The 144,179-nt window shown below is 37.7% G+C and overlaps 2 protein-coding genes across 3 annotated transcripts; one reads left to right on the top strand and one right to left on the bottom strand.

Annotated features, from left to right (window-relative positions):
• The first annotated feature begins 34,240 nt into the window (after positions 1 to 34,240).
• OSMR (oncostatin M receptor) lies at positions 34,241 to 63,188 on the top strand. The gene is made up of 18 exons (XM_062513095.1): positions 34,241 to 34,289; positions 39,257 to 39,353; positions 43,679 to 43,842; positions 45,350 to 45,509; positions 47,021 to 47,293; positions 47,872 to 47,998; positions 49,246 to 49,403; positions 51,365 to 51,501; positions 52,372 to 52,525; positions 53,053 to 53,129; positions 53,535 to 53,757; positions 54,284 to 54,466; positions 55,665 to 55,766; positions 56,200 to 56,379; positions 58,060 to 58,224; positions 59,754 to 59,832; positions 60,106 to 60,178; positions 61,146 to 63,188. Exons 1-18 carry the CDS (start codon positions 34,266 to 34,268, stop codon positions 61,599 to 61,601), a joined length of 2,832 nt encoding a protein of 943 aa, XP_062369079.1. The 5' UTR covers positions 34,241 to 34,265; the 3' UTR covers positions 61,602 to 63,188.
• Positions 63,189 to 64,654: 1,466 nt separating this feature from the next.
• RICTOR (RPTOR independent companion of MTOR complex 2) lies at positions 64,655 to 140,078 on the bottom strand. Of its 2 annotated transcripts, none has more exons than XM_062513731.1 (38): positions 140,029 to 140,078; positions 139,832 to 139,879; positions 122,464 to 122,561; positions 114,110 to 114,174; positions 111,890 to 112,021; positions 110,858 to 110,921; positions 106,323 to 106,449; positions 105,311 to 105,480; positions 105,001 to 105,068; positions 103,850 to 103,917; positions 102,506 to 102,588; positions 101,774 to 101,861; positions 100,829 to 100,919; positions 100,618 to 100,684; positions 100,430 to 100,510; positions 98,985 to 99,085; positions 97,370 to 97,532; positions 96,857 to 96,958; positions 94,404 to 94,450; positions 91,504 to 91,639; positions 90,747 to 90,946; positions 89,645 to 89,771; positions 88,289 to 88,453; positions 87,769 to 87,845; positions 87,579 to 87,657; positions 85,871 to 85,980; positions 82,827 to 82,914; positions 81,965 to 82,057; positions 81,028 to 81,134; positions 80,152 to 80,381; positions 78,271 to 79,300; positions 75,467 to 75,644; positions 74,105 to 74,189; positions 72,604 to 72,837; positions 71,362 to 71,514; positions 70,544 to 70,667; positions 69,558 to 69,696; positions 64,655 to 69,391 (listed from the first exon to the last, which is right to left on the bottom strand). In XM_062513731.1, exons 1-38 carry the CDS (start codon positions 140,075 to 140,077, stop codon positions 69,317 to 69,319), a joined length of 5,142 nt encoding a protein of 1,713 aa, XP_062369715.1. In that variant the 5' UTR covers position 140,078; the 3' UTR covers positions 64,655 to 69,316. The 2 variants fall into 2 exon arrangements, with proteins under 2 accessions (XP_062369715.1, XP_062369716.1); XM_062513732.1 differs by having other exon boundaries at positions 71,362 to 71,424.
• Between the last annotated feature and the right edge of the window lie 4,101 nt (positions 140,079 to 144,179).

Raw genomic sequence — 144,179 nt, 5'->3', positions numbered from 1 at the left:
CAGTCTTTCCCATTTAGAAACAGAAACTTGGCTTTAGTGACTCATTTCTGCCTGTTCCACTCCACACTGTGGAAAGGACATCTTTCTGTCCTGCTCCTGTCAAGCACGTTCAGGTGCCCTCCAAGAAAGGACAGCATTGAATGACCCTGTTTTGGCCATCAAAAGCAGACATCCTCTGGTATTTGACCTGCTTCTCCCAGAGGAATGCACAGAAAGTTTTAGTAAATTGCAACCTTTATAAGGCTGATGAAAAGACTGAAGAATATTGCAGTAATGCATCTATCAGTGGCTGTCAGGTACTGTCCAGATGCAGACACAGGCTCAGGAAGACATTAAGATGTCAAAGACCAACAACTAGGACAGTGTACCTAGCAGCAGGTCACACTGTTCAAGCTCTTGCTAGGTATCTGTTACAGTTCCCTGTCAGAGGGAGGATACTGGGCAAGAGGTTTTGTGAGAGCTTAACAGCTTGTCAGCATGACAGTTCTCATTAAGCAGCCAGAGTAATGATTTGACCTTCAAGAGAGGAGGAGGAAAGGGAAAATACATTCTTCATCTTGTCTATCATATTGGGTTTGAGTAGAAGAATGCCAAAGACATTCTCTGTCTAGGGACACCTTGGATCCTAATTTCACCTAACTAATATCAAATCTAAGTGTAGTCTTATTATCAGGCATGTTACAAGGATTTTCATGTGTTTATAAACACTGGCCTCTTAGGAAGAAAAGACTTTTAAATATCTGAATGCTGTAATCTTAAATCCTGAGGTAAAATATTATTTCTAGCTGTTTTGCACACAGATGACTCAGTTTTAGAAAATTATATCTTTTTCACAGACAGCCCCTACCCAAAGGCAAAACACATGAAAGAAATTACCTGTCATAGTTTTTTTTATTTTTCCACACTGATGAAATGATTCTATGATATTTCCTTGGTACTGGGGCACAGCAAAATGTGCATAAAATCATCTTTCAGCACTCAATAATGCATGCATTTATGTTATGCAGAGATAGTTCACCTTTTTTCCACTTGATATATTTTAAAATATTGTCACTTTAAAAAAAAAGTACATGAGATACACCCAAAGTTATAGATTGTTATCAACTTACTATAATTTTGCCAGTACAAGCATGAGGCAGTCTATACCAGAGCAAGCTGAGTTTTTTTTAGTCTTCCTGGGTAGTTGTAGCTTTTTAGCTACATAATGTGGGACTGTAGGCATCACAAGTAAAATCTGTGACTGACACAACCCACGAGGCTCATACTTAATATGGGAACTTAGCCCAGTGTACTATTTACTTCAGAAAAAGTCAGAGACTGGTCTCATTGCAAACTCCCTAAAAGAAGGAAGGAAGCACTTTATGTTTAAGAAAATCAGCTGTTCACCACAAGACATTTGTAGACCTTGCTGGTGACTTTTTCTTTGCTATGGACAAATGGAGGCATGGTCTATCATGATGGACACACAATGGCAAGTACTTCCTTGAAAAACAGGGATCTACACATAGCATGAGGGAACAGAGCCTAGCTGCAGCTTGTTAGTGCCTCTGGCAAGGCTCTTTTATTTCAAAGGATATGCTATGAAGTACAGATAAATTGTCCCTTCTTGCCTTGGCTATAGCACTGCAGAATGATCATTACCCTGCTCAGGGCCACATGTGCTGAGTGCTTTGATTAGAGGAGTGAAAAATCAGACCAACCAGCTGCATCTTGTATGTGGAGCAGGAGAGAAGCCATTGTGCTAAGCTCATTTCTGTGAGAATCTATTTTATAAAACACATGTGTGTTTCTGTAGTTGGGGGACAGACAACAAAATGCGTCTGTGATGAAACTGCATAGCAGAGTACACCAGAGTACATTCTGCAGAATACACCAATGTATTGGCAATGGAAGAAATTGTGTCTAGCTTTAAAAAATATTTTGGCAACTCAGTCTCAAGGTCTTCTGTATTTTTTAGAAGGCAGTCATGCACCAAAGGCATCTTAAAATGCTTTTGTGCATGTCAAGAGTCTAGAAGCAAATGTCACTGTTCTTTTGATTTACTTTGCTCTTTCTCTCCTCTCTGATTAACACTGTCATAGAGGTTATTTATATTTTAGAACTACAAGCTGCAAAAAGGTAAAAGGAATTACCCTTAACCTTTTCCTTTAATTTTTCACCTAAGATTCTTAACAGGGCTAGTGTTTAGGGAGGAATAAAAAGCAAAAGCTATAACCACAAAGAGTATAGACAGGTGTTTACCAGATATCATGCCTAATTATCTCCAACACCTCCAGTTTCCTTGCTCTTGTCCCCACATTATCATAACCAGAGGTCTCCAAGTGTGCCAGCTATTTACTTCCCTAAGTTATGCAGGAGAGAGCCAACTGATAACACAGTACATCTCACTTGTCATCCCAGAACAAGAACAACATTTCTAAATACTTTTTTATTAATAACATTGGGTTACCTAGCTGTTATAAGAAATGCAAATGTCATAGCACGTTTAAACCTGACTTTTCATATAAAAAGTTTTCATATAACATATAACATTTAATATTTCATACAACATAGAAACATAGCAAATTTAAACATAACAACATATAAACTTCAAGTTAAAAGTTGTCAATGTTTCTAAGAACTAGAAATCAACTGATTTACCATTGTCCCTTCTCTATGAAATAAAGGTCTTAAATGATGCTGACCATAAGCAAATGAGTTAGCAATATGATTTTTTTTTTATTTATGCTATCATATACCTTCTTTTTCTTTTGCCAAAGTTTATCACTGAAGGAGCATTGCTACAACATTCTGGTTTGCTCCTAGTTTTGGCAAAACACCACCTTCATTCCTGAAAGTAAAATAAGGAGAAAACAGATCATATAGATTTAAAAATTTATTTCAAAAACCTCAAAATTCAGACAAAGTCTTGCAATATGATAAAGACAATCTGAGAATGTTAGACCTTGTGTTGCTTGCATGCAAATCTGTCCAGCTTTCGCCTAATCACAAACTAATAGAAATACCATTTGCAGGAAAATGAAGGAACATGTGAGCTAAGTCTGAACACAGTGCAATGCCATGCAAATACAGTTATTTGGGTCCCAGTCCAGTGTATCTGAGAGGCACTGCATTTTATTTGCACCCTTTATTGCTGCCTAAATTTTTGTGCAATCTAAGTAAAGCAAGCAAGCACCATCTGGTTGTATGCATTCAAGCATTTCCCCTAATCAGAGCTGGCACACCACCTTAGTCTTAAGCAGAAAGTCACACCATTGATCTAAAAATTTTCATAAACATGAGTCCTCAGATCAGCAGGGAAATAAATTGTGCAGGAAAACACTGCATTGAACAGCTAAGAGACCTATTTCTTTCTATTAAAACACTAACAAGTAGTGATAAGCAACCCATTATGTTACTTTACTACAGAATCAGACAGCTCCTTGCTTCCCTGATTGCTCTACTACCAGTGAATCTCTACACATATGTACCAGCTACTCTTGGCTGGGCTTAGGCCAGCCCTGTCTGTAGTAATTGTATGTTTGGTTATCATATACAGTCCTTAGAATCAGGAAAAACCTTACAAACTGCAGTTAGTGTCATGGTACAACGAACAGTTGTCAATGTTTTACTAGGTTTCTTCTGACTAGCTTCTCTTCTTTGAATGTCTTGGCAATAAATTCTAGCAAAACAAACTCAAGAGATGCAAACATGAGGAAGGAAAAAACCCAATAAGCTGCTTTTATCGCATGAGTGCTAATGTTGCAAAACTGCCATAATTCTCCTCAAATATACAATGCTAAAAAAGGTTGAAAGAGAAAAAAAACCCCATTATTCTGTGCAAAATGTTAAGTGCAATTCTCTAAACTCAAGCAGCTCTGAAAATTAGGAGAGGTCCTTCATAAATAGGTAGTAAAATACACAGCCTTGTGTTTATTTTCAGTATGTAGAGACACCACAAAAATTACTCAAATTACTAGCAGAATAAAGCATGAGTTCATCTAGGTCATCTCTGTGCCTGTCAACAGTATCCATATCACTTGGTGATTCTTGTCTAACAAATTTAGTTTAATTGATGAGGATTCAACACTATCTTAGGCAACCTAAACCAGAGGCAGATTAGCTAATTCTTCTACCACATTATCTCGGTTGTAACTCATACCCACTGCTTCCTGTCTTCTCTGCAGCATTGTATTCCTTTCCTTTTTTCCTACAAATTCAAAGCTGTACCATTCCATCCCACAGACTTTTTCCTCCAGACTAAACAACTGCCTCTTCTTCCATCTTTCCAAACAGGTCATGTTTCAGACCTTTTGACCTGTAACTTTACTGCAATACTAATCATTCAAGGACATTATTCCCTGAAATGATGCAACTCAGATATACCAAGGTTAGGCAGGCTGCCCAGTAGAACAACAAATCATTAGGTTAAAATCATGCTCCTGTGTTGCTGATTCCTCTTCCCCAGCCTGCCAATTTGTTTGCTGTAATCATCTGTTGGATGTCATCATAAACTTCTTAATCCTCTTATCAAACATCTGAGCAGCACACAGAACAGTAAAGCCACACACACCTCCTACCAGGAATTCCTGTGGCCCTTTGTATAGACATCTAATAGCATTCATAGTTATAACTGAGGGCCTTTGCAAGCTTGACAGGTGCCTGACCTCATACACCATTTGTGCAAAATCCCTCAGCAGCACTCAGGTGGAAATGGAAAGCCTGATCAAAGGACCTGGGTTTTTTAATAATTTCTCCATGGCATCTTTCCAACTCTCTAGAAATTGAACCTCCCTGCAGTGGTCTGATGAGTACAACAGCTTTCTCTGAAGTCCTTGTTGTTTTCCATACTAGCACACTGACATTTTCATTACGAATAGAGATCAGAGCTGACCACTGCTAGGAGTGCTAGGTAGTTCTATCTTGGTATGCAATGAGTTCCAATGGGTTGAAGAGGGGAAAGAGAAATACACAGATTTATGAGGATGAAACACAGGTGGTGCTGCATTATAACATAAGTAATGGTTTTATGGAGGATGCTGAGTTTAGCCTTTTGGCTGTTCTAGTGGGACAAATTGGTAGAAACTATGTGTACTAAGTAGAAGCAGGACACAGACACGTAGAGGCTTTATGTTTTAAACACCACCTTCTGATTCATGAATTTTAGGCTGTCTGGGTATTTGGAAAATGGGAAAGCTACTCCTCACTGCAGTGATGGATGACTTTGAGATCACTGTAAGAGTAGGTAGGTAGAAAGTATTTTCATCTCTGTTCCACAGGTGAGATCTTACTTGTGTACTTCCATGCTCCAGTACCTATCTGCTATACAAAGCCTAATAAAACTGCTCCAACACAGTTCATTTTTTTTCCTTACCACTCAGTTGCACTGGAACATTTTCTAGAGGAAAGCCAGGCCAAAGGAAAGAAAACATGTTTTTAAACATTAAAACTGAGTTTGCTTTCACTCACAGTGGCTGGAACAATTCTTTCCCAGGAGACTTTCCCACAAGATATATAATGCCTATTACATTCACTTCCTTTGTCTTGGAATTTCTAAGCAAATTATTGCTTTAAGGTTTTCAGAAAATATTTTTCTTTTCCTAAAGGTGATGTTACTTGGACCATCTGACTTGGTTTTCTGTTAGTCCAGATGCAGAACAAACTTGTATAAAATTCTAGTTATCCTAAAAGTAAATGAAGGTGTTCCTGTACAGTGGCTACACCACATTAAATGTACTTAATTCTATTTTGTAAGGCTTCTGCACAGCAGAAAATACCCATGGTTTTATGGGTGGTTCTAATCTTCTCCTAAAAGAGCAATAACCTATGTGTCTTGATTTCCCCATAACTAAGAAAAGGTATTGTAAAGATCTAAATGTCTTGCAGGCAGACCTTTTCTTAGCTTTCCTATGTGACAGCTCTGGCAATCTTTCTTGAGAACAGTTCTGTATGTTTGGGATACTTGAAGCTTCATGCCTTTGGAAGGAGGAATATGCTAATCAAATTGAAGCAATTTTGAAAAGCTGTTTCATTCTCTGAAAGTTTTGAAGCTTTCTGAAGATGTTTAAGGGCAAGACAGAATTGGCTGGGAGTTACAGGTGCTCTAAGCATGCTCTGATTTGCTTGGTTATGGTTGAGTGCTAAATTTAATGCTTGAGTGGGGACAAGACATTGTTGCTGAAGTACATACCATTTGGGGGAAAAAGCAAGTGTCAGAAATAGATCAGGAATCAATTAGAGTTGAAAACTAAAAAAAAGTGCTGGAAACTGTTGGAATCTAACGTACATATTTACTTCTAAAACAATAATAGTTAATGAATGAATAACCATAATAATAATAACACCTGGAAATACTTTTTGGGTTAACTTTTAGTTTCACCATGAAGCTTGATGCTGTCTTACTTCTCACATTCTATGGAAAAAGGATCTTTGAGTGTCTGAGAATCAATCCTTTTGTCTTTACCTCTTGTGTAGAAAAAAACAAGAAGTATGGTTAATGGAGAGTAGAAGGACAAGGAAGTGAAAGCTGTGTTAGTAGCTGCTAGGCCTTGGAGGAACCATGAAATATTATCTCTCTGCAGGAGTTGTCAGAAGCCTTCAACAACTCCTAGGCATTCTTTGGCATGCAGAGAAGCCTGTAGGGATAAAAGCTATGCAGGCGCCAACATGCCATGTAGGAGGACATGGATCTAATACCTCTTCACCGAATCTGTATGCAGGCTAGCATTCCTAGTATTAGCTGGTCTGTGTTTTCCCTCCTACCCTCTGTTAGGATGTAAAGCAAAATTCAAGAGAAGACAGAACAGTCTCTTATCTGTGTTTCTGCCTGGAGTGAGGCATTTTGAGCTCCAAACTTTTCTAAAAAAGAAGAAATTCCTTTAAATAAAGCCACCTTGCATCCAAAAAGGAGGAGCTTTGATTCCTCAATGCAGCCAATTTTCTGGGGTGAGCCAGTTAATGTTAGTGCTAGAGTAGTAAGAAAAGGAGGGGGTACCTGTAGTTATCATCTGTCGTTCAGTATGCTGCAACAATACTTGGAGAACATCTGGTTATCTACAGCCAAAAAGTGCTCCAAGAGATAAGTATCATTATTTGATGTTTCTGCCAACCTCTTCCACATTTCAAAGACAGTACATAGAGACTTGCATTAGTTATGTTCTAACATGGGATCAAGGCTGTCATCCTGGAACGGAGTGCTCAAAAGTACTTAAGATTTGTCTAATTATACTTCAGATGTTTGAAAGATAGAAGTGGTATTTATCTCTTCACTTTGCATTATGAAACTACCATTTGGCAAATTAAAAGCCTTCCTTCTCTCATTAAACATTTACAGAGAAATTCAGGCGGTGTCATTTCCCAATATCAAGAGTAGCACTACTGTTAGTCATGGCAGTGAAAAACAGATTCTTAAAAATCTGGAAAATAGAGACACAGAATTGGTGTTTAGCCCAGCAACTAAAGTCATAAGTAAAATCTTAGGATCTTTGAAAAGTAAGCTGTGTGGCATACTCTTGGTGTTCAACCAACTCAGATTATAAAATCATAGAAACAGAGAATCATAGAATGACGTGGGTTGGAAGGAACCTTCAAGACCATCTTGTTCCAAACTTTCAGGCATGGAAAGGGAACCTTCCACTAGACTAGATTATTTAGAGCCCCATCCAGCCTGGTCTTGAGTACCTCAAGGGTTGTGAAGTACACAACTTCTCTTGGCAATGTTTCCAGTTCCTAACATTGCTCACATTAAAGATTTTTTTCCTAATACTTAATGTAAACCTATTCTCCTTCAGTTTAAAACCATTGGTCCTTGTCCTGTCACGACATTCTCATGCCAAAAGTCCCTCTCCATCCCTCCTGTGACCCCTCTGGTAGGGGTAGTTAGGCACTGGAAGGTGCTGTAAGGTCTCCTGTGACCCTTTGCTTCTCCAGGATGAACAACTCCTGTGGTCTCAGCCTTTCCTCACAGGAGAGGTGTTTCCACCACCTGATCATCTTTGTGGCCTCCTCTGGACTTGCTCTGGCAGGTCCATGGCCTTCTTTTATGCTGTGGACCCCAGAGCTGGATGCAGTGCTCCATGTGGGTCTCACCAGAGCAGAGGGAGAGAATGAGCAGAGGGAGAGAATCACCTGCCTCATCCTGCTGTCCACCCTGCTCTGCATGCAGCCTGGGATAGAATTGGCTCTGTGGGCTGCAAGTGCACATAGCTGAGGTTTTGTCCACAAACAACCCCTGATCTTTCTCCCCAGGGTTAATCTCAATCCATTCTCCACCCAGACTGTATTTCTGCTTGGGATTGTGCCAACCCAGGTGCAGGACTTGGCAATTAGCAGTGTTGAACTTTGTACAGATACACCTCTCAAGATTGTCCAGGTCTCTTTGGACAGAATCCCTTCCCTCCAGTGTAGTGACCACACCCCACAACTTAGTGTCATCAGTGAACTTGCTGAAGGTGCCTTCAGTCCCACTGTCCATGTCACTGGCAAACATGTTAAATGGTGTCCCAACACTGACCCCTGAGGGACACCACCAGTTCTCCACTTAGTTATTGAGCTGTTGACTGCAACTCTATGAGTGTTACCATCCAGCCAGTTTTTTAAGCAAGTGGCCCATCCATTAGACCCGTGTCTCCAGTTTAGAGACAGGGATGTTGTGCCAGACAGTGTCAAAGGCTTAGCACAAGTCCGAGTAGAGGATGTGTCTTACCCTGCCCTCATCCACCACTGTTGCAAACCCATCATAGAAGGTGACCAAATTTGTCAACCACATTTTTGCCCTTACTGAAGCCATGTTAATATGGTGATTGGCTGTAAAAAACCAACCCTTTTTTTTCTATGTACCTTAGCACAATTTTCAGGAAAACCTTTTCCATGAGCTTACCAACCACTGAGGTAAGATTGACTGGTCTGCAGTTCTCTGGGTATTACTTGTTTCCCTTTTTAAAAATAGGACATCAACCAACCAGTGGGTGTTTGACTAGACTGCCATGACTTCTCAAATACGGTGGTTAACACCTTAGTAACTTCCTTAGGACTCATGGATGTATGTCATCATGGACTTGTTCCCCTTCAAGTTCCTTAGATGTTCATGAACCCAGTCATGTCCTACAGCAGGCAGTTATTAATACTCCCAATACTTGCTGGAGGATGGCAGTCATGATCTTGAATATGTGTTTTTCTTCCTGGCAGAATTTCACAAATAAGGACTCTATCTTGAGAAACATTATGTGAGAAGACAGACAGCATTTCTAAGATATCATCCCAAAAGAAAAGGCACAGTTCAGCTCTAGAGCAACATTAAATGTAGACCCCTAACTTTTTTTATCTTCAGTGATTAGCCAGGCTGATCTAGCACTCTGCAATTCTGTTCAGCAAAAGTCAGATCCTAGAAATAATTCACATGGATATTTCTTCAATGTGCTTAACAGAACTGTGGGACTATTGAAATCTCAAAAAAATTCCATGTGTGTGCCAAGTAGTTGCTCAATCCATAAAATCTGCTGAAGCAAATGGGACAAAATTTTGTGATACTGTAACACCCTTGCTGATGGCATAAATACCTCCCATGGACATAGATTGTATAAACTTGGAGGTAGTAGAAAAACAAATATCTTCAAAGGTCCTCAAATCTTAAAATATCACACAGAGTTTTCAAAAAAACTTTCAATTCTATGTTTAAAGCCTGACCTCCACCTTCCCTAACCAGATGGGGAAATAAATTATATTCCTGCACTGAATTTCTCCCTTCAAAGTCAGTTATGATTAGCTCAGAAACAGCTGAGGGATTTCAGTGGGTCCCATGGCTATAACCCTCCCTTCCCTTCTCTCTCTAGTCTCTTTGGGAAAATCTAGTTAAGCTCTCCCACACTTACCAGATTGAGTTTTGGATTTTTTTGTTGTTGTTGTTTCTTTTGTTTATGAAGGCTACTGTATAATACTGAACCTCAAACGCTCAATCAATTCTGAGACAGAACAATAGTGTAATTTTACACTGAAAGCTTAAATTGAAATATTATCCCCTTGTGAAAGCCCAGTCTAAAGTTTAAACCACTAGTTGGCTGTGCCCAAAAGGCTGTATCACATTTGCTCTCATTCACAGCTTTCAGACTGCTGACACTATCTCAACCCTCAAGTAGGGCAGCCACAGATTTTAACAAAAGACCAAGAAAAGGAAAATTTTCTTCAACACTTAATAAATTTGACACAATTAAAGAGAATTCTTTTGTTTGTGGACAAGAAATCTTTTGCTTCCTGATGCCAGAGCTGAAAAATGAAGTATTGCATGAATTGCAAAAGTAAAATGCTACTCACTATTACTTTCAGCCCAGCTTTGGTACTAGAACTAAGCTCTTGTATCTTCTAGATCATATTCATTTGTTTTGCTTTGCATATTATGTCTTATTCAATACCATTCAATTCAAAATATACCGTCTTCAGAAAATATCAGTAGGATTGGTTATTTCAAGTAGCATTGCTTCACTGCAGATGAGCTTCTGAAGATCTGAAGTGTAACTGGTTTGCTGACATTCAAGTAAGACCCTCTGAAAGTGATGGTTGTCCTATTTACAGAGTAGCTAATAACTAAGACCCAGTGTTAGGGTCTAGGACTCCACCAAGATTACACAAAAACATACTTGGAAATTCTCCTTGTTCTACCCCAGTTCTTGGCTGCATATTGTGTGGTACAAGCACAATGCTCCCAGGTCCTGGAGAAGCTACACACCCCTAAACCAGTTTTTTCTCAAAGTATACTTTTCCCCCTTTCCCATGGAAACCACTGGAAGTTTTACCATCTTTCCTAATCATCACTTTCTAACTACCTGTGGAGAGATGTCTTCCTGGTATGAGGCAGTGTTTTTAGCTCTGTTAAGATCCTACAAGGATTTTGACCATCCCAATCCAATCCACTCCTTCCCAACACATCCCATCCTGTCTCACCCTGTCCTGTTCCATTCTGTCTCATGCATTTCTTCCACCAGCTCCCTTTTCGCTGTGCACAGTTTGCAGTTCACCAGTACAGGAAAGCTTTTCAAGGGAGAAGAAACCACCCATTGCTATGTTTTTATTTTACTGCTGAAAATGATATTTAATTGCCAGCAATGCATAACCAATGCAGCTATAAAAAACAACACTGAATTCTGTTTTCCCTCATATATCATTGATAAAGCTGTCAGATAAAGTTTTCTTTTTAACTTTTGTCCCGAGAGATCATGACTGACCTAAAAGGAACTTAGCTGGCTTTTAGAAATACTGGTATGTTTGAAGTCATGATGAAGGACAGATGGAATTAAAATCCCACGGAGCTCTTTTTAGAAAGAGTTTTCTAATGACAGCTGGATTTTAGCCAAGCCATTGTCTCTGTTTTTGAATGTTGACAGCAGCAACACTTAGCAAGTACCTATATCTGGTCAGATGACAATCTCAAGTACAAATGCAAATAAATTGTTCCAGCATTAAAAAAACCTAAAAACCCTACAGCAACAGAAAACCAAAACCAAAACAAAACAAGAACCCGAAAAAGACCAGTTTAGTAGTTAGTTTTAGTAGTTTAGTTTAAGTAGTTATTAATTTTTTTTTAATTAGTGTTTGTGTTTCAGTTCAGCTGAAAAAGAAAAAAAAATTGAAAAAATAAGGCTGTATTAGAAGGAAAGTATTCAGGCAAACAGAAATGTGCTTAGGGGGTAAACACAGATCTATTCTATAAAGAAATGTAAAGAAATGTTCTTGTAAAGAAATGTTATAAGGGAAGATGAGTCTATGTTTTAAAACTTCTTTTTCAACAGTTACTGACAGACATTTGAATACTGCCTTTCCTGCTGCCTTTAGAAGCAAGCAAAAAGATTTGGCTTTTGGGTCATTCAACATTAAAATTTTTATTTTTAATTTTGGAATCACAAGCATTCTTAATCTCTTCAAATTTGAATGGCTTCTTCTTTGGAGCTATTTTCTCTCCTCTTACCTACCACTGAGTGCCATCCTGCTTCCAGTCCTTGTACATTTTTCAGGCCTCTTCTCCTCTTTCCCCTCTATGCTTTCTTATTAGAATGCAAACAATAAATCTCACTTGCTGTCAACTCCAATTTCAATTAAGCCACAATCTGACTTTTTTTCTTCGAACAATTTTCTCATATTTATTTTCTTCAATTTGTTTTCTTCAATTTGGACTTTTCTCAAAGACTGCCTTACAAAAACAAAAACAAAAAAACCAAAACACCAAAACAAAACAAAACAACCAGAACTGAGGAACCTAGGATTAGGAAATATCAGGATCTATACTGCTGCCCCCAAATTTCTTTGACTCGTTGTCCTCTGCTTGAGCCTTGTGTGTTACTCTTGAAAAGTGTGCTGATTACTTGAAATCAGTCCAAACTGAGAGATTCAGGAGCCCTATCACAGTGTCTGTGAAACCTCTTTTGTCAGGATACTTGTGCAAACATTTTTTTCACAAAATTATTTAGATGCTCTGAGGGTTGGAGTAGATTTTTCAAAAACCTTTGAAAACCTTCGAACCTCCTGGTTCTCTCTTTGAAAGATCAGAATGATTTTGCAGTTCCATAGAAAGTTTGTAGCCATTTGAAGGTGTGCCCATATTTTTTTTTCCAATTATTTCCTTAAGTAGAGAAGGCCACCTTCTTCACCTAACATCTTGAGAAAACCCAGAATTGTGGAAGAGTGTGAGCAGCTCCAATTAACAGTAAACTGAATGATGCTCCTTGTGTCAAGAGTGAATTGGTAAGGCTATGCAAAGTGGCTCCATCTTTGTGAGTTTATCTTTGTGATATAGTTAAGAAGCTGCAATGTGTGTTTCTGCTATGTTACCAAAACAAATTAACCTCTGGTATAAAAGTCATTATTCTTTATTCTGGTACTGCATAAGACTTAAATATTCAGAGCTTAATGATGACATTCCTTTCCAAAAAAACCTGTCTTACTACACCAGAGAACTTGACTGGTGATCAGAGAAGAGGCCCAGAAAAAGGTAAAGTATGAGGACTTCAGATCAACCAATAACTTTCTTTGCAATCTGTACTAAATAATTTGATCTCTTTTCCAGTGACTTCAACTCCTAAAAAAAAAAACCCAAAAAACAACCAAACAGCTGAAGTTTGACATCTGGAACATTTCTTAGTCCTGGTTTAACAAATGCAGCAAAGCTTCACAGGTATAAATAGAAAATTAACTCGTAAATTTCTAATAATAATAATAATCTGGAGGCTATTTACCAGGACAAAAGGAAAATATCTCATGCTGAGAAGAACCTTGAATTTTCATGTTCCTAACAGAGGTAGCCAGTGAAGGAATGCTGACAGAAGAGAGCTTCCAGACATACTCATTAGCTGGAAACTAAATGTCAGGTGTTGCCACAAAACTTACCATTAATGCTTTTCAGATCTGGCAACAATGTTATTTTCCAAGAAACAGGTAGCACAGACATAAATATAGAAATTTTGTGGGTAAGAACTGTGTTACAAAAAATGTCTTATCCACAGAGATTAAACTAAGAGGGGAAAGCAACTTGCTCAGGGTCATGTAAGAAAGGCAAGTCATATCTCCTAATCAGAGCTGAAGCAAGTTCAGAATCAGTCAGTCCTTAAATACAACACTGATTATTCCCTCTGTGCATGAGAAAACAAAGGCAATGAAAAGGAAATCAAAATACCAACAAAAGGATGATATAAATTAGATCATATTTGCTTATTTAAACATCAGAAAGGTATTGTGCACAGTAGTAAGTATTCAAAATGTGTTAATAGATACATTAAAAATAGAATTATTTGATTAATAAATAGCATAATTACACCACAGATAGATTTATGCTGCATCACATTATTTCATTATTTTTATATATTATATATATATATATTTATTAAAACCTATGGAAATGGAAAGTTTTAGTAATGCAGACTACCAAAGAAAGCATATATCTGTACAAGCAAACCCCCAAAAACTGTGAAAGAAGTACTTTCAGAATAAAGATACAAAAAACCCCTAATGTTCCCAAAAAAAAAAAAAAAAAGAAAAGAAAAGAAAAAGAAAAAAAAAAAGGAAATTACACAGGAAAGTCTTTTTATTTTTGCATGGGAATGTAGAAGTTATATGGCTCTACATACCATGCCAGTCTTATATATTATACAGGAGTAACTTCCCTAAATAGTCTACCTAATACTCTAAAATTAGAAATAAACTGCAAATTTATTTTGTACAGAGAGCATTTTAAAAAACAAATGCTGGAAATATCACTTAGAAATTGGCTTACATTTTGTCTTCTTCAATAAATAAAAAAATTCCTATATGCTCCTTCCAATTCTTACAGAAACAAAAATAAAAAAGGAGGAAAAAAAGAAAAATAAATTCTTTGGGCCAGTATATTTCTACTTCACTCATTAAAGTCCTATTTATTAGTTCTGAGTCTCCTACCTGAGTGCCCACATGCTGCCCTTCAGGAGTGCCCACTTATGACTGGCTTATGAGTATTAGTGTAAAAGCAGGAAATTCACTCCTTCTAGTGTAGTGTCTAAGGTCCAAAAGACTTTCTTTTTTTCTATTGAAATTTAATACCTACTTATTAAAATAGATTTTAAGTGGTTCATAACATCATATAACTTTTCTACTGATGGCAAGAGGGGTGAGTGGCCAGCAGAAGGATTTTATGACCCATTAAACAAAAGCAGATCACAGGCATGTCAGCTAAGGTCTATGGTCTTGAAAATTGCCATTTTAAAGACAGCTTGTGGTTACAATAAGGGGCGCTTCAAAAGGCAGGCTGCATTTCTTCAATCGAGGCATTGACTCATGCTGAAAAAACCTCCATTCTTAGCTCAGCAATGGTGGGATCTCATAACAGTTTATGCAAGAAATACTGCATCTTCGTGACTGCGCAGTGCACTTAGAAAGAAAAGTAAGATCAGTAATTACAAAGCTGCCATCAGAACAGTGCTGTGAGAAGACTCTGCCTCCCTGCAACTTCAGATCTGACACACAAGTTCTAACCATTACCTCTACTTCTCCTGCAAGTGTTCCAAAAAGAGAGCTTCAGGAACTACATCAAAGAGAAATAGTCTTTACAATATAAAATATTTTCAAAGCCACTTCCTAAGAATAAAAATGGGTCAGTTTAAACACAGGACAAAACTGGGTCTATGCCACACACAACTTTGAGAATTTAAGCAACCTCTCCCTGTTCCACCCCAGTTATCCTCAGAACAAGCATGATCTGAGAATGTAAGGAGAGGCTGCAACCATTTCTTATGCTCTAGATAGATGACAGCAAATATGCCTTTCACTTCTGCATGTTGGCTTTTTGCTTCTGACTTTCCTGTTTGCCTGTGACTGGAACCTATAATGAAAAATTGTGGAAAACTTCTGCCTACTGCTGCCCTATATATGAAACTGCAACTTCATGTGTACAAATGCCTTTTCTCACAAAGTTGAAATTCTAAATTTATGTTGATGCTGAATTAGGTTTCCAAAGATCCTCTGTGAAAGTGCAAAATATGAGAGTTACTCAGGAAATCTTATTGCAGAGGGTTTTATTTCTGTCCTTTATTCTTGTGTGAATGCACTGTATTGCACTGTTCTTATATAAAAACGATAGGCTGCACTGTCCCCATCACACTGAAACAAAGACCTGGATAGAACTGCCAGACATCTTGGACAAATGCACAGGAATCCCTCTGAGGCTGGACAAATTTTGATGAGTCTGCAGTGTACACAATTGTTATGTAAAATCCCTGACTTTTGGCGCCCCGATCTTCTCTCTTAATGTTTTCAGCTGAGAACAAGTCATACCCTGTAGCATCCTCTGCTCACACATGCACACACTGATAAAGATGAGACATGACATTTGTGCAAGGGGCTTTAACTGCAGATGAAAAATACAATCATTTCTGGCAGACCTTGCAGGTGACCCAATAAACTGTCTTCAACTCTTCTCTAGGAAATAAACTCATCCAGTGGTTCCCACTTTAGCCTGTGATTCTTAAATGCTTGCAGTGCTGATTTGTGGGGACAGAGCTGCAGAACTGTGGTTATTAAAGTTCAAATTAATGTCTTACTTGATTCGCACAATCAGGACACTCTTTGTAAAGGTCTGTATTTTCTCTTGAAGAAAGCTGATCATGTCTGTTTTATCACCTTGATTCCCTATTACCAAGTTGACTATGTTCCAAAGCACAATATGACCATTGGAAAACTGCTTGCCTTCTCACTGCATCTCTGTGTTTGTTTGTTGTTAACAAAGAAAAAATCAAAGTGCTTCTTTCAGTGTAGCATCTCTAATCTCATATGGTACAATAAGGCTGTTGTTGGTAAGGTTTGACTGTGGGCTTGTTTTTTTTTTCTTTTTGCTTGAGATTATAATTCCAGACAGAACCTGATTTAACCTGACTTCCCTGTGCTCTGTAATATTCCAAAAGTTTTCTGTAAAATGCTAATATGACTGCCTTGTTTCAGTGTGCTTCCTGAAAGTCCTTCTGGTCCAAACTTCCAGTAGCATCTGATACATCTGGTAAGCACTGAAAAGAGCAGAGATATGAAGAATGGGAAAAAGCAATCAAGTACTGTGCAGGCTAAAAATCTGTATTTAAGAGAGAAACTGAACCTATGTGTCAAGTGATACAAAGGAAATTCTGAGTTGCTCACATGCTAAAGCAGCAACTCCATGTAACTGAAATGTAAAACCTCACAGTAACTGGTATGAATTGTGGGAAAGATTTGTGCAAAAGATCAATGACTCTGGAATTACTGAAATCTCAAATAATACACATATAAATCAGTTCACTAATATAATTCCCTAGAAGATAATGAAGGTCCATAACAAGTGCTCATATAGACAATGATAATGAAACACGTTGTAAACATTCAACTTAGTAAAGAACTGTTATAATAGTTAGGCATACATCCTATGTTATGTCTGCTGAATGCTTTCTGCAGAAACAGAGAAATATTTTTTTAATTTTAAAAAAGATTGCACCACCCGCTTTCACCAGTTTTCCAGGAATGCATGCTATCTCACAGTTTTCAGAAACAATTTTAATTTGAAAATAAATGTAAATTTTTTGGATGACACAAAATCAGTAGTGTGGCAAGTGAAAACAAAGGTAAGCAGAGAACAGCCCTCAAATTACTTGGGTGAGGTCAAGTCCTTTGTACTGGAAACTTAAGTGGGTTTAGATGAACAAAATGAGGCAAAAGTGTCCTTCAACAAGTTTGAAAAGGGCACGGGACCAAGTGGACAAGGAACTCAATAGAAATATCTGTGATACAGTGACAGAACTGTAAAGGAGAATCCAAACAGAGCGAAGTAGTAGTGGTACTGCTTCTACATATAAAATGATCAGATCAGTGTCAAAATAATGAAATTCTGCAGTCTACATTTTCAGGAGATTTTGAAAAACTGACAGAAGGATATCTTAAAAAGATCTTTGGTGATGGAAGTCACACATACTGGTGGAGATATTACATCATCACAGTGCATTCAAAGGATCCACTCACCTTTTACCACCAAAGGATTTGCTGTGCCTGAGTACCCATGGTAGTAATAACAACCTAATAGTTTACTCACAATCTGCTAACCTGAGGGGGATTTAAATGACACAGGAAAAGCAACACAGACAAGATCTTTTTATATCCTTATATTGTGAGTGGTGATTGTGACAGGTGAAGAAAATTATAGCCAAAATACAAACCATATATCTGTGAAGCTCAGGTCACACAAACTTGTGAAATTTAAGAGGTTTTAACCCATTAGGTCATACCAATTTTGAAGTTTGAATATAATCCAGAAGATTAAAAAATTTCTGAATATAATGTATGTCCTTTAATTTTTTGTTCTAATACCCTAGATGTTGTTGTCACTCTTTGCTGGTCTTGTAACATCTTTGTTTTCTCCTGTCTCTCATCCATGGTTTCCTCCTTACCCAACATCCAGGCAACTACACTCTATTTTCACTGCTACAAGGTGAGATATTCGCCATGATGTAAGCCACTTGGCAAATCTTGTATCTCTCAAGGCATTTCATTACTGCACTTTACCACAAAGAAAACATGCAACTCTAGGCAACCACAGCAGAATTATCATGATCCTTTGATCTCTTCCCATGAGTCAAAATTAACCAAACCCAGTGCAACCACAGAGTCTTCAAAGTATATCTAAAGATTCACTAGATGTTCAAAGGATTAATAATACCAACTAACTTCACAACAAAGAAATAACTTGTCTCTCACCATTCATTTTCTCTGCCCCCATGTTTGGTATTGCTACAAGATAACATTTGATGAGGTCAAAAATTAAAAACTGGAACCATCAAGCTGTTATTCATGTATTCTCATGCTGGATTTATGCATCCTTCAGAAAACTTCCTAAGTGAATAGAATTGGTGAGAAAGCAGATGAGGTGGCATTGTGGTCAGAAACTGTAGTTAACACAAATTTGCTGAAGGAAAACTTTCCTTTTTATGTGAACGGATCAAATGAAGTTTTTAATTTTTTTTATTCTTGGATAGTGACTCAAAAGCATGAGTAAGTAAAAAAATATTTTTCATATGAAACCTATCACTTGCAAAGGTGTAAGAAAGAATTTACACAAATTTGAGGGGAACTTTTAGTTTCTTCTCTGTGACGGCTCAGAATAAGAGAAAATTTTTAAACATGTAAAGCGGTAAGATGGTAATTAGCAGAATATTTAGTGTCTGGGACAGAAGACAGACAGTAAAGCAGTGGATGAGTAATGGTACCGAAAGGATTGCTCTAACTAATCAGAAAATAACACAGAGTAGCAATGAAGATGTGAAAGATGTTGAGGGAAAGTGAAAAAAGGGCATGATACATGATTGTGTCATCAGTGAGTAAGCCTTGGAGTTTCAGTGCCCATGGGGTTTAAAATGTAAATTTTATGTTATAAACCACAGTAGGAAACTCTCAGAAACCCTAAGTTCCCTGACATATTCTTGATGCTACCATGTACCACAGTATATGAAGAACAATTCCTATCATAGATACAGAATGAACTAAGGCCCATTTACCCAATCTGTAAAAACAAGATTGCTGTGTAGCCCATTCAGCAGAAGACTCCCAGAAATACTAATAATCTATCCAGTTCTTTTTATTGATTTTTACTTCATAACTTTTTTTGCAATCTTAAACCATTTGCTGGTAAATTGATGGCACTCTTAACCTTCTCATAAATCTACTACATGTTCCCCACTCTTTTTTTCTGAGAAAACACCACTTAGTCTCTCAAGTCAATAACCTAGGAATTATCGTTGACTACATTCTCCCATGTCATTACTGACAGGTTAGATCTAAATTCTGAGCATCATTTCCACATAACATTTCTACAGCTTAGGTCCTTCTCTCTACATAGCTAGCTAAAACTCCTCTAAAAAGACTGCTGTGTCTTATGCCAGCACCTAAAAAACTTTCCTTCCTGGCCTTGTCCAGATTGACCTGCTCATACCTGTCCAGTATATTATTGCCAGCATTTTATCTTTATCATTCATTTTGACTGGTTTTGTTTCTTTCAGTACCACATCTCTGACTTCCCTTCCTTATTGTTCAAGGCCTTTCAGGGGCTAACCCAAGCTCAGACACCCTTGTTGACCCTTAAACCAGACAGCTAAGAATCACAAGACACTCACTATATCCCTCTGAGATCTGAGTAGAGCAAGAACATTGTCCTAAAAGGATGATAATAGCTCCCTAGAAGACCCACAGTTCTGTCTGCAATTTGAGGCTAAGCTGGGTTCTAGCATTATCTCACAGTGCCAGCTTCAGAAACCCTTGCTAGCTTACTTTCTCCGACAAAGAGCAGATGAGAATACTCAGCAGCCTGTTCCACCCCAGCCCTGGTGATACGACACAGAATTAGAATGGACCCATGCTTCAATAGCTTGAGAAATTAATTTCGTTTGCTTCCCCAGAGCAACTTCACACTCAATATCATAAAGTAATTGAAATTTCAACCACAGCTGGAGTATCATATAATCCTGATATCACTACTTATCACATAAAAAATAGTGTTTCTTTATGCTTCCCTCTCTGCATATAATCATCTGTTGTCTTTTATTTCATATTTCCTCAACTATTTGGAATTTACATTTATTTTGTAAAATATTTGACTAGGACCTGGCATAGAAGAGATGGAGGCTTCAGGAAGGAGTTTCCTCAATAATTTAAACACTCACCTATTGCTGGCTCTTTCACCAGGGTGTCATTTAAACTCCAGAATATTTCCTCCTGCAGAGTTCTGCATTTATGTCTTATAATTACACTGTATAAAGTGTATGGACACCACCTCAATAAAAATGCTCCTATTTAAGTAAGAGTTATTTGCTATTTTAAAGCAGCATCACCTTGGTTCACACTTCTTTAAATTTTCACAGATTCTTTCAGCTGCTGCTGTTTTCCTGTGGAATAAAGCTGTTACTTTCCTTCTGGTCTAAACCTTCCAAAATAGGTATTGTAGCAATTGAAAATACCACAGGCAGCTGGCACAGTTCTTGCTCTTTTAAGAGTAGAAACCCTTACCAGCACCTTCCTCAACCCTATGACAGGACAAGCAGACCATCCTGGAACAAGTCAGGAACATGGGCTGTGAATGCTGATGAGTGGTGTGCTGTGACTCCTGGGATTTGGGCAGAGTTTGGCTGCTGAGCAACTGCATTTCTATCTCGGGGCAGAGGCTGGCAGCAGAGATCCCCCCAGTGTGTCTGCATACAAAGGAGTGGCCACATTGCAGAGAGAAGCCTGGAGCCGCACTATGCTATGGAAACAGATTGCAGGAAGGGCTTAAATCTACCACACTAAGGTTTTCATGGCCTCTTGCTCTTTTCGATTTCCCTCTGTTGTCTTCAGCTTTTGTGCTTACCCCGTGTCTCAGAGCAGACTTTGCTTGCAGGAGCTCAGTTTTCACATTGGTGTTTACAGAGCATTTGTAACTTCCACAAGCCATTTCAGAAGTAGAAAGCTACACACATACAGACAAAAAAAACCCCAAAACATAACAAAACAAACAAACAAACAAACAAACACACACACACACACACACACAAGTAAATGGCTTTTTCCTACTATCCATTACTGCCTGCATGATAATAGCTTTATCCTGCAGTGGCTGAGAATCTCCCGTAAGGAAGTGAGTTCCCTCATTATTTTAATGTAATTTGAGTGCACTCAGTGCCTTGCAAAGGCACTTGACACCTCACAGGAGCAGATGCTAAATGCTCAGTACATTAACCATCTGACTGTTACCCTCAATCTTTTTGATAATAGGGGTTATTTAAAATGCCACATACTGCTGCTCAAATATTAATAACTCTTCTCCTGACCTTTTCTAAATAATATAAATAACCCACTAATCATTACTTATTATTCTTCTGCAAATAAAAATGCATGAGATGGACACTTATCTTGAATGTTTTATGTAAACAATATTCTCTATCTGAGAAACTGGAAGTTTGCTACAACCTAATTTCACAACCAAAAAATATTCCACTTAATGCCTACTAAGTAGCTTCACAAAACTGGGTAGTTCTCCTGAGGTTTTCTAAAACAGAAATTTTTCACAACTAGACTCAGCTTTCTTTTTCATGGTAGGCTGAAGAAGTACTGAGGGCACACTAATAATGTATTTTCAAAAGTATTTCCTTTTATATAGATGAAACAGCTGACAGTGAAGATTTCTTTAAAGTTTGGTAAGTATTTGGAGACAGTGGTTTATTGGTATACAAAACATCTATAAACACATTGCTGCGGTATTCAAGAGGGCAGTAAGAATGAAATAAACTCTAATTTTCCCAAATTAGAAGCAGCCAGACTCTGTTTGCCCTCAATTACACTTTTGCTTGGAAGGTAAGGTACAAAAAAAGAGGAAAGTATTTATGTTGTTTAGTCCAGAAGGTACTTTAGAAGCTTGGATGATTTTTTACTTGGATGAGTATGAAAAATAATTCCTCAGAAAACCACTAAAGGTAATGAGATTCTTTGACATTAATCAATGCATCAATATGTCAATAAACATACGAGGCTGTGGAAATTTACAGGAATTTGTGGACATTAAAACATCTGAAAAACTTCAGCGTATTGACCTACTGCGCCATCTAGCCTTGTCTGGAGGACATTATGACCTGGAATCTGCTGTCATTGAACAGTGTGTATCATTCAAGAAGTGTATTTAAATACAGAGTAAACAGTGAAGTACCTCCATGGGTAAAACACACTAGGACCACCTAGTATGACGGTGGTATTTTGCAGCTTGTGTTTCTCATCTCTAGAAAATTTATAGTTAAATCATAAAGCTATCCTTTGAGAAAAAAGGTGTGATCTGCAAACCTCTATACATACGTCACCAGAGACAAAAAACCATAATACTGCTAGTGTGTGACCTAAACCCTATGCAAACACTTCCTATGCCACCAGAAAAGCTACCAGCTGGCAACAATTCTTTTTGCCAGGGAAACAGTGTGAAGAAAACAAAACTTTTTTGTCCTGGTCTTGTCTGGGATACAGTTAATTTCTTCCCCATAGATGGTACAGTGCATGTTTTGGATTCAGTATGAGAACCATGTTGATAACACACTAACATTTTGATGTCTGCCAACTCATGTTTGCCCTAATTCAACAACATTTTTTTGTGTCTCACACTCTGCCAGTGAAGAGGTACACAAAAAAAGCTGTGAGGGAACATGACCAGAAAAGGTGAGCTAAACTGGTAAGAGTGATATTCCACACCATAGAACACCATCCCCAGTATATAAACTGGGGTATTATGTGGAAGCAGGGTTGATCAGGGTGCAAGGATTGGGTCTGGCATTGCTCAGTAGTGGGTGAGTAACTCTAATGTGCATCAATTGGTTGTCCTTGAGCTTTGTTTCTTCCCTTTTATTTACCATTATTCATATATTTCAGTTTACTTTTCAATTTCCATTTCCATTACTAAACTTTCCTTAACTTAACCTACAAGTTTTACTTTTGATTCTCCCTCCCATTCCATAAGTGGGGTGGGGGTAGGTGAGGGTAGTGTTTAGCTGCTGGCTCTGGTTACACCACGACCAAGTCCTGTCTCCAGCAGAGGCTTGCTGATACCACTTTAGGGCTGGAATCACTGCTGTGCAAATGTCTACAACGCCCTGATGCATGGACAACACTCGAGAGAATGCCCATGAGTAGTTCTAATGACATATTCTTTGGGCAGTTCCTTGCTGAGTCTGCCTCCTCCCTACTTAGTGGTCATTAACTGGCACTATCAGCCACAGCATTCCCAACACCTGCCACCCCATGCTCAGGAATGGTTGCTTGGTGCTCTCAGTCCACTAATCCATGATGTGCTTCTAATGCCTCCATAAACCAGACTTCCTCACCCTCGCTTAAGTGCACTGTGCAATACAGCACAACACAACACAGCACAGCGCAACACAGCACAGCACAACACAGCACAGCACAACACAACACAGCACAGCACAACACAGCACAGCACAACACAGCACAACACAACACAACACTGCACAGCACAGCACAGCACAGCACAGCACAACACAACACAGCACAGCACAGCACAGCACAGCACAGCACAACACAACACAGCACAGCACAACACAACACAACACTGCACAGCACAGCACAGCACAGCACAACACAGCACAGCACAGCACAGCGCAGCACAACACACACAGCACAGCACAGCACAGCACAGCACAACACAACACAGCACAGCACAACACAACACAACACTGCACAGCACAGCACAGCACAGCACAGCACAGCACAACACAGCACAGCACAGCACAGCGCAGCACAACACACACAGCACAGCACAGCACAGCACAGCACAACACAACACAGCACAACACAGCACAGCACAGCACAGCACAGCACAACACAACACAACGCAGCACAACACAACACAGCACAGCACAGCACAGCACAGCACAACACAGCACAGCACAACACACACAGCACAGCACAGCACAACACAGCACAACACAGCACAGCACAGCACAACACAACACAACACAGCACAGCACAACACAGCACAGCACAGCACAACACAACACAACACAGCACAGCACAACACAACACAGCACAGCACAGCACAGCACAACACAGCACAGCACAGCACAGCACAGCACAGCACAACACTGGCCTCGTCACTGATTCTTTCACTCAGTGTGGTAGAGAGGAAACACCACACTAAATTTCACCAAACCACTAAGCCTAAGCATGCAAGGAATCAAAGCTGCAATTTACTTTAAATATTATAGCCAGCCTTCTATACATTCATTGTGCATTCACGATATATCATCTTCTATTGTGAATTTATGAAAAATTTATAATTGATTAATTACCTATTCATTTACTAAATATACAGTCAAATTTAAACTCCAAGTCAAGTAATAAAATTATTTGTGGTGTATAATTTAAGTCTAGGCATCTCAGCCTATTAAAGATATAGTACATGACATAAATATACTTAAAATTACTTAAGATTTCTGCTCTCCAATTTCTGACCTCCAATTTCTTTAAATTTCACACATCCTAAGCCAGACTCTACATTCTGGGGAAAGGCAAAAAAGATAACTCATTAATTCTCAGTGATGGGAATATGGCATTTCCACATCCTGAGTTACATCTGTGAAAGTCTACCTTGTGTTTTGGAGCTTGATTCCACTTTCCAGAGACTTCCTACTGAACAAGACTTTCAGGAACAAGAATGTTGAATACAGCAATTCAAAGCCAACACATGGAACAAAACAAACTTTCTCTTTTTTTCTGTTTGTATCACCAATGTGCTTACAAAGTCCTCTTCCAATTAATTTTATTGATTACTGTGAACTGACAAAGAGGTATATAAAGGTAGCACTACCATTTCAAGATACTACTGCCAGTCATTAATTCAGTTGAAAAACCCAGCAGGATTTAAATTTTCTATGCCTGTTGTTTCTTGCAGGCCTGTTTGTTTTCTTAAACTGCAGTCCAAGTGACTTTGCAGTTTATATTAGTCATATTTAATGGAAACCCAGAGGCTTGTTTAGAGTTGTCCCATTATCTCCAATGCTTGATTGGAAATCCCCACACTCATTTTAAATAACTAGCTAAGTAGCCTGACACCATCTAGTTGCAGCAGCCCATTCAAGCTACTAATTCAGGTTTTTCCACGTGGTCTACAGTAAACATACCCTGAAACTGTGTGTAAAACAAACAGCTGTTTTATGAGTTAGAATAGCATAGTATTAATTTGGGAAAGTGGAGCATCTATGGAAACTGTGGAGGCCCATGGGCCTGCTGGGGATCCACCCACGGCCTTGCCCTGGAGGGATGTCCCTTGAGCGGGATGTCCCTGGAGTGGGCTGTGATTAGCTTACCTCAACCCTCCGGGAAGGATGCTCCTTAGGTTGGCCTGCCTTTTGTTATCATGGTGAGCTATCCCACCATGCCATAGTACCCATGTTAATCCTTTGTAACCCACTGGTCTTTCACCCTTGGTACCACCCTTCCTCTCCCCCATAAAACCCCCAGTATTTCCCCAGCTCAGGAGGGAGCAGTCGTTCCTGGCTCCCTTCATAGAGCTGCTGGATAATAAAGGAATATCTGTGGAATTTGCCATGCGGCGGTTCCCGTCTCGCTGTCCCTGAGTCGGCCTGGGATAGCCTGGCAAGCGGAGCTGGAATCGCTGAGATGAAATCACTGATCAGAGCTGATCACTTGTGACCATGGCCACTTATCCGGTGGCTGGGAGACCAGCCAGAAGACCCCCTGGAAGGCAGTTCCTTGTGGGACTCTCTCTCTGGCAAGGTTGGGTGGCTTCCTGGGTCTGGAGCACTGGATCTCTGCAGACCCTCTAACAGCCAACCGGAAACCTTTTTTTTTTTTTTTTTTTGGAGCAAGCCTCATTTCCTACACTCACCCTGTGGAAAACTGTCCTTTGCATCAGTCTCAGTCGTCGCCTACACTGCATCATGTCTTGTGAATTGCTCTGTCCCAGAATTCTGGAATACTTAATCTAGATACTAAGTCCCAGAACTCAGTCCCTCTGTGCCACCAGAGAGACTTTTGCAGACAAGTGTCATCTCCTGCTAGCTGTTACCTCCAACTGGAAAGCTGGATTTGTGTCTGAAAGCACTACTGTCTGAACACTGGTATGATTTCTCCATCAGATACCAGGCAGATCTGTTCTTACAACAGTGTCAGGGTCCATAGCACAGCAGAAATCTACAGGGAACCTTCTCCTCCTTTTGAAAATGCCCAACTCCATTACCCACTCAAAAAAGGCAGCTTTACCTCAACACAGATATGTACTGTATATATGTCCTGAGTAAGTGCTGTCTAATGTAACCATAAAGGTCATCAAGTAGCCCTGTTACGAATATAAATACGCTGATCACCCAGAGAGAAATATTGTGTTCCTTTTTCATCCTAGCAAATTATCTCACAGAAAAATATCCAACAAATCCAGTAACAAAACAAATATGTATCCACCATACTTGAGCACACAGTCTCAATATAGAAAAGCAGACAACTACTTTGTTCTACCACGTGCTGTTTACTCTTCCCTCCTGAACTGTTACATCACACTCTCCACGTTCTACTAGTTCAATAACTGAATGACTTTTAACCCTTGACTCCTATGTGAGAATGCATGCTTTTGTTGCCTCTTCCTCTAGACTACCACAAGATGGTAGCAGAGAGTTTCTCCCGAGAGAAACAGGTCTGAAAATAACATTAATTATCTCAAGTTTGGGACCCAGGGAGTGAATGTTTTTGAGCTTACTCTGCTTCTGATGAGCCAGGAAACTACACAATTACATATCGAGATTCTTAGGCAGAGGCTAATTTCCCTTCTGGAATCCCATCTAGTTAACCATTAATCTGAAAGTCTGAATACACTTGCCACCTCTACACCCAAATTCCTTCAAGGACTAGACTTCATATGTAAAGAATCATTGCAGCGTGAGAAGCATGCAGCCTGCAAAAATGCTTCTGGGGTCAAAAACTAGGTGTGGGTATTCCCAGGAAGCTCATTCTCAGAGTATGACTATTGCATGTTGCATGAACTTGTCCTTCACAGGAAGACACTGAGGCCCACTCTTTTAAAATGCTAAGGCACACAGCCCTTTTATAATAGCCTGCTAACCAGAGTGTTCAATCTGAAAGTAAAGAGAAGGATTTAATTCCCTCTTCAGTTGGAAGAAGTTCAAACACATGCTTGGAACAATCCCAGGGAATGACTAAAGGCACAGATTTAACAGTAATGTAAATGGATTCTGCCACTGCCCTCTATTTAAAGCTGTCAGTCTTCAAAAAGATGCAGAAGGATGTAACCTGGAGAGGCAGACTACTTGTGCCTCATCCAATCCAATGGGAGAGAATAGTTCTGAGGCTTGATTAGGCTGCATTTTATCTACTCAGAGGAGAACTTAGGACTTTCAGATTCTTGGAAGGTGCTGTTCTCTAAACAACAAACAGTCTCAGTGGTAAATAAGTGCCTAAATTATGTAAGCAGTTATTACTTAGTAATCAATCTATTATCTTGCAGCGCTGGACCCATCTGCATTTCTAGCAACACTAGAAAATTTTGGTAGCTTTAGTTTCCAAGTAAGTTATGTGGGGGAAAGATTAGAGATTACTATTAAATTGATGTACATAAATTTTTATTTGATATTGTGGCTGAAGGACCACAGACAAAAAAAGAGATTATAGGGATTTTTTTTTTGTTTTAGTTTTAAAGCTGGGTTTAAATATTTCAGTATAATTAAGCTCCAGACCTTCCACTTGACATTTGTGAGAAAATAAAATACAGAGGATCTACAGAATAAGTGAACTTCATATGTCTCAGTGTTCACCACAAAACTGGACTTTGTGAAAAAAAAAGCAGACCTGACATAATTTAGCATAATATAACCATGTATGTAGATAAAAAGACACTTGAAGTTACTTATTAATTCTAATGTTGTTACTTCCTATATTTCACTGCTTTTTTACCTAAATAGCAATTGTTTACAATAGGGATTGTTGGGAAATTATTAGTTAAAGGCAAATAACTGATAATTTCTTCTTCATTAACCACATAATTTATCTATGCTACTGTAATTTTAGTTCTTTAGAACAAATCTACACTTGTTACTTATTAAGATCATGTCTGATTTTATATATATATATATATATATATATATAACAACTGCACCATCTCTTTTCAGGAACCACAATTACTACTTGATCAAAGAGATATGCCTGGAGGAGAGACTGTTTCTGCAACCAGACAAGTGTGTGTACAATAAATCACAACTCAATACAAGATCAGGCTTTGCCCTTTACAGTGACCTACCACAACCACAATGGAATGCCTACAGAAAGTTCAAACCTTATTTGTGTAGGTCACTTAGGATGCACCTGTAAAACAGGTGCAAACAATTAGACCATTCCTGCCTCTCACATTCTGTGAGACAATTCAGATTGACACTGAGGAATCCCAGCTTGACTCCAAGCTGAGAGGCCTATTGAGAAATAAAGAATACTATCCCAATGCAACATGGTTGTACAGTTTCAATGACTCCTCTGCAGCTGTAAGATGACCAAAATTACTCCCAGAGACACTCCATGAATATTAATGAAAGCCTCTTAGTGTACCTGATGTATCAAAATGTGTATCTGAAATTCAGTTCAGTGCAGTTCAGCTCAAGAATATTTCTCTGAACTCTTTCACTCTGTAGAGTACTTCTTCAACTTCTGACTAAATAGAAATTGTTTCTGGCTATGAATTAAATCATGTATGAGGAAAACTGTTTATGGAAAACAGTAGTTAGCTTTACTTTGGGTTTGGAAGTCACCTGTGCAGTCGGAAAGCAATAGCAGTGGCTCTCAGCTAAAAAGAAACAACAGTGAAGCTAAAAACATCTGTCTGGGCTATACACAGCCAAAAATCTGTCTGATAACATAGGAGATGCCCAGGGTTGCCAAATGACATGAAGATATAAGGGATCCCAATCATATCAGAAAACAAGATTATGATTCAAAAACATCTTGACAAGTTAAAGAAATGGTGTGTCAAAAGGGAAAGAGCAATGTTGTAGCATTAAGCAGAAATAATTAAACAAGGAAAGAGAAGAATTAGCAAGATAAAAATTATCTGTGACTTAGAGAACATCATAGGTAGATCTTTAAAAAGCAACGTTCTGCTTCCTAGGAAACAGCAAACATAGAGACAGGTAGGAACAGAAGAGTCACTTGTGAGTAAATAGAGTGTTAATAAGGTTCCTGTTGAAAGGAGTGCCATGTCCATCAATTCTTATCTGAAACTTGTCTCAAGAGACCTATGAACACCAGTGAACACCATCAACATTCTGTAAATCATGGAAAAAATTGAGTTTGTTTAACCTAGAGAGGGCCGAGGGGGTCCTGTTATTAATCTTTAATGCTTCAAAGGCTGCTGCAGAGCAGGAAATAATAACTTGGTCTCTCAAGTTTGCAGGCAGAGACCAGTGGGTATAAAGGCCTGCCAAGCCTTCTTGAAAAAGAGAATGTTTTACCACTAAGGATAGTGAGGTTCTAGCTGGAGCCTGTCTTTGAAGGCACTGGACTTCTGAGAATGGGAGATTTTAAGAAAAAAAGATTGAGACTCAGGAAGTGGGTGGGATTAATTCTTCTTTGGGGCTAAAGATGACATCTTTCACACTATTTTGAATATTAATTTCCAATCAACTTCAGATTTTTCATATAAATTACTAGATTTTAATAAGAGGATCAACACCTCTACTAAACTGTGCAGAAGCTCATGCATTATGATCACTAACTAACTGGAATCAGAAACTCTTGATATCCAAATATTTCTACTTCACTTTAAACAACACAGTAAAAAGTAAAGTCTTCCATTGCATTGGTTAGTGAGGAACATTAAACTACCCCATTTTTCTTGTTTCAGGTCTTTGATTCAGTGTCTGACAAAGTGAATTGTGTTTTGTACCATATATTTGCAGATTTTTTTTTTTGTTTTCCTTTGAAATGATCCTGGTAACACAGATAGCATTGTTCCAATGGCTTACTTTCTTCCTGAAGGGTGGAGAAATAAGAAAATTACCTTTTTATTACTCATAAGGGGCAGATTTACTGCATCATGTAATGTACGGGTAGGAATTGTTAATATACCAACAGCAGCGGTAAATTTTGTAAATGATGCAAGTTATGTAGCATTACAAGAACATTGCGTAACACAGACCTCAACAGAGAAAAATTATTTTTTGATGCCAAGAAACTACAAACATCTGACATATAAAAGAGGAAATATTTTATTTTAAGAACAGCTGACATAAAAATGTGGAAAATAAAGAACTACCATCAAAGGTATCAGCAAAAGTGAGTTTATTGAAGTATGTTGTAAAAGTGCAACTTCTATAGCAATAATCAATGTCAAGGTTCACTGTATTACTGCACAAAGTATCTAACAATGATTCAAAGCTGCTGGTACAAAAACCAAAGCTACCAACACAAAATCTTTGTGCACTGTAATACCAGATTATGCATGGTATTTGTCAGTTACTGAGGCTCTACTTTTAGCGGGAGGTCTCTTTGCTTTGAAGAGCAGCTTCAAGAGGTGTCCCTGCTCAAGGGGAGATCCCATGCAACCAGCTGCTCGGCAGAGAGAGCTCAAAAAATACTCATTTAGGCTGACATATTTCTGGAATAAAGTGGTTGGCTTGTAGTCAAACTACATACAATAGGAAGGGTATGTGTGAGATTCCTTGCACCCACAACTTTCTTTGTTCTTTGATAAATGAATCCTAGAAAAGCTACCTGCTGTTCATGTGTTATTTACATAATCAGTGACCCAAGCTCATATGCATCAATGCTCATCTCAATGTCACTCCATTCCTTTGTGTATTTTTATAGAACAGACTGGAACTATAGAAGTTCTTTTCCTGGTTATGTCCTAGGTATTTACCTTCTTTGTTACCCTTTCCCTAATAGTTACCCTTCGTTTGGTTAAGGAGTTGAGTGCATTTGTCACAATTGGTTAGTTTGTTCAGGTATTTTAGCCAGGCACAGAGACTCAGCAAGAAGAATATACATGATTGAAAATAAAGCAGTTAGTTATTGGCTAACAGAGAGAAGAGCTAGCTAGAGTTTAATGAGCTGCTAGACAAAGCATTACTATACTCGCCATTCATGTTAAGCTCCTCAAGAAGTCTTTGCTGAGCAGGCAGGCATGAGTGAAAAGGGTAAGGGTCACTTCTCATGGCTCTCTGGACAGGCATTTCTAACTTGCAATCTTCCATCAACACTTAAAACACTTGCACAACACAAGGGTTCACAGTTAGAACCAAACTAGACTGTCTAGCTTGACCAGTCTTCCCCAGGTTATCTTTACCTTTATGATTTTATACATTTTCATGCTGGTACTTTCCCTCTGAAATCCTTGAACATCAACAATCTCATGTCCACAGCTCTACTTTCAAACTCTCTACAGATGGCAGGCCCTCTTAGCAGGGTTGATCAAGGTCCTGCAGGTGTGTCCTGTCAGAGATGGGCTTTGGATACATGAACACAGCCAGAAATGTGGGGTGAAACTTAGAGGTGTTCTTGCACACACAGAGGGTGCCAGGTTGGATAGGATGCCTTCTAGGTCTTTCCAAACTACATAGCTGTAACCTGGTTTATATAGAGAAGTTTGGTACCTGACTTGGGATTTAAAATTCTCTAGATTCTGTGACACTTGACACATTGAGCTTCCAGGTTGTTTTGTGGATTTACCTTTGTTCTCTTTGTGTTTCACATTTTCCTGCTCAAATATCAGGACCTTGACAACTTGCTTTTTAAAATAATTTCTGACCAGGCATGAAATTCCTTATAAACATTACTCAGTAACTCTTTAGGGTCTTTTTGGTTCTAAGTAGTATCTTGAACATTATTTCTAAATAGCAGTGAATTCATATGTTCATAAGGAAGCATTCAAAGGATAAACTAATACAGTGTTCATCTGGAATCTATGAATCATATGGATCAGTAAAAGTAATATGAGAGAATGTTGCTGCTACCCAAACAAAGAGGCAGTAGAGAGCCACGGCAGGGTTGAAATTATTCAGAAAATGTTAAATATATTGATGGATTTTAAAAGGTATCTCCGCTAGAGACTTAAAAGAATAAATATTTTGAAACACAGATAAGAATGCTCAAAGCACACAAATGAGTTATTTCTAATATAGTATGTGCAAAGATTTTCTACCCCACATTTTATTAATTGTATGTAATTAAAAATCTACTGGCAAATAGGCAATTCATAAATTTCCAGAGAGTTTAACTATACTGTCTAGAAATATTAAAAGAAAGAACTTACTAACATATTGCAGAGACTTAACAAATGTAAGAAAAAAAGAAAAGCTAAAATTTTGGCATCTAATCCTAGACATCTGTGAATTGCATTTTCAGTAAAACTTAGCAGTTAGATGACCTTTCATGAGCATACTGCTCTGAATTCTGAAACAACAGTAAACGTCCAGCTGTGGTGCCTCCAGAACACATGCAGGCAATGAAAAATGAGTGACCTTCTGTTAAAAGTTCAGTTTATATGACTCACACAACATGCACAGGAACTCTGTGGAAGAAATAGATGCAATTATTCAGAATACAATTCTGAAGAAGAAAACTATCCTTTGACTAGAAATCATTTGCTTGACTAAAAAGCAAATGCATAGTAAGAAAATGGAATGCCTGACTAAGGAACAGGATGTTACTTGGCAGAGGGAAGTATGAGACACCCCTGAAATATGATGAGACAAGGAACCACTAACTAGACAGCAGTTCAGAAGAGAAGGATCAAGGTGCTGAAGTGGACCACAAGAAAAGTGTGTGTTGGCAATGCATGCTAGTACCAAAAAATGGCAAACTATGTATCATGAGGCATAAAAATAAGATAGCCTCTAAGGCTGAACAACTTTGCAGACCATATCCCCCTGATGAAAAGCAAACAAGCTTCAAGAATTTGAAATAATCCAGAGGAAAGCAAGAAAAGGAGTTTCTTTAGAGGTACACTATGTTTTACCTAAAAATTAAGAAAAAAGAAAGACGCGGAAGACCGCTTTTATGTAGAAGTGCTGCAAAATAAAAAACCTTCACCACTGATGTCCTGGAAGGGATGAGCAACAACTTTAAACAAAGCTTTCTCATGGCTACATCAGAAGACGTAGCAAGGCAGCTTTTGGCGTACTGTAGCTCTCTGAAGGAGAACCAGTCATATAGGGACTCGCAACAGAAACACGGTTAACTCCTGGTCTCCTTTCATGTTTTTATGCGATTTTTCGTGAGTGAAGAGTTTGCTTTGTGAGCCGAACTGCCTTGAGGCGGTTTCTGTGAGGGATTTCCTCGGACAGCTGCCTGCGGTAATGTGGCACTGCACCAGCCTGGTACCGCCCGGCCCGAGCCCCGCTGCGGGCACCGGGCACCTCCTCACCCGTCCGCCCGCCTTGGGGCCGGAGCGGAGACACAGGGACCCGGGGGCCACGGCACCGGAGATGAATGCGGTTTGGGGACATCACTCCTGCCCGCTGGAGACCGTGCGGATCGGAACGTGTCCTGCCCGTCTCCCTGTGCTGCTCGGCTCCCCGCAGCCCTGAGGCGCCTCGAGGAAGGGGACAGGCCCGCGTCCCGTCTTTGGGAGCGCAGCCAAGGGAACGGGCCGCGCTTCCTGGATCGGGGGGAAAGTTCCGAGAAGCGGCTCACCCGGCTGCTCGAGGTGGGAGGAGGCACCGCCCTGCCCGGGGAGGGGCGGCCGAGCCGCTTCTCGGCACTGACGTGGTGGGGGTGGGGGTGTGGCGGCGATCCCGGCTTGCGGGGACCCGGCCGAGCCCGGCCGTGAGGGAGCTGCCGGCGGCTGCAGGTGAGTGACGCCGGTGTCTCCTGTCACGGCAGCCCCGCTCCCTCAGGGACCCTCCCTCCTTCCCGTCCGCCCTCGCTTGAGGGGAGCTCTGCCTGCCCCGCTGAGGAACACCCACATCTGCACTCCGGCGCTTGTTTTGAAGTGCGGTTTTACTTTGAATTTTAGCACTTCTGATGCCTTCTCCACCCTTTGCCCGCCCCTTCTCCCGTGTTTTGCAGGCACCCCTCGGTACGGTCGTTCGGGAGGGCTGGAGCGGCGCCTGGTACCGCTTTGTCCTCCGGAACCCCGCCAGCATCATCGCATACCGGGGAATTTAAGGGCTTCGTGACCGTGTAGTCTCCTCTGCTTTCAGGATGCCACTGCTTAGCTACAGCGTAAAAGCTGCTGATCTGGCTTGAGCAAAAATTACCTGAGTGGGGTACCTCGTGGGATGAGGATGCTGCACATGCCAGAGGTGATTAGGGTTTGGTTTCAACGCCTCCTGTGCCTGCTGCTTCAAGAAGCTGTTGTCTTGCTCAAAAATGTGAGCACAGACCTTTAAATCCGGCATCATACAGTGAAAACTTGTTTCCACTTTCTTTTAAGCAGCTGAAATCCTTGCTTGATCTCAAGGCCGTTTGAGTAAACTAGAAAACATAAATTCCAGTGTGGTTTCCTGATTTTTTTCTTTTTTTGAGTTTGAATATTTCTCTGGCATAACATTTTTGCCTCTCTTTTTATCTAAGTTTTGGACCAAACTCCAGCAGGGCAAACCAGATAGATCCTAGCAGAGTTACAAGTAGACAAGGCCAGAAAAATGGCTTCTCTACAATTGCTAACATTTCTGATGGGGCAGGAGTAGTTTTACCAAGTTCATTAATTGCGTTATAGTTTTAGATTCAGTTTTTCCCCTACTTGGATGCATTGTCTGTGGGACCCTGAAGTAAATGTTTTTCTGTTTTGCAGAGCTTTTTAGAAAAGCAACAACACGCATCAAAGAGCTTCCTGTTTATCAAAACACAGAAGATAAAACTACCCCTCAGCGGTCAAATTATTACATGTGTATTAGACCTTAATTATAGAAATTACTTTCTTTGTTTCTCATGCAGCCTTTTAAACTTGTTGCTCAACCATTAAATTACAAGGGCTTATTAGGAGCTTTCTGTGTCTTATACACAGATGTATTTTGTGTACTAAGTGCAATTGAAACCACCTTTAAAATTTCTTGGGTGAAAAAAGAAAAAATCAGGAGAGCAGAGGCACTCTGTGATGTAGAGTCTTTGTACAAATCATTAATTTAGGGCCTTCCAGCTCCTTTTGACATTTACCTAGTTATCTCTATTTAGGAGACAAAAAAACCTGCATCAGGAGGATTAGTTAGTCTACCTGTGGTCTGCTTTCTTTCTAGGAGTGCCTTTTGGTAGGCTGTGGATAGAGTTTATTAGAGTTTGGCACTAAAATGTCACTTATGGTATCGATCTTGAGTTGTATGGTGGCAACTTGGATTGTGATTCTGATCCTCAGTTTGTTTATGAAGTAGAATAACAACATGGGATGATCAGTGTTATGTATTATTATCTGAATTGTCTCATTGACAGTCTTCTTCTGTGTCTGGTTTAGAAAAACTTGTTCAGCCCATGTTGTTTATGGGGTGGTATCCATATCTAATACTCTCCATTAAACTGATTAATTAATAGATTCTGTAACTGGAAACATTTGTTTTTTCAGCTTGTGTACATGCTCAGGTTCATTTAAGGATTTGGCTTGTGCCTGGCAGCTGTTTTAAATAAGCAAAGCAAAGGGCACTGTGAAAACAAACTTGTATTAAGTATGATTTGAAATATGTGCCTTTAGGAAGATTTCTGCAAATCAGATTAACTCGGCAGTAAGCTTTGACTAGATGTTCATAGTACATGGATGTTCCTTTCCTTATACACACAATTGTTCCAGGTGCAGCAGTATGTGCACAGTATAGCTCCAACTCTCAGTCGTTGAGTTTCAGTGCTTCAGTGACTTTGTAGTGGGGTTTGATGAAATGTTAATCTTTGGTGTGTTCACTAGGTAAATAACGAGAATTTATTTTTAATTTCATCCATGGTATCACAAAAATGTTGGCTTGGACTTCAGGGATCATGTAAGACAGCCTTTAGCTCTGAAGGAGAAGTAGTCTACTTGGAGATAGTTATTTAAAATATTCACAAACCACCTACTTGAGGAAATTTCATTTTCTCAAAGGTAGTTTGTGCCTATGCTGTCTCTACTTCTTGAATGACTCCTCTTTAATTGTGTTTAATTCTCCTTGCTGCTGAATATTATTTCAGTTGTTGTCAGGTATCCAAAATAACTCTATATTGTTCTATATTCTAATAATAGTTCTATAGTAGTATCTATCAGTGCTGATTAATTTCAGTAAGTTAGGCAGGGGAGTCCTGAATCCTTCTGTATCTGTTTTGTCACATCGCAAGTTAAGTTATGATTAAAAAAAAAAATAAAATAACAACTAGTGTTTTAATCTGCAGGCTGATAAAACCAAGCAGGTCTGCTTTATTTCCCCCAGAGAATTTGAGCTTTTATAAGAGAAAAGAATGTACAGTAAAAATTAAAGATTAAAAAAAAAACAACTAACTTCTATAGTTCTGACAGATCATTTTGTGCCAAACAGACTTCAACTTGCTACTCAGTATCTCCCCTTTACTGGCAACCTGTCTTCATTCCCTTTGTTGTTCTGTTTTCACTTGTGGCAAGGATGTTGTTGATCTATTGTCATCAATCATTTTGCTGCTGCTTTTTTTTTTTAAATTAAATTGGTAATGTATTTTGTAAAACTGTAGCCAAGACACAGACTTATAAGTTATGATTTTATAACAGTATTTAATTATTGATAAAACAGAACAAATACTTGACATTGGTTGGTGGCAATTATTATGTGTGATTAATTTGTTAGTCACAGGCAGACGTTTCTGAATAAAGAGGATTTAATTCAAAATATTACTCATGTATTAAGGATCCTTTTTTTTCTCAACTAGTGTTTAATTTATTTAAAACTACTTCATATTCTGTTTTGTTAGACAATTCTAGGACTTTTTTCATGAAAATTGGTTTGTTACCTACAATTGCACTTATTACCACAATTTATTTATTATGCATTATTAAACTGGTTTACTAACATAATGAATAGTGAAAACCATTGTCACTATCCAGTAATCATTTATTATATTACACTATCCTTTAGTACCATGAGGCTTTTCTTTCCATCAATAAAAATAATCCAGGCTGTGCCATTAGTGAACTTGTGGTGTAAATGACTGGAGCTAGGCAGTTAAATTAGACACTGGTTTCTTGACAGCAGTTGAGAATGATTCTTGAGAGCATAAAAGAAGCTTGGATTATTTTTCCAAATAGGAAGTAATGTAAATAGTCTAACATATCAATATTCCATGGTACCTTCCCGTCATTTTTAATGTTGGATTTAAATGATTCATAACCAATAGGGCAAATCTTGTGTGTCCAGCCTTGAAGATATTTACAAAATTAGGAGTCTTGCAGGGCCAGATTTTCATCATGCTCATATAGTTATGTCAGGAGATATGCTGCTGAATCTAACTGACCACCCTTGTGTGAAACTGTCTCAGAGTAGAGAGTTGAGTTCTTTGACTTTAAAAGCAGATTTAATTTTGTATATTTCTGGGGGGAAAAAAAAGGATTTGTAAGATTTGGCTTTGTATGTTAATATAATTTCATACAACTTGAAAAACACCAATCTTCTGAAGGAGTTACCAGAAGTTTTAACATGATCTGCCTTGGAAAAGTTCCTTTTTGTGTCATTTACTTATCACTGTCTTTTGTGTATTGTCTTGTTTATCCCAGACAATACACAAGAGATTATTTTTCCTTTTAGCTGCTGAAAAACCCTTGGAAAATGCTAGAAAAAGTAAGATTTCCCCAAATCAGTTCCTGGAACAGTCTAATAGTTGCATGTAAATTAGGCCTGATTTCTCAAAAATATTTAGATTCTTCATACATGTTGATCTTAATGTTATATAAATACTTCTGAGGATATTTGTTTAGTGGCAGGAAAGACTGCAGAAGCTTATGCATTGGGCAAGACAGCACTCACCTGGTAAATATGGGGGCCTCCATGTGAAGCATTTGAGCTCACAAATAGAAATTTGGGCACACTGCAGCAAGGGGCTTGTTGTGTGCATTGAGCCTTGGGTTGCAATGCTGCATGCAGGACTGTTCTACAGTGTTTGTATGACCTTTAAAAACATATTTTAAAAAGAAGATGAGAGTCTTTCCTTTTATCCTTCAGAGGAATTCAGAGCTCAAAACCATTGAATGTAATTAAACTTATTAGACTTAAGAGTCTGCAGTTCTGAGGTATTACATCAGAATTTTCTGCTAGTAATAGCAGAATAAATGAATAAATACTGAATAAATTATGTAGTGAATTCCTGGCCCTTCTGAAATCTGTAAATGTTCTGTTCTTCACTTTGTGGGAACAAGTAATTTTGGTTATCTCCTGCTAAGCAGTTGCAATGTCTGTTAAGGAAGTAGTGATCAGTATTCTGCACGGCTTCAGAAATGTAAAATGTACAAGTTTTATGTTAAAGATAGCTGTATCCATTGTCCTGTTTCTGTTGTCTATACTCCTTGCACCCTCTGTGCCTGAGAGCTTTCACCATACTGCAGCCTGGTGTTTAGCCCTCTGTCTACATGGGGGAATTTGCAGGTGATTCATGTCTTCTGAGATCTAGCATACAATCAGTCCTTCAGAACTGGGCTGTGCAAGTCAAAGAGTTTCATCCTGGCACAGCATAAGTATCAAAACTGTGAATGGAGTGTGGGATAGAACTCTGTGGTTCTTGAGATGACAGTCCATCTGGGAATGGAACTTGCTAAGGCTTGAGATGTGTGTTTCAGCTCCAGACTAACTAAAGCCCTCCATATATAGTGTCTTGTGTGCTGATAGAGGAATCTGCTGGATTCCTCAGTCAGGCTGTAGGCAGACCAGAAATCACAAGGCATTTTGCACCTTTAATATTCTTTTCCTCTTGTTAGAATGGGCATCTTCTTACTTGTGCAGGAGGAAAGCCAAAATATATTAGGACAAACGTCTGCTTCAATATTTATTTGAAATGACTGCCTAAAAAAATTAAAGATATTGTGTGATTTATTTGTTTAGATGCAATTGAACTTTTTGAACTATAGTGCTACTTTGCTACTTTGTGACTAGGTCCTAAAAACAAGAGGTTTACTTTTTTTTTCATTCTTTATCTTTCTTTGTGTGTTCTTCCTGAATTTCTCTTAAGCTTCCTGGAGTCTGATTGGGTTTTTATTTATTCATTCTTAAATATAGGAATATTATCAGGACTATTGTTTGGCATGCTGCATTGCTCCTGAAAGAAACAAATAAATATAAATGTTTTCTTTGCTGTTAAGTCTTATGCAGGAAAAGGTGGACACATGATGAATCACTTAATTATTCTGGCAGTACTGCTCCCCCTGGGGACATGCTACACTTCATACTCACAGCAAGGTAAATGTCTGAATGTTTGCTTGTTTTATTTGGAAGCAATGTACAGTTGAAGCTTTCAACTTGTTGATTTTTAAGTCTCTGATTAAGCAATGTGTCACACATTTATGGTAAGGTGATGGAGCAACTTTCATTATTACCTTTTGTGAACCATTAAGCAAAATTGCCTGTTGAATCAACAACTTGCAATGATGTGAAGCCAAAGTGTATTTATTTATTTGCTTCTTCTCTTTCTCCAATGATGTGTACTATCATCTTCAAATAATTTATTTCCTCTTTGGCAACTTTTATGTTTTTTTACTTCTTTCCTTTCTTTTTTTATCTCATCTCTGAGAACATTAGCATTTCTGTTGGCTCTTCTCTGACTGTGCCACAGGATTCCAGGACCAGATTTTTTTTTTTTTCACTTCCCATATTTATCTAATGCAAATACAGAAAGCAAATATGCATATTTGAACTGGGAAAAGTTGAATATAATGATAACTTTTCAGAAGGCTTTGTATTTTAAGGTTCAAAAATACAAGTACTAAAAAAGTACTTGTGTACTTGCTGCTAGCAGTAGCATTTGGGTATGTCTCCACTAGAAGAAAACAGAAAATTTTTAATTGACCTTTCTGTGACCACCACTAAGAAGGCAGACCTTATCATGCTCTAGTCTGCATTATGGAAGTTTTATTTACTTTTTTTAAGCTGATGAAGAAAGAAGACAGATGTTTGAGGTTTTTAAAATGTATTTATTATCATACTGAAGGGCCTTTATATCTCTTCCTGACATTTTGTCTCTCTTGAAATTCATGTGTTCACACACCACTCACCCAAGTATCAGTTTTGAGACTTAATACTAGGGCTCTTAGAATGGCAAAACTTTGTAATGCAGGCAAGTCCAAACAGTTACTTCATTACAGTAACTTGGTCACTTGTTTTCACATGCAATTTTTCAGGAACAAAATTAGTCTCTGTTGTTAATTGTAACTATCCACATAGTCTTGAGTTAGCTTGCAAGTTAAGACAAGTCTTAAGATGCCTTGAGCAGTTAATTTTGCTAGGAGAGAATATTGTAACTGTGAATGCTAAAAATTCTTCCACATGTTAAAATTAAGCTACATAATTCTTTAATGCCTACATTTTAACTGGTGGTCATCAAAATTTTGGATATATCTTTAACTATATCTTTTCTTCTATGTTTTAGTACTTTGTATAAGCTCCAACTGGTGATCTAGACTGTCTTATGCCAGACTCAGTGGAAAACAAAATAGTGTGGAGTGCAAAATTATATGTCATCTAGCTGAAGAGAGGTAGTGGAGGGACACTTGTGCAGATGGAGAAATACCAGAAACTAACAAGAACTTTGAAGATTTTTTTTTTATCAAGTTAATTAAGTATGTCAGGTGGAAGTATTCCTTATGGTGAGAAAAAGGATGATATTTTCATTTGGACAAAAATAAACAGATGCAGAGAGGAGATACAGGCTCATCATCAATGCAATAGACATAATAGTGACACTTGCAATTAGAATTTGCTAGAAAATGAGCAGATAGAAAATAGGGAAATTCAGGAGATATGCAGAAGTTTCTTTTAATGGTGCACCCTGAGAAAGAAAGGGGTTTCTGCCAACTGGCTGGCTTCTCTTTCAGGTGTGTTTATTTCCCTTCCCTGGACTCTTACTTTATGCCATTGAATTTCACTGAGAGCTTAGAGACTAGCAGGGTCCTTTCCTTCTCCCAGTTCCTCTCTTCCTCTGTTGCTTCAGCAGTGCAGACAGAAAGACATTAATGGCAAGGCCCAGTGTTCTAGATCAGCTTGTGTATGTGAAATGAGATCCCCCAAGAGATTTGCTACACGGTGCTTCGGGTTAACAGATGATGAATGTACAAGTAAGTTTGACCAGAAAATGAGCTGCTAAGATTACACACTGGAGATAAACAACTCTGTAATCAATTCTTCAGCATAAGTGGTGTTTTAACAGTGTTTATCTTGTTTTGATGGTCAAAGTCTGTAAAATGTGGGAAAATGAAGTGTGTTTTGTCCTATCTTCCCAAAATAAAGTGATACTCCACTTCCACAGTTAGTTTTATGAATCACTGTATTGATTTGGTTGTTCTGGCTCCTTGCCTAGGCATTTGTTGGCAGTGAAGCTAATAGTGTTTATTTTTTCCGGTAAAACCTAAAATTGATACTCTGTCATCATTCAGTGAAATTTACCCCCAAGCCTTCCACCTTGTTTATTGAGTTTCAGACAGTAATTGTCATAGGTACTGGGCTTCCTTAGGACAGTATAAAACTGATGCCCATTGTTTTTCAACAGGAGCTGTGAAGCAAGAGATACACTTTTTAGGGGTCATGTCATTACTGTAGCCAAAAAGGAAATTTTATTTCTGCATGTGAAACATTTTGCACTTACCTCTCAGAGACACTAAGGCTGTCAATTCTGCTTTCACATAGTTTACAAATTAATAATTTCCTGGTAATTATAAATTGAGGCTGCTGTGAAACTTCATAGAAGGTGTGTTATACATATTTCTTTCTCCAAAACACTTGAAGATACCACAGTCCTGGTCCTGAGACCATGTGTTTGAACAGTGAAACTTGGTTTGTTCTCCAAGCTTATCTGAAGATGCTTATACTAGTAGTTTCCTCTAGATGTAAAGCATATGGTTTTCATTTTGCTCTGACTTCTAGTACCCTTGGAAATGGAATCAGTTAAAAATAACCCAACAATTTTTTGGATGAATTGCTAAAAGAGAATTCTTTCTTCCAGCAGTTTTTAATAACTTTGTACTAATGATAAAATACTTTATTTCCTCAATTTACTCTTTAATTTTAGTCTGGACTTATATAAACAACAAAATTGTGTCAGTATTCGTATAATTAACAGGTATGCTTATGAAGTTTTATTTGCTTGCTTTGATTGACCAGAGATTGTTATAACTGCTGTTCCTCTTGAGCCTTTCTTTCCCTTATCCTAATGTAAAAATCTCAGTGTCAGAAAACTGCGGCACAGAGGTTAGGGTAATGCTGACACTGCAGGATAAATTGCACAATGATTTGTATATGTGGTGGCTACCAGAAGTATCTATCAGAATGTAGCTTCTCAGTTTAAATCTTCTGAATGCTTGTATTTCTGCTAGTGATACATGATGGAAGTCCCAGGTAGCTCAGTGGCAAAGCGTATCTGGGAGAAAGCAGTTTGGTGTGAGGGGGCTGCTGAGGTCTCTCAGTCCATCGTGTCCTTGATAACTCTGGCTGTAATGTGGCAGGAATGCACAGAATGAGTTCTATTTTATTAAAAGGTTCTATTTTATTAGAATAAACATTCTGATCTTGTCCTTCTGTAACAAGCAGAAGCACCTTGGAAAGCACCTGTGGCAAAATAAAAAGCCTAGTTACGCAGACATTTCAATTCCCTGGTTTCATTAACAACCAGATAAAATATAGAGGGGTTATGTTTGCTTAGTTTTCAGGAAGTAGAGAAGTGACAAATCAGTGAGTGCTATATTTCATGTCTTCCAACAGTTAGGGTTTTTAGGGAGGAGTCACAAAGGAATCATCTAAAAAGAGGAACCACTTACAGGTTTTTTGTAGTTTTCAGCAGAACAATCTTGCAGGGCCTTTTATAACCCAACACCAAAATTCTGACTTTTAAACTTTACTTTATCATATCATGGTCTGGAATTAAATCCAGACCAAGAGAAGAATGCCAGTGCCATTAGAACTAGGTGTCTAATTCCAGTAGGATCCACAGCCATGAACTAAGTTCTGTGTACAGCAACTAGGAATGAGCTTAATACTAGACTATTGTCTTAGCTAGCTACTGGAGGGAAACCCTTTCTGTTCTGGAGAAACTATTATGTTCAAATAGTGGTTTTGCATTAACTCATTTAGTCTGGATTAAGTCAGAGATCAAAACTGAGCCCAGAGTTTCTGCCCTACAATGATAAGAAGGCTTGCTGTGGTCTGGGATTTTTTTGGGATTTAGTCCCTCTTAGTACGTTATGTTGTTCCCCTTCATAAGATTATGAAGAGATGGATCTGTATTCCCACAAAACAGCTTGTAAATTGAGAGCATAAATAAATTCAACAGCATACCAAATATTATGGTGGGGAGCCATTGAGTAGATTCAGGAACATCATTTTAGCCTGCTGATTCCTTAAGAAGAAGAATGATCTTTCCTTTTGTCATCATCAGCATATGTCCTGATCACTTTTGTTTTTTTCTTTCAGATCCACCTGGTGTGAAACCTATTTTACCTCTAACCACTATTTTTTTTCAGATCTGCTTTGTAACTTAGCCAGGCAGTAATATTTTTCTGCCCTTTTTGTGCTCCTAGAATCTGATGTGTTTCCAGTAACATACCTTAATGTTTCCAAGGATTTGGATCTTCAGCAGCTGCTGGTGGAATGGGATGTTGTCAAGTCTGCACATGATGCTGAGCTGGCAATGTCTTTTGAGATACAAGTCCGTCGAACTGATGAAGCTACTACTGTGTGGACAGTACGTATACTTAGAAAAGAAGTGTACTAGTCATTTACAATGATGGCAGATGTAGTGATGTCTCTTGGCAAAGTCCCTGTCCTGATAGTTTTCCTTAGCATCTAAACCAGTAGCATTTTCTGAAGAGGAGATCACCCAAATAATAGGCTTAGGCCTGTTCTGGGTGTTTTTCTGTTTGTGACTTTGTATGGGAACAGTCTCCAAAGAAAATTTAAAACTTAGTAAAACTGAAAAACTGCACTAGCTCATTTAGCATTGCTATTTGTCAGAAAATACATAAAACAGATAAGGGCTTACTTTTCTGAAATCAGCAATCAATCAAATAAGATAGATGTTAAAAATCACAGGTTACATTGATCACCCTAGTTGGTGGAGTTTTGTCTTTGAATTTGAAGACCCACATCTTCACTGCAAATGAGCTCTATGCGGTTCTGAAGATTTTTACCACTTTAATATGCTGGATAGGATTTTTAGCCCAATGAGTAGGTCTAAGCCTGAAGTCAGTAACTGGGGCCATATTGCTACAAACAATTAAGTTTTGGTTTTTTTGAAGTGTCCTTCAACAAATTCATATTAATTTGTTGTTAAGAAGTAAAAGTGTTTCAAATCCAGGGGTGTAGTCTGTACTCTAATTCATAATAAAGATGACAAGTTACTTTGGTTGTCACTACCATACAGGAATATATTTGCTTCTGTGTTTTCTGAAGTATGTGTACAAATAAGGAAGCTCTGAATCTGCTCAAACCAAAGCATGGACAGCCTATATAACTTCTACAGCAGTGGCTACATTCCTCAGGACTATAACAGAAAACAAATTTTGAACAGATGGCCGAGTTTTTCTCAGAGCAGTGGTAATGTGAAAGTGCAGGTGTTGCTGATAGAAAGCAGTACTGGAGAGAAGTTCTCTATTTGTCATCGTGAGTCAGGGCTTTGGTACAAATCATACAAGCAGCACAGATCTAAATGCTGGGAATCTGGAGTGGTTCTATAAGAACTACTAAAATATATTGAATGATATATTCTCATAGGTTGGAAAAATTCTTTTAAGATCATTGAATGCAGCTGTTAACCTAGCACTACCAAGTCCACACTAAACCACATCTTTAGATGCTGAATCTGTGCATCTTTTAAATCACTCCACGGGTGGTGACTCCACCACAGGGATGTATAACCCAGAACATTAAGATGCATTTGTAGGCAGCAGCTTATGTAATGGCAGACCCAAATAACATACTGAAAGTCTCTGGGAGCAAATCCATGTCATGAGAAGCAGAGTCTCACTCCCAAATATGTCAGCACATCAGTCACTCCACCACTGCTAGCACAGATCTGTAAGCAGCTGATTAGCTGATTGGTTACTTAGTGTGAGATCATATGTAGCTAGTGGAGTTTCAGACATTAATTTTCAAAAGCATTTTTCTCTTTGGAGTGTTCTCACTGCTTTTGATTATATTTCCAAATCTCTATGTTGCTGTGTTTTCAATACCTTACTGCTTTTTGTTTGTAGGAGTTTCATAATGTCACACTTGATAAATTGGGAAAGCCTCTTCATTGGACATGGGATTCAGACGTACCTTTGGAGTGTATGTCACATGCTGTGAGAATCAGGAGCAAGGCAGAAGCATCTAAAATCTGGAGTAACTGGAGTTTGTGGGAGATTGTCCCCGGTAAGCAAAACAAGACTTTGCAATACTGGATTTTCTTTTTCAAGTATTAAGCTAGTTTGCAATTCACTAGTGAATGTAACCATGGAGGAGAGTTTAGGAGAGATGGCATCACATTAAGAATCCATTTGCTCTAAGCAATAACCAGTTCCTTATATTTTGCTGGCAATAATAGCAGTGCTTCAGCCATTGCTATAATTTACAGACTGTACTCCTAAGCTAGTAGACCAAAAGTTTTAGAGCTTCTTTTTTACTCACACGTTAAAACAATGTGGTAGATGTAGTGGCATGGGATCTTGGTTAGGTATGATCTTATGAATGTGTTGCTTTTGTTTGGGACTCGTAGCTTGAATTGGTATTACAGAAGCAGAGGGAGGAGCAAGTCAGCTCCCTTTTTCACTTGGAGTTAATATCTTGGGAATTATATGAGAATAAACAGGGAGTGAACCAATAATGTAATTAATGACATCACAAAATTTGTAGTTTTTTGGATTACCATGTCTTACTAGAGCAGTTTGGTTTCCAAAGAATTTTGTTTAAACAAAATATGTAACTACTTTAGAAAATATGACTGTAGTGATTTTATAATAAAACACTTGATTGGAGCAGCAAGGGCTGTTAGATATTGGAGACATCATGTGTATAGAAGTAGCATCATAGGTGTTCCATACTTGTATTGTGGCACTCATCTCCCTCTTGTTGTATAATGGGAAGTAGGACACAAGACTCTCTTTTTTTGTCACACAATATACTCAGTCTTGGAGATTTTATTTTTTTCACTTGCAAGTGGATGGGGCTCAAAAATACTAATGCTTGGTCACAAACTGATCCCACATTACAGGCCTGATTTAGAGCTCTCTGAAAGATAGTAACTCTAAATGTCATCAGGTTTTTGGATCAGATCCTTGACAGTAGATTTTAACTGTGCAATATGTGTAAAAACTGTGATCACACTTAAGTTCCACTAACTTTTCCTTCCAGCAAGCAGTCCAACATAGAAAGCTGTGGGAGTCTCATTCCAAGCTGATTATTTCACTGATCTGATTCAGTCAATGTTGATTCCTCTCACCTGAGCTCTGCATCAGCATAAGAACATGATGTTTTTGTAGCCCTCTGCTCCAAGTCTTCAAGACCAACATTTTGGATATAAGCAACAGCCTGTGTGTAGGACCAGGAGGTCCTTTTGTAAAGGCAATTCTTAGAACCAGGAGGTGCTTTTGTAAAGGCAATTCTTGACAGAACACTTGCTTTCTCTAAGTGAAAGGCAGTAAAACATATTTAGGTAGTTTGTGGGACTACGTTAGATGTTTATGAGTTTAAGAGAAAGGTAGCATTACATGTGAAATTCATGTCTGTATTGGGAAGAATACAAAATACAAGTCTATTAATGGATAATGTAGTGTTAGCAATTTCTTGTGTAAATGCTTTGTTTTACATTCTGGCTGAAGGCTGCTGCCCTGAGCACATTTTGATTTTTTTTTTTTTAATTTTTTTTTTTAAAATTTAATTTACAGGCCTGGACAATTCAAATAGAAGTGAACCACAAATCTTTCCAAAAGAAAAGTTTTTAGCAGAAGGCTCTGATATCACTCTTTGCTGCATAGGAGGGAAAGGTCAAACCATTAAGAAATTCTCTGTATACCCAACTGTTGATGTTTTCAAGCGCACAAGCAGCCAAGTCAGTCTTCTCACCGTAGAAAATCTGTCACATGACAAAGGGTCTAACATTCATTTCTACTGTTATGATGAAGATGGGCGATTACATCAGGCAGCTTTCTTTGTGGGTAGTAAGTGAACACATTGTTACATACAGTTTTATTTTCCTCTTGTTATTAACCCAAGAATAACTGTAGAAAAAATGGATGGGAAAAGAAGCTTGCTGTAAGTTGTCGTGTCTAGCTGAACTTTGTCTTGAGACTTGAGATCTGTAAATGTATATAGAGAAATCAGGAAACAATAGCATTAAATTAATTGACCCTATGACAGTTGGTTGATTCATAAATATATCCACCCTTTTTAGTAGCTGAGCTTCATTGTCTGTTTGCATTTGGTAAACACTCAGTCTCCTTTTTGAAGGCTAATATCAATTTTTAAAGATAGAATACATTTTGAATAAATGAATTGATGAGTATAAAAAAAAGATAATAGAGTACAAAAGTGTTTGATTGCTATTGACTCATGGTATTATCCTCACTATCTCTGCAGAGTGGTCATTGAATAAGTGTAATTTCAGTAATAACATCTATATGAAACCAGACTTCATACTTATCCAAAATTTCTAGATTGTTATTGTATTAACAATGTTGATGAGTTTTGCCTTGACTGCCATGGTGTTGGTGTTTTTTTGGTTATTTTGTCTGACAAGAACCACCTGATACACCTAAAGACTTTTCCTGCCATACTCAAGACATGAAAAGAGTAACATGTACTTGGAGAGAAGGAGAGACTTATCTCTATGGACGGAATTCACCACAATACATCTTGTCTAAAACGTAAGTCTCATTGTCATATTAACTCTGATCTGTGATGTATCAAACACTTATCTTATTTCCTTCTTTCCCTTCGAATCTATGAAAATCTGTGTAATTACCTGCTTGCCTTTTTCCACTTCACTGATCACTTATTTAACAAAGCTTGAGCAGAGCAGAACTGCTCTAAATCAGACCAGCAATTACAAAGTTGACAGTCCTTTAGATCAAGGTCTGCCTGATAAAGCTTATTCTAACCATTCTTTGGAGTTAATATGTTTGGATATTGTTCAGTAGGTATGAAGATACCCTGAAATCAGGATGTAGATAACTTTAAAGTATAACATAATTATTGGGTAGCACACACAACAGATAACTAGGATCTGATCAGCTGGTAGGCTGAGTATTAGTGTGCTCATGATTCATTTATACTAATGCTGACTCAAACTTAGCACTATGCCAGATTAAACTCCCTAGTTATTTTTCTTTAGGATTTTAGAGCATTAAATGCTGATGTTTTCCTTCTTGAGTCCTTGGGCTACTGATAATCCTGTCTCAAATGTCCTAGTATCTGATATTTCTGTAGTTTCAGCAGGCTTCATTACTTTAAAAAAAATAAATGAATCTGCAGACTTTATCATAGCTCTTTCTTAGCAGTCTGAGTCAAGGGTACACAGCTTTGGCATATCAAACATGGTTGTTACATGAGGAGAGAGGCTTTACAGCAAGGCCTGCAGAGAAAGGGAAACTCAAAACAGGACAGATACCTCATAATCACAACAAACTTTCATTGAAAGATCTCAGCAAAAAACAGCCCAGCATTGCACATACCTTCCTGGTATCACTCACTCCTATTAAGATACTGTGATGGTGATTTAAAAATGCAAGGTTAGAAAATGTACTTCAAGATGCAGTTGAAATTACAACTACATTTAAAAGCTTAATGGTAAACGTGAATTATTTGAGTCTTGGCAAATAAGTCTCTGGTTTAGACTATCTGTAAGGAAATTTCTAAAAGCAATGTAGCTGTATCTCGAAAAGACAAACCTGGATTTCAAAGGAAACTTATTTTAAGAGTATTTGTATCCATCATACTTCAGGCTAAGGGAAATAAGTGGGTGGCCTTCTTAGAAGGCCTCCTAGCCTTATATTTTAGGATGCTGTATTCTAGTTGGACATCAGAAACTTCCAATATCTATGTTGATTGTATATTATGGAAAACATCTTTCTCTCTCTTTGCCCTGCCTCCTACCTCTTCCTTTCTTTGATAGGTCATCACCGAAAATGGCTCTGTGCAAAGCAAGTTGTTCCAAGCAATGCTCATGCTCTTGGGATATAGGCCAGCAGTGGATCTGGAATGTCACAGTCACTGTGGAAAACCCACTGGGAAAGAAAACTGCCACAGATGTCTTTGATGTAAATCACAGAAGTAAGGGGTTTTAGTATGTCTTTGTTCAGGGCTTTTTGTTGCTCCTTCTGAGCTTTATGCTTCTGTATCATGGTTTAAATTATGGAAGTCCTCTGTTTTTATCTTCACAGTTTAGTTACTTATCTGTTCCTGTGCTATAGTTACCTGCTCTCTCTTCAGTTTCAGCTTTGAAAAGTTGTATTAACAGTAGAAAATAGCTTTACTCCAAGTGTCAAATTTGGTTATTGTAATGACCCCTTAATGTTTCAAAATCTGTTGCTTTGCTGAAGCTGGTTAATGGAAGAGAAAGCAAGGATATAAAATGAGGAGTTTAAACAAAATATCTGTGTAGGTTACTTGGGAATTGGTATGATATGAGATGTGACACACGTGTGAGAGCTATTGCTGGGAAAGAAGTGGTTGTGCTAACCTGCTCTTGGTCCTAATATGGGACAGTAACCTCCACTGTGCTACTGTAAGAGAAGAAGAGTAGCTCATTTGTGACAAAAGCCAGGTTATTCTCTGAGGAGTATCTAATGGTTGTGGTTCTTTGTTCCCTTGTAGTTGTGTCCTTTATCTCAGTGTGCCTGCAGTCTCATAAGTTCCTTCCTACTCCTGCCTGAAAACAACTGGGTATTTCTTCAGTCTCCAGCAGTATTTCCAGTTCTCTTTGAATCCTCATCAGTGGTCCCCAGGTCCTGTGGCTGCCTTACCTGTCTGAAAAAGCTTTGTGCAGCTTGGGACCTGGCAGGACAGTCGCCTAATAGGCTGATGGTGTAACTGCTGCATCCTGGCACTGCTTCCTTCCTCAGAGGCATTGCTGGCAGATTTCTAGTCACACTTGTTTATGTGAAGGAACTTATATTAAATGTCTGTGTTGGATTTGTCTCAGAGAGGCGTGAGAATTCTAAAATTTGATTATCTGATTGTTTGGAAGTGGAAGAAACAGATCAAGAAAGTGGAGGAGTAAATTGACAGGTTGTAGGGAGACAACACAATGTCATAAACTCAGTTTTCATGAGAAGCCAGGCTAGAATAGTTTATGTTCAATGTGATAAGTACATTAAAATTTTGCTTCACATTATTTTTTCTAGTCCTAGTGATAGTTGCAAGTTAAAGAAATTATGTATAATATGTTCAATGAGTTAAGCTTTTACATGGTGATTCCTGTGAAATCCTTCATATTTTCCTCTGATCCTGCAAATATTTACATTCAAATTTTCCTTACTTAAAGGATGACAGTAAGTAAAGCAAAATGTAAATCCATTGTTTCCAATTCTGCATGTGGTAATTTGAACCTTCCATGTCAAAAACAAACTCCTTTGTATATGAAAGTCTTCAAATTTTATTTCATGGAGTAGTGTAATTCAATCATGTAATCAATGAAGTTTTAGGATAAATGGCCAAAGGTGTAATCATACCCCTCACTTGCATTACCATGCCCTCACACTGGATTGCATTCCTCAATATTATACTGATAATATGGGAGAGCCTGAGATTTCCTTCACTTGCTGAATACTCTTACATAGCAGTAAAGGATCTCAGAAATCTTTTGGAAGAAGTAGCATTGACACTATTTAATGGAGGGTAACTACTGGCAGGAGTCAGTGTTAGAGTTGTGAATAAAATTTCTGTCAAAGAGGCCCACTTCTGGGATGTAGAAATGTGTCAAATGTTACCATATTACATCAGAAGCTTCTGCTGGGCCTGAATTAGAGAATTTTAATGGATTGCAATAAAGGTCTCTCTTCCTTTTGTCCATGATGTTTTAAAACCTAAGTCAGCACAAGGTTTTTTTTTTAAACTTTGGGTAACATTTACATTATGAAATGAAGCTTTATAATTTATATGTGTTTCTTCCAGATTAGGAGAAAAATCTGTACTTTTTATATTCGATTTTACTACTCAGCTAAAATATCTTAACATACTATTGCATGTATTTTATGTTTCACAAAAAGATAACTTAGATTTTCCATTGGCAGTGTATCCCACTGCACCTTTCCAGGTTTGGGAAGATTGCACAGATACAGAAATTACATTACATTGGAATTATGAAAACAATGAAATTGAACTCTTTTGCCAGACTGAAGTGCTCCAACCTGATGGCAAAGTAGAACTGGTATGAAACCTGAATTTCCTAAACAAAAACGTAGTGAGGATCTTTCTGATGTGATTAAAAAATAATTCCCCAGCAATACAAATACAATGTAAATCTTGTGAGCATGTTGGTGTGTCTGTTTTCTGGATTTGTTTGCTTCCCAAGCTCTACACTGATTATGTCGTCCATTAGAGTAGTTTCCTTATCTTGAGATGTTCAGTGTCTTACACAAATGCTGAGGCTGATGGACTCTTTGCCTGTTTACTGTCACTTCTCTTAGAAAGCAGCTTGCCTCTAGTACATTAAAAAGACACAGTGAAGATCACAGTCAAGGTGCATTCTGTCTTGACTGTAGCTTAAGAGCTGTCAGATCAAGTGACCACTGCAGCTGGCCATTGCAGGAGACAGTTTTGAGGAGAGACTTTAAGGCATGCTGGCTTTTTTGACTCTTACCAGAATACTCTTACTCTCATTCTGTCTCTCAGGAGAGAGTGGGGCAAAGGCTGGGAGAAAAAAAAAAAAAAGGAAGAAAAGGTAGCTGTAGATTGCTCTGCATAGATCTGGAACAACATGCTACTTTTATATGAGGTAAGAGCCCAAGACTCTATGAGGCAAGATCTCAGTAAATTCCCTCCTGGATGTAAAAAGTATTTATGTGGAGGGTTCTGAGTGACTCAGACAATTTCACAGAGGTAGCCTCCAGCCCTCTTTTTGGATCTCCCACTGTTTTAATCTATTTGCTTTTTTTGATTGTTTTTCCATGACTGGCTTTCCCAAGTGAAACTTAACTGGCCCTTGCAGGGTCTAGAGGAAGAGCTGTATTCTCAGAGAAGAACACCTTGCTGAGGATGCTGTTCTGAGCCGTGCCTGCTGTGTCTTTGTGTTTTTCAGCACAACAGCTCTGTGGTGGACTCAAAGTGCGTCAGGGTGCGTGGGCTGCAGCCCTACACAGAGTACACAGCCAGGGTGCGCTGCGGGGCGGCCAAGAACTTCTGGAGGTGGAGTGAGTGGAGCCAAGCCCTGACTGCCAGGACTAAGGAAGGGAGTATGTCCAACCCGTTGAGAAACAAAGTTTGAGGGGTGTTTTTTGCTTGCCACCTCTCTTTGCTGTTGTTACTCTTCTGCTATGTACCAAAAGCAGAGGCCTGTTGCATGAGTAAAAGAAACATGCTAAGCAAACTTCAAGAAGATGGCTTCTTAAATAATTGTCATCCTACCTGCTAGTCTCAGACATTCCCTTCAGTGCAGGCAGTGGGAAATCCAATTAACCGGAAAGATGGACAGACCAAGTTACAGTGCTCTTTGAGGCCTGGAGGAATGGTGCGGAGGTGGGAACAAGAGTCTGGTGACTGAAAGCAAAAATTTTCTAGGGAAATTTTTCTGGCTATAATTCATAAAAATGAATAAAGGGAAAATTATGTTAAGGGATAATGTTTGGGCGAGACGTGGGAGTGATGGGAAAAATCAGGTGTTCTGAGTGGAATTTCTTCAAATGGGAGGAAGCAGTTCAACTGCCTATCCTTTCCACACACAGAGCATTCTCATTTTCTTGTTTTGCTATATTTATTGCAGCTCCATCAGGAAAACTGGACATATGGAGAGAAATTACACCAGTTTTGGGGGGACGAAATGTGACCTTGTTCTGGAAGGTAAGACAGCCCTACAGAAATAGAATAAAAAGTCCATGATAAAGGGGATGGAAATTTCTCTTACGATTTTTCTAAAGCTGATAGCAATTCAATATGAAAATGTGTTTTGCAAATCTAAACAGATGGTATATAAAATATCTCAGAACACATGAGGTGTGTGCTGTCCTGGAATTTCAAACAGACAGTTCTGTTTTTCTAAGTATTAGTACAAGACAGATCCCATTACCAAGATTTCTGCATTTCCATTTTGACCAGTATGTGTATGAATGTATGGAAACAAGTGTTTATATTCTTACAGAAATAAAGCATCCTGTTAGTTATTTAAAATTCTAAATTATTCTCTCATATTTTTTCAGCAAAATTTACTAAGTTATTGTTCTCTTCCTTCATAACTTCTTTTCTCAGCAATCACCAAGTTTTCAAGCAAATGGAAAAATTATTTCATATGAGGTAACCTGGGAAAAAATTGAAGATGGCTCCAAGCCTGAAAGCATCTCATTTTCTTCAGTCTACAATAGCACAAGGATTTTCATTGATAATCATTCCTACAGAATCAGTATCATGGCAAAGAACAATGTTCATTTTTCACTTCCTTCAGTATTGATCATCTCTAGAGCTACAGATAAAAGTAGGAGTACTTTCAGTTATAATTACATGATTAGAGTTTTGTTTCTACCTGTTTTGAGTGAAATTGATTTGTGATAATTTATCATCTCGGGCAACAAATTAACCTTAACTCTTAACTCACACCACTGCTTTCTGGAAATTAAGACTGTATTTTCTCCTACAGGGTGGCAGCTGTATGTTTATTAAACTTAAGTGCAGAGAGTTCCTCCACAGAGCAAAATACACTTTGCCTAAAACTAGGGCCTCAGACCTGCACGAGTAGGTGCCTTGATGGTGCAGCCAGTGCCAGTGTGTTTAGCCTGTTGGGACTTCCTGCCTCTAGGTTTCTGCAGCTGATATTTTTTTGGTGAAGATGGAGTAATAATTGCTGGATGGTTTCTGAGCTGTCAGCTTTCAGTTAGCAAACAAATGCAACTCTTTTATTGTGATTTTCAAGTGTTTAGTACAGGAACTGTATTGATCTTCATTTATGAGCCTGAAGTATCATGCAGGACAATAATATGAGATTCTGTTTTGTTCATTCCTAGGCACTGAAGAGCTTAAGGAAGGGCAGGTTAATGGTACAGACAATGGCATTTTTATCTCCTGGGAGCCCAGAAGTATATATGACAGTTACATTATTGATTGGTGTAACTTTCCCAGGCTGCAGCCTTGTGATTTTCAGTGGAAGAGATTTGGATCCAACATTTCCAGTGCTGTGATCAGCTCAGGTGAAAGCCACACAACTATTCTTTCTGACTGTGCAGCAGTTCTTCAAGCTGTGGGCATTAATTGAATTTAGGACACAAAAATTTTTTTTTAATACTTTGAATATCGAATTCTGTGCTGTGCAGGTGTAATTCTTCAAAGGCATGTGACATCATGTTTTTCCTACCAAATTAATTAGACACTGCAAATGTACCAGCACCATTAAGCCTTGTAAGGTGGCATACTATATTAGACAAGTCAACACAGTATTTTAGACAAAACCTCTCATGAGTGGCTGATAGCAGCATCTTGAAGGAGAATGGTGAGGTTAATGAAGGAGTTAAAATAATTCACCAAGAGATATGCAGGAGGGAGCTCTGTCCTATCTGTAACATGGATCAGAAATTTAGACTCAGGCAAGTTAAACCCACGGTGTAGTGAGAGGTTTGGTGGTGTAAGTGTGCTACAAATGATGTGTCTCAGCACCAGTCCTTGCTTAGGATCAGTTGCATGTTTTTTATCCCAGTTGTGGCCAGTAGACCTGAGTCCTTTCTGTCTGTGTGAAAGTTGCTGTGATACGCTTCCACAGCTGCAAGAATTTAGTTTCCTAGAGTCTCTGAAGCTGAGAGCTCATTTCAGAATGAAACTTGTTGGAACAAAATTTGATTGAACACAGATAAATTTGCAGTAAAGGAACAGCACCTCAATTCATACAAATGTACTGAAACCTGCACATAATGAAGGGGACTGTGGTAACACATGGGAAGAGTATTGTCAAATTCTTCAGTGGTTTGCACTTGTTCAATGTGAATGGGCACAGATGTCAGTGTGGTGTCAGAATAACAAGGAATCCTGATACCTGAATATGTGTCTGCATCAAATATTCCAAAACACAACCTTTGCCTGTGCCAGAAATATAAATGATATTGTCTTTCATTTTAGTGCCTTTGGAGTTTATTGTTCAGTTACCTTGAATACTGCAAGGCAGAAAAATATATGTATAAAACTCTCCCAGTTTTCTCTTTCAGACAGAAAAAATGTGCCTAATTCACGTAATGCACACCAAGAATTAGCTTGCCCTCTGTCTCCTTCAGTTTCTTTAATAACATAAAAATGCTCAGAGAAGGTGTCTAATAGGTTATTGACCTCTATAGGAAGCAATTAAATAAAAGCGACACTGGAAAACAAACCATAAACTATTTTTGTTCAACTGTTTTCTAGCTGCTTTTGTTCCAGGGGTGAGATACAAATTCTGCATCTATGGATCTGTTGCTAATAGAGCCTCCTTACTGGAAAAGAAGATTGGTTATCTCAGGGAACTGCGTAAGTTGGAAACATATTTGGGCCTTGCTCATTTGCTAAATTGATCTGTCACAAATAGAATAATTGCCTCCTACAGCTAGATAAAATTGGAATTTTTTGTGTTTTTTGTGTATCTTCAGTGAGGCATTTAAACATTCTATATCAACACACAGGCCCCACATGGAGGATATTTGGCTAGTGCAGTGACCAGGTAGAGCCCATGTTTATTAGGAGAGCTAAAAAAAACTGTGATTATCGGTTATTGATTTGTGTATTATGTGGATGCATGAAGGCTCTGTGAAGCTGACAGTTTTTGTAGAGAATTTTGGCTTTGTTCAGCTTTTAAATACAAGAAAGATATAAACACCACATGGGAGTGTGAATTTTTCAAATTATAAGAGAAAACACTCTTGAAAAATAAATGCAAGTTTAACTTGAATTTCCTTTCTTCTAGCTCCTCGTCTTGACCCTATTGTGAGAAAAATTGACCTGACTTACAATTCAGTAACACTGTCTTGGGATTCTTATCTCACAAATGAGTCAGAGCCCGGTTTTTTAAGAGGCTACCATGTTTATGTATCACCTATACAAGGGAACTGCAATTTGAAAGGATCAAAAAAGCATATTCTTTCAGGTAACTGAGCTCTCTACTACAGCAAGTTGTGTCATTGATACAGGTGGGAGACTTGTTGGTATTGCAGCATCTTAGAAGGTTCACATTAGGCAGTCTGGCTAGTTCATTCAGCTGTCTCTAGATTTCAGTACCTGTTGCTTTTGGTTCCTCTCTGTGCTTGAGATGCTAGTACGCAGAAGTGATTCCTGGCCTTATTGTGATTTACAGCCCACATTACTGGAGTAATGGAGCCTATGACTCCTTTTTAGATCCAGAAAAGGCTCCTTTGGTACTATAGGAAGAGTTCTTGTGAAGTGAGTTCTGGATGGATGTTGAAAAACATCTGTTTCTGGTCTACTTGGATAAAAGTCATAAGAAGCATGTTAGTCTTACTAGGATTTGGGGTATTTTAGAAACAGATGGGATACAATTTATTTGCTTCAAAATTGAAGCGCTGTATAAATTACGCATGTAAATTCTTTTTTAGTGAAAGTATTTGTGTGTGTGCCCTACAGTGGAGTTCCTTCAGCAGACTGAGCTGTGAAGTGGCACAAAGCCAGAAATATATATCAGATCCTTCTGTTCTACATGCAAAACTGCTCCAGATGACTTTGCTCCATTATAATTTTCAGATGTTTCCACACACGTTAAAAGAATATATATATATACTTTTTTTCCTTGCCTCTTCTTCTGCTTGGGTCATGTCCTGTGTTCTTCTGCTGATTAGACTAGTGCCAGGATGAAAAGCATAGTTTGAACTGAGGGAGGCTTATGTAGAACTTCTTGTCAGAACTGAACTAACCATTTAAGTACCATAAATCCCAGTTAGACTTCAAAAAGTTTAAATCAAAGATTTTCTGCTTCATTGCTTCTGCTAGCAGACAAGGGGTGTGACTGAAAACAGCAGAAATAAGCTAACCCCTTTCTCCCTGGGGTTTGGGAATTGCACAATAGAGAGGCAGAAGAGCTATTTTTTAGGCAGAGATTCCTTGCTTTTGATTATCTTCAAAGAAATTGACATAAGCTTAAGGGCTACAGGATTCTGGTAAAACAAAAGGAATGGCAAAACTCAAATCATTCTGGTACAATACTCGAGGAAAAAGAAATTAAAATAAACAAGGTTCAGTCTTTGACAACAAGTCATTAGGTGCTTGCCAGAGGAGGGCAATGCTGTGGCCAGTCCAGTTAGAAGGGATGTGAGTTCAGCCCAGAGGCAGTGAGTCAGGATGCATCATCCTTCCCGGAAGAAAGTGACCAAATTACAAACAAGGCGGATTGCAAGTGTTTTGTTATTTCAGTTAACTGGTTTTATAATATTTTGGAGACAACTTATTGCAACATTTCAGTACCTAACAAGGGGCTTTTTATAAAAAGATGGAGAGAGATTTTTTGCCAGGGCCTGCACTGATAGGACAAGTGGTAATGGTTTTAAACTGAAAGAGTGTAGGTTTAGATTAGCTATTAGGAAAATGTTTACTGTGAGGGTAGTGAGGCTCTGGAACAAGTTGCCCAGAGAAGCTGTGTATGCCCCATGTTTTGCAGTGTTCAAGGCCAGGCTGAATGTTCAAGGCTGAGTAAACTGGTCTAGTGGAAGGTATCCCTGTCCATGGCAGGGGAGATGGAATTAGGTGATTCTTAGGGTCCCTTCTAACCCAGAGCATTCTGTGATCTCGTGATTCTATCTTATCTGTTTTGTTTTAGATGAATCAGAGCTATGTAAATACACAATTGAAAACCCTGAAGAAAAGAGATACACTGTGAAACACCTGATGCCAAACACAAAATACAAAATAGTGGTTAAAGCATTTACAGGTGGAGGAGAGACTCCCATTGTTTACTTTAGATACATAGACACACCATATAACTGTGAGTACTGGCTGTGAATAATGTCGTCTAGCAGAAGGATGGGATGATTTAAAATATTATAATAGTCTTCCTTTTTTAGAGGAAAACATTTAATTCAATGCAACATTCACTTAATAAAGAATCTAACTGAAAAATGATACAAGCATACCAACATGGCATTTTGATACTTCTGAGTAGGTAGGATTTTTTTTAAATTTTAGAACAAGCCTAATTCACATCCTTGTTTAAGTCTTATATCCTTCTGGGAATTAGCTCAATATGTGCACATTTGCATGCCTAGCGAGTCTGTTTGTTAGAACTCATTGAAGAGTTGTATTTGGACTTAAGTGGTTTTCTAATATAGGAAAACCTACAGACTTGTCTGCAAACAAGTATTTCCTGTATGGAGTCTTGAACTGCTAATGTTGATTCTTACTCTCATCAATCTTTAAAACAATTGCCAAGTTCACTCCTTATAAGTCAATACAGAAGAGTTGCTGGCATGGACACAATGCCCTTGTTGGCATGGGCACTAGCTTGCTAACTGGGCAGATTTGATCACAAAGCAGAAGAGGAAATCACTTGCCCATAACTTGATCCCCTGAAAATACCAGTCAGTATGGTTGTGAAATTTAGTATCCAAACTAGAGGTGCCTGATTTTAAAAAACTTCTTGGGGTTGGAGATGGAGGGGAAGGGATGGGAAAGAGGCTTATGCAAGGAGACTCTATATTTTAGACTAACTACTACGGTGTCTGGCTGTCATGGCGCCCTCACAGGCATGCTTCTGCTTCTAACACATGAATTCTAGCTCCCATCAGCCAGCAAGATGTTTGTACCGCCTAGCACAGAATAAAAACAAGGGCTTAGTTAACCCAAAAGAGATACAAGGAGAATGCAACATGTGTCCATTCCCACCTGTGGTGTGTGATACACAAACTCTCTGGCACAGGACAGAAGGGCATTGGACAAGGCAGAAAGGGAGCATGCACTATCCAGTGCTCCCCTCAGCCCACCTACAGTCTCAGCTGTTTGTGAACAGCATAACCCAAGGCTGTCTTCTAGCTAGAAGGAAATACTGAGATCCCTGTATCAGCATAAATCCTAGGAGACTTGAACACTTGTGTAGTGTTTTTCTTGCTATAGCCAGTCCAAAATGCAAATACAGATGTTGTTCATGTCTCACAGTAAAAATCTGTCTCGTCTATGGGTCTGAGAGAAAACCTAAAACAATATTAAAGTGAAGTTATCATTGCCTTCTGTAAATTACTCTTATAGCTAAGGTGGTGATATGAGGGCAAATAAAAAGCAATCTAGTTATAATTCCCTGGTAAACGGAATCAAGGTCTAAAGGCTTACAGAGGCAAGCCAGAACTTCCAGCCAAGCTCCCTTGCAACCATGGACAACAGAGTTTTACTGCTGAGTTAATGGCAGGAATGCCATACAGACTTGATGTTGTTTTTTCCCCAGAAACTCAAGCTATATTGACTTTAACATGTGAGAAGTTAAAAAAAAACAACCTTTTTTCAAAAGGTATTTTTCTTCCACAGCAAACATACTGTACTTTGTATTCCTGGTAGTGATAGTTCCAACCCTAGTAGCAGCTATATGCCACTGGAAGATGAAGCGGTAAGTTGTAATTCATGTTTCTGTTGTAGACAGAGAATATAACCTAATTCAGAAACCACTGCTGCAGCTTGTTGCTCCCATCCCATTGTAAGGCCTCATTAATTTCTGCCTTTGGGTGTCTGACTGTGTGGATGTTTTAAGTACTTGGCTTGTGGTGTTTCTGAGACACTGGTCACCTGCTGCTGTGCCTGTACAGTTCTGTGGGTGGCTTCTGCTGGTAGAGCTTTGATAAGAGAACAAAAATGCCATTTGTTTTTATCTCTCTGTTTCCAGGGTGAAGGAGTGCTGCTGTCCTGTAATACCTAGTCCTAACAAGAGCAAAGTGCTGTCATTCAAAGAGTTTAAGGTAAGATCACTGAAAATCTGGAGTTCTTAATTTGTCCATTCTTTGCTTAGTAGATTTTGAAAAGGAAAACTATTATTGTGTTGACTCGTTTTAAAATTTACTTCTTGACAGTTTTTGTGTTGACTACATTTAATCATTATATACAAATTAACACAGTTTAATATTGCCAATTTAGTAGAAAACTCTCCCTTTGACATTCATATGACTGCAATATCCAGCTTATATGGCAGTCGGTTACTGCAAAAAAAAAATGCACAACAGGAGAATAAAGGAAACCTTTTGATCAGCAGGTGATTGCTCCACTGTTGCTGTTCAAACCCCTGCACTGTCTGAACTCAACAGCCCAGAGGATACTGAACTTCCCTGCAGCCTGTGAGCTGTGTCTGCCCCAGTTCCCTCGGGAGAACACAGCAGAGCCATGCACTTGCTAGCTCTGGGAGGATGCAGGGGGTGCTGCCAGGTACTGCCAGGCCTGGCAGGAAGAACAGGATTGGCAAAAGTCTCAGCTTCTTCTGTAGCCCCCTTGAACTGGGAGCTGCTGTTTCTGTGCTGCCTGCAGGGGGCTCCAAAGCCTTTGCCCCGGCACTCGTGGGGCTGGTGTTCGAGGGGTGAAGTACCCCTAACAGCCGCTGCTGCTGCTGCTGTCTTCCAGTTTCTTCTGCCTCAAACTAAAACCAGAACACATAAAAAACCTGGCAAAGTCTTTATAGTAGGGAGACGTGGTTTCTTCCTCAAATATAATAATTGTGAGTTTACTTAAAACAGAAATCTCTAAATAAATAGTCTGATAAATTTCACATAAAGTAGAGCTTCCTCTACATAGGTTTTCCTTCAAATTCATTTATTTGAAAAGTTAAAACCAAAAAAAACCTGAGGAATATTAGAATTCCTTAAAGTAATCACTCTCCCTTCTCTACTCTGGGCTTCTTTCATTGAATAATTTTTTTGCTTAATACTTGTCTTGCAGATAGATTCCGAGAAAGTGCTGAAGATAAATGACTGCCTTCCTGATGTGCTAGCCATGGATTGTGATGCTGAAGCTCAGAAATTGCATCCTGTTACCTGGAGCCCATTATCATCAACACCAACTGAAGATAAGATTAATTGTCACAATTCTTCCTGGATTTACCATAATGAAAATATAGTGAGAGACTTTCCACCCACACCTACACCTCAAAATCATACTTGTTTTGAGAATTTTGCTTATTCTTCTCCACTTGAGGCTGAATCTGATCCCTACCATATACCGGAGACACTGGAAGCAGGCAAGACAAATCATGCAGTGATGCTGTACCAGCCACAATGCTACTTAGATATTTTTCATGAGGATACAGCCTCAACCACCAGAGAAATAGCTGAGAGAAAGAACAGTCTGAGATACATCTCACAAACAAATGTGCACTGCCTGGGTGAGAGGCTTTGATGATCTGTCCTCCAGTGGGTCCATCCAGTGTTTGGCTACACACTATAAATGAGAATTTCTAAAACCACAACTTCTTTTGATTAGGGTTCTCACAAGCCCAGCTGCCTGACTGCCATTAATATGGCAAAGCTGTTGTTCCTGGACTAATTTAGAGTACTGATTTACACAGGAACTATATCTGTTATGGCTCTACTACAACTTATGGGCATTAGATGATGTTTATAGGCTGTTTTGTGGCCTGTATTATGCAGAAAGTTACATCACAGCAATCTGTCACAGGCTGATGCAGAGAACTGCTGTATTTTGCACAGGTTAAAACCATTCATAAAGTAGAGGAGCAAATGAAACAAGGGGGAAGGTTGTGCTGCTCAAGGAGTGTTTTTCTCCTGTGGTGTTCTGTGTACTCTGGCCACCCCAGCCAATGGGTACTGTGCTGCTGGGCATGGAACATTGCCCAGCCCAGTCATTTTGGGGGCTGGCTTGTATTTTCTCTCAAATGATGTAAGGAATCATCATAGAAACATTACCTGTATACAGTGTGGCTCATTCCTAGAAGATTTGAAGGAATTTTGACTTCCCCAGGAGTGCTGCCCAGAGCTCCCAAATCCAGTGATCATCCTGCTTTTACTTCACATGTGTCCCAACTACTCTTGATGTGTAAGACAGCACAGAAAACAGGTTTTTATAGGGAAGACCCTGCTTCCATTTCTTGTAACTGGGGCTCATGACACTTATATCTTCTCTGCCTAAAGACCCTTTAAAATCATCTTAACTATGCATTGAAGAGATGTAGGGTGTTAGGTGGAAAGGAGTTAATTTTCCACAAGGACAGAGGTGGTACCACATGACATGGTCTCTCTGCTTGTGCACATGAACCGAACTTTTGCCACTGACCCCCGTATTTCCACAGCAAGCTCCAAACTGCCAACCAACAAACCAGCCAACCAACAAGACAGGCTGGTCATGATCACAGGTGTATGAATCACATTTGTGAAGAACATCATATTCAGGCTGCATACATCTAGATCTTCCAACACTAGTTTTGAATGCTTTGAGTGCTTTAAAAACAAAACCAAAAAAAGTATTTATTGTACCACTCAGAATCCCTACAGTAGGCAGCAGTGATCTGGCCTTTCATTTTGATTTCAGGAAATGGTACGTTTGTAATGAAGTAATACAATTGGAATTGTAGCTGAAGGTCTCATCAAATTTACCTCAGTGCACAAGGGACCCTTTGTTTTTGCCTCCTTATGCTGTTTAGAGTATGTCACAAAGAGATGGTTTCAACTTAAAGAGCACAGTGATCCTCAAAGGTGAAACAAATGAAGGGTGTCTGACAATTTGATGTACAACTAGTTTGCTAAAATGCAATTACTTGTCTTCCTTGTGTTTCACTAGCTACTTACACTCCCTAGAAACCAAGCAGCTGTAGACAAAGTGAGATCTGACACTGAACCACATCTAGTTTTTATACTGTTGCTTACAGATAGTGTTGTAATGTCACAAGCTGTGTTGCAACAGGAAAACCAGTAAGACCTTGCACAACCTGTGGGCTGAGACAAGCACTGACTGCAAACAGAGGGAGAAGTCTAGCCAGAAAAAGGGGAGGTACAAAGATACAGACAGAGATGGACAGATGTGGTTGGAGGTGGTCAGTCCACACCATGCCATATCCATCTATGTGCTGTGCACAGGTACAGGTGGCTCACAGAGTTGAGAGGTAGAGGAGTTTGCAGCATGGTCCTTCATTTCAGCCTCCAGACAGCCAAGTAAGGAAACAGATGGGCACCTTCTGCTGAAGGGCAAGAGAACAGGGAGGGTAAGGGAGAAGGCTGATGCTGTTTATTGGATACAGCCCAGGGAAACTTCCTCCCTTTATCTTAACCTCTGCTTTGAGTAACAATGCATGTGAAAGCTTGATACCACAGTATCTTTATAGCTTGGAGCATTTGCTTCTCCAGAGTGCTATGTAGCTGGGTAGCTTAAAAGCTTTACTGCTGGAAAAAAGGCCAATAAATGTAAGGGAGCTGTTTTGTCACAACCAATACAAAACTTCTGAGCTCTGCATTTCAGAAAAAGGTGTATTTATTCTAAAATGTTGAAAAGGTATTCTAAATCAAGAGCTATGTACTAGGGGATTCAGATACAGATGTCAGTCAAAGAAATCAGAGTGTTGCACAAAGGATTTTAAATTCTGACATTGCTCCAGTTCCTCATGCCAGGGGGACAGCTGCAATCAGGCACAAGTCCCTGCTTTGAAAAAGTTGCTGTCACTGAGGCCTGGCTGCAGCAATTCCACCCAGGAACTGAAGGAAGGGGTTTCTGGGTTCAGCCAGTTGTGCCTTTCTGATGGTGGGGTGAGAAACCTGGGCCTGGCTGAGTTCCCACCTCTCAGTCTCCTGGTTGTTCCCGGGGATATCCCGCTCTGATGAAGTTCCATGATCTGGATGCAGTGACACACTTGACCACATTCCAGACTGCTGAGTGAGGGAAGAAGCCGGCTCCTCGTTCCCTATAAACCCTTCTATTTCCTGGCTCTGGTGGGTGTGTTTTGTAAAACCTCCTGTGCATAAAAAGCACATAAGTAGAGGATTCCAGGAAGGATAATGCCTCTGTGCCAAAGGGCACAGTCTGGGCACCAGAACTGAACATGAGAGAAGTATTTTGGCATATGTGGAGATGTTTTAATATATAAAAATTATACACACATCTGTCTTGCAGTAATGGTTGAATGAGTTAAGAACTCTAATACTCTCTTTTTTCTTTTTTGGTTCATAATGCAACTTGCACACCTGTTGTTGAAATGCTAATACTTAAATCATCACATAACAGAAAATCACTCTCCATATGTTAGATTTTTAAAAGAAAAATGGTGTGTGAACTATTAAAGAGTCTCTGTATCTTATAAAGCATTAATGTAAAATAGATTTTTGCAAAACAATTTTATTTGGGAAGCTTCTGATTGTTTTAGTTAATTAGTAACTTACAAATATAAATTAATTTTGAATCCCTTTCTAATGCCAAAAGGTACACAGGAGACCAGAACAACTATAAGAAGTTTAAGTACATTTTATTAACAATGCATCCCTTTGATAAGACTACGCTTTAGGAGGCCTTTAACGCTCATTGACATGAACTGTACACAGTATACAAAAAAAAAAGAAAAAACACACACAAAAAAAAATCAAGGTGGGCAATACCATTTTGGGACAAGCCTCTGTTTAAATTATACACTGCTCAATGCAATATTCTTACGTAAAATATATAAATACTTTTTATTTCTATGTTACAGGTATACAATATAAATCAGATTTCAATGTCTGTTCAGTGACCTACAAACACTAGAACCTCCAAATATGTAGCAGCGTATTACTAAACAAAAAAAAGACCACACAGGACAGGGAGAATAAGTGTTGAGATTTTTCTTGATCTCTTCCCTCAGATCAGAAATATTTAGATAATCTCTTGTAACACAGTTTTAGGGATGCTGACAGCCCAGCATTACAACAATTTTCCAATTAGATTTACAAAGTGTAAAGCCTTTTTCCCCTTTAGACATAGCATCTTGTGCTGAAACACCCTATTCAGTGGCAAAATGACATTTCATTTTTGGCATAAATTAAGTTTTGCAAATAAAATAGTGTATTTTTAAAAGCAACTCAGGCAAAATGTGCAATTTCTGCATGTTGTGGCATTGCTGTCCATTTACTCTACAAAAATAACATGAAGAAAATCCACATTCTTTAATGACTATAAATCTGTTGAAAACAAAACTATCCAGGGAACCAACCAGCATTGACTTAAATAAAAACCAAGGAGACTGGAGACCTCCAGAAAAATTAACAGCATGGTTTCCAGCATGTCCTCAAAAACTCTTTGACAGTTTTAAGATTCTGCTTTTGCATCATATACCTTTCATAAGCACACAGTAATAGAAGTATGATTTAGGAAAAAAAAATGTTGCTGGGCTTGTTTTCAAGTGGCCCCAGTTCTGCTCAGAGCAGCAGGATTGCAGGGAGGTGGGCAGGACCCCAGAGCCTGGTGAGAATTCTTTCACTGTTATTGCTGCCCCTGAGCTCACCTTCGCTTACAAGCTTAGCAAGCTTCCTGCTGCCCAAACTGACAAACAAGTCCAAGGCACAGACAACAAAGCAGCAACTCTTCCATACCTCTCTAGGTTTTGGTTGCAGTCTGTTTCTTGAACAGCTACCTTACTCTTCAGGCACCCAGGAGAGGCGCTTTGGTTTTGTTTTCAGTCTCACTGCAAACCACAATTTTCTTTCCAGTCCACTGTGTATGTTTGAAAGTGAAATCAGAAAGACAAACAGGATTCTCACAGGTGCCTCATGAATGTTTATAAGGGCAGCTTACCTCAGTGTGCTGAGCCATTGCACCCAAAACTAGTGAGCCGTTTAGGACTCCACTTGGGGGAAAAAACCACCACCACCCTGCAAAGAGAGTGCATTTAGGGTATGTTTGTCACACGTCAGTCCAGCAAGAGCTGTCAGAGGAGGAAAAGCAACTGTTTCAAGCAGAACATGCCAGGGGCCCCACATAAAAGTTGGGAACTTCAAAGCTTAATTATCTCCAGCTCCAAGTGGTGTCCGCAACAGCTGGGAGCATTCTGCATTTCTGATTTTCAGAGAGGTGAAAGGTTCTTCTCCAAAAGGAGACACTCAGCCCCCAGCCTCGTCCTCCTTCCCTCCGTGGAGAGGACCACGCCCTCACGGAGGTGCCTGGATGCCTGTCAGTCAGCCCTCTGCTTTTTTGGAAAGGGCTCCCCTTTCCCCTGCCTGTAAAGAGCAGACCAAGAGAATCAGGCAGCTGATGCTAATTGTGACTGGCTCCACAAGCAGCCTCTCCCTCCTGGAGCAACTCCTGCCTCTGAGCTGTGCGTGAGCAAGTTGAGTCCTTGAGGAGTTTTGTCTGCCACAGCAAGCGACCTGCATTTGTGTAAGTGTAAGGGAACCCTACACACGTTACCATTTACTGAGCAGTATCACCAATCACTCAGACTGGGAATATAAAAAGTGGGTGGTCTGTCAGCTTCCCTAGGAGAAGTGGAAGAGATTTTTTATTAGGGCTAATGTAAGGACAATCATTATTTACTACAGCTATCTTTCGAAGTTTTATCATTATACAAATAAACTCCCAAAATAAGGACTTTGAAAGGGACATTTAAAAAAAAAGAGAACTATAAAATTAGAAATTCACAGTTTATAACTAAGCCAATATAAATTTCCTTCAATAACAGTATCCCCTTCATCTGCCAATTAAGGTGAAACATCAATGTGAGCTTAATGTCAGTGTGTAAATTAATTTTCTAGAAATGTATGTTATGTACAATACAGACTTTACATCCTTGATGCATACTTGTTGAAATCTACTGACACTCATACACTTTCAGAAGAAAAATCACACTTTATAACTGAATTTGCAGCCGTAATTTTTTATGTCAAGTTTCTGTTGTCATGGATCCCCACACAAGCACATTATTCAGAACACATGAGCATTTCAGGATGGAGATTCTTTCAAAAGCGTATCTGCTTACCTTTATATAATCAGAGGCCTTCTTATGATGCTTTCTACATTAAGTGCTATGGGTTAAAACTTAACAAATGAACAGAGGTGTTTTTTTTAAATACAGGTGATAAAACTTGTTTATTTTGCCTTAACTGCAGAAAAATAACATGGAGTTGTTTGATGTAACCCCATTTAGTTATTCAAACAAATCTCTTCTACTCTTGCCTAACTGAGGTAGTGTTTGAAACTACTGTATAACATACGCTATCCCCATTTGTGGGAAAACTACATTATTTTCCTTTGGAGTTTATACCACTATTTGGTCTACTGTGATTTGACATTTTGGTTTTACAGAAGCATTTATTTCTTATGACCAGAAGTCTAATAGTTACTGGTGTTGTGTGTTTTCTAAACACTTCAAACATGTCTTGCCACACAGATGTAGTATCTGTGTCAATGACCATAGAAGAGTTCAGTTTCTTTTTGCTCCTTTCAGTGGGAACTCATGAAAAGATAATCTTAGGAACTAAATTTGACTATGAGCAGCAGCTTACAGTCTGCTTTACCAGAACCTGATGGTATGCAGTGCACATAAAAATTCAGTGAAGTGATAGCTGCAAAGCAGTGCTTATGTGGCATGATGGAATTTCCAATAAGAACAAATAAATTCTATGTTTCACTAGGAATTGTGTGTTACTCTTCACAGGACTACTTATTGAAATCTCCAGTAGCATAGCTAGTAAGAACAGAGATATGAGCATCAGGATAAATTTCACTTAAGTATTAATCTGACAATTATAAAAAATGGTAGGAGTGAATGGATAAAAATACGTTCTACTTAGTACAGTCCAGCTGAATTATTCACCTATATCAAAATCAAAGGGTAATCCCTTCTATTACAGGCATTCTAACAAAGGTGGCCATGCTACTGTATATACACATTTGCATATATTTATACTACCTTTATATAAAGGCTTCTGAATCTTTAGATCCATGATAAAAGTGACAGGGATTCCTACTTTTTTTTTTAGCTTGCACTTACTAGTTTAGAAATGGCACTAGTAACAGGATAGATGCAACTACTTCAATCATTACCAGTCACTGTATCATTTAACTTTTGCAACAAGTCTTAAATACTGGTACAAAATTATAAGTACGGCTGCTCCAAATTTTGTTACTTAAGGCTTTTCACTACAATTATTAGCACTATCTGATGCTTGTTCACTAATTCATTGAAAATTCAAATAAACCTTTGTTTTTATAAAAAGCTGTGGAACTTGGAAAACACTCATACTTAAGTCTCCTCACAAAACCTGCAATGATTAAATGTCTTCAAGTTCAGTTTATACAATATTTGCTTATCTGATACAAACCATGCTTTTTAAAGGATTGTAGCTGAGTAAGACTCACATTTGTACTATATGAGCATGAGTGTAGAAACTGCAAACACATGCATAGTATTCAGGGAAAACAATCTATTACGGCATTTTAAGTTTCAAATTACTTGTTTTGAAAATCAAATTGTAGTGAAAATCCTTAACTGGTTCAGAAAAGATACATGTATGTAAATGCAATGAAATCGAAGAGACTGCTAATAAAATGTCTTACAACTATAGCAATATTAAAATAACTTAATGAAACCTCAGATTCATTTCTTTCTGTCTGAAGTTACAAATCCCCAAAGTAGTGTTATAAACAGTACAAAAATCAACAGAGAAGGGCTAACATTAATCCCCTGGTGCCCACAAATACAGCAAGGCTCCCCATTGCTGCCAGTGGAATGCACCCCCATCTCTCTGATTCCTGGTATCCAGGGTTTAAAAAGCAAGGCATCATTCTGCTTCTCTGGAACAGAATCGGAAGTCAATTAAAAATGTCTCTGCAAGTTGTCCTATTTCATCGTAATTTATGGTAGAAAACGAAATGAAAACTTGTGGAGGTGTTCAGTGCTTGGCTCTTGCATATACTGGTAATTACTATTATTAAAACTATGGTAATGTCTAATAAATCCCCAGAGGGCTCAAATGACTGTGCCAGTAATTGGTTGAGGAAGAAAATGTTTTCAGTTCAGTCTTCAGGTACCAGTAGCTTCTGGAAGGTTTTGAAGATGATGTTCCAAACTTTTTATCCAGTCAGTAGGAGGTTGTCTGAGCATTTCAAAGTCCATATGCAGAGCACGGCCTGAGCAGAGGTCAGGACTCAGCTGATGCATCTATTACAGGCTGTTTCGCTGGGGCTGCCAAAATAGCCTCTGCTTCCTCATGCATCTAAAAGGAAAGGATGGAGTATTAATATTGCTAGAGACTTTACTTAGGAGAAATCACAAAATGGTTTCCTTTAAGACGAAAGGAACCTATCTGATTATGCAGGATATGGAACCTGCACCCAGACAGCCATTTTGGTACATTCATTTCACGTGCACCCTCCACTTACCTGCAAGAACTGAACATCTTGAAACAGCTCCTGAATGAACCTTCGGGATGGAAGTCGAAATGTACAATGTGCTAGCAAGTAGGACACCTCCGAGTAAAGGCATATGTCATCAAATGCTTGGGGATACTTCTCCTTAATTCTGAACAACAGAATAAACAATTTTTTATGCCTTGAACAGATTTCCATTGTATTAAGAAAACACCAAACTTTTAAATAAGATTGTCATAATTAATTCTTCAGTAATAGGCATTATAAATCCTAAAACTGACAAAGCAAGAAAATCACAACAGACAGCATTACTTCATACAAAACTGGAAGAAGTCTACACTAATGAGACGAAACAGAATATACAACTGGTAAGGTGTACAGAATTACTGTGATTGCCTAGGCTTAAAATAACCGACTTAGAACAGTGTATCAAATAACTGGCATCCACATGTACAGCAGTCATAAAAATATGGTAAGAGATTAAACTAATCTTTTAAACCTGCAAGCATTTTTGAAACAAAACCACGCATTTCTCCATTTTCTTTTAGTAGCTGTTGGTTTCCAGTGTCACTAGCCCAGAATCCTACAGGTTATAAGAATTAGTCCCTGGATTTATATTCCTAATTTGAGTATTTTTTGTAAATGAATTATTTTCAGGAGTTGTACTCTTAAAGTAGAGCTGGGTTTCTCAAGAAGTCACTTTCAGTTTGTTATTGTACTCATCTATTATTCACCAAAAATAAAAAAAATTAGTTTCTTTTTTAAAGATACATGCTACACTAGGTATGTAATCATTACAGTTGAATTACTGATTTAAAAAGCTTAAGAATAGAATACTAAACAGAGCAAAAAAGTTAAGACTATTTGTTTAACTTCTACATTACATTCAATTTTATCTGCCTGACTTTTGAGAAGTGAGATTATTCACTGTCCCTCAGACCTAAAGACAATACTTATGGCTAAGTGCTGCTAAAGCATCTGTAATGTTTTAAACTTACGTTAGAAGTCCAGTTTCATGGCCCTTAGTTCCTACTGAACTGCTCAAATTGATTACTAAACGTAAGACCTCTTTCCGCAGAAGTATCCGGCACACTGGTGTGTCATCTGGGATTGACTTTACTCCTGGAAAAAAAAATAAAACAGTGTGGATTGAAACAGAATTATCTTTGAGCTAATCTTATACTGTAAGTCTGTTTATGCATTTCATACACACATGAACACACATATTTACATATGTATTCTGAGCTACCAAAAATATTTCTAGTGGAGTTAGAAAACCACTATTTACAAGAATTTGACCAGTTTACATTTTCAAAAATATTTATATCACTTAAAAGAAAAACCTGCAAGGTAAAGTTACAGTGGTATTGTTACCCTAATTCATGTTATAAACTGGATGAGCTTTTATCAGACAGTGGAGAATTTAAAAATCAGCTACTTTGTACGAAACCATCATAATTCAAAATATAATACACAGGTATATAAAAAACCTCTCTTTACAGTAATTAAATAATTCTTTGGCTTTTTCAAAAATTAACACATCTGTGGAAAGAAGAAGGCAGTCAATTTGCTTGTAATATCAGGTACTGAATAATCTGCAGAAATGCTGTATAGCAGAAGGGGAAGTGTTTACAACGATATTCTCTCACCTGGAAAGGGATGATGCTTTTATTCAAATTTGTTTGGTTGGTTTTTCGTCTAATATATAGCATTAATTAGAGTTGCAGTGTACGTAAGTGAAAGATAATTTGTCACAAAGCCTAAACGATACTTTATTAGTGGTAGTCTCTAATAATTATAAGGCTTTCAAACTTACCTAACACAAGCTCTGTACTCTTGGTGCTGCTGGCTGAACCATGGGATACTGCATCACTACAGCCTGAAATTCCAGAAAATTTGGAGGAATGCACATCTAAGTGATTGTGAATGGTCTGCCCACACCAGTCAGAATATGGAATGTCTGAAAAATCTGACATTAACAAGATGTTGTACCTTTGTTATTCACACTTTTCCTCAATTCACATGCTTTCATTATTTTTCAACAATGGCAAAGATGCAAGATACTAATGCACTACATACTACTCATAAATCAGCTCAGAACTGGATGGTGGATTCTGAACAAATCATAGTTAAACTCTTCCAAAACTGATTTTTTATAAATATCTTCAAATACATGTGGAGTCTTTTCCAGACACTGATGGAAGCCTAAGAAGCCACCACACAAAGTACTGCTACTGATATATCCATGCTCCATTTTATGTAACACAATAGAGATGCTCTTGCATGTGCAGACTTTTTTTTGGTCACACAAGTGTCACAGGTGTTTTCAGGAAGACTCTGGCAAGATCCACACTCTGCTGCACCTGTAACTATAGCTGGGATTTTATCTGCCACCCCTACTCACTACTGAACTCAACCTGAAGTTCAGCTCTCTAAGCCATTCCTCACATTTGAGCATCTCCCCCTTTTGTCAACATTGTTACAAATAGATGTCTAACAGTGTCGTAAAGCAATGAGGATTCCTACTAAGCATCCACTACTGGACTATCTTTCAATCACAGGAATTGACAAAAGGCATGTAACTGCAAGCTCTGCAGAGAAGACAAGAAAAAATAACTCTGAATCTCATCTGAATCTCAAAATATGAGACAAGGTGACCAAACCCCAGAAATTACAGCTCGGCTTCAACAGACTCCGCAGATTTCCTTCACTGTATTTTATGGCACAGACTTGATTTGACATCAGACTTTTCATTAGGTGAACAGCAAGTGTCAGTTTTCAGAACACATATTTTAAGTATTAAATAAGGTTTAAAATCTTTTATTTTGACATGCTTTAAGGAATATTTAAAGAAACATGCAGGCATCTTCTTCTAACACTAAAAATGGAAAGCTGGAAATGACCATAGCAATACCACTGGTGGCACAATGAGCTTATTAGAGAAATAATTTTAAGGTCAATAGTCAGTTAAACAAAAACCTTTGCAGATTATTTAAAGATAAACCAAAGCCAGTATGTTCACTCATTTTTATCACACCTCTCCACAGGGAACACTAACCTGTACGATTATAGGAAGAGCTCACTTTGGTGTTAGGCTGATAGCCCAGAATCTGAACGCAGACACAGTAAAGACAGTTCTCATCTGTGTGCTCCTGGAGCCCTGTGTCCTCTGTACCTTCTAAGAACTGACAGGCATCTGAACGGCTGGTATTCATTATTTCTGTGAGACTGATCTGCTGGCGAAGCATCTGAAAAGGGCTTTTGACAACATCACTTGCACCTGATGGAAGACCTGTAAATAAGATTCAGTTAACAAAAAACTCACAAAACCAAACAACCAACACTAACTCTTTCAATTAATTTCCATTTTCAAGCCTTTTAAGGCTGGGGATGGAGTGCATGTGAAGACCTATAGAGTGTTTTTTTTCCAATGGTTAAATTCCCAAGATTGTTAGCATTTGAGAAAGAGACAAAGTTTTAGTCCCAACTTATTATATGTAACAAAACATTGCAAAGGACAGAATTCCTATGTACACACACTGTAAGAAGGTAAGTAGTAAACCCTGACATGGTATCAACATTACTAATACCCACATAACACCAATACATTACCAGTTTTCATAGTGTCAAACATAATTAATACAACGATATACCAGATGTTGAAATTACACATGCATGAATGCAAAAGTAAACACAATTTAAAAAACTGTAACTTAGTGACCGTGACAGGAAGAAACTAGACTCAGCAATGCAGAAACAAGCAGAAGACACTTTAGTGACATGCTCTTCCCTGGGTGGAAAAAACAAACAAATACAGTTTTGAACAACAGTTACTTTACACTGAAACTTAGCAAACTACAGAAACACACTCCCAGCAAAACCAACTTTGTGCATAACATTAATACAAAAGGGGAAAAAACAAACAAACACATGACAACAGCTACCCTATAAACTAGTATAAAAACCAGTGTCAAGCTTTCTTTTTTTCAGTTCAAAAAACAACATACTAAGATCCTACAGATTTCTGACTTTTCTGGAGTAAATAGGAGGTACATTCCAGAGCAAGCCAGGCATTAGAACACTTGCAATTCTTTTGTGTCACCACCTTCACTGATCAATTGTCATGGGCACATCACAGAAAGACAATTTACTTTCTGAAATACACATCTAACACTGTAATAAGTTTCTATAAACTAATGTATAATCAAAGGGAAATAGTTCAATATGTGGGATTCATATTTTTCTAAGCTTAAATTTTGTTACTTCCTGTAATACAGCATCATTACCAGACTCTGAGCAGCATTAGCTCATGTTATCAGAGATATGCAGGCTTTCCTCCTTCATTTTTTAGAGCAGGACCAAACTTTGAAGCAACACATTAGCTCAGACTAAATAAACCAGGGAATTAATGGCCTACTACCCTGATTTCAGAACATAGTCCTCAAAGTTTAACAGCTAAAATGATGTTTTCTGTAAAGAAAAATTAACAAATAAATCAATAACCCAACCAATATACAAACAAACAACAAAAAGCTACAGGAGAGGAATAAGACCACTACCTCCTGCATCAGATGTAAAGACCCTAGATCCATGCTCATCAAATGGAGGTGTAGTTTTCTTCTGGAAATAGGGAGTTTCTTTTACCTGGAATACCCAAGGGAAAATTAAAATTAACAGAGGTCATAATCAAACACAATAAAAAAACCTATTTTATGAGGCAATTAAATGTTGCCTGTCTTTTACTTCAGGAAAAATATATCATAAGAGAAAGACATGAAGAATGAGCTCCTGAGTACTAAAGAAAAGCCAAATTAGAAAAATATACATTTGTGAATGAACATTTGTTAACAAAGGCTCATGAAGAGTTAGCAAATGTTGAAATGGTGGTGACAGGCTGTAAGGAAACCAGTGACCCACAGGGGCCATTTATAATCTGCCCATGAATCACGCTGCACTACTGGAGGTACTGGAAATGCAGTGCAAAAGCAACCAGGACATCCAAAATACTGCCTGCAGGATGCAGAACTGAGGCATGTCTCAACTACAAAAAAGATCTCTGAGAGATGAAATTGGGTAACAAATATGCCACAAAGACTGTGTAGTCATTTCATAAAGGAAAAACAGAAGCAGATACATGACATGAAATGATTTTGCTTTATATTTAGCAATTTTTTGAGACTATAAAGAAATTTATTTAGATTTGAAAAACAAAGACCAAGTAAAATAAAAATAAGGAAGCCCACTTTTACCTGTGACATAGACCATGCCCTGATTTTGGTAATTAAGTAACAGAATATTAAATCCTATGATGCATCAGTTTGTTGAATGGGAATGTGTTTCTATCAAGTAGAAAGAGGAAGGCATTTGCTGAGACACTGAAAATAATCTATTTTAACTTAAATATATATCTCCAAAGTTAAGACAATGTAAATTAAGACAATGTAATTTAATACTATAATGATAAACATATATAAATAATTATTATTTAATACAGACCATGGTTGCAGGGAATTAACTGTGTGATTATGCATATAATTTACAGATGACTGATAAACATGTCAATTATTCGCTGGCTAAAGCTGAATTAATGAATGTGAAGACCATGTTAATTTTAGTATAAAAGCCAGATGTAAACTAAAAATCATATGACAGCAAATTCATCACTGCTCTTTAACACTCCTCTAAAATTGTCTTTGCTATTATTTGCCTTTAAGTCACAAATCAGTTCTAGTGAACTTGTGTAAACAGGTTAGAAGAACAATAAGGAAAGAAACTCTAGTTCTCCAAAATGCATTTCTTCAAAGTATCGCATCCATTTTTCCTAATTTCTCTAGATTTAATCTATTCTGATGAAAAGGCAACAGTTGACTGCCTTTTAGTAAGAAAATGCAAATGAACCAAATCAGTTAGCACATGCATACCTGGAATATTTCGTTGATATCCACTGGGAGAGCAAGGCCAATGTAATCATCAGAGCTACCATAGGTAGCATTGGAAACCATGGAGCGAACAGAGGAGGAACGCTGAAGTGTATTTTGGTTAATAGGACTTAATAAATCTTCTTTATCTAGTGAAGCATAACTTAAAGCTTTCATGAACCTGTAACATTGAAACAAATAAATCACAATTGCAGTTTCTCTTTCATTCTGGCACATTAAAAGTAAGGACTGCCTCAGGAACAGTGAATTTTTTATTGGAAATGACACACTAGATGGTAAAGTGAAATTTTTTTGATTTTTTGACTTTTTGCCTTGGAAGAGGTTTTCTATCCATTTTTTGTTTTAGATGAGCAATAAAGTGTTTATCCCTACAGATAGGACCTATATTGAGATAAAATTAAATTATTAGAGTTTGACCATGGAAGATTCAAGAAATTATTATGCAATGGAAATGCGCAAAATACAACTGAGAGGGTATCAATAGATCTCTTGCTAGTAATTCTGACCAATGCTAGTGACAGTAGCAGTGGACTCACAACAGAAGTCTGTACTTCATACTTTTGAAGCCATACTTCAAAAACGAGGGAAAAAACCTCAGCTTGTGCCACAGGAGGTTTAGGGTGGATATTAAGAAAAACTTCTTCATTGAAAAGGTTGTCAAGCATTGAACAGTCTGCCCAGGGAAGTAGTTGAGTCACCATCCCTGAAGACATTTTAAAGATGTGTAGATGTAGCACTTAAGGACATAGTTTAGTGGAGGGCTTGAGTGTGTTGTGTTAATACCTGGACTTTTGGATTTTTTCCAAACTAAATAACTGTGTAATCATAAAATTCAAAAAGTAATCAACTGCATTAAATACTTAACAATAAGACAGTCTATAATTACTCTCATCATAAATTGAAGATAGAACTATTAACCCTAAATGTTTATCCCTGCTTTTCCTAGAAAAGGTAACAGATACAGCATTAGTAGTAATAAACACCACCAAGTTTTCATGCAAGTGTGTCTGCCGGTGATAGGGTGAGAACCACCATTAGGATCCAAGATAGGCACATAGGTATTTCTGGTTGGTCTTTGAAGACAAAGGTGGGGAGTTGATCCTCACAAAATTTATGCAAATAAAAAGGCTTTTTAATTTTCTGAATAAAAAGAACAACTAAAAACATCACAGAAGTAAATCTATGACAGTTAGTTGGTACTAACATGTGAATCTATCAATAAACTGTAAATAAAAGTTTTCTGAAGGCTGAGAAATTGAGTTGGCACTTATAAAGGACAGAATTTTTCTTTCTAGTTTTTATTTCTTGTTTTTAAAAAGCAGCTAAGGACAGCTTTAGCTGGACCAGTAAATGTACTCTGAATTTATTACTAGTAAATACAATCTGAAATGATAAGCATCATAATTTTTCAGTGGGTTCACAGCATAACAAGCAAGAAAAACAAATGTACTAGTTTCACTGCAATCATTCCAATCAATTATATTGGCAACTAACACAATCTGAATCTCTCTTTGAGTATGCATGTCTGCAATTATATAACTTTCTCAGAGATACAAGCACCCCAGACATTTCAGTGTTAAGCAGATCAGCTCAAATCCTTGACTCTATCCACTGACACAAGAGAACATAAATAGCTAAGCACCAAGAATAGTCAGGATGGCATATCGTGCAGGATCAAAGTCCACTGCATCAAGGCTGCTCTGCACACCAAGGGCATGACTTCAAGGAATGCTAAAACATTACTTAGAGCCATTACAGAACCTGTACTAGCACTGAAATGACATCCACTCGCTCTTGCACTAGCAGAGGATGCCAGTGACAAGCAAAGAATGGCACTTCCATTTCCAGGACAGTGCAGGGTAACTACTGTATCATCCTTAATCTAAACCACATAGTCAATCTAGCTCTAACCGTACTAGAACAAAGGCATCTCACATGGCATCCTTCCAGAATGATGTGAAAATACCAACAAATGGATGTTTCTTTTAATCAGGACACATACACTCAACTGGGTATGAGGAGGGCAGCTCAAGGACAGAGCATTTCTTTATTCTGCAGTAAGCAGATGAGTCATGCACTGGTAGTGTATCTCTCATTTGAGAGATAAGGTAAGAACAGAGATAAAAAGTGCCTTTTCCATTTCAACAGTAATGTGAAAATCCAATGCACTAGCTAAAGGACAATGCTAAGGAAAAATTTAATACAAGAGCTTTTAAGGGAAAGTTATTAAGCAGTGACTGTTGCAGCTGGGAACAGTGTCAATGTCAAGAGCTAGACATCTTATGTAACTATCTAATTAATCTTCAGAACATCTAATACTGCTCAAAAATAAAGAGGTGACACTGCCATCTAAAAATAAATGCTATGAGTAAAATCTTTTGATCTACTGTAGCTAAGAAGCCAAACTGTCATTCCTATCAGTGATAAACCTCAGTGCTACAGTGAACACAAATATAGCATATTGGCAGGAGGCCCTGTCCTAAAACCTCCCCAAGTGACACTGAGAAAATTCTCTTCTGAAATATAACGCTGACTTCATGGGCAATTCAGTGTGTTTGCAACTTTAATAATGTTAGCTATGAAAGCTGGGCTTCTCTGACAGCACTTAGAAGTTGAGGATTATCCTTCTGTTATTCACTTAATACCAGTTCCGCTTTCAGTGAAGTTATGAATCACCTTGCCACAACTGTCTCCCTTGTAGGGGCAGACACAAAAAATTATTAGGAAGACACATATGTTGTTCTTACAGGACTGAAGTAAGAAATGAACACACAATAATTTCTTACCGGCTTGGGGTTAGTCGAGAATCCAGGCTGCCAGACTTCATGGTGATAGTGTCAGTAAACAGCACATCCTTTGCTGGAGATGCCAGAGCTTCTGAGTGAGACAGTGAGGGATGCATCCTCTGCTGCTGCAGGCGCTTTAGTGTAGCATAGCCAAATGCATCTCGAGAACTTGTGTAGCTGAAGTTATAGTCAGCAAGACTTTTTATCGTAGCAAGAGAAGGAGCTTTAAGAGACTGGGCTCTTCTTGGAAGTGTATGAGAAGACCCTGGTGGAACCAGGGACACAGAATTGGATTTTGAGAGAGGCAGGTGGTTAGACTGTGGTGTTGAACAGTGACTTGGTTTAACTGTTTTTGTGCTTATGACAGTGCTCAAACTTCCACAGTCAGTATCTACATTTGCAGTGTCCACACCTACAGTCTCTCTTGAAGGGCTTGAGCTCATCGAACTTATGCCACTTGTTGTGGTATCTGTATTAAAACTTAAGCTACGACTCTTGAAATGTGTTTGTGTAGTACCATCTCCTATTAGCCTTTCTTTGCTTGTGTTTTCCCGATGAATTTCATTTCCAAGACCTTTTGGAAGCTTCAGATCATTTTCTCCAATACTCTGAGTACAATCAGTATCTTCCACATGCTTACTTCCAACAAAAGAAGTTTCTAATCGTAAAGTCTGGATTTTTGGAACTCTGAAAACAGGGGTCAATTCTTCCCCAGCAGGAAAGTCTATGCTGCCACTAGGTTCTGTTACTGTACGATTTCGCCTCAGGCCTGATTTACTGTCAGATGATGTCAGCTTTCCTCCTTTTGGATCACTGCTACTTCTGTGTTTTTTATTAGGCAGAGTAAGAGAGTTTAGAATACGATTTTTCACGAGTCTACTAGAAGCAAAAAAAGGGAAGGGACTACGGTCTTTGTCCTTTGAAGGTCCAGGTCTGTCATAAAATATTTGTTCTGCATCTTCAGTGATATCTAGGAAGAAAGTACTGGTGGAAGTGCTACCAAATCGGTCATCCTCCATGATGAACATACCTGAAATTATATGAGACTTCGTCACATAAAATAGGCATTTTTCAAGGTCTACAAACTATGTTGCAAAATAGGAAGCCATGCTGCACAAGACCAAGTGGGAGTCTATGCAATTTACTGCAACTTTCATTCTTTTTTTTTTCAGAATTTTGTACAAATTGGCTATCTTGAGGAGTAACTGAGCTGAAGATCTCATTGCTTCAAAAGATAAGCCACGTTACCTTACTTCAGTGTACACATCCAGCTACTAGGATAATCACCTATGAATTCCTTTAATGATACCTAAACATGATTATTTCTTAATTTAAATTCCAAGTATCCATAGAAAAAATTAAAATGCATTAGATACTTGAAATACACAATAATTTAAATACAGCAAAATTTTGGGTGTGTGTGTGTATATACCTGGAGAACATAAATACTTATTTTTTAGAATATTCCTTTGAGGACAACTAAATGTGTCTTTACACCTAAGCATGGCTGTTTCTGCAGCATGTTACAGCAAACTTCCATGACAATATAAAAAATTAGTAACTTACCCTCATGTGAAAACTTTTTTTCCAAACCAAATGTGAAGCTAAGACATTGTTTTACCACCCCCCCGACTTAATCTCTCTGAATGGACATAACTGTCCTATTGCTCGTACTGTTTTGTTGCAAGACCACCTTTACACCACTAGTCTGAACCTCATTCAGGCAAAAGGTTGGCAAAGAACACCAAAATGCTGTTTGTGGTGGGCTGGGCTCTTTGCAGGTTTTTTTTTTGTTTTGTTTTTTGTTTGGTTTTTTTTTGTTTGTTTGTTTGTTTGTTAATTTTTCTCCTGTTTGCTTGTTTTGGTGTTCTGGTTACTTACTTGATGGAGCAGATTCACTTTCACTGTTGTGCCTAGAACTGGTAGATTCAGAGTTCAAACTAAGAGTGCTGGGTATAGAAGAAAGTTCATTGCAGAGCTGCTCCATGTCATCAGGGACCACTGGCCAAGGCTGTCTACGACTGTGTCTCACTGCATCCCAGTTGTGATGCTTCAAAATGTCACACCCTTGTTTAGTTTTGGCTATTAGACCAAGCACGTAGACACAGGTTCTGTATTTAATGTACAGGTAGAAAAAAGAGCAACAATAATAGCACCTAATTTAACTAAATTTACTTCACATTTGAAAAGAAGCAGTTTCAAAGCAATTCAGGAGAAACTCCACAAAACTGATAAATAGTGTATTGTTAATTTTTATTTGTAAATAAATGTAAGCTTGAGAAATTCATTAATATATCTGAGAATAAGATACTACTAAAAATAAAAATCATCACAAGAGCCTGATTACATGAAGTAGGAAAGTAACTTTCGAAAAAAAGGCCAAGCATTTATGTAATAGCAATATTAGACAAAATATCACCTATTTATGCTTTTAAATATGTTAAAAAGATATTTAATTTAAAAAATGGAATAATAAATTCTCACAGAGATATGAGCAGCAAGTATTTTGTTTTATAGAGCAGGTGAATAAGAGTATCTACTTTCTTTCATAGATTTAATTTATTTACTGCATGTTCTTTCAGACTTCCTACACAATTCTGCAGTTGCAGAGAACTGAGATTGATACTCAGTCATCAGTGACTTTAATAACAGGTTTCCAAAAAAGTACAAATATGTATTCATGTAAACCAGGTAAAGCTATTCAAACTCATCACAACTACCATCTGCAAATTTTATGTATAAATCAGATGCACATACCCTCTAACAGACAGAACTTCACAATGTTGAGCAAGTGCCATTATATCAGGAATTACATTCTCCTCTTGAAGCAAGTTAAGACCCCAGTTTGATGATCCAATATTACCCTGGAATGGAATTTGTCAAGTAAGTTTTGATCTTAATGTGATCTGCAGCATACCAATGTAAAGCTTTGACAATTTTGTTTGTTGGTAGTACAGTTTGAAGTCACATCTTCTCAAAGCATTAAAAGATCTGAGTATTCTTTCTGGCACTGTATAGCTGTGCTAATACAGAAAAGCACTCAGCACACTGTGTATAATACCTAAAGCTGCTCAAAGTTAGAACTACTATGTATTCCTCACTTTAAAAGTTCTACTATTGCCTGCAGCATGGTCTTGGTATATACATTCCTCTTACACAGGCATCTTGTTACACACCTACAGTATCTTCCAGTAACAATCACCTTGGACAAATGTTCCAAAATTAACTTTGGGGAAGACAAGAAGCACATTTAGGAGTTAGCTTGGATAGACACCAACACTAGGTTTTTGTCTGTCCTAAGTACCAGGGTGTCATGACCACATGGATCAATACTGGCAGCCAATGTCCTTGCACAAACATTAGGGACCACCACAGTAAATACATTAAACTCAGATCATGGAAACTTTTAGCTTGTAACTACTAGTTCCATACTAATATTCATATGGCAATGTGTTATTCTTATTTGTTAAGAACAAAAGAAGACAAAGTGATTATTAAAAACCTCAGAATTAAACAGGTGAATAATTTTCAACTGAAAGTATAGTTATGGAACAAAATGCCAACTTGAAAAAATCACACATTTTTTAAAAAAAACCCTAATTTCTTATTTTTATAGAGTTTTGCTTAGTTATTTAAGAATCAACAGTTATAACAGAACTAAACAACCGGAAAACTCTGTAAACATATTACTAACCAAGGCCCAAAGGGCTGCTTTCAGCTGCTTAATGCCTTCCCACTTATCCAGCATTGGAGAACGAACAGTGTAACTTAGATCTGTAACAATACTCTGAAGGACAAAAACAGAAGAAAAAACTTAAGTTGAAAATGAATAGAAGACTTCAGGTTCTCTTGCATTTTTAGTAAAAGTTAAAGCAATAATTTAAATCACGCACACTAGGAAGAGCAGTGGTAATTCTGGAATAATAACCATAAATTAGCAGCAGTTATAGTGCAAAAGAAAATATTAATGAAGTCATGGATTGCAGATGATAGATTAGTCAAATAACACACTGCAATACACTTTCTATACACATTTCTACATATATTTTCTCTCAAACTTTTCAAAGAGCATCGTTAATTCATTAAATCATTTTACCATCCCACATTAATAGTGAATTTAAGCAATTATGGCTTAAGGCTTGTCTTCTTAGATTTTCAAAATATTAGAAAAATTTTATTCCCTCATCTCCCCATTTCTGTACACTTAAAAGGATAGGCATATTTTTACCACATGTGTACCTGTCAATGTACAATCAACAGAGACTAACAATTTTTTCTATTTATGAATTGGCTTTCCACGCTAAGATTTTGCTAGTCATTTTAAGAACAATATTGCAAGGCATTTTGGTGATATTTCAGTGTCAGAAAGGAATCTTACATGAGATTAGATGACAAAGACTGACTTAACAATTTAAGACACATAATCAACTTCTTCTGCAATGCCTATTTAAATGTCATCTCTTTTAGAACCTTTTTTTCAAAAGGTTTACAGTGATCTTTAAAATATTTCAAGTTATTATTATTAATATTATTATTATTAATATTATTATCCTCACCTGAGACTCCAGTAAATGGCAGCCTGTTTTATGGTGCACCAGTTGGCCATAAAGGTGAACTGGCAGGTAGACATGTGGTCGCTGTAATCTGGAAGAAAAGAGAAACATATATAGTTTTCCCAGCACTTCAAATATTTTATTCTAAAATAAACTACACTGCAATGTAATACAATGATTTACACTTGATTTTTTTCAAACAAAGATCTCATTGAAAGATGAGATTCTCTCAACAAAGAGAATTCTTTTGGGGAATTTAGAAAGGAAAAAATTATTTTAATTGGAAGGGACATACAACTGCCAGACCACTTCAGGGCTGACTAAAAGTTAAAGCCTGTTATAAAGGACACTGTCCAAATGCCACTTAAGCATTGACAGACTTGGGGCATCAACCACCTCTCCAGGATGCCTGTTCTTCTATCTGACCACCCACAACCCTTGTGGTAAGGAAATGTTTCCTAGTATGCAGCCTAAACCTCCCCTGCTTCAGTTCTGAACTATTCCTACTCATCCTGCCCCTGGATGCCAGGCAGAAGAGCTCAGCACCTCCCTGTGCCCTTCCCCTCCTCATGGAGCTGTGGAGAGCAGTGATGTCACTGCTCAGCCTCTGTTTCTCCAAAGTGAACAAGCCCAAAGATTTCTCTCCTCACGGGAGATTCCAGCTTTGTTTCCCTCCTCAGCATGCACTGAAGGACCTTGCCATCCTTCTCCACCTGCAGGGCCCACGTTGAGGCCCCAAGGCTGAGCCCAGCAGGATCATCCCCTCCATGGGCTGTGCCATGCTCAGTGCTCTGGGATGGGGTTTGTCCTCGGGGCTGCCCGGGCTCTGCTGACCCACAATGAGCTCAGCACCAGCCAGCCCCAGCTCCCTCTGCACCTGTCCAGCCACTCCTCTCCCACTTTATCCCTCTGCCCCATGTTGCTCCATCCCAGGTGTAGAATTCAGTATTTGGACTTGTCAATTTTCACCCCATTTAAGAGTGCTCAATGCTCCAATCTATTAGGTTCCTCTGTGAGGCCTCTTGTCCCTCAAAAGAATCTACAGCATCTCCCAGTCTGGATCATCAGCAAACTGCTACTGGTGCATTAACCTCCAGTATCCAGACTGTTGATACAGAACTGGCCCTGGAGTGGAGTCCTGAAGAACAGCACTGGTGTGACTAGTCACCAACCAGATATTGTCCCATTCACTACAACCCGCTGGGCTCAGTCCTTCATCAAGTTCTTCACCCACTACCCCAGCAACCTGCTCATCCCACAGCTTGACAACTTCTCCAGAAGGATGCTGTGCAGGACAGCATTAAGAATCTTGCCAAGATCCAGGAAAACAACATCTACCACCTTCCCTCCACCCAACAGATGGGGACCTAATCACAGAAGGCTAACAAGTGAGTTAAAGAAAACCTCCCTTTGTGGACCCATGCTAACGGTGCCTGATGACTACATTGCTCTTCAAATGCCTATCAACAATGCCCAGCATAATTGCCTACATAATTTTTCCAGGTACTGAGGTTAGACTAATAGATCTGTACTGCTCTGGGTCTTCCCTTATGTGCTGCTTGCAAAGTGGAACAAACTGGCTAGATTCCAGTCAGCAGAGACTTCCCTAGACTCACAAGGTACTTGGAGGGTGATAAAGAAATGTGTCCTGACACAGTATCTGTTAGCTCCCTCAGTACTGGTGAGCTAGCACTGATGAGGCTAGTCCCTCAGCCTGGTGGGAACCAGGCCCCATGACCTGGTGAACATTCAGCTGATACAGACAGCCCCTTACAATGTTAGTGTCCACAAATGGAAAGGCACAGTTTCCACATCTGTGGACCCCTGGCTCAGGGTCTATCAATACTGCTAAAACCAAGGCAAAAAAACCAGAGAATTTTAATTTATCGTGTTTTTCTTTATCCCTGTTAAGTCAGGTGACCATCTTCAGCAATTATTGATCCAGTATTTTCTTCAGACCTCCTCTTTCTTGTATGACAGAACACTGCTAAGTTTCAGCTCTGAATGAGCTTTGGCCTTTTGTGCCTTCTCCCTGCTTATGTGAATCACAGTTTTACGGTCTTCCTGTGAAGGGTGACCTTCTAGAGATCATATAATTTCCTTTTCTTCTTGAGCTCCACGAGGAGTTCCCTATCCAGCCAAGGTGGTCTTCTGCCCCACTAGCTTGACTTATAACACCAAGGGATTTTCTACTCTTGTGCTTCTAGATAGCTCCTAAAGATGGACCAGCACCCCTTGGCCCTCAAAAATGTTCTCTGCTAAAGCTCCCTAGGTTAGCTCTCCTGAAGCCCTTTTTCTCATTACACTGAAAATTTTAAACTTAACCATGCCATGATCACTTGAGGAGGGCATCTTTCCTAGTTGGCTCACTAAGTATGTGTGCAAAGAAGATACCTCCTACAGACTTTCTCCTACAAAGAATTTCCAAGGTTGCTTGTAATTGGACTACAATATTTGCAGCTGATGGCTGGAAGTTGAAATCTTCCACGGGAAGCCCCTAAGAACAAGAGCTACTGATTCAGAAGTTTCTCCTAATTGTCTACAGAATGACTCATCAGTACTAACATCCTGGCTGAGCAATCAATAGCAGACACCCACCACATCACTTCCTTTGTTTTCCATCCCCTTAGTCCTCACCCAGAGGTTCTCAACCACATCACCACTAATTGTAAGGGTTGTATAAGCAAACCTCGTCCTTATATAGAGTGACACATTCATCTGCCCATCCCTTCAGAAAAGCCTGCAGCCCTCCATTCCAGCACTCCAGTCAAGGGATTCAATCCACCAAGTCTTAATAAAGTAAGTTCTGTTAAAGCTAAAATTATATAAAAGCCCTGAAATAAATTATATTAAAACTCTGGGAGCTAAGCAACACATTCAGTTCATTCTGTGTGATTCTCATACTATGCTGTTCTCATGATGTACTGTTCGAGGATCAGAATAAACTGAAATCCTGTTGGTACCCCTTTCCCTCTTACACTTCAGTTTACAGCTCTCCTGATCAGTCCCACCAGCTTGTGCCTCAAAACACATTTTCCCAAATTTACCTTTGGTTGCTACGACGAACATAGTTATCCCCATCAACAGGTTTGCGGTATGTTGTAAGTGCTTCATTAAGTTGTTCTTCAATCAATTCAACATATTTTAAGTTATATTCCTGTAAGAAGACAGATAATGGTGGACACAGTACCTTAGTGGTTTATGGTGTTATAGCATGTGTTGGGAGTTGTTTCTTTCTCTTTTCCCGCTGTGGTATTTTCCCCATTGTCATGCTAAGATGATTAGGCCTGTTGATTAGGCCCTGGTGACTGGGGGAAGTGGGGAGAGGAGGGAAGAGGGAAACCCCTCGATATCCAAACATCCAGAAGAGCAGACAGAAGGCTCTGGCTCTCCCCATTTCCCCCACGGAGTTCGGACGAGAAGGACGATCGCCACCTCTTTCCCATCCCTGCCATCCCAGAACCAGGAGCCATCCTCACTGCTGTCAGACCCTGCCCTGCTGCCTTCTCGCTGTAACCTGCCACCATCCAGCACTCTTCTGAGCACCAGGACCCACACCGTGAGCGGAGGGCTCTCTCTCCATCTCTCTCTCCCCCTGGGACAGCTCTGCCATCACCCCCAGCCCTCCTGCAGCTCTGCGGGACCCGCCCGCCCCCAGCACCGGGAACTGCAGCTCAGGGAAAAGGTGCCTGCAGCCAGAAAGGACTGGGACTGAGTTACTGTTCTGTTTGTGGGTAATTTCATAGCTACTGTTGTTTTTGTTTGCCTTGTCAGATATACTGGTAAAGAACTGTTATTCCTATCCCCATATCTTTGCCTGAGAGCTCCCTTAATTCCAAAATTATAATAATTTGTAGGGAGGAGGGATCACACTTTTCATTTTCAAAGAGAAGCTTCTACCTTTCTTAGCAAATACCTCTCTTTCAAACTAGGTCATCATGAGACTTTGTAAGGAAGAAATAATTGAGGAAGATCCCTTAAGAAAGACTGAATTTTTTTATGATCTGAAGGTGGGGCTTAAGAAAATGAACGCACTTCACACATACAATGAGTTTCCAGACTCAACAACTGATTTCATGATGATTTCAGGGAATTTGCTAAAAAAGGGAAGAAAGAAATACTTCACATCTGACACACTCAATTTCAATAGATCATCATGCATTTCAGTACTCCTTGAGAAGTGGCATGTAAACTACTAATTAAATAGCTGCCAACAGGAATGAGACCAATCTCTTACAATCAATTACAAAACAAAAACAACATATAAAGAGTTTTATTCAAATTATGACAATAATCAATTTTCTTAATTGATGTTCCTCTTTACATCCTAACAGCATCAGCCAATTCTGTCTTCGTGACCTCTAGGTTTAACTTTAATTACCAACAACCAGAGGTAACAGGTATCTCGAAAAGCAGCATTCCTTTGCACACTTCTCTAATGAACCTTCCACAAAACGACCTTCCACAAAGACCTATTTTAGAAGGTCACTACACTCCTGAAATATTTGCTGAAATACCAAAATGATATAAAGGTCTTGGCAAATCAGAAGCACACATGTACACAGAAGCTATGGAACTGTAAGTGTCTGTCAACCTTTTCCAGAAAAAAAAGTTATGTCACTGATGCAATAAATGTATTTGCATAAGATTTAAAGGTACATTAAAATGCAACTGTTTTTATGAATCTCTATTCTAAATCTGCATATTTACATCATTCCTCCTACTATCTAGAAAACATTTTCTTCTTAGCATTACCTTTTGCCATTTTTCCATCTGTTTTGTTACATAACCTCTTTCATTCAGATATGAAAACCCCTTTGGGATGGACAGAAATCTGTAAAAAAACATTAGACAATTAGCATTTTAATTAAGTTCCAGAATTTGAATAAAAAGAATGCTTATTTGTTTCCACAATGTGAAGCCAAACAGCACATTCAACATTTACCTTAGCAGTAGAAGCAAACCCTTGTCTCCAAGATGAGAAAGAGCTGGTTTCATTTGGATAAGGGCATGAAGATTGGCCTAAAATAATTTAGAATACATAAAGAGTATTTGAGCACTATATAATTCTGAAAACTGCAATAACTACAACACTCTGCCTGCAATGAAGCAGCAAGTATGAAGGTATATAAGAAGTATCAAATGTCAACTTAATCCTAATATTATCCATTTCAGCTATCTTCTGTCATTAAATATAATTTACTTCACAAGAAGTATAAAGAACAAGATAAGTTGCAGTTCATATTTAAATACAGGCATAATCCAGAAGTCTGTGTTTTCTTGTAAGATTTTAGTAGTTTCATCAAAGGGGTCTTAGGAACTATTTTAAGTCCACCAATGACAATTGAAAAAGGAAACCAATCACTAAGTTCTTCGATATTTGTACTTTAATACTAGGGAAGGAGGTGGGGAAGAGCTTAAGAGTAGCATACAAAAAAGAGGTTAAAAAGAGAAGAGATGCTCACCTTGTCTTCACACGCCTCATCCAGAATATCAAGTGCCTCAGAAGAAATAGTTTTATTTTTATCATGTAACTGGGTCACCAGTAACTCAATCCCCCAGTTGCTGAAGAACTCTACATTAGCTCTCAGCAACACCCGTAAGTGTTTTGTTGCGTACAATCTGCAGCTCTGCAAAGTAAGGAAAATGTTTTCTTCAATGGAAGGAAAATAACTAACACAGGTAATGATTTATAACTTCTAAAAATACCTTCCAATTACTGCATTTTGCAGCAAGCAACTATGATGCACACCTTATCTATTGAAATTACAGTTTATTAGAGAAGTATTTTCTATCTTAGCAAATGGGAAAACTGAATCTAAGATCACAAGTAAACTGGTCACCGGAAGTGTTCAATTCTGTATCTTTTGTTATTGTATTATTGTAACCTTTTGAAGAGATATTAGAAGCCAATTAAAAAATTTAGAGTCAGTAAGGAGCTTCATCTTTCAATGAGTCAGTCCTTCAATCTCAACTATCTTCAATACCTTCAGACTCCACTCTTTATCCATAAGAATCATCATATCTTTGACAGTCTCAGAGAAATATCCTCAATTTACGTCCTCCTCTTCCAAAATACAGTGAGACATTTAAAGCTAGTACCTACATTTTTCTCTCTTGTATCTACTCTAGAACATATTCTGTCTGTTCAGACAACAGAAACAACTTCATGTAATGAACATTCTTTCCTAGTTATATTTCAACTTCTTAATTGTCATCTATCTCTCTGACATCAGTGCTTGCTTGTCTAACAATGTTACCTTAAAAGTCAAAGTTTCCTCTCCCAAATCCATGTAACTATATTTCTTATCCCCATTCACTGTCTTTGATTCAAAAGAACAAATCCCAATGCCTATTCCTGAACCACCCCCTCATTCCAGCAGCTATAGTATCTACATAGCTCCAACACACTGAGTAACCTCAATTGTTACCAGAACCATATCTACTACTAGAAGGCTAACATGCTCAGTGCTGCCAGGAATACAATTTCTGTTTGTGACAATGCCTTCATAACTGATTTAAGATGCCACTGACCTAAACAATCACATTACATGCAGTAGTACATATCAAGACTTCAGACCCCATCTACATGAGGGAAAGCTGTATCTGAATGAGTTAATATCTTAAGCACAAATACAACACAGGGCATAGAAGTTCACAACATATTCAAAAGCTACACTTGTAGGAGTTTCATTCCTCTGAATGTAAAAATAAGAACCCTTTTCATACACAACAGGTTAAAAATAAAGTCCATACACCTTGAATAATAAAACTAATGTGTAGAGGGCAACAACAAAGGAAGGTAAGTTGAATTATCTTACATCAGTAGCTGCTGTCAGGATTTTAGAAAGGATGACTCTTGCCAATCCATCTCTGCTATAATCCAGACTAGAAACAGTCAATTTTAACAAGTGATCTTGGTTCTTCAGAGAACAAAGATTAAGAAGACTGGAGGCATGGAAGGGGAGGAAAAAGAAAATAAAATCAGTATTTGAACCCACTTGAACCACCAATAATTTGAACTTAAGTAGTTTGAATTATACTTTTATTACTATAAATGTGGAATACAAAGTATATTCTTGTATGAAATGGAGTAACTTTGTTGTAACTATTAAGTCAAATAGGGATGAAATAATGCACTGAACTGTAAGGGGAAAACCCCAAACCAACACTTTTTATAACTGCTCTGTAAAATTTTGTCAGCATATTTAGTGATTATAACAATTAAAGCTCATGAAGTTCAATGAAAATTCTTAATTGTAAAACATTATGCATAAAGCTTGCCATCAAGTTAGTCCTATTAACTGTTTAGATTTTGTTGCATATCAAGTTTTCTGAAGCCAGTAAAAAGCTTGCTTTCTAAAAATCAACAAAATCAACAATAAAAGATAAAAAGGAGCACATTAAAATACTTGCATTTTTATTTAAAGTTTATCATATGTTGATAAAACTAGTACCAGTCACCAGTCAATTTATTCCTAAAGGAAGCTAAATTTATTTGAACTGAACAATATTTTGAGCTTTAGTACTTCACTCAAATATACTGAACTGAATATTTAAGCGCAACATACATCAACATTTCACAAATAGTATGGTACCTGTATTTTTTTCAAGGTTTGTGTGTTTTGAGTTTTGTTTTGTTATTTCCCCATACTGCATCTTTCAGTACACTATAATTCCTCCTGATACTCATCTCTGTCACACAGGTGTGGAAAGTAAAAAGAAAGCTGCTTATGCCATAATTACCTCTGTATGCTTAGCAATGACAGACTAGAAGACCTTAGAAAAAAATGGAGACCTTTACCCACAACTACACAAAAATAACCTTAAAGTTTTCAGCTTTTCAGATGGTGGCCTTCACAGCTTAAAATTTGCATAAATATTACACTGCAAGTATAATTCAAACCAAATAAAAGTACTCACCACTGAAATACATTACATTTTTCAAGCATTTTCACTCCATGAGGGTGACAAGATAAAGTACCAAAAAACAGGAAGTAGTGCTGGCTAAGGGTATTTAGTAACCCATTATTCTGAAGACTACGTTCAGGTTTCATGCCTGATGAAGAGTTGAGCCAAAGTACAATATCTTTAACCAATTCCTCCAGGTAACCTTGTCCGTCCTAGCAAAATAAAGACGAGGAGTATCTGTTAGTAATAGGAAGGTGTCTCTTGTCTACTGAAACTTATTACGTTAGATTTCTTAAAATGTACAAACACAGCACAGACACAAAACAGAAATGCAGGCTGCAAAACAATTCAGACTAAAGAAAAAGTTTCAAGGCAAATAAAGGGAACTAAGCATGGAAACATCTTAGGACTAATTCTCTCTTTCCAGGAAAAGGGTGAAATATTATTCAATAACATTTTCCTCTGACCTGAGGCATAAGTCTTTAGCACAAAAGAAGAAGTTGGAAAAGGAAGGTTATACACAGCATAAATAAATAAAAAAAAGATTCCCCTCAAGCTCTAAGTTACATTTAACAAAGCTTATTTAATAAAACTTCTACATAAGCATAGTAATCTTCAATATTTCACATTGTATTTCATATTTACACTGATGATTTTAGATTTAACATCCAAATTCTCAGAAGCCTTTACCAGAAATTAAGGTTTTTCCAGGTGGCATTCAGAAAGATAACTCATTCTACTTCCAGTCTTGTAGGTGAAAACTTCTTACCTCCTCTGATTCGAGAAGAAATTCGGTAAATTGACAACCGACAACAGTGAGCTGCTTCGCTTTGGCATAGTCCAGATCCAAGTTAGCATAGAGCTTACTGCTAGGCTTGTAAAAATACAGCAATCTCCTTACAAACCTAGAGAAAGTAAAACAGAATTGCCTATTTTTCAGTATGATAAGGACACTCTCATGATACAAAATTATGCTAGTAGAGAAAACGGATTATACTTAACATGGTTTCTTGGCAGTAAGTCTTTAAAAATTTAACAAAACAGTAGCAGGTAACAGTAGTGACCATATCCAGCCACAATTTCAGAGATGCTGCAGTACCGTGCGTTATAAAGGGTTTTCTATATAATGACTTAATATAAACAAAGAAACTTAAAATATCTATGCTCTCAGAAGCTATAGCTTCCTTTTCATTCTCATAATTTATTCTGCTGTAATTTATCCTGTGGTATGTTTAAAAGATGGTATTATCTAGACTAACAAACATCTGAGAAAAGAAACTTGAGACCTGAGTTTTCAGCCATTATAGTTACAGCTCCTGGGAAAAACACATTTCCTTGTTCTGACAAGAAAAGTCTCATTTATTCAGCAACACTATTTCCAAACACCTCACTTAACCATTTCTGAAGCATAACACAGTGATTGCTAACACACACTCAGACTTTTTAAAATCACAGTAAGAAATGTAGCTTGAGTTTTGCATCACAGGAATAAGTATTCAGCAAAGATACTCCTCTCACAAATTCTTCAAAAAATAAACAGACATTTGTGCCTTAAAATAACAAAATATTTCATCAAAATATTCCATCCATCAGATATGTCAAGCATTAAGAAAACTTAACTACAGAACTACATTCGTATTTGAAAAAGTCAGAGTAATCCACTACCCCTAACTCCAAACACAGGACCAATTACAAAGGAAATCTGAGGGCTTAATTAAGTTTTGTCAAATAAAATTTATTTTATTCTGGCTTACTAGCAATAAATATATATCGGCATACAAATTTATACAGGTATGTACCTATGTGTATATTTAAGCATGTATGAGGGTTTCATCAATTTGCATGCCTTCAGTTTTTGGGTCCCTGGGCCCCTCACTACAGGAAGGACACTGGAGTGAATCCACAGAAGGGCAACATAACTGGGGAAGACTCTGGAGCACAAGTCCAATGAGGAGTAGCTGAGGGAGATGGAGGTGTTTAGCCTGGAAAAAAAGAGGGTCGGGGTGTCCTAAGTGCTCTTTACCACTCCCTGACAGGAGGCTGTACCCAGGTGGAGGTGGTCTCTTCTCCCAGGCGACAAAAGACGGAATGAGAGAAAAAGGCCTCAAGCTGCCCCAAAGAAAGGTTTGGTTGGATATTAGGAAATATTTCTGGATTCAAACAGTGGTCAGGCATTTGAACCACCCAGGAAATTGTTGGAGCCAACATTTCCAGAGGGATTTAAAGGACCTATAGACATGGAACTTGGAAACATGCTTTAGCAGCGAACAGTTGGACTCAATGATCTTTGAAGTCTTTTTCACGATTCTGTGACCCTGTGTATATACATACACTGGATTAATTGTATTTCTATGAAACAAAAGAATCTTTAAAAAATATCTGGAATTTCACTTTAACAGCTTTAAGATCTTCACAACAACACTAACATTAAAAAAAAAAATCAATTTATGGACAGAGAAATAAATGTAATTTACACTTGAAAAACGAAGTGTCAGAAAACTTTTTGTCACCAGCAGTGAAACTAGAGAGACTGGGGCCTAGTTACTTACACTTGAACAGGAGCACCAGCATTTTAAAGCCATTAAGCTCCTAATTCTGCAGAAAGGATCAATGAACCTATAAAAGAAGCGTCACACCAATTCAATTCTAGATTTTCCCAATTTATTTGGATAAATTATTTAGGCACTGAACAAAGTTTACGTGCAGCACAAAACCATGGAACAGGAACACAGTTCCACATAGGTAAGCTGAGAAGTGTGTGTTGGTGTCACAGTCAGAACTGCAGACATTGCTTTAAGGAAGCAATGCTATATAAACTACCAGATTGGAAAATAATCCTTTACTCTGAAGTACAGATTGGCTATTTTCTGGTTTCAGGAAAACCCAGAAAAATAAAAACAAAATTAATTTATGGTTATGATAACAATGGGACTACTGCTTATGCTGTAAATCCTTCATAAAAGTACCCTACTTTTGGTAAACATTTAAAACAACACCAAAGAAGCCTTTCCACATATCTCCTATCTTTTGGGTTTTCCCCCAGTTCAGAAAATAGCTTTTCATGCCCACAAATATGGACCTGTTCTTCAAAATAATGTAATCTCTTTTTGAAACACATGCTAAAAGGCACATCCAAGACCTAATTAGTAACACTATGACCACACAGGCACAAAATTACTGACCACAGACATGAAAAGAGCCAGAGCCATACTGGAGGTTTGTTGGTTGGTTGGCTTTTCTCCTAATTATACATGCTTCTCTTGCCTTCAATAGCAACTAGAAATAATTTCCTCTTGGTTTTTGATGAAAGCTGTATTTAAAAAACTGTACAACTATAGACTTAACTCTGTAAGTTCTGACATAAAACACTACTGTTTGAACTATCAAGCAGTAACATTTCTAAGGTTTAAAATTAGATTTAGCATTTGTAAAGGTGATATGACTCCTAAGGGACATATAAAAATATAAATTACCTGTGCACAGAAAAGAAGCTTAAACACCTGCTTATTTAAAGCAAATATTGCAACTTAATTAGCCAAATTTACACCTTAACTTCTTATCTATAGATTAATTTTTAGAAATGTGATACATCTAGAGAATATTTTATCGCAATAGTGAAAACCAGTTTTCTGAATTTCTTTCTTCAAAGTCTACATGATTTTTACATACCTGTGCAACTGTTCATCTTTGTAGTTCCTTAGATTTATATTTGGCCACTAGAAAAAAATGGCAAATATAACATTATATGAAAAGTCTACATCAGTCCTTGATTAGCCAGTAAAATTCACTAATTTCTATCAGCTGTATTTACCTAATAATTAGAAAGCTGTCTTGCACCTAATGTTACATCTTAAAAAAGACATTATTTTACTGAAAAACCCACACCACCTGCTACAAGAACTGTTTATTAGTTTTCTAGAGAAGGACAGGTAATGTTGGTCACACGCTACCCGGACAAGACCACACTTCTAATGAAAACAAAAAAACTATGAGAAGCTGATGAAAAATAAACAGTTTTGCCTAGCTTCTTTTCTGCAAATAACAAAAAATTTGGTAAGCATAACATAACTAATTTTTGGCTGCTGTTTTGAATACTCATCAGATTTGGTTTAAAAGTAATTATTATTTTGTCACAGATCACTTACACACTGCTTAATAAAATGGTACTTAAACTCCCTTATTGATACTTTGTAAGATGTATTAAGAAGGACCACATGAAAAATAAAACTCTCTTTAGAAACCTATCCCTTCTTCATTACATTTTCCTCTGTTTTTATGGCCATCTGTTGACTCTATGGTTTCAGATTTCTTTCTGTTGCTACTAGTGAATATCTTTGAGTCAGGAATGGAAAAAAGTGCATCAAACATTCTTCTTTCCTATCCACATGACACAGTTCTACATTTCCATTTGGTATTCCAGTATTAAGACACACACTGCACTAGTTAATGATTAGTAAAACTGACTACACCAAGTTACAGCGCCAGATACAGATGAGGCTGACACTTTTGCCTCTCTTTTAGCAGCTTAGACAGCAAGCTGAACAAGTGAAAAAGGCAGTAAGGTACCACCTGAGATGCACACAAAGAGGTGGTTAGAGAGCTGATGCTCCACAGACACAAGGCTGCAACAGACAAGAGGGAGGTGAGCAGCCACATGAGATAACAAATTTCAGACACTGGGATCTAGATCCTGCTCATTAGAGGACTAAGGATGACCACTCTGGTAACATTATCTCAGTTAATGCTGGTGTTACACAGGAACAGAAATGGTTAGGAGTAAGCCAGAAAACACACAACACTTCTCATTCACAAAGAAGTCCCCAGTTCTCAGACATTAACTCTTTGACAGGACACTAGAAAATACATTGCTGGACAGGTTCTGAGATGGAAGAGAAACTGGCTGCTTGACATAAATTTCAGTTTAAAATAACCCAAAACACATTAGAGGTGAGCTACATAAGGCTTCCACTGTCAAAATACTACACAGACTAATTTACAGTGAAATTCTGAAAAACAGTTGTCTCATAGTATCTTTAATATGCAATCAAAGATAAAAGTATCTATGACTAGTAACAGTTATCTAGTAACAGTTGTCTAGTACCTATCTAGTAAATCTTATAATGGCATTTAAAAAAGTCTGTAAACAGTGAAATCTGGTGGAGCAAAGCTACTGTCATATACATATTCAGGTCTTTATACCAGACAGATTCTTGCTCTTTCAACTCTATCGGTCCCTGAAAAAAAGGCACAGAAATATTTAGTTTCTTTTCCTTTTCTCAAAAAAACAACATAGTCTTGATTATGACTGTCACCATTAATCGTTTTTTGTACTTTCACCGTCTTTGTAACAACACAGAAAAGAAGACAGTAAGAGAATACTGCTCAGCTGAAGGATGGCTTTGATGCACAGAATGACATTTTGGACCAATTTTGGTCTGAAGACTATATTAAGTACTCAGAAAGATTTCTTAGTCAACAAAAATATATTTTCTGCTTAAAAAAGGAGATAGTATCTTAAAATCTGTGCATTAAATATACTTATTATATTTAAATATATTTAAAACAATGCCCCTCACCCCATTAGGTATTTCCTTTATGATGTAAAAAGGAATTAATTTTGTCATGAAATCAATGCTACAGAAGTATTTGCATTAGTTCAAAACATTCAATGAAGTTTTCATACATGGTTCAATCTAAGCACCTGATGTTTGATCTAGAACCCATCTCTTTCTATAACCTTCAGCTCACATTATTTTAAAAAAATCTGCTATGAATCTGAACACAGCAGTATCTCTCTGCAGTCTGAAGTATTAGCAACTTTAAAGACAACATGCCTAATTTTATAAATTTGATTTCTATACAAATAAAGACACATAGCATTTAATACATGCTTCTTTGAAAAACTATGAATTTAACTATTGTGTGTTTTGAATATAGTTTAAGGGTTGTATATAAAGAGCCCACAGCAGCACTGACTAAACCCAGGAGACTTAATTTCCAGAAATAAAACAAATCATTCTATACACTCTGGAATGAATATTATAAAGTCAAAGCTCACATGTGAAACAGACTTTTCCCCAAACAATTTCTTCAACATGTTATCATGGCCTTTATAAGCTCACCTTCAGTATGGTCCCTATTAGATTCCAATTCCAGTCCAGGTTCTCTTTGTGATTGAGAACTTGGCTGTCTCGAAGATTCATGATGAGTGCTTCTTCTGTATCCTGGAAGACAGACATGAACAATTACAAAAGGTTTCCCTGCATCATCTTTTTCAGTCTTGCCACATGAAATACTTAATGTTCATGTCAAAACTATTAAAAGCACTGTTTTTCACAGTAATGCGCATTCGAAGGTAAATTTTTTGGTTACAGTATTACATTAAGAGCACAAAAGCAAGAAATTGTAACTAGTCACAAAAAGCATTAAAAGTTATTAGAATTTCATTCCTCAATTTCTGGAAATGCAATTTAGTATCCATAAGTTCCAATAACTACCTGCAAGACAAACAAGATAATACTACATAGACTCACACAAATTATTCTGAATTAGACTGAGTGAAGCCTAAGGGGTGGGATCCAATGTCCCGGAACACAATGTCAAATTCAGGTTTGAAAAATGAATTCTTGTAATACCTTTAAAATAAAGATGTCTTTCTGCACACGGTACTGATCCCTTTTTTGGTGTGTAGAGATTGCTTTCTGAATAATATGATCTAAATGAAGGCTGTAAGGTTTAGGGCCTCTCTTCTTCATCTCGTGAAAACGTTTTAAGCAGTTGAGTGCTGCACTTGCTCGCCTAATAAAAAAAAAAGTTATAATAAGCATTTGGTAATGGACCACTGCCTCCTGAGTAAAGTTCAAGAAAGAGTCACCAAAAATTCTGAAACAAAGAAAATTATCTTCTTGAGACACACTTTTATACATCTGTAGGATTCAATGTCGTATCACAATTATACAGAAAATTAACTTTCAGAGTTTCTAGCACAGAGGTATTATCCTTACTCATAACTTTTCTGCTGCATTACAGTTAGTGATGCTTGTCACAGTTCAGAGAGAATATTAAAAGTTTATTTCAATTGTTAGATGTCAAATTAGATCAATATCCTGCACTGAAACTGGTAGTTGAGAGCCCTAGCAACAACTTAGAATAACAAACTGTCTCCCATATATTTTCATCCCCACCCCTCCAGGGTGACAGGAGTATCAGTAGTACACTTCCTGCTCTTATATTTAAACAGTTCAGCAACACCACGTTTCAGTTTTCTGGGAAAAGATAGGGAGTAACATAAATGACAGCCGCCAGCCAAGACTAGAATCAGTTAATTACAAAAGAGTGGTAGCAGAAAAAAAAATCCACCTACCGAGCAAATAAAAATAAGGAAGTCTAAAAAACGAAGAATTAAGTCTATCTTTCTTCTCCATATACAAAAATTGTCATGTAGAAGAGTGCTTTTATTTTATTTTCCAAAAAGTACTTTTGTATTTGGTCACTTATCTAAATAATTTAAATTTAATTTGTAACACAGATTACAGTTATTCAGACAATAAAACAGTGCAGAGTGCTGACCAATGCCAAGATCCTCAAAAAAAATCTTCAAAAAAATCACCTTCTTTCAACAGAAATGGGAATTCATACTACTCTAACAGGTATGTCCACAAATGCCAAAAAGTACAATTCCAGGTAATGCACAAGCATCTGTCATCTGCTCTTTATCCCTTCTTTCATCTTTCACTCTGGCCATGTGAAATATCCTCCCCTGAAATTTCAGATATGCCTTTTTTTGAAAATGAACGGTGTCCCTGCATATCAAAATCTTTCACTGGCATATATGAAACCTTCAAAACTAAAAAACAGAAGAGGACTCCACATTTAGGAAGTACTCTAGAAGTAGCATTTATCATTTCACACTAGCAGTTTGAAAAAATGCTGTAATTTATCACTGACAACACAATGAAAGACGGAACATTACGATACATTGATCAGAATACTGATCTGACAAGAAAGATCAGAAATGGCAAGAGTAATTAACAAATATGTTTTTACAGGTGAAAGAAACCTCAACACACTCTGTATTCTACAAAGAAAAGCAACTAAGAACATGAAGTTGAAGAAATACATATTAAAGAGATGTGAATTTATGAAATCATTTGACTTCTTCCATTAGGAAGTTTCAAATGTGTAAAGTACCCATAAGATGGCATTTTGTAACAGAACTTTATGCTTTCAAATGTAACACAGAATTCTTACAGTCTTTTCTCTTTCATGATGTCAAAGGATGCTGCCATATTCATCAGTGTTGGTAAGCAATGCAAGTGATGGCTGTGAGAATGAGGAAGAATTGTATTTGCCTATTAAATAAACAATAAAAGACTCATTAGAAAAACTTATTACAACAATTTCATCCATCTTTTTAGAATCAACATTTAAAGAATCAACCGCTTTTAGCAAGATTTTCACAAATTTATGACAACAAAATTACATTTTGCTTAATGTCAGAGCATAATTACACACACCATTTTGAATCTGTGATCTAACAAATCAAGCTGAATTACACTAGGAATTAGCTTTAAACGCTTTCAGAGTTTTATAATAAATAATGTTTCCACTGAAATTTAAGTTGTAACACGCAAAAACCTGAAAAGCATCAGATGTGCTTATGTCATGTGCATAAAAGTACTAAAAAACCCTAAAATCAGAAAGCCAATTAAAGCTGATGTTTTCTACTGAAGCATTATTACAAGAAATCCTGATTAATTAACATAATATTCTAAGTTACTGGACATTTAACTGCTTTTAATAAATATACATAGCTCTGCAAATATTTTTGGAAACTAAAGAACAAGAAGTTAAAGAAATAACTTACATTTCCAAGCACTATATAAACAGATAGTTATTTTTTCAGTTTTTCAGAAACAGTAGTCATATCTATTTAACAGATCATCTCTTCAGAAAATCAAAAAATACCTGTGCTTTACAGCATACTCCAATGTGAGTTAACAATCACTCCCATTTGAAATTATTCAGGAAACCAGAAAATTAGTATATAATATTATAAAAAGCAAAGGCTGAAATGTAGCACTGCAGCATTTATGAAAACAGTATCTTCATCTCAGTACAAGATTAGTTTAAGAGAGAAAAGATACTGTAGAAGCTATCTTAGGTCCACAGAAGCAGAATGTAGGTGAAGTTTCCCTGCAGCAGGAGCACTCCACCAAGATGGAGCTGCCTGAATGAATAACATCAAGTACTGAAAGCACATCAAGCTGAATACAAAAAAAATTTCCATCTGTCTCCCCTGTGAGGCAGAAAGCTAAACACACTGTCAGAGGATTGCTGACCATCATTCTAAGAAAAGCAAAACTTGGCAAATAACCAATGGTCCTTTTCCTAAACACAGTTACTGATGGGTGCATTTGCAGGGTTCCAGCTTAAACTCTAACTGCTGTTATGGCAAGAAAGTGTCCTGGTGAGAGCCAGAGCTACAGACAGCCTGGGAGAAGAATCCCTAGCACTTCCAATACTTTCAAACAGTCTTCCTATTGAATAATACTGGTTTTAATATATGAAGTGTCAGAAGATGCAATGTGAAATCAATCCACTATTCAGATGAAAACTACATATTTCAAGCTTGGAATACAAATGTTGTAATAGCAAACACCTTTTTACAAGTAGTTGCAAAGAGTAGTACTTACCATGTGCAAAAGCTCTCCCAAAAGAATAGTTGCTCTGACAGATACATGGTCATCGCTACTTGTGATCACTTCAACCAGACCCTTCAAAAAGCAAAAAAATATTACAACATTTAATGTGCAACATCTTACTTGAGCTCTTGCAGGAAAAAAGTAATAAGCATCTATTAAAACAGAAAGTCATTAGTTACCTCTAGAAGTCCATTGGTAATAAAAGCAGAAAGCACTAAAGCCAAGTAATTATCCATGAGATCAGGCCTAAAGAGAAAAAAAATACAGAAACTGTTTAGGAAGTACATTCCTTACTGTTCCTGCAAGAAAACAGTAAGTGTTTTGTCCACACTGCAACAAAATAGAACAAGAAGAATGGTTTAGACTAAGTTAAGTTCATTAAAGCCCCACCTTGACCTGGCTCGATGGGGTAGGACAGTTTTAGCCTCAGCAGCTACAAAGCCATCGGAAAGTCTCCAGCAGTCTTGAAACCTTCCTGGATCTAGAACAAGAAAATATGGACAAATGGCTATTATAATTATTGGCTTTCACAGTACTATTTTAGAGGCAGTCAGTACATAAATAATAATCCTTGTCTGCAAATATTATTTCAGGTAGTTTCAGATTACAGAAAATTTTGTCAGAGGGGATCACTAATAAGTCATCTAATCCACTGGCCTGAACAAAGCCAAGGTACCTTGAAAGCCAGGACAAAGATTGTATTTAAGTGTCAACAAAACCAGTGATACTTCCAATTCATAAACACATTAAGCATGTTTAACAGAAAATACCATTAGCACCTAAAATGTTATGAGGTGCATCCTTATATAGAAGCAGCAAGTTTCCAACAAAGAACAATTTATTTATCTACACATTTTAAAAAAGCAGAGAATCCTCTTGGGTTTACAAAGGAATAATACTAAAGGTAAAATACTAAGTAGGTTAAATTTAAAGACATGAAAAAGCCTACACTTGCCCTCAAAAAAAGCAGAAGTCAAAGGACAATGGGGACAGCTAACAGATGGACAATATATAGAAAAGACTGAATAATAACCTTCCTGTAGTATTTACTAACACATACACAATTCTGAGCACTCCTAACAGTTCAAAGAAGTCTAATCTGTAGTGCCCACCTTATAGTTTTTTGTGTTAATGCCTAACTAAGATGATCTTTCATCAAACTTATAACACTTAGCAGGCAATGAAGAATTTTAAACAGTTCTTCAGAGCACCCAATACATTCAATGATAAAACAGTTAACACTAATGCAATTTACAACACATAGGAGACAGCAAAGGTTTCAAATTTGTGTAGGAGCTTAACATAATTCTTATGTGGACTGCTTTAAATACTTACCTACACTGAGAAGTGCCTCAATAAATTCTTCTGCAATAACAGGGAGAGGAAGGCGAAATATATCGTAGAGAACTTCAAGGAGACCTCGCTACCAAAGAAAACATAACACAACAGGAATTTTACAGATTTACAAAATCGTCCCTTTTTTCACTAATAATACTGACCTTGAGATTTCTAGAGTGTTAACACTGATGCATTTGTTGCAGTGTTTTTTTCACAAACTGAAATAAACTGGAGAAGAGAAGATGGGGCTTTTTTACTTTTGAATTGTCCCTTGCTGTTACTATGAATGCTATAGTAGTTCAGGTAAGTTGTTTGCAGATTTTTAGAACAGTTGCATCTGGAAACATCAAGTTTATATAGTAAGTTTAATTTGTGAAGAAACATTTTATTTACCTGGAATTCAACTCTGATAATTATTCTTTAAACTTTCAACTGCAGCTACTGTAAATTTCCTTTGATTTGTCAATAGAATAAAAATTAATTTATGTACTCTTCTCTCCTTCACTTTGTCACACATACATATTGTCCCTCCCAACCCAAAATTCCCTGAGGAATTTTGTAACAGAATTACAGACTTGAACTTTGGGGGTTAAATGAACTCAAGGACAGCTGTCTCATAACTGGAGTCTGTGTTTGTTCAAACCATTAAATTGTTAAAAAGTTAAGATTAAGAATACCTTAATTAAAACATTATATATTATTCCTATATCAGGAATATTCACCACCTACCCGGATTTCCATATTTGGTATACAGAGTACCCCAATAAGAGACTGAATCCCAGAATTTCCAGGTTTGCAAAGGCTGATAATACCTAGAAAACATTAAAGGCGTAATAATATTCCCTCATCAACAAAAGAAAGGACAATAGACAAATCGTTAAATTAGATTTCAGTTTGAAAACAAGCACACATGAAGATTACTAATCAAACATTTTCATCTTTATAATATCATCCCCTTCCCAATCAATAATATTTAACAAAACTTCATAATCACAGAACTTTATAGCCTCATTTAAAAATTGTGCTATTTTTGTCCTTCCTACTGGGAACAGTACTCAAATGTTATTTGTGAAAACAACATACACATGGAAAAAAGAACAAAAAGACAAAGCTGTCTGTAACGATTAACTCTTAAAGCCTGAAAGGTTTTCATCAACTGAGCAGAAGTGTAAGGAATTTCAACCAGAAGCTATATCTTAACCTAACAAATTAATTTCCTTTCAGTCTCAGGTGAATTCTAACAGCTCTTAAATCTAAGGGCCTGAGTCTAGGAAGATGCATTAACACACCTATAAGAAACTGTTTTATGGAAGTCTTAAAGTCATCACATGCTTCCTCTCCAATCACGTGAGAACACACAAGAAACTTGAAGGATATCTGGACATTAAAAATGTGGCATAGTGATCATTTTCAGAACTTAAAAAATAAAACAAATAGTGTCACAAAACAGTCTAAGTACAGCCTGGAAAAATCCCACCCCAGATTTTGTTAAATGTTTATATTAGCTGATTTTAATTTGCAGGGAAACATCTTGACAAAAAAAAGTAATCCCCAAGGCAGTACCTTAATCTTACATATTGTAATATCACAGAGAAAGAATTTAGTAAAATGAAAAAAAAAACACCTTTTTTGATTTAGAAATTTCTTCTACATGAAAAATTTCAAACTATGTCCATTTCTAATTTGTCTTCAGCTATGGCAGCTGGTACAAGCAGTTAAAGTATTTGCTGATGTCTGTTAACACAAACAAAACATTTAATTTACAGTGGCAGAACCATCTCAAATGGCAAATCCTTATGATATGATATTGCTTTAAACATCCTTTCATCCACTAGATCACAAGAATGACCATCAAGATGTAATTTACAAGACATATTACACAGAGAGGGGAAAAGCTGTGCCTTGTCAGGAATTCAAGAAAACCACGTATTGCATTCTCCAATTTTACAGGATCAAAACACACTAAGCGGCACTGTAGGAAGTTAGTGATAGAAATTAGACAGATCCTGTGTCATTTATACTAGAAAGTATATTCACACTTCAATCATCTAGTTTCAAACAAATAAATCTTACCTGCCCATGATCGAAATGCTGCCACTATTCCCATTTTACTAGCTAGGAATCGTGCTTCTCTGTCCTCTCTGCCGTTAAACAACAAATGTCACAATGCAGGTAATAATTACAAAATAAACAGTACTAGAGTATTATTATTACAGTATTATTATTAAATGGTAGTTAACTGAGGTGGGAGACAAAATGCAATGTAAAAGAAATATTTTATGTATGCATATATGTGTATATGTGTATTTACACAACGTATATACACACAGAAAAGGTTTAGAATTTTTAATTATTGTTACTTTTCCAGGGGAGTTTCCATAGGAGAAGGATAACATCAAAAACACCTACAGGGGTCAGATTAATCAGTCTGCATTTCCACTGACACTAAATCTACAGCAGAAATGAAAGATTTGGACCTTATACAGTTACCCAGACCTAAGCATCTAATCCCATTTGATAATGTAAAAATCCTGAATAATTCAAGTTGGAAGCCATCTCAGCAGATCAGAAAGTCACCAGTTATAGAAACAAAGAATGTTTTGGGTTGGAAGGCACCTTAAAGGTCATCTAGTTCAAACCCTCTGCATGAACTCGGCAAATGCAGTGTGCAGCACACACTCCTTTTACAGTGTCCAGAGTTTTAAGAGATAAACAAGCTTCTGTAATTCAGCTTGGAATATCGGCAAAAAAACTCAAGGTTTTATCCAGCTGGGTGCTAGAAACTCTCAAGAATAGAGGCAGCAGGAACTCGCTGGACAACCTACTCTAACTCTTGACCAGATTCACATAAAATCATCTCCCCTGCCACTTATATCAAGTTGAAATCTTTCTTGCTTCAATTTGTCTCTGTTGCTTCTTGTCCTCCCACCTTACACGACCATTAAGAGTCTTGGCTACATCATCTTGAAAGCATTTTCACAGACAGTAAAAAGGCTGCTATTCAGCAGAGGGTTCCCTCAACCCTCTCCTCTCTAAGCTAAACAAGCCCTTTTAAATCTTAAATGCTAAACAATATTTTAGAAAACTGCAGTCTGGCCTACTACATCCAACTTCTAGAAATTTACTATTGGAATAATATTGCAGCTAATATTTGGAAGGAAGTACATCTTAATTGCAATTCCATGAACATAACTGCTAGCACAAGTAGCAGCACTAACACTTACTTGAGTTGTCCTTCTGCTGTGTCTGGATTATGCCTGTAGTGAAAATCTGTGTAAGGGGCTAAAATTCGCTAAAAAAAAAAAAGACATGCATTATTTTTATATGAAAATACAGTTAATCACTTGTCCTTTCCTCAGTCCCACTCCAAACTGCCTTATTATTTCTGCTTTATACACCTTAGGCTCTTAGCCTGAAACATTATCTTTTAGACACTGTGCACTAACACAGAGGGAATCTGAGAAGAAAGTAAGACATTTTAAAGAGCAATACGGTGTTTAATTTCTGTCACTGAACAAGTAAAACTGCACTCACCTCTAATTCTACATCTGCTCGCACATACTGTCGGGTCTTTGGATGATTAATGAGGTGCAAAACTGTAGTTATCAGAGCCTCATTTATTCGGCTTAGCTGACAGTCAATCACATTTTTCAAAATGGTACTTAAACCTCCCCGAAGAGCCACCACCTCAGGATTTTGAAGTGCTAGATAAAGGAAAATGAGTCATTTAGGCCAGTGATCGAAGATAGAACGCTTCATGGCATATGACAAACTTGTCATCTCAAGTATGGAGATCTTATTTGTCATGAATACTTCTGAGGCATATATAAAGCTTTTAATGGAACTGGCCGACACTGGCAATGAATTGCAATTTTAAATCAATTTATCATACACAAAAATACCGGTCACTCAGTCTCTAGCCATTTCCCAACTTAATTCCCAACCAACTTTCCATGTTGTGGTTTCTGGATTTCCCCTTAAAGAGTTTTCATGAGCCTCACTGAACTGACAAAGATAAAATAAACAAAATTCTAATCTTATTTCAGTATATTTCTTTAAAACAGAAGCTTCAATCTTGAAAACAAATTGCTGAAGTTTTTTCACACTGATTGATTTTGAAGAACTTAAAAAATGAACTTTAGGGAGCTAGTATAAACCACTGTCCCAATAAATGCAGTACCCACCCCAAAAGTTTTTATAAAGGAAAACATTTTGTAGTTGTCTGAGCTCTTCTAAATTTGTCAGTCCCTTGTGTATGGAAATCTCCCTATTTAAAATCTGTTAGTTTAAGAAACACTATCTGAAGTACAGAAATGTTTCTAAGGCAAACCAAAAACTGTCAAGTCTTGAAGGAAAGATGAAAACCTGAAACCTTTGCCTAGGATACATAAATAGATTTTAAGTAATTTTGTTTTATATCATACTAATAACTAAAATCCACGAAACTGACTATAAGAACACTTAACATCTAATTCCTTATTAAAAAAATACTGTGAATGATCACCACGTCAAAAGTAAACATGAATTATGAAAAAAATCATCTTACCTAGTTCACAGATAATGGCTATACATGCTCGAACCATTCTGTCTCTTTCTTGAAGACCATCATTTCCAACTGCTATCAAAGAATTAGTAATAGAACTGGGGAACAAGGAAGCATTCACAGTGATCATCTGCCAAAAAACGAAAGAAAAAAGCCCTCTGGTTTCTTTGCATTTCTCTACATACACTTACATATTCACCAGCATACTGATTCCTACATACAGTTAGACAGACCAGTCCACCTATAACTTGGTTGTATCTGGTGAATCTTCACAATTATTTCTGTTGCTCTTGAAAATTTTCCATTTCAATTTGTCAATATACTTTACCATTCTTTTCTTGTTTCAGCTTTTTATTTTTATACTTTACCTACATAAGAAAGAATTTAAAATATGTCTTTTTGCAGTGAGAATTAAGACTATCTTAATCACTTTTTTTTTACCCCCAAGAATAGCTTTATTGACAAAGAACATTATCCAATGTCACAGAGCAGACTTCAAACTCATCTTCTATTAAGGACATTCTACACCACAGAAAGCCTCAGCTGTTAGTTTGGAACACTCAGAATTCATGCCAGATTAAGGAGCAACATATATTAAAGGCAAGGAAAGCCACTCCTGAACAACCATTACCACCAACTCTTCACTGTCCCCCAAGTTAGGCTTTCATTATAATGGCAACTACTTGTTCACATTTTTCAATGTGTGAATATTAAATGCATATATCCTTCTGGAGCAAGAATATCACTAAACAGATGTATTCCTAAGGAGGAAGCAGGTTTTTATCTGGCTGCCTAAAAAGGGAATAGTGCAATCTTTCATAGCCCACTCAGCCATGTCACCTTTTTTTCTCCATTAATAAATAAAAATGAGACATAAAAAAATACTCAATACCCATCAAACACCTAAAATTTAAGGGTAGTTTCCTATGCTTCTGCTTATCATCTTTTTTGTCTTCAACAAAACAAGGCTTATCTTCATAATTCTGCCAAAAACATTTTGTCCTGTATTCATTCTATATCTCCCTTTGATGTGTTATAGGTATTTGTGCAAAGACGATTGGTTTTTTACTTTTTTTGCAAAGATGTTAAAATGAGAGGGGATGAACCATTATGACCAAAACATTGGAAGAGTTTTAACAAACTGATCTTTAAACACATGTTTTTGAGAAGCTTCTTGTTATACACAATGTTAATGCCAACAAAACAGAAAGCTTTAAGATAAGACTTAGAAAATCAAATTCTTGCCCACCCACACAGTCTTTCACTTTTACACTGGCAAGCAGAAACAAGAATAAGCAATACATTAGGTGCACCAATCCACTCTAGAAACTGCAACCTGTTTGCTACTGATATTGACATGGTACTTTTCGTGAGAACACAAGCTGTTCTGCTTCACTGCCTTCTGTGTTCTTAAGATATGAGAAGGAAAGGTTTCTTGTAATACTCAATTCTAAACACATCAGTAGAATAAACAATTTTTTGTATTTACTTTGTATCTGCTCTAGGTACCAAAATGCAGTTCTTAAGATCAAGGACAGGTAATGGAAAGCCACTTACAAGTAGCTAGGATGAAATAAATAATAAAGACTATTAATTTGGTCTTTCAAGACTCCTTCAGAGAACAGGAAGAAAGAATATGGCACATATTGCATCTAACCCTGGCTTCTGCTTTAAAAAGAAAACATCTGGACAATTAAATTAAAAAAAAGTCTTATTGACTTCTACTAGATAGAAAAATGCTTCACGAAGCAACTTCACGCCATCCTTTTCATGGCTGAAGATATTACTAAATTGTAAAGCTTTTACCAGTAAACGTAGAGGTAACAGCAGTCAAAACTGGCAATGAGCACTCAGCCTTTAAAAATTATTGGACATCAAGTTTAAAAATCAGATTTTTTAAAATCTTCTTACACCATTTAAACCTAATATTTTTAAAACAAAGTTTATGACTGCCTTTTGTAAATTCATAAATAAATATAATATCTTGTATTTTGATGTTCTTCTCTATGAAAAGGAAGAAAAGAGAAGGTTTTAATTTTAATCTATGTAATTCTCACAGACATTTTTACTACCAAAGATGAGGTTAAAGAGCCCAATCTTGAAACTGAAAACAATAGTTCTGTCATACTGGAAAAACCCAGTTCAGTTTCATAGTAAATTATCTTCTGAATATGTTTGTTAGCTTTTTTTCATTTTATTTGCCATTCATTGTTCCCTTCTAGACCTGTACATAATCCTTTAGGAATCCTGGAATCAAATCACTAAGTCTGAGACATTGAAGTACATGAAAACAGCGGTAGAAAAAGGGCAAGAGCAGGGCAGCAAAAAGACAATCTGAAAATACAGAATGTGCTACTCAGGAAGCACAGTATTCCTTGTGAGAGTACTGACTGTTCTATGTCAATTCATGCTTAACTGCTGTGGTCCAGTGTCCTGGGGTGATTTTGTGATGTTGAATTGTAGTCCCATTTGTCTATTTAGCCCAGAAACAACTTTTGTACCTTTAAGGCTGGATTTGAGAGTGAAGGGGTAAGGAGAAGCAGTGGAATGTCTGAGGCAGTTGTTTAAAAAATACAGAGATAGGAGTTTCATCACTTCATCTCCTGGACTATGTTGCCATGGTGGACAGCAGGAGAGAGCTCCCTTTTGCTTTTATTTAGTTTTTGACTAACTGAGGCAGAGAAGTTCCCCAGAAAGTTTTTTTTTTTTTCCCCTGGAATTATTTGAACCTGCTCTGGACTAGGGACCCAGGGGAGCACCAGGAGCCTGCATCTGTGGCCCACCAGGGCCTGGCCTGGGCAGCAGCATTTCCAGCACCGGAGGGACTTACAGCAGACTGAGCTGAACTACCACCCACAGGAGAGAGATTCTCTGAATTTGTCATCTCTTCAGAGCAGTGGGAGGTGTTGTTGTTCAGTACTGCTCACTTTTGTGTGCTTTGCCTGTTGAATAAACAGGTTTCTTCCACTTCTCTCTGAGGAAATTTCTTCCTGAACTGGCTGGGGGAGGGGCTGCTTTGGTTTGCTTTCCGGGGGGGGGACCCTTTGGAGGTTTTATCCCAAATTTGCCCTAAACCAAGACACCTAGACAGCACATGAGAAAGCTATTAACTTCAGTGGTAGTAGGCTGGGTGGCTTTTTGTTGGTCTGACACTGTCTTTCAAGAAAACAGAATGTTATATAGGTAAGTAGCAAAGGATGCTAGAAAAGGCTTTCCATCAACAGAGTTCTCAGCATTAAGGAACCATAAACATGGCTGCACAGCTGTGGATTTGATGCACACACCTGCTATGCGCCAATACCCTTTCACCATGATGGAGGGAAAAAAACACCAAAGGTCAGCTGTATGATTTCTTTGATATTTCTCTCTGACCATCATTTATTCAGATGAAACTAATGAATTTGTTTCTCTTGATGTCTCATCTTCCAAGCAAGACAGAAGTTTTTGCTCAAGTAGGAAATGCTCAAAAAAGCCCAGAAATAATGAGGACAAATTTCTGACACAAATAAAACCAGCTATGGATGTGTTTCCTTCTTCCAATTTATGTTATTGTGTCTACACTGGAGCTCTTATTTCAAAGTAGATTTGCCAAGAATTTTTTAAAAAGTGCAACTTCCTCAGGGATCTGTTCCTTTATAGTGGGGTTTATTTGTTTGTTTTTTGCTTATTTGGGTTTGGAGGTAGCCGAGTTTAATATTTAAAACTCTCTTTTTTGGCACAATTGTTAATCAAACACGTTGTAGCTTCTGTAAGACAGAAAACATATTTAGATAGATTTAAAATACAGAAAGAGATTTAACACAGACAGTGCTCCTGGGGAACTATTCTTCAACTACTTCAAACTTGACTTCAGTATTTGGTAGTTTTTGTAAGAGTAAAAGAACAATAAAAAAGAGTGAAGTCCAGCACAAAGGCAGGATATTCAGATGTTCTCTGAATAGATTTGGTACCTCTATATGCTAATTTCTCTACGATGAACTTAAAAATGCAGCTACTATATTTTTAAAATCTCACATCCATGGGTACACAGTACATTAACCATCACAGATTAACCATGTTCTATTGAGTATCTGAGACAAAATCCTACATGGACAGCATCAATTGCCACAAATAAAGCAGTAAGTCGATAAGCATTCCCTGAATGATTACTTCAGTGAAAATTTGTCTCATTTCTCACATGGCAGAAAACCTCCCAATCTCTCACTCACAGGTGCTTAAACAAACAATACAATGAAGTCGTCATAATTTCAATATTGAAACTTAATGTTGTTTGCATGCCTTTGCATTCACTCTTTGATAAGTGTTTCCAAACCTTGCCCAGTAAGCAAGATTTTTCTAGCGAACTTGAGATTCTAAATGGCAAAACTGTAAAATCAACTATGTTCACTACATTTTTCTTTTAAATTATGAGCTGTATTACATGATTAAGATAAAGCAAGGTATTAGAGACCGTGAAAAAGCACTGTTGATAGAGACATCCAGGAGTCATCACAACTGAGTGGCACAGCAGATACAACTATATATATTGGAGATTTTACCTTTCTGACTAATCGAAGTGCTTGTGTTCTTTCTACTTCATTACTCTGCTGTATGTCAATGCACCTAAAATAAATTAAAAAAACAATTTTGTTTTTAACAACAGAAACTTAACTGCTTTAACAACTCATGTTAATATTTATGCATATCAGCACAAAAGAAAAAGAACTGACTTGTGTTTTAAAAACTACACTTTTCAGCAAATACACTTGTTATGATACATCAGCTAGCTTTGGTTTGTATTTTCTCAGCTATTTTCATTACAATTAAGTCAGAAGAATGCTCTCAAATACAAAATGGCATAATGCTTCAACAATTATTTTCCAAGCTAGCTGCCTTTGTGATTTCAAAATGAGATTATACCAAGTACTTGTAATGTTTCACATCAATACACTTTGTGTGTTCCCACATTAGGAAAGTTGTTTTGCTCCAAAAGAATTAAATAGCACACTAAAACTACATGTGTGTATTTATAAACAGGAATTCACACACAAATCAGTATCAGTATATTAAATAAAATATTTCATTACAGGAAGCACTAGAAATGATATTATTTACATCTATTCATCATGCTGATTGTACTATCTCACTGCTGGTTTGCCCTTCAGTATTCGTCTGTTGTGTCATTGATAATATTTAGACTACAAATTCTTGGACATCGACTACTTTTTAGCTCTGACTTTGTACTGGAGGCCCCACAGCGCTGCCAAAATACAAAGAATCATACAACTCCCATGCAAAAACTTAAGACATGAAAATTACTTAATACTTCAACCTTATTAATTTATAGTTAATGGCATTCATGATTAAAATAAGAAATTCTTTGGATTACTTGTAATATATTATGTATTAGGATGGCATTTTATTTGAATAAGCTAGTGTGATTAAATATTTTGTTGAAGAAAAATGTATTTTATAAAACTACTTACCAGGAACATAAGAGACTATGAGAACACTTCTCTCCTGTCTTAACCATGAAAAAGCAAGTAATTTAGAACTTTACAATTTACATCAAGAAGAGAGAAGAAAATTACCTGGCTATCAAATAATCCACTTTCAACTTTAGCACCTTCTGGAGAATACTGGAGTCTCGAATTAGATAGCGGAGGGCTCGCAATCCTGCTGCTCGCACCTCTTTTGCTTCATTTAGTAAAGCTAACCTCAGACTACAATGAAGAAAACAAGAGGGATAAACAACTATCAGGCAGCAGGTATACTTCACCATCTGACATGTAGCTACTACTCATGCATTTAAGATGAAAAAAAAAGTATTATTTTTAAAAACAAATATTCTGAACTAATTTTCTGACTTTCAGGTCTTCTCATGTGCAACCTAGAAGGCAAGTCCTCATCCTGGTCAGCCGATGTAGTCAATCTATTAATTTTAAAAAGCCACAAAAGAATTTTTCCCCCAAGTAACAGCTTGTACATCCATGAAATGACGTAGAACAAAAACCTGTACACAGCTTGTTATTTGACAAAACAGCTGAGCTCAATATTAGCCCAAGAAAATTAAGAGGTAGAATAAGGTAGGTAAGAAGAAATGAGGTATAGAAGAACTCTAGAAATGGAATGAGCAAGCACAAAGTAGCACACTGTCTTTTTGAAGGCCCTCAAGAGATTCGTCTCTCTTCCTCAATGACATGCCGGGTGGGGTGGGAATCCTCAACCTTCAAGTGACATTTACTAGTAGGATTTTTCACAGGACATCTAAGAATGTAAATACTTCAGCCAATGAGACTGAACTTCTATTTCTACAAAGGAATTATTTTTTTCTTTCCTTATCCTAGGGTTGCTGTACATGGCAATCAGCCACTCCAAGACAAAAAATCTTCAGCATCTTTTGGTCAATACCTGGCCTGGGTAAGTCACTGTAAAGGAAGCCTACTCCCAGGTGACACCAAGACAAAGTAGAAAGGATGCTATCATTTGCAATAAAGACAAACTGATTATTACTTTCAGTACTGAGTAGGGAATTGTTTCAAGACCATCTTTCCTGTAATATGAATATGCTTTCCTCTCATCCAGCAGCACCCCCAGGTCCTCAGCACAGCTGCTCTCAATCAGTTCAAGCCCCAGCCTGCACTGATACCAGGTGTATTCTTGATTCCAAGGATCTTTGAGCCAAACTCCTGTCTCTGCACAGGACAATTCCAAGGGTCACGCCACATGCCTAAGAAAGTTGTCCAAACACTTCTTGAACTCTGTCAAGTTTGGGGATGTGACCACTGCCCTGGGGAGCCTCTTCCACTGCCTAATCACCCTCTGGGTAAAGAATCTTTTCCAGATATCCAACACAAACCTCCCCTGACACAACTTCAGGCCATTCCCTTGGGTTCTGTCACTGGGCCAATGGAAAGAAGAGATCATGCCTACTGCTTCCCTTCCCCTCACAAGGAAGCCGTAGACCAGTTAAAGAACTGGCACAGTGAAACCACTACAAAGGACAAGACTATAATGCTATTCAACAGTCAAAAGAAAAAGCAGACATGTCACTATCTTAACCTATGCAATGAAAACATACAGCTAGTCAAAAAGATAAAGAACAGTTTTAGCTAAGAAAACATTATGTAAGATTTCCCAACATTTTGCTCAAAGAGCAACTAGGTTTCCTAAGCTTTTTTCCTTAAGTGAGATCTAACCTGAAAGAACACAGAAATGCATTAAATATTAGATCTTATTTGCTTTTGTCACCAGTGCTGATCTTCAAGACAAATTTACAAATTTCTGTGTTGAAACAAGCATATACATTTGACAGTCAGAAATGGCCACAAAACAGATAGAAATTCCACCTAAAATACATACACAGGGCATGTCAGTAGCAGGGAAAGCAGTGCTACATGGACATATACGTACAAACACAACATAAAATAGTGATCTTTAGATCCTGATTCTGTATCAACAGTATGCTCTGTATTTTGTAGATGTACATGTTTGTAGATGTAGATGTTCTTTTTTATTAGAAGGTCTTTCTACAAGTACTGAAATATTTAGAAGTATTTTTAAATCTGTGAGGAATAGAATGAAGAAATCTACACTTCTAACTTGGAGGGTTTGTCTAGGTTTGCCCAAAAGTAAACAATGTAATTTTGATTTTACTCATAAAAATATTTGCAGATTATATCCTTGCATTATGAAATTTCAAACATGTTACAAATACAAAATATTAGTTTAAAAGTACAAATGAAGTTTATTTAATTACACCAGAACAACTGACATTCCCTAGCATTGCTCCAGTGCTCTTTACTACTTACCATATTATGATGCTGTCATAGGTAAAACCTAACTTTTCTTCAGCATGGCCAGTATTACAAAGAAGCTGAAAATAGAAGAAAATATCTATTATTCATATCTGTCCAAAAATAACCATGAAAAACCATATATTTTGGAAAATGCTTTCAAAAAAACCTGAGGAATGTAATTTGTAGCAAGGGAGAATACCAGCTTCAGACTTCTCTGAGAACTTGCATTGTGGTCCTATACACATCAGATACAGAGACTCACCTGTGGATTTTCATACCAAAAAAAAAGGTTGTACATTTGTACAAGCTGTGTACTGGTTGGTCCATTTTACAGCACTAGCTTGGTAGCTGACAACTGGTAACTTGAGCAGAGAGCAAAAATTACTGAAATCAACGCAAACCTGCAGGAGCTCAGGTAAGAGTTTTGAAACTGACACTGATAGTCCACTGCTCTGTTTTGTCACAGTAGCACAAAAGTATAAAAAAAAAAATCAGAAGGCATTACCAAGTGTCCTGTAACTGACATTTGGTCTTGGCCTGCCACCCATTCTATAGAACTTGTACCTCCAAAAAATCAGAGCAAAGGTTGAATTTATACTACTAAGCTGTAAACTATCACAAACTGGACATTTCAACCCTATCTAGTCATTGTGAACAGAAAAGATTTACAAGCACTGCTTTTAAGTCCAAAACCATGCTTAGAGGGAGCAACTTAGGTCACCAATGTTTTATTTTAGCCTCTTGAGGAAAGGAAAACAATCTCTTCTGTAAGAAGAGCTGATGCTGTACTTTTCAATAGCAGCAAAGAAATTCTTAGTCATCTCATTTACTATTCCTGGCTAAAATTATAAAATATTATCATGTCCAAATCCCAAAGCATTTTTCTAAGTACTTCCAAAAATTTAAATGACTAATACTGAGTGCAATAGCTTTGCACTTTGTTCTCTGTTTTCGAAATAGGCATGTGTATAGTTCTAAGTCAGTGCAGTATTAAGTTTCTCCTCAGCCAGGAATCCAGGAAGTATTTGTGCTAACTAGTCATTACCTCTGCTCTGAAAATATTGCAATATATCAAACCCTGTGACTCATTCTTTATGCGTATTTACCACTAATAATAAGAAACTTATTATAAACAGCACAAATAGCCAAATAAAGGTCAATTTAAAATATTTAGTGTGTTCCATGCCTCAGTTTTACTGTTCACCTCCATCTGAAAATATGGCTTATTGCACAGAAACTCTGCTTCTAAGTAAACCCGTTTGATTAGCAAGATCATTAAAATGCAAACAGTACTTAAATTTATGCTCAACAAGTAGAAATTCATTTGGTGATCACATCACATCTTACAAAATTGTCTTTCAAGAAAAATACCTAGTGATAATGCTGAAATTAAAGGCTGTTAACAAGAGATTATTAAACTGGCCTGGATCAGCTCCATGTTTTTGGCTCAAATACTTTAATTCCAAGTACTTTGGATTTGGCATTTTTCTTAACCAAAGATGATTATAAAACAAAAAAGTTTTTACATAACCTTTTTAAACCACCTTTCTAATTTAAGTAATAATAAAACCAGACAATTGATGAACTAACTGGTTATGACAGTATGTCACTTCCTAACATCAATCTATTTTTATGCCATGGTGCTGGTCTGCCTAAGGCCACCACTGCTGCTTTAGCATTTCTATTGACATCTTATGAACTGTAAAAATTGGCTGGCAGAGTGTAAGCAAAACAGTGTGACAAGATAGTGAGTTCATTGTTCAGTTACAGACAGTTACATCAATAGTTGTTTAGGCTAATCATTTATACATCTAAACCTCTCCCCAGCATTCCACCCCAGACAAAAATGAGAAATCCTAACTTAACACAACATATTGTCCTCAACAGTCTATTTTTTCCAATTTACAAAAACCCAAAGAATTTTCATTCTGATGTAGGAAAAATCCATCTTTAGAAAGCTGCTATAGTGTGCACTAGTACATTAGTAAAGCTAGTCTCCTATCACACACTTAGCATTGATTTGCATATTGAACAGTCCTGAGATTAAACTGAAGCATTTGATGTGTTCCAGGAACCCACCTAACCTGCTGCACTGCTTAAAAATATCCAGTTCACTGGACCAGTTCTAGTCTGGTTGTCAGTCTCACCAAATATATACAGTGGTTATTAGCTCCTCAATACCAACTGTTTTCACCTATATGTGCTCCCACTGCACACATCTTCATCAATGCTGAAAAGAACTCAACCTTATCTTGAAATTTAAACACAGTCATGTAACCTGACAAGTTAAAACTCATCAAGTTTAACTGCTGTTTGGATATAAATTTCTGAATTTGACAGTAATAATTATAGAAGTATTTGATGGTGTCTGTGTGTAAATTTGAAATACTTCTCCCACAGAAAAGAAAATAGCTACTAGTTTATTCTCCTTCTAATGGGAGACCAGTACTTATGCACTAGCTTTCCTTGTAATTTATATATGTTCCATATAGAAAAGGGCCTAAAAAGATGGACAAGATCAGAATTCAAAAATATTTCAGTGACTTAAAAGGAATGCCCAAACCCAATAAGAAGATTTAACTAAATAATAGGAACAGCATATCATATCCTTCCAGGTACCACACATTAACAGACACGTAAGAAATGAAAGTAGGCCAGCAGAGAAACAGAAAATGTTCAGAAATTAACATTCAGAATGTTAATTTGAAAACAAAATTTATATCTGGAAATACTAATAGGACTGCAATATGTTTGAGATTAAAAGACTTTCCATTTCACAGGTTACTCTGAAAACTGCAAGAACAAAATTTTGTGTGATGCATCTTAAGAGCAAAGTGGAAAAAGTGTAGCAGAAAAATGGACAAGGCAGGGAGAAAATCCACCCATAAAGGCTGAGCTACTTAGTTTATTTAATCTAGGGGAAAAGAACCTGGCTGGTAAGGCTGGATTTCTGTAAGTTTGAAAGGGGGGGGAAAAATAGTTATGGAAGCTGCTATAAAGAAAAGGCTGTTCAGCTGGTCCCAATTCTTTGGGCATTAGTTATGCTATAAAAGCCTTTCTTTAAATATATTATACTAAAAAACATTATTGCTTTCTTCTCATTTCACCTTTAAATAACATTAAGCAGATAAATGATTCCGGCCTAAATGCAGCAGTTTTTGTAGATGGCTGAATTCCTGACAAAATCAAGCAACTGTCATATGTTTGACTGTAAGATTTAACAGTTAATATACATACCATGACAGGATAACTCTGTAGGCAAGCAGTACCAGAATACTGAAATTTATCTTTGGCTATACATTGACATTCTTCATTAAAATGGCAACGAATTATCATACAATACCTGGAATTATGAAATTATTTATATTTTTATACTATTTATATTTTTCATATATAGATCTCACCAATAAAAAGTGTACATTTTTAAACACACACTGTAAGTTTTATGTATTTTTATATAGGTACAAACAAAACCAAACAGAGTATACTTTGTGTGAGTTAAAACTCACACAAATGGGTCTACCTCAAAATTTAAATGTTGTGGTCAAATACACAGACTGAGCATAGCAAAAAGACCCGCTGAGGATAAGATTAAATATTAGGACAAAATGGTAAGTACATTGGGCCAGACAGTGACTAACTTACAGTGAAGGCTCTTTTCATGTTTACTGTCAGCTATGAGTTTTTCATACTACTCAGATGAGTCACAGCAATATGAGTAACATATCAACATGTCTTGGAAACAGTAGCTCAGAACAACAAAACCATAGGAGGTCAACAGCATGCACAAGTGGAGTGTACATTTGAGACCACTTAAATTTATATTTAGCAGAATAGCCATAGCAATTACTAGGTAAAAATATTATATTATTCTGTGCATTCAGGATGCAATTATTGCATTATAACTCTGAAAATACAGTTTGAGTCACCACTGGTAATATTTAAGTGAAGACTACTTTGTAGCTCCTAGTCTTAAGAGAAGCCCCCGCTGAAACTCTGGACTCTGGCTTCAGACACATTTGTTACACAGCTGAAATGTCTCTAAGTACATGTTCTGTCTGTATCTGCTACATCATCCTGAGATTTCAGGTTTTGCCAGCGGTTTATCTGACTGGATGAATGTTACAGTCAAGCAGTACATTCAGTCTAAGATACCTGGGTTTTGCAAAAGACAAAGAGACTCTAAAATGACAGACTATGAATCAGAGACACGATCCATGAAAGCTTCTATGACCATATCCATATCCAAGCCACTCAATCCATATCATCCTAGTGAAAGTCAGCAGCATGGTCAAAAGCTAACAGATACACAGAGCAGAATAGTAGAGCTTTATTAAACAATGACAATTAGTTTTGAACAGATTGAAAACATAATTTTAAAAAGGTATGAAGGATCTTTCAGAAGCTAGCTCCCAGTGGAATAAACCTTTCTATAATAGAGGACTATAAAAAAATACTTCAAATCACAAAGATATTTTCCACTAGGTAAATGCAACTGTACAGTTTCTTCTGGTTTTCAGTGATTGACCACTTACCGCTTTGCATGGGGGTGGGGAAAATCCCGAAGATGTAACCACAATGTTTTGGTACTGATCAGCAGAAGCCAGGAAACTTCAAGGTGCTTGCCTGATGTAGGTGGCCATATAAATTAAAGATGGGTAATCCTACTCAGCTTACTGGAGCTAAATGCATATACCAGACTTATGAACTGTTGCGACTTTTGAAAGTGGCACTGACCATTTACTGGAGATCAAATCCTCAAACAGTTTTCAGATCAGAATATAAATTAGTTTAAATAAGGTGGCTTGAAAGGAATATAGATTGAGGCACTACTTCATAAAGGTTTTTGTCTACAAAACTGCAGCTTCACTTACTAGGTGACAAGAAGCAGAGAAGTAGTGTGCTCTCATTCAAAGCAGATAAATTTTCTAAGTCTGCTGCTGCTGCAATTCAGAACTAAACACACATTTCCACCATTTTCTGCATCACCAGACTGGGAATGCTTATTTCCTGGAACAGAAAGCTTAGACCACCTGTCAGGCAAGAACAACCCAAGTGCTGCAGATAAAGGGCAAAGAACTTGAACACTAATGACTTAGCTAGTAAGCAGTACTAGCAAAAACTTGATAAATGAAATGCAAGTTTTTGTAAGATATCATGTAAAAAGCATACATTGCACAATAATAATGGGTGCTGTGGAGATCGGAACATGACTAGTTAACATTCCTCTTAAAGGGAAGTAGCAATGAAACAGGAGTTACATCACCTAAGCACACAAGCTTCATATAAAGTATCTGCTTTACTGTCTCTTTCCAGCAGATGAACTAGTAACTCCTGGTAACTTCTGATCACCGTTATTTTTTAAAAAAATATTTCAAGTACTTAACTTCTACATAAAGCCCTGGAGTCTAGTTCAGTAATTTCTGAAGGATCATTATGCTCCTGCTCCTTAAAGAAAGGGAGGCGAGGGGAACAGATCTCACCTTAGAAATCCAGTCGAGTTTCACGCAAAGAAACCTGACCATAATATACCTCAGTTATTCTGAAAATAATACAAAACTCGGTGTCTATCATGATCCTTGTCAGGAAACTCCATGGAGTAAATTACATTACTTGTTTCCAAGTGATAAAAACATTTTGCTTCCCCTGACTAAAGAACTAAAACATTGAGATTCGCAGTCTTTAAAGGAAAAACATGTGGTAGCTGGGAGCAACTGCTTAGACTAGTTCAGATGTTTTAAGTATAATAAAATTTCTAGCAGGAGAATAATAGGTTTTCCATATTACTTTATCTGAAATATGCTATTAAAAATTTCCAAAGGTCCTTTCCCTGTCCATAGTACAAATAACCTAGATAGCAAGTAGTTCTTCAAAAATGGACCTCAAAATGCAACAATTCATAAACAAATCAAGTTCATATTCATTATAATTCCAAGACAGGATACAAACATCCTCAGCCCTTAGCATATAAATCTTACTCACACTCCTGTCTCTCAAAGGAGGAACTGAGACTATACTAACTCAGGGTAGAAGAACAGAGTGCAAAAAGGAAATAAAACCATCTCACCAAGCTCCAGGCTTTCACTTTTAACCACTGGAATGACAAACACAGAATTGTTCCAACCACAAGGCAGACAATACAATACAACTTGCAACTTTTATTCTATTCTTATAACTGCATTTACAGTTCAAACAAAAAGAGTTTTTAAAAACCAAATGCACTAAGTTATACAGTTACAAATTACATATTCCAGGGAGATGAATATAAGAACAAGTATTCAATATTAAATTGAGTAGTATGATTCTGATTTAGAATTAAAATCAGGTTATGAGCTACAGTCTCATCTTCAAACATCATATTTAATTTTATTAAGTTGCTTTTCACAAACTCATAAATTTCCTGCCAGTCCTAAGTGCAATTTATGAAAACTGTCCTTCCATTTTTCTAAGTATTTTCCAATTTAAATTCTGGGTTTAACAAAAACCCCAAGCTTTCTTCAAATATTTAATTATGGAATTATGCAATCTCTAAAAACTATCTTTTAAAGAGAATATTTGGTTCATCTTTTAATTACAATATGCATATTTATTAATTTAACAGAGTTACAGATGCTTAACATCTGATTCTCAATAGTGAATTTGATTCTGTTTTAAAATCCGTATTCAAATACTGACTTTTCACTACAAATTGTGCATCTACAAACATAATCCAGCTCTTTAATTTTAAGACAATTAGACAATTTGAAAGCATTCACATTTCTAAATTTCCAGATTAACACAGAAAAAGAAAACCTAGTTATGCATCAGACTTTTTTAGCAGAATAAAGGGGTTTCTTGCTACACATTTTGAAATCCCAGTGAAAACAGCAGCATTCTCTCAATGGCTGGTGTCTGACATACACAAGGCAATAGCCCAAATAAAGAGACTGCAGTGTGAAGTTAAGTCCTTAGTGAATGCCATGTACCTACACATGTTGTGAACCAATCCAGAAAATTTAGCACTTAGAGATTTGCTATTAATGCATTAGAAGATAAATTCATTTGCTACTGTGATTTTGTTTGCAGTACTCACCCTCCTGTTAAGTGAATCTTACACAGTACCACTGAAGTGGTCAATCTCACAATGATTTTAACAACCAAGATGCCTACTTCAAAGGTTATCATGCATGTTTTGTCCTTCTCATATCAACTGGTTCCCCACACCTGCCTTGGAGTATTCGCTCTTTCACTTAAGATTGGCTCCAAAATGTCAACTGGACTCCTGGCAATCTTACTCATATCTTTGTAACAAAGTTATTTACAACCCTAACTTAAACCTCACTTTAACCTTACATTCCCCTCTACTATGTTATATCTTGGTTGCTGCTGGTTGCAGGATCCATCCTCAGTCACAGTAACTCGATTTTCATTTTCAGGTGTGTTGCCCTATCTCTATCAGAAAGGTGTACAACACACCATGTTCTTCTATCAGTCCATCAATTTGGGTAAGGCTCAAACTGAAGCTTCAGTGTTTCCTGTCTCACTGACTGCAACACGTTTCCCTTGCATTGACAGATCCAACCAAAACTACACCATCTTACAATGAGCACCTTTTCCCTAACTCCCTGACCACCTCCCATGAGCTGTCTCAGCTCTTCTTCACAGGTTTCTCTTTCATCCAAAAAATTCTACTTGCTATCCTTCTGAACATCTTTCACAGTTTCTTTCTCCAGCTTACACATTCATCCTGCAGTAAATTTTTAATTCTTGCCTCATCAGCTCACAATGACTCTCAATCAGCTTCCAATATATCTGTTGTATTTTCAAAATGCACCTGTCACATGTTCATGATTTAGTAAAAGCACATCAAAAATGACCAACATAGACATATTCCAGAAATGGACCCTTTAAATCTTTTTCACTATGAAAACTGCAGTGAAAGTTGTAGTTCCAATTCTATTAGCGACCAAAACTTTGCTTATAATGTGCATTGATAAAGTCCTCCCTCCTCACCATACTCCATCAGTTTACATTCAGAAAGTCTGGAATTTTATATTTTTTATTTCAATTCTGCATAGTAGGAACCAAATCCTTAGCTCTAGTCATGCAGCTTAACCCATTAATTGGGAGCTATTTCAATGTTATAAGCACTAAAATACTACAAAAAGTCAGCTAGCAGGACAGGTATGCAAACTTCAGCATAACTCTGCATTCACATATTTTCTTTTCCTTATTTGATACATTCCCTTCCGATAGTATATAGGCTTCAAGTACTGTTCTGTGATAGTAAGCAATTTCATTAACGTCCCAGCCAGTGTCTGACTGAGCAAATAAAAAACATTTTACTTGTACAATCACTTGTTCTATTACACTATTTGAGCTCTTACCTTAGTAAAATTATTCAAGTGACCTAGTTTTCTCATATTTGAGACGCCCTGTAATTTGGCCACATTTTGGAGAATCTCTCTCATATTATCACAAGGGTCTGCAAAAGAAAAGAGGGCATTAGCAGATACAGTAAAAGAAAAAATAAAAAAAAAAGAAGAAAAGTCTAAGCATACATTCAACACGCAGTTTCATAAACATAATTGGTCTCCTGGTCTCTGATAGGGATGTAGAACACTTTTGCTCCAAGAAGCATCAATCTGATTTATGCTAGGGACCAAAACCAATCACACTTGAGTTCTGTAGAATAAATGCTAAAGGCCACAGAAGAGAGATACTCACATCTTAAAGCAGATTTTAATTAGTATCTTAGATTTGCAGTTGACAAAGAAATCCATTTAGTATCCGAAATGCCAATCCCTACATCTTGTAAGTGAACAGCTTTACCCTCAATCCCCTTGTAATTTAAAGTCAAAGTAAGCTGAAAAACAGATGTTAAAACATAGTATATTACTGACACACCATATTATTCCTTTTTTTCCCTCTAGACAAATGGTTGGTGGGATTTTGGAAAGATGAGACCTCTTTTCTGCTCTCCACATTAATTGATTTCCTCAATGGTGCTTCAAATAGAGAGCTAGGCCTTTCCAGTGACATGGGAAGTAAACCACAAGGTAAACAAGAGGCTTAAGAATGTCTTCTTTCTTCTTAAGGGTCCACCATTCCAACAAGAACAGGTGAACAAAAAAAACACCACCCACAAACCACTATTCACACACCAACTGATGACCCTGCATTATGCTAGAAAACATAAAACAAGTACCATGATGAGAAGAGACACTCTTGTCTGTTTTTTGGAATTAAGGCTGGAATTGAGGCAGAGTGGAATAAGCAGCACAGAGTGGGGCTGGGCCCAGGGAACTGCACAGGGAGCTACTGTAACAGACTGCAGTAAGTTCTGTAGTTGGTGGCACTGAGGCAGGGCAGTTTTTAAAGAGATGTATTGAATGAAGGATTCTCATGGAGTTTTAGATTAGACACTGAGGATAGGTATCAGCAGTTTAAGATAAATGAAAAACTAAGGAACTAAAGCTATCCTGAAGATGTAAACTATTGAAAGCAACACATTACCAAAAAAGAAGAAATAACTGCATTACACAAAATGAAGTCTTTAGGACAAGCCTGAGCACCAGACATCTAAAAAGCAGCAAAGACAGCTTTTGTGTGTGGTGTCCCACACTAACTTTGGTATGAAAAGCTTGCCTCCTACTGCAGAATGGAACAGCTATAGCTGAGTTAGTGGTATATACACAGCCCTTTACCTTCCTGTTCTTTGTAAAAGTGTGTTTGTGTATTTATCATTATGCAAAGGAAATCAAGCACTGGAGATATAAAGAAAGCACCATCCTCACTACCTCTCTACAAACCATGCTTTGACATCACTTCCTGTACTTTAAAAACTTAAACAAATGTAAAAAAGCAAGCAATCTTACTAGGATATATCCAGAATGTGTCTGGACAGACAGGATCTGTATTTGCAACATCATCAGGAATCAATACATTATCTAAAATTAGGACACTTCCAAGTAGGCCCCCCAGTTAAGGTGTACAAACCTTTTAATCCACTACAGTCAATAAAGATTTTGTCTATCAGCCAATGAAATCAAATGTCGTCTTCTTGATCAGCTGCCAGATGCCTACCCAAAGGTAAGATAATCAATTGTATTGACTACAGTGTTTAAAATGAAGAGACATGTAGAGACATGCTACTGTCACACCATTTAATTCTGGTAATTTTCAAACAAAGGACCTGTGAGATTTTGGGAAGGCAAGGTATGTTCTTGAACAATTTCTATTAGCACCAGCTTGATGTGAAAGATCCTTTTCAACAAATCTATTCACAGCGTACACCAAGTCAGCCATCAGATACACAGGTATGGACACAGATATCTTGCACTGCTGTGCAGTATGCACAGTAAAACCAGATATCTAAGAGCTTTGAATTTAAATTGGAATATGTGCATGGACCTCTTTGCATCCCTAGGAAAAAAGAAAAAAAAAAAAACACTTTGGCATGATTACAGAAATCAGAGACTGTGAGAATCTTGCTGCATCTACACCAGGTTTGGGATTCCTCTGCACAATATGTCCAGGGCTTAACTCAGTTAAAGAGGTTTGCAATAGCACAACCCATAAAATTGTGGAATGGTTTGCATTGGAAAGAACCTTAAAGATCACCTAGTTCCAACCCCCTTGCCATCGGCAAGGAATCCTTTATTAGACCAGGCTGCTCAGAGCCCTAGCTGACCTGGCCTTGAACACTTCTATCAATGAGGCACAGTGAAAGCAAGTAGTTTGGATTAGTTATGGCACTACCAATAGTTTATATTATACAGCCCCTTAATTTCAAGGGAACAAAACAGGAGACGAGGATAACTTCCTCATAATCAGGTTTCTTTGAAAACACAGTTTGGCTCATACCTATGCTTTGGCCTCCCTTGGGTAATGTCTGGGAATTTCCCTGGCTCACAACACTTTTGAACCTGTAGAATTCCTTGTTATGCCACAAGAAAGATCCCAGGTGAGCAGTTCTAGAGCAACTTAACTTCCCAAAGTGACTGAAAGTATGTTTTTAATTTTGAAAGTGCAGATGGCTATATATGCACAATAAACTAAGCTCACCATGTGAACGAAAGACTACAGCACTGGCCCAGAAAACCGCTTGCGCGATGGCAATGGACATTCTTATTTGGCTATCTGATAAAGCTGGCATTAACTCAGAAGTGCCTGAACTGTCCTGTGGAAAAAGGCAGTTTGGATGTGAAGAAATAAGGACACGATACTACAATTTCCCATATTAACAATTCTGTAGCAATGACAGATCTGCATAATAAGGATGCCTAAATAAAACATATACTAAAACCATTCTCCTCTATTTTTGCATGAAAAGCTGCAGTTACAACAACTTTTTCCTCACCACGACCTCTTTTAGTTGAGGAAAAACTCATTTTTAGTGACTGAAAAGTTGGAGGAAAGACATATTGTGGTACTTAGCAGAGAAGTCAGGTATTTCCCAGAAGCTTTATTAGCAGATAACTAATTTGAAGCAAACTGGGGAACTCCAGCACAAAAGCTAGAAAACAGTAAGAAAACTGAAAACACAACAGACATTCCCACTACTGAGCTGATAATATAAATACAGCAAGTTAGCTTTCTCGCTCTTCAATCCTATTAAAACCAGTACTGCTGCAGAAAAACAAGACAGTAAAGAAATAAAGACCTTCTCATAGTATATTACCTCAGAAGGAACTAAAATAACAGACGCCTTTTTGGTCAAATACTGTCAGGTAAAGTTTTGCTTTAAACTTTGAAGAGCCTTCTCACAAAATATCCTATAAAAATTTAACAAAATAACTGTGGTATACTAACTTCAAGTAAAGACTAGCTATCTTGTTTCTCCTTCTTCTGAAAATGCATCATCATACATTACAAAGAAGTAGAAAATTTATATTACTTACTCAAGCATGACTCATTTTTAGTAAAAGTAAATCCAGTAAGGAAGGTAGGCAGGCCTAAGAAAACTTCAAGTCACAGATGCAAAAGAATTTAAACCAATTTGACTACACAAATGGCAATCCAGACTTTTGCTAGTCTGTCCATCACATTGAAATGGGCTTCGAAACAGACTAAATACATGTTGAAATCTAAAAGCCAAGCCATGTGGCTTTGCTGTAATCACAGATCAGAACCATTACTATCTTCTGTCACAAAATCTTACAAAGGCGCTATAAAATACTGAGTAATGCAGAAACTGCAAAAAGCATAGCACAAAATCACAGACTGATCTTCCAAAGAAATATCACAGCCTCAACATTTCATTGTCAAGGGTAACAGTTCATCTTGGTGTGGTGTTGACAAAGACTTTTTGTTGTTGTTGTTTCATGTTGTTTGTTTTATTTTTTGCCTGGCGGAGTGGGGGGCAGGTGTGGTGCTGTGGGGTGAGAGGAAGGAGCTATTGTAGGTGTTTCACAGATTTACAGAATATTCTAAACTGGATTCCAAAAGAATCACTGACTTCGGTAAATGGCTCATACAGGGACTGAACTCAAAATCCTGGTGTTACTAGCACCATGCTCTAGCCCATTGAGCTAACTGGTGTTGTATGTGTTAAGAACCCCAGTTCATATCACTGCTGTAGTGATTTCTTAGCTTTTACTCTCTAGGTTCTCAGAAGTTCCTGTTTTGTATCTAAAACAACAAAAAAACAAGAAGAGAAGCTACTTATCATTTTAAGACCCCCCTCAAAAGTCTATTTTTGCCTGAACTCACTTCATTTATTACTAGTATGCCGACTCTTATTGAGAGAAACTTCTTCACCAAAAGGGTTATCAAGCACTGGAACAAGCTGCCCAGGGATGTAGTTGAGTGACCATGCCTGGAGATAATTAAAAGATGGACAGACGTGGCACTTAGGGACACAGTTTAGTGATGAAATTGGCAAAGTAAGGTTTACTGTTGGACTCAATTATGAAGGGTCAATTCCAACCAAAATGATTCTGTGATCTCCAGCTGGCCCACAGCAACAATTAAATAGCTTCACATTCTTTCCCATGGTGCTTCTGAGGGTGGAGCTCTGGAAAATGACTAAACTGATCTTCCAGCTTTCCTCTGCCAAAAGATGCACAACACCTTCCCTTCCTTACTTTCCTTCCCTCTCTTGTCCTGCTGTATAAATCCTTTACACTACTTCAGTACTTACCTTCAAATTCATAATAAAAATATCTCAGTAGAATCCTTTTCTTGCTCTTCTGACTATGCTAGCTCTCTACAGAGTTATTGACTCAAACTGAATACTAAATTCTGACAAAACCCACTCAGAAGTAGCTGTGCCACTAAGCCATTCACAGGTAGAGTGGTGGAAGCAAGACATATCAGTTCCACATGACACTCAGTAGAAAAAAAGTCACCTTTATTTTTTTACCTGCACTTTACAACGGGCAAGTTGGCCCAATCATTATACACAAAGCCACTTCGCTCAAATGTAATCTAAAAACTTGTTGATACATATAAAAATTGCAAGTCAGCCCACTTGTGTCCTGCAGCAACAACTTCGCTTGCTCATCATTATTCTCATTTTCACTCTGTCTGCTTTTTGTTGGACAGCAAAACCTTCGAAGCAGCAATAGTTGTTCTGCTTACTTCTATTACACTAAACACAGTTTCTCACCCACAATTCTTTGCACTAACACCCTGTACTTAAAATTATAATCTTTAGCACAGAGCAAAGCTGGTGTTTCTTTAAAACTCTAGCCTCAAGAACTCCATGATTCTCTATGCATAAAAGTAATTTACAGATGCTGTATATTAAAAATCTCCAATGTTGTGCTGTTGTTTGTTTCTAAACTCTGATGACCTTTAAGGCTTGACTCAATTTTTCACCCCTTCAGGACTGTGACATTGTTTTTCCCCAGTGAGAACCATGATGCATTCTGACAGATCCCATTCTCCAGAAAGAACACGAGAGAAGTCCAGCTACACAAAACAGCTAGCAGCCCAACTAATGCAGGGATGAAACAGGACCAGCAATAGCTATATGAGCACAAGCGACGACTCCTTTCGCCTGACAGATTTAGCAGCATTGTTTGACCACATTCAGTATCCTAGAAGCATGCCAATTCACTGCTCTGCTGTGCATATGTGAATGAAACAGAAAAAAACATGGTAGGCATCAGCACACAAATAATTCAGTAGCTCTGAAGTTGGACATGAGTTAAACTGAGGAGTGTGTATCACATGTACCACTTGGTAGGTGTTAAAACAGTACGCAGTACTGTAAACAGTAGTCAATGTATATATATACCATAACTCTCAAGTGAGAGACTGCACTAGTGGCTGATGTCACACCTACTAGAATCACAAGGCCAAAAAGTGAAATAAAAGATTAAATACTTCTAAACACTTCCTTTAAAGAAGGAAGTTGTGCTTCACTACAGTCAAGCATCTCACCATTGACTGAAAAACACAGGAGGTTCTCTTACTGAAACAATCACAGTAATGATTGGATAATGGATAAATCTGACAAACCTATACACCTCTAATCCTATACACCTCTACAATTATTAGATATTTTCCAAGTGTAAGTGCCATACAATTGCATACTGTTAAGCTGCTCTTAGTACACACTGCCAAAATGAAGTTGAGTGAAATATACCAACTAGAAACAATGACACACTGCTCCCCATTTCCACTGAAATTATGAGTTATTAGCTATTAAAAGCAATGAGACATCAGAAATCAGTTACTTAGAAGTGCCTATGTAAAACTATATGATAAGTAATCAGTCTCCTAAAACAAGTATTAATCAAGACCTTTAACAATTAAATGAGACATCAATGGTAAGTCATAGTCTACCATTATCAACTTGTAGCAAAAAAAAAAAAAATCAGGACAATTATGTAACCTTCTTGATATTAAAGTATTCTTAATTTACATTGAATTCAAAAGGTGGAAACTGCACAGAAAACCTAAGAATATGAAAGATGAAAAAGCTACATAAAAAAACCAAACTCCATTCACTCCTGAATTATTTGTATATTTGTATTAACACATCAACTCTACTTTGACAGATTCAAAAAAAATAGTGCATATTCATGTACTTTACACTCAACACGAGATTTTCAAAAACACAGTAATACATCTTTAGACTGAAGGTGTGTCTCAATTTATAGTGTAAAAACATAAAAACTTGTGTGTTTGTAGTATTAAGTTAATGTAGTTATGTTGAAAAATATACTGACTACCAAGCCAGACAGATATCCTCTAGGATCACAGTTAAAATTCTGCTATCACACTTGAAGCCACAAGATGGGAAATACTTTGTACTGTCAATACTTTACAGCTTTACAACTAAGTAAAATTTAAATGTCTACGGTGATTGTACAGATTTCTCTTTTGCAGATGTGCATAACTATTGTAAATTAAAGGACTTTTTTATTTTAATATTCCTAGATACATATAAATGTGTCAGGAAATAAACATTCTGGTGTTCCATCAGCTTGAAGAGCAGTTCCAAAACAGACGGTTCTCCAAAATGTTGTCTTACAATACTATTTCTAACCAAGACACAGAGATTATACCTGTAGAAAAGCCATTCTTACATCTTCACCTTGGAATTATGCTAATTATTCCTAATATGTGATCTTGTATGGCAGCTTTGAAACAGCATTGCTTTACTGCTAAAATGTCTAAAAAAAATGGGTTTCATAGCTAAAATGTTAAGAGCTTTCCCAGGGCAGAGAGACTAAACTGAAGGACCACTCCAAAGGACAACCATAAGGCTGACTTGAAAATTAGTTATATAGTTTTTGATAAACAAACTAATCTTTAAATACTTTATAGCAATACAAAACCTAGTGTCCTGCATAAGCTTCCTCAAAGACCAATTATAAAAACAGTACTAAATAATATTAGCTAAGATTACATAAAGTATGAAGGCATATTAAAAAAAAACAATTCTTTAATAAAAACTTGTCTTTTCATAGACAGAAAATGTTTAATTTAGTCCTCCATTTAAATTTACAGTCATATCCTCAGCTCCCAGAAGACATGATGTTGATGACAAGAATCGTAGCAATAATCTTGATACGTATCAAGTCTGTGAATTCAAACTTATTCCCAGTTTCCCTGCCTCTTGCCCCTCAAAAAAAATACCACCAGAATGTCATCTCTCTGCATTACAAAATATAAACTATAACTATTCCATATTATCATTACTAAAACCAAACTGGAATTGCAGTCTCTTAAAATTTCTATCATGACCACTTAATAATACACAAATATAAATTATTCTGAAATGCACTTAAATTCAGGAAGAACTTCCTTTAAACTTTCAGAAGCTTAGGCGTTTAAATGAAAAAAGAGAAAAAAAAAAAAAGAGACAAAAAACAGAGAGGGTCAAAATGCTGAAGGCTGGGGAACATTCCATAACTGTGTGACTATGCATTTGTTTGCCCTGTTGCTCTGCTCTCTTCTCTGCAACAATTATCAACTACTGCCAAGGTTGGAGTGACCCAGTACAACTGTTCTTATGGTCAAGAGCCAGTAAAGGGCCTTTCCCAGATGTACAAAATTGCTTATGTCGGTACACAAATCAAATTAATAATTCCCAGAACATCAACGATGGATTTGAATGGTGAATGTAAGTTTATTGTAATGGTTTAGAAAATTATCTCCAGTTCTTCCAATCCATTTTCTTCTTTTCTGCCATCACTTCTAGAAGTAGAAATATCAGGATGGTCATAATTTTCAGTTGTTTTAACAAAACGCTATGCCTTTCTGACATCTTGCAACTGATACCAGGAGAGTGGACCAGGCAAATCTGCTTTCAAAACCACTCAAGAGAATTTTGATCACTTATTTCTCTGAATATTATCAAATTGAAATATGATCCTATTCTAAGACTATTTTCTCAGTTAGCATTCTGATTCTTCTCTGCATCATCTTCCCATGTTCAAGAACCTGAAAGCATAAATGTTACATGGCTCCTACTAATAAAGCTGTCACGAAGTAGCCACTGTCTCCAGAAATACCCTGTTACATAGGATATAATGTAAGAAATCCATCAACATTAGCAGATGTAGAATCACCCAGTTTGCCAATCAAAACAAGAAGGGCAATTTGCATTGATTGCATGGAAACACGATGAAAAGTAGTAACATACTCAAAATCAAACATTAACACAGGGACAAAAGTAGAAACTACCAGTAACTCACAAACAGCACTGACTGCAGCAGGAAACATTTAAACTGCAGCAAATGTTATGCACTACTTTCCCCATACTAAAATGCTATATAACCAGAAGCTTTCAAAACAGCACTGATTTATGATATTTGCATGCTACATACCCTCATACTAAGGAAGAACAGGACGTGTTCTTGTGTCACACAGGTAATGTGGTCACACTGCTGCAACCATTCAAGACTTCTACTCTTTCTCCCGAAAAGGGACAGGAAGTGTCAGCCATATTTACAGATTTCACAAGACCTAAATACAATTCTTTGAAGACAAAAGACACCTAATCTATTGCCCAATCTCAACTTACAAAAGCCTGTGCCACCGAAGTAACAGTGCTAAAACAAGCTAAAAACTGAGCTGCAAATGCCACATTTGTAGAAAAAGCAAGATTTTTTTTCTATTTCATTTTCTGTACTTCATGAAAAAACCCAGAAGTCTATCCACAACACACACATATGGTTTGTATAAAGAAAGAGATGAACAAATTCCAAATTCTCTAGATATGAGGTTGCTCAAACTGAATTCTGACTCCACTGACGCTCAGGAGGTAACAAAGGAAGAAGATTACTTACAGACTGATTAATTTGTTTTTAAATAAGTAATTTCTAGGCAACAGCTGTTCTCAATAGTCCTCCATTTTTATGAAATAATTATTTTTAAATATATGTATTTATTTATAGTCTATGTACACTTCAAGCAGGAAACCAATCTTCACTGCAGCTAAAAAACCCTAAATAAAACCCCTGTGCTGTTCACCATGCACCTTTACATTAAGAGATTAATGGAATTATTCATTGTTACTCTTAGAATTATTGTGTATTTTTCCATAAATCAAGGCTGTATTGTTTTGCTTTAAATGCCTTAACTCCATGCCTAAGTATCTCCTACCCATCATTCTGTAGTCTCAAATCAGCAGAGGTAGCTCATCTCACAATGAACATTTTATGCAAATAGAGCACAGAGATGTACTTACTTCATTTGAGCTAAACAACTGCTAAATCAGTGGAGCCATTTCAAGGATGGCAAGTAACGGTCATCTTTACCATTTTTCTCTTGGAGTTAAAAGGTTACTGAAAGTGTCATCTATAAACAGCATGAAATTATGTTCTCTAACCATTTTTCCAACTGAAACAGAATTAAAAATTCTCATTTTGCATCTCAGACAATTTCTAGTAAACAAACAAACAAACTTAAAACTGTATTTCTGAAATGTTGGAGGAGCAACCATCTGAGTGAATTTTCAGATGTACCCAAATCCACAGCATAAATAGCAGTTTAACTAAAATCAGCTTAGAGAAGTCTCGTGAAGAACAAATCCAGTAAATTTAGAAATTAAATTTAGTTTAAAAATCTACCATTTTAGTAAAACATTCATAAAGGCTATCAGTCGTGTTCATTTTTTGATTAATAACATTGATTCAAAGGTTATTGCTGTTCAGGTAGAATTTAGATTAATAGATTTCCTCATTATATTTATTTACCCAAACTTATGCAGGCCACCATTCCCAGCTAGAAAGCTTTCAAGTATGTGCTAGTAAAATTCAGTCACATAACTAAAAAACACTACTGTATATAATTTTTTTTTCTTTGGGATTAGGTTCTGTGTTTGGCTTGGGTTTTTTTACTACATTTTCTCATTTATGCATCTTAACCACTTTTCCTCCTTTACATCAGATGCAAAGATTTGATGAATACCCTTTTCACTAATCATGTTCTGACGTTTTGTTTCCAAAATTTTCCATCACCGCACCAGATGACAGGCAAATGAAAAACAATAATTTCTGCAACATATACAAATATATCAACATTACAGACTCTTAAACTAGAATAGATACATTTTATTGTGACAGTTACAAGTGCTCCAGTTAAAAATTTGACAAATATCAGCCAGCACTTGTGTAGCAGTGTTATGTCACCTATCTTCTGTATCAGAACTATTCACAGGAGCACTGCTCAGTGTGTAAATTTCCCTGAGCTATTGTATAAGCATCTGCCTGCCTGCACACGGGTAGAACACTTCCAAAGAAAAGCAAACTTCTTATTTTATCTAATCTTTTGCATAGTTATCTAAGCCTCAAGACATATGTTCCTGTCTTAGTTGCAAGAAGATAGTTAGTATTAAAAGTACATGACTTGTGCCATTTACTGTTTTAAAAAAGAAATCTCAGAATGAGATTTTGTTTCTATTAGTACAAAAGTTAGGAAAAACTTATTTGATTTTTCAGTACATTCCCCCAAGTCAGTCATCATTTCAACATAAGTTCTTAAGCCGTCCTGTAAAGCTTTTGAGCATTGCTCTTTTCTACAGTGTCTGAGTTTATATGGATATTAAGAGTAGGAAAACTGCAATTTTAACTATGACTATTTTACTTCTTTCCACTTGAAATAAAAATAACTGTACCTGATGTTAAGCATCTCTTCTATGTGATTAGGGTAAAAGTTCTGAGATTGCTAGGTAACTGGTAAAGTACAGAGGAAGGTCATCAGTTTGAGCAAGCAATGCATTTCTTTATGGACAGGAGATAGTTGATACAGCTTCCTTGTTTACTGCATTTATGATGAGGGGTGTGTTCCTTCACACAGCATCTACACTGGATAGGCTCTAACAGAAAAAAATGCTGAAGCTAGGCATTGCTCTAAGCTTTAAATGGGATGCTGGAAAGCAATGAAAAAAACATGAATAACATTTATGACAAAGACTGGAATATATCAAGAAGGCAGCAGGAGATTTTGATACTTCAGCACTCGGGGAAGAAGGAAGCATGTTGACGAAACACGTGAAAATACAGCAGTGCTTACACATCTAAGAAGGTGTTTGGATCGGTATACTGATTCTGGTCCAAATCACAGAATAATCTCTTTTAATAGAAAGTACAAGATTTTAGAACAGTTGTTTTATTCTCTGACCACAACAGCAAGAACAAAGAACCCCCACACAAAAACAAATTTAGAAGTGCTGTATGCATAAACTTTGAAGACAGATATGAGTGCAGATCTTCAAAGACATGGTAGTACCCAATTCTTAAGAGTAATCTTAACAACAGATAAGCAAGCCATAAGATTTTAAAGAGGTCTTTTGCTAAAATTTTTCCTTCATTAAAAATGCTGTTCCTGTTTTGAAGAAATGGAAAGTGGAAATATTTTAAGTACACACCATCTTAGTAGTTCTGAGAAGTCTTAAGATTTATAAAAGCAGTGCTTAGGAAGCAAAGCCAAAGGTACAAAAGTGTTATTAATCTAATTGGGACAATGCACTATACAATTCCAAAACAACAGTCAACTAAAGCACAAGTGCAAGCACAAGTGCAGACCGGAAAGTTAAGTGTATGACTTAATTGTGAAGTGCATGATTTCATCACTTTCACTCTTGTATTTTTAAAACCTATCAAAAGCTTATACATTTGCAAAAGAGTTAGCAGGCCATAATCATTCCTCACTTTCTCTTTGTTCCCCCTATCTAACAAAAAACTTCAACACACAAAAAAACCCCACAGCATAACATTTCTTGGTCAGCAAAGTTAAGAGGTTTCTCCCAATAGTTTTTGCCGAATTGTTGCATATATAGTGCCTCAGGACACTGAACAAAAAGTGTTACTAATTAGCTTCTTACAACTGCTACAGTTTCTGTTACAGATTCACAAACCAGGGAGCAAAAAGCACCTATTGCTCTGTGCGACCTGCTCAAGCACAACACCCTGCTACTATAGCTACCCATGAAAATGATGGCAGAGTGTAGAGGGAGGCTTGAAAGGTGCCCACACATTTTGATTACTTGGCTATTTTAAAAACACTGTTTCTGTGGTGTAGTGGAGCCCCATTCCTCCACGTTTTCCCACATTTCCCACGAGTACACAAAGAACCACCTAAAGGCTTTCTTACTTGCTATCAGAGTGGGAGAACTGCCTCTGAGCCATCGAAAAGTATGCATCAGTTGCCATCTCTGCAGTGGCTTCCCTACTGCCATGCTGCAAGCAATTCAAAAGCGCTTTTTTCTCCTTTTCCCAGAACTCAAGCTTTTGTGCACTTTGTTCCTCCCTGCTTCTTCCATACTGATGAAGGAAGCTGGAAACAGTATGGTCATCAAATCTCAAGCTGATTTTGGAAACAAAATTCATCCAGCCTTCTTTAACTATCCCACAAATAATCCTTAAAAATGCCCGACATTTCTGTGGGCTGTAAACTGCAAATAGCATCCTGAAACGTTTGCCCTGCATGCAATGCACTACAATTTACCATGTGGGAACATGGAATGAAATACTACATGGTTTAAAATTATGCAAGCACAGTAAGAAAAGTAAAGGCAAAAAATGAAAGAGTATTTTCTCAGATAACACTAGTCAATTCTGTGGTATCAGTCTCAGGGACAAAAAAACCCAATCAGTTTTCTCAGCTGTTGCTTTGTTCATGTATGTCCTGTGTTAGTCAGAAGACTCAGTATCTACAAAATAGAATCAGCTGTACAAGTTGGTAAACCAAAATAGAATCTTCTAATGCATGTTTCTGAACAGTAAATGCAAGTACTACTGCTTGAGATAGGTACATTTCAGTTGCTTAAAGAGTACACTATCAGCAAGTGAAGACTGTTACCCACAAAATGGAGGAAATAAACACATACAGACATGAACAGCACTCTACTCAACTTCAGCATGCAATTGGCACCCCTGCACCAAGCTCTGAAAAGCTCCAAGGAGCCAGTGCAACCTCTGAGCTCCAGGATTCCAAGAAAATAGAGATCCCTTGAAGGAAGATGAGCCTGACTATAGATAATGAACTGTGAGACTGCTCTCAACTAGTCAAGTTCCAAACTACCTAGGCCTTCAAGACCCAAGGATAACAGCCAAAATTCCAACAAAGAGTTGTTGGTAACCCAGCAGTATAAGGTGATTCAGTTACAGAGGTGAGCAAAGAATCATAGAATGGTTTGGGTTAAGGATCTTCCAAGGTCATGTAGTCCAACCTTCCTACAAAATCTTAGGAGCAAATGAAGTATGGATTACACGCGCCTTTAACAGTGCCCAGAGCTCTGGAAGACAGATATATATATATATGCTTCTGTGATTCAGCTTCAAATGCCTGTGAAACAGTCAGAAACAAAGAAAAGGTGCACAATATTTGTATTATGATTATATATACAGCCACAGCCAAAGTCAGTGGAAAAATTCCTACCAAATGCACTAATCTGGCTGATACCCCCAATTGTCGTTTCTGGCCTTAGGAAGTTACGAGCTTGATTTCAGTAGTCTAATTAAACCAATCTCTCTCATCCCACTGCTAATTCCTTCCAGATGACTGCAGTGGGAGTTTTACTGGTGGTGAATCTGCCCTCCTTTTCCTTTTCTGTTCTATTCTGAGCAGGTAATATAACACAAGGCCAAAACATGAGTGCTCTATATCCCAGTTATTAATTGCAGTTTTGTAATCAACAGAATACATGATATACAATCTAAGCGGACAAAAGCAATGAGTCTACCCTGTATCTCCACCATTTTTCCTTACTATACCAATATTAGACACAAAAATGTTTATCCTGGGAGATACTTTTCCAGAGCTGATCAGCCTTTCAGTGAAGTGGTATTCTTAAAAAAAAAAGATTTATATGAATTCCCTTAGAAGATGGGCAGAACTGAGTGCCTCAGAAACAAAATAAATAGAAAAAAATTCATAAACAAATACACACAAACAAAAAACCCAAAACCACAAAAAAACCCAAACAAACAAAAGAACACACAACCCCCCCTCAAAGAACCAACCTCCCCCCAAAAAGTAAAAACACCCCAGAAAAAGCAAACCACCTACTTACTTTACATTATCCTCTTTAACCAGGCTAATATGTGTAAACAGAAAGCTCACACATACCTACACAAACACACAAAATACAGCACCCACCATCATTCAAAATGGCTTTCATGAACAGAATGCATCATTTTTAAAAAGGCAAAGCACCAAGAAGCTCCAAAGAATAAACCTAGTACAGAAGCCATGGCAAAAATTTGTAAAAAGCTTGGTGTCATCTGGAAAACCTTGACCAATAGTCTAACTCCAGGATCAGAGGAAAAAGCAAACCAAACACATACAGAAAAATTGAGATTACTCTGCAAGGAGCAAGGCACTCCTCAAGCCTTACTGCTCAAAAGAAGTAAGATTACCTCAGAGCAGCACAAACTGGAGTGCTCTCTCCACATCTATTATTTGTTTTGAAATTCTTAATAACAGCACTGGCCTCTTGCAAGGAAAGTATAGTCACTATATAGTCCATGGGTATGGACAAGTAAAGGTCTCACCTGTATGCTAAGTCATGTCATTACTAACAGGAACCTGTTCAAAATAAGGCTACACCAATTTCTTGTGTTTGAAACAAAGAGGCCCCTGTAACTAGAAGCATATGGCTGAGGCTCTGTTTATGGTGATTCTCTACTTTGCCCAAATCAGATATTTCACATTAATAACACAAAGTTCAGTTGTACCGGGAAACAAAAAACATTAGAACATTCTTTCAAGCTAATACAAACGTGAGCCCTGTGGAAAACTATGTGATCTGCACAACACAGTGAATCAAAACATTGTGCGATTAGTACCAAATTAGGGTAACAAAATATTTAAAATAATTGCTTACATAACTATTGTAGCAGCTGGAAAAACAAATACTTGTAGATATCAAGTTATCATCTAGCTTAGTTAATGTCTTGCTGAGACTTTTAAGCTTCTTACTTTTGTTTCCTCTTTAAAATGCAGTTAATGTCCACCATGGATACCTGGTGCTATACAGTTACTGATCAGTCAGCTGTAGTTCTTCTGACAAAAAGCCCCAAACCGTTGGGTTTTTGACATCTAAATTTAAAGCGGCTTCTTATTCAACTTCCCCAATGATTTTTCTTTTGTTAATAGAAGATATATTGCCACTGTGCAAAATACTTTTTTCATTTAAAAAAATGAAAACACATATTAAAAATGTGGTTTGCATCTTACTCAGGAGCCTCTTTTACAACATGATCCACGTGTAATAGTTGTACTGCTACTACTACAGGTCTCTTGGAATCAGCAGGCAGCTAAAAACACCTCATGTCAAAAATCAATATCACAATGATCATCACCGATTGAATTCTGATTAGAATATTTTAAACAGACCACATCTCAAAATTACCAACCCAGCATTAAAATTTTGTGTACTGTTGTTTCATCTCAAAACACTTCAGTACACCACAGAACACAAAAAATTATTAAATCCATTCATTAAAATCCTAATTCTGCAGACTTCATAACTAGGTAACATTGCTTACAGGAATAACTTTGGTTTTTTTGTGTACTTAACTGTTAAGCCTTCATCCCACATTTTGCTGATGAAAATTTCACTTGTTTTAATTTTTAAAGACAGCATTTCTCTAAACAAATCATATCCACTGGGAGATAGAATGAGAAGAGTGTTTCTTTAAACTGAGGAAACCCCAGCAGTTTTCCTTGTTATTAAAACATACTTGTAAATATGATATGTATACACAGAGATAACTTGCAGACCACGATAAAACAGCCTAATAAAATATTTCTAAACATAGTTTACTTTGTGGGGAAAGAGAATTAGAGAAAGTATGATGCAGTATCAACAATTCCAAGCTGAAAACACTAGTACTACTGCTGGTATCTCTACTTCCTTTCCATCTCACAGGCCACTTTTATCTCATTGATTCTGTCATTTCCCTGCCTACTTCTCCATAAAATGGATCTATCCAGCATAGTAGCCATCCTGGATCTCCTGAAGCAGAACAGTTACACACCAGAATCAATTTAATTCCCTCTCCAGAGCAGGATCCTCTGTCCCACAGAATATCACTGCTTCTAGGGCAATATCATTCCAGTTTGGTTTTCGAATTTTACCTGGGTCTTTGGGAAGGTCTAACCCTTACCTCAGTACACAGCAAGGCAAGAGCGCATTTTGTACCCAATACATGTGGGTTGGGAACGAGTACCTGCTCGTCTGAGACAAAACTTCCTAGCGTGTAGTAGATATCAGCGTTGCTTCCTTCCTCTTAACCTGGTCCCCCCCCCCCCCCCCCCCGCCACCAGAGACACATTGGAGAGCAGGGGAGGATGTCTGGAGCAACTTAACAAGCAAAGGGGAGGTAAATTGCTCCTGGTCTTGCAGCAAGAGGCTCAGGGCAAGCGGGGTGGCCAGCCGGCCTAGGGCAGGCAGGGATACACGGAAAAGGGATGGTGACAGAACAGCCGCCGCTGCCGAGGCGCTGCTCGGAGGCGCACGGCACGATCAGCCGGAGGGTCGGGCCCTGCGAACAACCCCGTCCGCGGGCAACAGGGGCTTCAAGGGCAGCGCCAGCGCCGGCCGAGCAGCCTCAGCACGGTCGCCGGGGAGAAGAGAGCCCCGCGGTCTCGGAGCGGCGCTGGCACGGGCCCACGGTGCCCGAGGAGCGGCTCCCACCCGCGGGCGGCCCCGCTCAGCCCCCGGCGGCGGCCCCGGGCCCCGCTCCCGCCCCACGGCACCACCAGGCCGCTCCGCTCCGCTCCGCCGCACCCCCCGCCCGCCGCGGGCGCAGCGAGCTTCGCGCGGCCCCCCCGCCCCGCCCGTACCTCGGCTGAGATCGAGGGACACGTTCTCCTCGCCGCTGTCGTTCCGACCTGCGGGGACGGGAGAGAGAAGCGCGTTAGACAGGCAGGGAGGAAGAAGCCGGGGACAGGCAGGAGAAAGGGAGGAGAGGAGCGGGGAGCGCGGGCGGACACCCTGGCGGTGCGGACGCCGGCGGGGCGGCCTGCGGGACGCTCCTCACCTCGAATGCGGAGGTGCCTCAGCGAGCGGGCGCGGAGCGTCGCCGCCATGTTTGCGGCCCCGCAGCCACAACACCGGAAACCTCGCCCGCTCTCGCGAGGGGAGGCGCGCGGAGCCCCGACGCGGAGGGCGCCCCCCCCCCCCCCCCCCCGGCACCTCCCCCCTCACCGCGGGCGCAGGAGCGGCCTGACAACCGGAATTATTCTTCCCGCCCCCCCTTTTCTGTCTTTTTGTTTGTTTGGTTGGTTGGTTTGCTTGATTGATTTTGTGTTTGTTGTATTTTTGTTTGCTTCTTTGCTTCTTTGTTTCTTTATTTCGGGGTTTGCCCGCCCGGTCTCTCGGCCTTGTGATGAGGTGATAATTCACGTGGGTGCGGCGTGACCGTGGGCTTTGTACGCCGGATGTTTTCTGCTTTTCAAAGCGTGAAGTAATTAAAAACAGGAAAAAAGAAATAGCTTTTCTTCGCTTGTTTGGTTTGTGCGCAGCGGGTGGGGGGGTGGGTCTCTGTAGGGTCAAGTGCTGATATACTTCTTACTGCTTTTACATTTGAGAAACTTACTTAATAAAATAAATACATATTAAAAAAAAACAAAAAAAACACCCAAAGTGGTAAAGAAGTCCCACTGCAAGAAGCCGTGCACTGACGTTGAGCTTCTCTTTAGGGAGAAGTTTAAATTAGCTGATAGCAACCCACATCACACCCGATGCTACAGACAGCCCTAGACAGGCAAATTCTTGCACTCTGACATCCCAAATTCTGTAGACCAAATCCAGCAGATAATTATAAAGTGGAAGTAGCCAGCTAGTTTTCCTGTTTTCTAGTTTCCTAGTCCGAATTTTTCCTGTTCTCTTGAGGCCTTTCTATTCGGGTCCAGCATTACTTCTAAAAATCTGGGCGTTTTAAGTATTCATGAACATTTTCATCTCAAAGTTTGTACACTTAATGGTGCACTTCTGAAACATTAATACTGATTTAGGAGAGTAAATTAATTATTTGGTAATATGAAGTGGAAAAACTTCTTGGCGTATCAGTTAATGCCAGACATAGAAGAATCTTGCTATAATATAATTATATCAATTATACTTAATTTAAAATAGGATTTTCAAGAACTTATGCATCATGATTTTTGCTTGTTAAATATGAAGGTAATATTTTAGAGGAACCAAAATTTCTGAAAATTAAAAGCTCTGAGCAGTAAAATCTCATCTGTCCATAACACAGGAACAGGTTGAACTTCCTTTTCATCAATATGCCTCATGGCTGTCTTTTAGGATTTCATGTCCAGGGAACCCTTGACCTACTGAAAATGCCAAATTAACTGATGCTGCTGGTAGTAATGCTGCATCCTATTTACTACAAATTCTGCTGTTGTCTAATTCTTTTCATGTAACTTTCAGTCACCACTAAACATTGGCCCAGTCTGGACTGGATTTAAATTTGTAATCTCTGTGTAAAGCTTTGGACACTCATGCTAAATGCTACTGCCATTCAACACTTGCTTCTTCCCCAAGAGATAAAAAATCTGGGAGATATGAGGTATTTTAAGAGAACCCAAATATTATATTTCAACAAAGGAAAATAAGAAAGGAGTAATGCTTAAATCCCAGAGTACTCTTTTGCAGTTTTTCCTGAAGACACCTTTAATAATCAAAATATTACATGTATATTGGGGGGTTTCAGTTTCCTGTGTCTTTTTCATCCTAATTGTATTTGGTTTCTGCAGGAGAAATTGAGGTTGTCTCTGACAATGACACATAAAATAATATCATGTCAATTTTAAGTGCTAATCCACAAGGCTGTGTTAAAAGAAGTTTGAGGTATAATTAATATTTGCCACAACTGGGATGAAAAAAAGGAAACAGAACATTAGATTTTTAATTTTTCATTATGGAGATACGGAAAAGAGTGAGAATGCATTAACCTTAACTACCACTTAGATTCCCACAAAACAAACAAACAGCCCCATACATAAGGCTGCAAGGAGAGTCAGGGCCTTAAAATGTTGTGATCATGACTGGCATGAGGAGTTCTCACTGTAGGAGAGTAGAGGACATTTTCGGATCTATTTTTGTAGCTTTTCCTATGTTCTAGACTTCACTCAAATGTGGGGAAAGAATTACAAGCATTTATTTAAAAAGTTATAAAGGTTCCTTATCTCTCAATTTTTCTACACACTTTCATCAAACTTGCTCCTGGGTATGCCAAAGGGGAGAAATATGGAGGGGTAAAAATTTCTACCATTTGGAGGGGGAAAATTAATACCAAAGAGAAAACTAACTTCTGCACTTGGCTTATGTGTCAGAGATTACAGCTGATTCAGTGTATAGCAGCCTCTTCTATTTATACGTTTGTCTTTCAGCGTCTAAAATACTTTGCACCAAATCACTATAAATCCAATCAAAGAAAAGATCCATTAGTGGCCAAATGGGAAATCAGAATGCTTCAATTTATTTCTTCCTTTATAAATCTGTGTGAAAGTATGTAATTTAGTTCTTTTTGTAGTTTAGTAAATCTCCAAAAGGAGACACAAGGACACACTGTGAAAGCAGAATTTCCTGAGAGCTGCTGGTGTATTTCCTTTCCCAACTGCAAAGCATGACATATGAGACCATAACAATCCTCTAGTGTCACCTGGAGGTTTGCAGAGGCAGGTTGGTCTTGAAACCAGGGTAAAACAATTGTTCACGTTCAGAGATGGGAAAGGGCTTCTAAAACTTGAGTCACATTTCTCTGCATGCATACAAAGGACTCAAAAAGAAACTGCTTTGTTCCTTTTCCAATCACAAAACTGTTGCTTTTGCCCCCTCCCCCCCTCCATGTGTGGGGCAGCTTTTTACATACTGAACAGGGATATGCCATATGTTGTAGAAGATACTACCATGTGAATTATAAATTCACATGAATTCTTCAAGAATGAAAATAAATTTTAAAAAAAGATCAAAAAAGAAAGCTTTTCTTTTTTGGGGTCAAATAAAGAAAGCTAGTGGCAGAGCCTTAACTGTCTTGAATCATTTAAACTGCATGGAAATGAATATGGATGTGCAATGTATACCAACTGCAGCCTGTCCATCATATAAACATAGAAGAAGAAAAAACATAAACCTGAATTAAGCTATGCAGAGGAGTTAACTTACTGAATTCAACTCAGCTACTGTGATTTGCAGCTGAAGAGCATTTTATCTTATGCAAATGTACTTGTAATACTCTTCCTTAATTTGAAATATCATAAAATTGGCTATGTATAGATGATAAATGCTGAGTGACAATTGGCAAACAGGAAAAAGAGAAAATCTAGTGAATGGGATCAAAAAGATAAAACCACCATCCCTTCTTTGCTATTCCTATACTGTTAGCAGGAGTCTTTGTAATCACTCATTTGTTTAGTCTTATTCTTGACATGAAGCCCATAAAAACTGCATATAACATGATAAAACATGAGATCTATTCTCTGCAGCTAAAAAATGCTGCCGGTGGAGGTATAAAAAAGAAAGATGTTAAGAAATGCTGCCAGTGGAGGTATAAAAAAGAAAGATGTTAAGAAATCAGTCAATGAAGTATCTCAGGAGGCTTGGGAGAGACTTGATCACTTTCTACGGCTGCCTGACAGGGGTTGTATCTAACAAGTTGGGGGTCAGTCTCTTCTCCCAAGCAATAGGACAAGAGGAACTGGCCTCAAGTTTAAGCAGAGGGGGTTTAGACTGGATAACAAGAAATATATCTTCACTGTATACTTGGTCAAGCTTTGGAACAGAGTGCCAGGGAAGTGGTGGAATCACCCTTCCTGAAGGTATAGGCATGGTGTTTAGGGACATGATGAAGTGGTGGACTTGGCAGTGCTGGGTTAACAGCTGAATTCAATGATCTTAGATGTCTTTTCCAACCTAAGCAATTCTGTGAGTCTGAGAATGGGTCCTGGTAGATTTCAGGTTTAAAAGTTCCACTGTATCAGTCAAATAGAGTCCAGCTCATCAGCACATTTTTAGCAGTTGGACAAATGTTTAGAATCAAATTAAATTATTTGAGCTCTGAACAACCAGTGGTCATTCTGAAGAACACACAGGTCCTAGAGCAGACCTGCACAACATCTGATCCCTGGGCAGTCATGTGCTGAAATTCTCAGACCTTCCTATGTTTCACAGCTGGCAAAAGTG

This window comes from Cinclus cinclus, chromosome Z (assembly GCF_963662255.1).
Source record: "Cinclus cinclus chromosome Z, bCinCin1.1, whole genome shotgun sequence".
NCBI classification, from domain to species: domain Eukaryota; kingdom Metazoa; phylum Chordata; class Aves; order Passeriformes; family Cinclidae; genus Cinclus; species Cinclus cinclus.
This window is presented reverse-complemented; position numbering and strand designations above follow the sequence as displayed.

Bases quoted from the DNA above. Each gene is read 5' to 3' on its own strand.
- OSMR (XM_062513095.1), top strand. From the start codon at position 34,266: ATGAGGATGCTGCACATGCCAGAG. The intron at 47,294-47,871 runs GTAAGTGAACAC...TTGTCTGACAAG, and splicing joins GGCAGCTTTCTTTGTGGGTA to AACCACCTGATACACCTAAA. The intron at 59,833-60,105 runs GTAAGTTGTAAT...CTCTGTTTCCAG, and splicing joins TGCCACTGGAAGATGAAGCG to GGTGAAGGAGTGCTGCTGTC.
- RICTOR (XM_062513731.1), bottom strand. From the start codon at position 140,077: ATGGCGGCGACGCTCCGCGCCCGCTCGCTGAGGCACCTCCGCATTCGA. The intron at 114,175-122,463 runs GTAAGAGCTCAA...TTCTATTTTCAG, and splicing joins ACTTGAATAATTTTACTAAG to CTTCTTTGTAATACTGGCCA. The intron at 90,947-91,503 runs GTAAGAAGTTTT...TTATTTTGCTAG, and splicing joins TTCTTCTCGAATCAGAGGAG to GACGGACAAGGTTACCTGGA.